Source organism: Prionailurus bengalensis, chromosome A3 (assembly GCF_016509475.1).
Source record: "Prionailurus bengalensis isolate Pbe53 chromosome A3, Fcat_Pben_1.1_paternal_pri, whole genome shotgun sequence".
NCBI lineage: Eukaryota > Metazoa > Chordata > Mammalia > Carnivora > Felidae > Prionailurus > Prionailurus bengalensis.
This window is the reverse complement of record NC_057354.1, coordinates 104,124,305-104,267,496: the sequence shown is the minus strand read 5'-3', so window position 1 is coordinate 104,267,496 and position 143,192 is coordinate 104,124,305. Positions and strand designations below refer to the sequence as shown.

Below are 143,192 nucleotides of genomic sequence, written 5' to 3'. Positions count from 1 at the left end.
TGTGAGCTCGAACTCATGAGCTGTGAGATCATGACCTGAGCCAAAGTCGGTCACTTAACCGACTGAGCCACCCAGGCACCCCAAGAAATGGCAAATTATTCTTGAAAGTGTTGTGTAAGGTCCAGAATCATTCGTGTATTCATCATCACGCTGCTACTCCGTGGGGGGAAAGCCTTAAAAGAAGAAGGCTCTCTCTGTGCTTGTTGGCCGTGTAGGGTTTTCCCTCACACCAGGCTCACCGCTGGCCCTAGGAAGGCGGGGTCAGGTCTGGTCACCCCCACAACTCTGGGACCTGGCTCCCAGTACTCGTGTGTCATGGCCTCTGTGAAGAGGCAAGCCAGCACCCCAGGAATGCCTGCCTCCTACCCAACCTCATCGCCCAGCCACCACCCTCCCTCCCCACCCAGGCAGTGACCACATTCTGTAATAGCCACAGCCTCGTTAGCACCCGGATTTGGATTGGCTTCCACCTTCTCCCCAGGGCCGGAAAGGAGGTGCCAGCCTGGGACTTAGAGGGACAGAGGAAGGGCAAAAAGCTCCCAAAGGTCATTAAGGCACAGGACTTAGCTCCCTCATTTACAGATCCAGAAATTTTAATTTGTCCGCACGCCCCCACTGTATAAGGCTCAGGGGCACTGACTCACCGTAATCAAACTCAAAGGTGACAGGTATATAGGCCAGAATGCCAGTTTATCCGTCACAAATGAAAACCCAACTGCTGACTCATCTGTACACGCTCTGCCCTGTGGGGAAATCTCCATGGGGAATTCAGTTCACGTCAGAATGTTGCAGAAGGCTGGACTGTCTGAATGGCTCTTGGAGGAGCATGTGAGCGTCCACGCTGGCCGGCCTGCCACAGAGGCTGGACCCTGGAGGCCGTGGGCTGTCTGCTGCCTGGACTGTCTTGTTTAGCTCAGCACCAGCTTCGCTCCCCAAGAAATGCATGCAAACCACCCCTCTTCTGTTGGTGGGCTATTTTTTCAGATTTGTTGATCCGGCTGAAACTTGATAGGAGATAAAGCAGCACCCGACCGACACGCGGGTCAGCACTACTGAAGGCACCTGCAGCCCAGGTCTTGTCATCCCTTCTGTGTAGATGTTTAGAGCTCCACTCCCAGGGGTGCCGGGCCTGTGGCTTCGGCACCTGGTCTCCTCCCTCTGCTCCTCTGCGTACTGACCACAGATATTACCCATTCCAGGACATGAGCAGATGAAACTTTTTTTTTTTTGAGAGAGAGAGAGAGAGAGAGCAGGGAAGGGGCAGAGAGAGAATAAGAGAGGTAGAATCCCAAGCAGTGTCCTCGAGGTCAGAGTGGGGCTCAAACCGTGAGATTATGACCTGAGCCGATCAAGAGCTAGACGTTTAACGGACTGAGCCACCCAGGTGCCCCCAGGTGAAATACTTCTAAACATAAACATTAAGAGATGGGATTAAATACGAAAGGGGGGCATCAAAGTGTCCCTGAACTCATGCCTTTGCCTTGGAAACACTGACCATTACGCCTTGAACCACTCGTCTCCCCTGTCGAGAGCCTAATAAAGTTTAGTGTGAGGGTTGAGAACTTGGGCTCCAGAGTCAGGTTAACTGAATGCAGAGGCTTTATTTACCTCTACATGCTGTGTGACTGTGAGTGGTTTAATCAACCTCTCTGAGCTTTAGCCTCATCTTCATTTACGAAATGGAGATAATGTGCTATTTACCTCATGAGGCTGTTGAGAAGATACTTGAAAGCGCTTACCTTAGATATGATCCATCATTAGGGTTCAATAAAAAATTGTTACTACTGTTAATTACTACTCTACAAAAAAACCTTAGTTCCTATTACCAAAGTGGAACATTTAGATGCTTGTTTCTTAAGAGTAAAAATAAGAGAAAGAGAAAGCAAGTTAGCTTCCAGTGTATGAAGTCTTAACACCGGCAGGAAACGTCGAGGATTTAATGTCGCCACAGCGCAAAAGAACTCCACATTGATTCTCAACCGTTTATTGGTTAATAACCACAGTAGCAAAAGTGATGGTTTTTACGAAATTGGCCCCCTGCAATGTCAGAGGAGGACCATTTGGCTGTATAAAGGAACAGAAGCAAACTAATGAGAATTTGTTCAATGGCAGCATCTGGAAATCCCAGGAACGTTTTGAGATAGAGAAAGCCATCCGTAAGGAGGAGGCCGGTACAGATACAGAATAGGTTCTAACAGTAGGAATGCACTCGGCGCGCACCGTGCAGGAACAATTTAGTCAGCATATCATTGCATTCAAATAGCATGCCGCGCCTCCGGCAGAGGTCCCGCGGGGATGGGGGACGAAGTAGAGGGAGCCCATCTGTCTTCGGTGACCGGACCCAGATGTTGCCTTTGGAGACTTTCGAAGAAAGAGCACAGAGGAGGGAAGGAAAGGATCAGTCCACGAAAGCACAGACCTTAACGTCACCCCAGATGAAAATGAACTCAGAATCTAGCCATTTTTATTAGGAACAAATGGAAAAAAAAAAGCCTTCTGGCATCAGTATCCGTTGTCACCTGAAGACTCAGGAAAACCATGTTTGAAACAAGAACGTTAAGCAGTCTCTAGTGGTTTCTGAAGTGGGATGTAACCATTACAATGATAAATTGTTATTTTTCTATGATACACATTTTTACCTTGCCCTGGAAAGAGCAGTTCTGAAACATGGTGCTGTCTGAACCCCTAAGGGTGTACCAATTCCTAAACAGAAAAGAGAAACTAAGCACTTTTATTACATAAATGACATCCAACGTTCTCCAGCTCCATGCAGAGGTGTCTTTTGGTCTTTCCCTTCTCGAAGCTTGTAAGGTGTTCTCATTATGCCACAGAAGTCCCTTTTCTGGTTCTTAATAAAGTAACTAATAATTTAGAAGGTTCACATTAAGAGCACATTGTAATTGTGATTGGAAGGTATAAATAGTGTGGCTGTCTGGCTATCAGAAGATTAATTTCAGACTCCTCTCAGGGATGATTTGTTTCCAAACAAGACTTATTTCTTAACAAAAATGTGATCATATGTGTTCTTAAAGCATGTATTTCTGTATTTTATCCGCGAGTGCTTGTTCCAGTATTCTTCATGGGATCAGCATTTATTTGCCCCTGTTGTTAATAAGGCTATTTAAACAAACTACATTCACCTTGATTTCTTATTAGGCTTGCCATCCATCTTCTAAGGAACTATGGGAATATACTTACCACCTCATTGAATGTGTATTTCATTATTCGAGCTCAGAAAAATAAAATGCCATAACTAGGGAACCCGGGTGGCTCAGTCAGTTGAGTGTCTGACCCTTGATTTCAGCTCAGGTCCTTATCTCAGGGTTGTGGGATCGAGTCCTGCGTTGAGCTTCATGCTGAGCCTGCTTAAGAGTCTCTCTCTCTTCTTTGAATACAGGTTTCTTCAGTGTTTTGCTGTTGTTGCTGGAGATAGAGGTTTGGCAGGTGGGGAAGGCGGGTAGATACCACAGGCATTGTGTTGGCTGGGACAATCTGCATGCCTTCCTTTCTCATGGGGACCCTCTGCTGGATGGGACTATCTTTAGAGCAGTCCAGCCTGCCCTGACAGGTGGTCTGGGGTTGCAGGGAGGAGCTCTGGGGACTCCTGCCCCTGATACTGACCTTTCTCTTTGTCTAGCACCCATTAAATATGTGGGTGGTAGAAGCAGACAAGGGGTCTAGGGAGCCAAGAATGGGCAGGTGCAATTTACAGCAGCCATCTTGGAGGCCCTAACGCTGGGGAAGAGAAGGGCTTTTCCGGCTCTGTTCCCTCTATCCCGGTCACGTGACTGAACCTCAGACACATTTGTTCCTGAGAGCAAAAGGTGCAGCTGGGAGTTGAGGGTCCCCATTTCAGAGCGCGTGATGCCTGGGAGAGCCCACGCGACTGTCCTAGTCCTCTGCGGGAGTCGCCGGGTCCCTGAAGCCTGAAGTCTGGGACAGCGGAGGGGGGCCATCTGGAATGCCAGGAGGTGGCAAGAAACAGGGAGAAAAGGAAGTGAGAACTCACTTACCCTGTGCTTGCACAAGATTCCCTCAAGAGGCAGATGAAAGCAGGGGCTCCTGCTGAGGGAGGCACCCTGGGAAATGGAGACGGTTTTAAGGAGGAGCATGGGGGCATTTGGGTCTAACGTAAATGGTGGCTATCACAAAAAGAAAAGAAGAGGAAATTTGACTGAACTTGAAGCATTATAGCATGTAAACCCTTGGTGGAGCGTGCAACATTGCCTCATGAGCAAATGGACACAGGAAGAGAAAGTTCTATAATGCAGACCGCCCAACATCATACCCCATCCCTAACCCTTCCCCTCCTGGGAAAGTGGGTGGGGCAGAGCGTGGCTCCCAGACGTCCGCGAAAAGACTCGTCTCCGGCATCATGAAAGTTATTGCTCCTGTCATCATCACAAAGCCGGGGTTTCTCCCCTGGAGCCTCGCCTTTTCCCCGTGGCCGCATAGGTAAACTTGTAGTTTGGGTCAGCCCAACCCAAAGACTCCCAAGTACTGTTCACTCAAGAAATGCTTGGGGCGCCTGGGTGGCTCAGTCGGCTGAGCGACCGACTTCGGCTCAGGCCATGTTCTCACGGTTTGTGGGTTCGAGCCCCGCGTCAGGCTCTGTGCTGACAGCTCGGAGCCTGGAGCCTGCTTCGGATTCTGAGTCTCCGTCTCTCTCTGCCTCTCTCTCGCTCTCTCTCTCAAAAATAAATAAACATTAAAAAAAAAAAAAAAGAAAGAAATGCTGCCAGTCACACTGGCCTCGCTAGAGGTCTGAGCCCCTGAGGACCCTGATCACCCCAAACCTGGGAGCGTGTTCTCAGGAAAGCTGTCTTGGGAGACCTCTGCTAACTCACTCGTCTTTGAAGGAGGTGACAATGTATGAGATCATCTTATGACAAACGACCTGAGGACTCTGTTGCGCTGGGAAGAAGAGGACAGATGGAAACAGCAGAGTCTAACTCCTGAGTGATACCTGTTCTGTGGAGGAGACTGTTAAGAACAGAGTTCAGCTACTTGACCCAGATGCTAATAAAGCGTCACTATCCCTGGAGCCCCGGTAACGATCACAGCGGCCTCCACCTGTTGAGGGTTTCCCCGATGCCAGAGTCATGTCATTTCTTTGGTCTCTACGACAAGCTCACAAAGCCCACTGAGGAAACTGAGGCTCAGTGGAGGGCCAGTTGCCTGGGATCCCATGCAAATGAGCTTTGGAGTTGGGGGCTTCAACCCCGGACTGGCTAACCCCAACGCTTTGCTCAGAAAAGCTTTCTAGGCATCAGATTTTGAGGGAGACTCTCCCGCCACCAACCCTCCCCCCCCGCCCCCCAAGGGCTTTCCTTCCTACAGAGAAACCCCAGAGGATGGGAGTCACAGCCTCCTTGAACTTCTGGAGATTTTCCTTTGTATATTCTAAAGTTGGCCTGTACTGCTTTTCACTACTCTCACTGGGTTTGTCTCTGAATAGCGCGTCTTCTATTTTCTATCTCACAGGCTTTCTGTGAGAATTAAACGAAAATCACGCAAGGAAGCAGGAGGGCCCTGTGATCATGGCGGCAGCTAACACGGAGGGAGGGCTCAGCGTATCAGGCCCCGTGCAAAATGTTATGAATGAAGCGTTCATTAATGCCCTGCCAAGACAGCGAGGAAGGGCCCACTGTCTACCCAATTTCCATCTGAGGAAGCTAAGCACAGAGAGGTTAAGTAAATTACCCGGTGTCACACAGCAGGAGGATTCAAATCCCAGCCGACTGCTACCATCTGCCCCCTGGGGGGCCCATATGCTCTGGGTGGGGCTGAATTTGGTCGCTCAGCATTGCTAAAGAGGCACCAAAAATAAGCCCTCCCCACCTTTGAAACGTGGGTTTTTATTTTCCTCTCTCTTTCCCCATTGTAAGCTCGAAAGAGGTACCTTACATTTGTGCTGCAAAGATCTGATCCGCAGTCCATGCCGACTTCATAACTTCTGGCGTCTAAGTCCTTTCGAAATAAGATTAATCAGTAACCAAGCTGGCAGGTGAAAGCAACACAAAAGTAAAAAAGAAACAGTTTTTACTGCTGAACTCTGTACTGTGAGTTTTCCACTAGGAATATGATTGAGAATGATACCTTCTAAACTGAATAAAAGTAGGAGCATAGGAACTCTTATAGCAATTCTAGGTGTGATTTTATATTTAAAAAATATCCCGTATCCCACATTCTGCAGAGAAACATATTTGCAATAAACACAAATTAAGTTTAGATTTTAAAGGACAACATGTCCTAATCTCACAAAACATTTAGCAAATAACCTTTGAGTTCACATGAGCCACCCACACAAAAACCAAAATGAACTCAGAAAAAAACATAGAAAAAGCAACTGTCTGTTGACAACCAGATTTTCTTTCAGCTCTGAGTTTTTTGGGTTTTTTTTTTTTGTCTATAAATAATCTGTATGTTTCAAATGTGACCAAATTTTTTTAAGGTGCCTCCTGGCATGTTCTCACTTCAGTGTGTTTTGAAAACAAGAAAAAACTGTGCAAACCGTAGGAACTACTGGGTTTTTGGAAGGGGGAGCTTTAATACACACGCTTTTCAGATACCAAAAGTGTCACAACGAAACATTAAGATGATGTATCCTTCCTACAGTGCATCTGTTTTTCTTTTATGAAATCTGGAGTTTGATAAATCACCAGAGATAAAAACATCATTTTTAACCTCTCGTAGATCCCAAATGTCAGGAGGAAAAATAGTGCTGTGTGTCCTCTTCATGAATTTGCCTCTCTCTTTGCTTGAGAGTTACGGGATTTTATTTGCAGAGAAAACATAATGCTCTATTAACTTGAAAATGATGACGTTTACTCAGAAATGTGAGAACCAAAGAGGAAAAAAAGGAGCGTTCAATCCTCTGAGATATAATCAAGTAACAAGTTTTAATATATACTTAAAGTGGCCTAGAATGTTGGATGCAGAAGTGATCACTAGATAACTACCAGCGAGGTTTTCATTAGTATATTTACCTTCCTTTACTGACACGTAGGACCCCTGACTTGCTATATCGAAGTGGATGTTGAAAACTCAACAGGGAGAGTTTGTTTAACATCAGGGTAAGTAGGGATGGAGGAAGCTATTTCTTGTAATTTTTTTCTACTGAAAAATGACTCAGAAATTCTCTCTTAATTGGAAGCCCGGAAAATAAAGGAATTCCCACAGATTTTTATAACTATAGGTGAGAAGTATTCTGTGCCCGAGAATGTAACAAAATCTCCTCTGGTACAGGTGGCACCTAATCTCTTATTGCTGTGATCCGCAGGGTCCAAGTGCATGAACCAGAAAGTAAGCTCGTCACGAAAGCACAACAGGGCCGAAAAAAATGGCTTTTCACAATGGTAGAAACAGCTCTTTCTTCATATGTGATGCAGTGAACACTAGGGTTCCTTGTCTTGTGCCCATTTCATAGTTCATCATTCCTGAGAAGTTTAAGACAACTTAAATTGTATGCAAACCCATTCTAGGCTATGGACAAGTGGTTGAGTTTTTCTGACAAGTGCTATAAAAAGCTTTTGTCAACGGTCGATTCTGATCTATGCACCAGAGGTGCCTCAAGTCCCAGCTGTGCAGGACCAGTGATGGCTGTGAACACTTGACTTCAGTTTGCTTTGGTCTTTCCTGCAAGGAACATGAGGACAGCGCTGGTCCTAAGGAACGGCATTGAGCTATTTCCTTGGATCATGGGACAAAATGGCGGGATGTTCCGTAGAAGCTAAAGCTTTCAAGCATTTAAAATCTGGCCCTGCCCCACCTGAGTCCAGCATCTACACAGTTATCCTTCAGAAACAATGCGGATGTAGATCACTCTTCCTTCAGTCCCTTATGCACCCATCCTCAGCCAACAAGCATGTGGTGAAGGCCTACTGTGTGCCAGGAACTGTGTTGAGTTCTGAGGATGAAAGATCCAGTAAGGAATGGCCCCCGCTCTCAAGGAGCATTAGGCAGAGCTGGGATGACAGTTTCTATAGAACAGAGGCTCTGGGAGAACCGGGGAGAGACTTAAGTCAGCCCCGGTGTCGTGGGGTCCACATGGCTCCCCACTGAAGCACCAGGCAAGGCAGTCAGCATTTAAGACCTTGCTTTTTGTAAGGTTTACCTACATTGCAGAAGTGGAAAGGGCATTATAAGCAGGAGGAAGAGTAGAATGGGAGGCGTGAAATTCATGGATGATTTGGGAAGACACTTGTGGTTTGGTGTGTCAGGGCACACGTAGGGGACAAGAGTCAGAATCCCCCAGGACCTTTGCAGGCCTATTCCGGGAACTTTCACTGTCACCCTGCACAGTCAGCGAAGGTCTGGGAAAGATCTGGAACAGGGGAAGGCATGAGCAGATGGGGCCGTAGGAGGTGAAGTGTGACCAGGGGAGGCCAGGCCAGACTGCCCAACACGCAGCTGTGAGGGTACCCACTGAGAAGCCATGGTGGCCGGACTTGGAGAGGGGGGCATTCTGGAGACGTTCTGGGGAAGGAATCTGTGGGACCTTGAGAGCGATGGGAAGTGAAGGGTGAGGTGGGAGGAAGCACCGAGGGTGATATGAGAAGGGCCGGGCTGGTGCTGGCTCCAAGGTGGAGCAGACACGACCAAAGCCAGCCTGGACGTGTGCAGCTTTGGGGGAACCAGAGGCCTGTGGGTGAGACGCCATGACAGGGAACGGCAGAGAGACCCGAGAGGCATAGAGATACCCAAGTCCCGAGCATAGCATTACGTTAAACGAGAGGTGAACCCCTCAAAATGGAACATCGGGGCTGATGCTGCCCCCTAGGCAATTGCTCACGGCCATCACGGCCATTATCTTCCTGATTTAAATGATATATATATCTGGAGTCCACAGCTCTTGGTTTTCCAAAATTGGTCAACTCCTGTTCCCTTCATGGATCAGTGTATGGGGGATGTGACCTCCGGCTGAGGGTCAACTGTTGGAGTTGTCTTTACAACAAGGGATCTGCTGGGGGGCAGGGCAGTCCCATGGGGACGGCGGTCTACTGGGGAGTAGATATGGCAGTGGCCACCACTGATGGCTACCTCAGGAAGCACTTGTTGGCCATGATGAGCTGGGGGGCCACACTGAGTAAGCGAGAGAGTACCCCATCCATCTGACGGTGGGCAGCCTCCCCACACATGGGAAGACTGCATGTTCCAGAGAGAGGAGTCCAGAAGAGCTGTGCCCTCGTCTCTTGTTGAGTGAATGGCCACGTTTGCCCCAGGCTGAAAGGACTCTATCCGGGGAATCAGTGACAAGTGTGCTTGCTCCCTCTTGTGACCGTGTACCTGACCTAAGCCAGAGACACAGCTGGCTCTCCTTTGAAACCAGCTCCACAGGAAAGAGCCCTGAGAAGGAAGATCAGATCGGCATGGTGTCACGGGCATGGAGAGAGCAGAACCACTTTCCTCCCAAGGTCCAGACACTGCAGACAGGGTTTGACCCCCCACACACAGAGCCCCTGCTCCCCACGGGAACTCTCCACCTCTAGAACTTGGCAGCCAGTTATCCACATCCCACTCCCATGGCTCAGACTAGGGTCAAGGATTCCAAGATGGCAGTGAGAAGCCGCTGCTGTTCCCACCCAGGGCCCGGCCAAACTGATGTGTTGCCTGCTACAGAAGTGCAGTCTGCCCCTCCACACTTCCCCTCTGTGAGCACTGTTCCTGTAGATTTCAGAGGAGTGGTGGCGGCGGGGGTGGCGCGGAATTCCTTGGCAGTTTATTTGCTTCCAAAGTTTTCGGGACCTCCTGTTTGCAAGACTTTGGGCTAGGATGACATATGACCCTTGTCAGTATAGTAGAGGAATAAGATGTGAGTGCACGTGCCCTGGTACATGGGGAGCGTGACGAGCCCATGAGAGGTCCAGGGAGTTTGCAGACATCACGGGACTCTGAGATGCCTTCCAGAAGTTCCCTCGGTACTGGGTCTTAAAGTATGAATAGGATCCCGGAGTTGGAAGTGTGGCAGTGCATTCCGGGAGGAGGCTGCAGTGTGGACAGAGGTGAAGGTGACAAAATGAAGTCCTCGTTCAGGGAATGGCAAGGCGCCTGTTCTACCAGAAGGGACGTGTTCAGGGGAGAGTCCAGGAAACAGGTTGAATATTGGAAGAGTGGGCTGAACGCTGCATTAAAGAGCTGGGCTTTTTCTAGGGAGACAGTAGGAGGATCAACTCCCTGTTGATCCTAAAAACAAAAGTAGAGTTCTTTCTGCAAAGATGAAGCCCTTTTGTTTCTCTGTCTCTCTCTTTAAACATTTCCCTGTGGTGTTGTGATGAATAGGTGGGCGGGGGACTTCAGAGGCCCAGGAGTGACAGTTCTACAAGAGCTGAGTACAGGCTTTCAGACCCAGGTGAGATGAGAGGGCTGGGGGACAGCCACCAGCATGCTACCTTGTGCCATAGAGTAAGTGGAGGACCCCTAAGCTGGCCGGGAACCTCAGGTGTGGGTCCCAAGCGTGCGTGGCCCTCAAGGCTCCCGAGGAGAGGCAGGCCAGAGCTGGGGATATGGGACCCGCTGCCCCCGATGCCAGGGAGGACACTGAGCCGTCAGGCCAGAGCTGGGGATATGGGACCCGCTGCCCCCAGTACCAGAGCACAGTGTCCAGCCAGCCCCCAGGGTACTCAGCTGTCACACTCTCCCAGGTGGAACCTTCTGTTTGGGGGCACGTGTCAGCCTCTATATTTCTTCTGCCTCTAGGAGGAGGCTGGTTTCCTTATCTTCATTGTAGGTATGTGAGGTGAAAGCCTCCTTCTCCTGCCAGACTGGAGACACAGCTGGGACAGCTGTCCTCTCTCCAGAGATAGATGGACGGGCCTGGTTTTGAAGAGGTTTGGGTGAGCCTGTATTTTAGCATCATTCTCTAGCACAACAAGCGTTCCCTTCTGCGTGTGGGGCCCAAGGGAAGCGTATAAAACAGGCTGGCGAAGTGTTGAAGAAAATCTACCCTGTCCTGCTGCCTGAACAAATGTAGCTTCACTCATCTGGAAAAGCCAGGCTCCAATTTAGAATTCTCAGACTCCGGGAAGTTTTGTGAACTCAGCAGCATGGGGAGAAGCATCCGCCCTGCAGATCCCTAGCTGTCCACATCCCCGGAACCACCCCACACCGTGTGAATCCTCCAGTCTAGACACACAGGGTTTGTCTACACCCCTGCCAACACCTGCCCCTTGGGCACCCCATGAGTCTGGGGGTACGCACACCAGATGGAGTACATTCCCAGGGAAGAGACTCAAGCTATAAACCCAGGACCCTGGGAAGTGGGGTGCGGACCCCTAAGCAGGTAACCCCCCCCCCATTGCCATACAGGGAAGGCTACAGCCACAGGAATGGCAGAGCAAGGCTCTCTAAAGCTTGGCACCTGGGGAAGGACCCCAGTTCTCCAGGGCCCTGTCACGGGGATTGAGAGAGAAGCTGAAAGAACGTTCTGAGAGCAATACAGCCCCTATGTCATCTGTCGAGGTCACTTGTGCCTGCTAACGTAGTGATAGTTCCCCAATCTTACGGCCATATTTCAGAAGGAGACAAGTTCAATGCTATTGTGCATTTGGTTTGTCTTGCTTTCCCCCCTTATTTGCATCCGCATGTCATAGTGAAAGACATTCTAGGTACAACCATTTCCTTGTCTCAGGGATCTCCCATGTTGCAGAGCCCTGTCTACCTTTCAAAAATGGCTGCAGGGGCAAGGCTGTCGGACCTCACCTCCCAGCCCATGACAGCACACAGTCAGAAGGGGAGACTTAATGTAGTCCAAGCTGGCCTGTAAGTTTGTTCTCCCCAACTACCATTTTCTGAGTTCAGCCGGGTCATTTTTTTTTTCCTAGGCTCCCCCACCGCAACGCCGCACCTCAAAGCTACTTTTTACCTCAAAATCTGTTGTTCTCCCTCTATTGTCAGGCCCGTCTTTTCTGTCGCACCGAGTGGAAGGGTTGAACCGAGGGACCCTGACTGTATTCAGACAGGTGGAAGCGTTTGCATCCCCTGCTGAGATGAACTGCACTGGGACACTTCAGAGCCATTAAAACAAGAAATCAAGAAAGGAATCAAGGAAATCAAGGAATCAAGAAAGTCTCACCCAGCGTCTCTGAAGGTAACTGGCGCCTCTGCCACGAGCCCTGTGTTCCGTCGCACCGCCTTCTTCTCATTAGGCAGGCAGCCCCTTGAATCAGCAGCAGGGGTAGAGGAACGGAGATACCACAAATGCTTTCATTTTTAGGGTGGTTTTTTTTTCTCTCTCTCTCATTTAAAGGCTGGGGAGGGAAGCGAGAGGGGAATGAAATGTCAACCTTGTGGCGATGTTTCTCAGTGGGTTAGGCAGCCCAGGCAGGCCCGGTGGCCGTGCAGACCTGGTGGAGAGCGGCTGGCAGTGTGCCCACCCTCCCTCTTTTTCTGGGGTTGGGCAGAAGTCGGAGTTGGGGGAGGTGAGCCGTGAGCACATGTCACGCTGACATCGAAGGCGAGGAGAAAACAACCTGGGACTCGGTCCGCTCTGCCGCTGTTGGTGCCCAGTTTTCAAGGTTGGCTCTTGTCGCTTGTATAGACAGGGTGAGAGGGGCAGGCCTCATGAACCCGAGCCAGCCAGTTAAGGGGAAACTGCATCTATGGCGTCCTGTGTTCCCACAGGGCACTTCGGTCCACAAAACGGGGCATGTTTTTGTGGGTGACGTTGGACATGTTAGACAACGACAGGCATAGAACAGAGCTCAGGAAAAGACCCGAGGCTGCCTATGGAGTGCACGGTCTCACTCCTCGGACGAGGCAGTGTGTGCACCCATAAGCCAAAAAAACTATTTAAAGAGAAGAATCCAGTGTGTAATGTGTCCACCAAAGTATCAAGTGGAGAAGAAATAAGCGTGGTGAGGAAAGCGGAAGCTTCTCAAAGGTGCAGGGTCGGGGGCCCAGGCCATGCCGGGCACTGTGCCTTGGCCTACAGCCCTTCTTCCTAACACCACATCCACTGGGCAGGCACCAGTCTCCGCAGGTGACTGTGAGGAAACTAAGGCTCAGGGAGAGCATGTGGCTTGACCAGGGACACGCAGCTGAGAGTGGTGGTGAAGACCACCAGTGACGTCTGTCTGACTCGGCCTTGACCGGTTGGGCCCAGGAAAGGGGTGGGGTTTGAGCAGACGGGAAGAAGACGGAATGTCTGAGGACCCAGCCGAGGATTAATGATAGTGAGGAGCTGGCAGAGGGGGTTCTGCACCAGGGAAGAGGGGCTGAGATGCAGAGGGGAGACAGTGTATGCAGAGCAATGGCCGTGCTAGTTTTCCTGTGGTGGCGGCAGTGGGCACGGCGACCGGAGAGGGGGACCAGGCATCAAGGCTGGGGAACAAGTCAGAAGTGTTGTACAGGAGTCAAAGTGGCACCTGTGTCGTGGGAAAGGGGTGCCTCAGGGAGACACTGTGCAAGAAGGGTCAGCAGGCTCAGCGACAGGAAGGAAGAATCAGAGATCTGGCTGGGGCATGACGGTGACAAAGAAATGGGAAACTTCCGGGAAGGGTTAGCTAGGCATGGAAGTCAACTGGTTTGGATTGTATGTTCAGGGTTCAAAGGAACAGCTACACCTGGCTGGGTGCCACATCTTGTGAACACCGAAAAGTGTCGCAGTGGAGTCCAGCCATAGGCAGCTGGAGGTATGGCTCTGGGGGTCATCACAGAGGAGGGGAGGTGAGGGTGAGAATCTAGGAGCCCCCCAAGGAAGCAAGTAACAAACATTCAGGTTCCCATGGCCTGTGCTCAGAAGATTCCAAGTCACAGCATAAACTTTTACCAAATGAAAGTGCTACCTCCAAAAAGATTATCTGAAGAAAACCTAGCCAGGACCACCTGGGTGGCTCAGTCAGTTAAGTGTCCGACTTTGGCTCATGTCATGATCTCATGGCTTGTGAGTTTGAGCCCCACATCAGGCTCTGTGCTGATGGCTCAGAGCCTGGAGCCTGTTGTGGATTCTGTGTGTGTGTGTGTGTGTGTGTGTGTGTGTGTGTGTGTCTGCCCCTCCCCTGCTCATGCTCTGTCTCTCTCTGTCTCTCAAAAATAAATAAATATTACAAAAAATTTAAAGAAAACCTAGCCCCTGAATTTGTAGATTATTCTTTACTCATCCTCGGACAATAGAGGTCAATGTCACCGCGAAAGTCCAAAACAGAGCTTGGTGTCTTTTAGGGGCTGGTGTGTTCTACATGGCTGAGAGCAAACCACAATCATATGAACGCATAGGTCGGGCTCTTATCTCATGCTGAGTTTCTGTTGAGCCCCTTTCGTGGGGAAAGTATCGTATTAATTCTTAACTCTCTTAAAAATTTTTTTAATTGTTTAAAATAATTTAAGATTCAATGTAATTAATTTGAGCTTTAGCCGGTGGGGGGGGGGGGGCAGGCCTTAGCCAGCTTTAGCCATGACTGGATGGGCATATACATATAAAGTGGACAACACCGATCGATCCTTCTGTTGGTTCTGAGCGCATTTTGTCTGGATAAGGGCAAAATTTTAGACTTGGGAAAAATGAAGAGGACAAGATACAAGTGATAACGGTTAAAACCATAGAGTAATTTCGTCATAGATGAAAACTCTCTAAAGATTTATATTTTTTTAGGTAACGTTGAACACAACAAAAAATTACCCAGACAGTGCTTTCCTGATGAAAATTCATTCTTGATGATCCAATTCTCTTCAAAATATCTGCATTTGTAAACATGACATCCGGACATCCTTGGGGTCAGACTAGTGGAACCAGACTCTTCCTCAGTCATGAAGCTGGGTGTATCTCTGCCCACTCCAGTGGGCTCTGTGCAGGTTGGGCGGGACCCCAGAGGTGGTCAGTGGCTTTGAATGGGCAGGGCTGCAAACTTCCAGTAGAAGAACTTTGCTCTGCTCAAAGGCAAATGGTAGGACTGTGCCCAGCAGACAGTGGTGAACGGTTATGGCAGGAAGAGAGCGGACACAGCTTTGAGTCTAGAAATAATAGGCTCGTCTAGATGGTTGACTAAAGTTGAAATCTTAATGCCTGTCAAAAGAAGTGGATTTAAATCTGAGGGCGGTAGGGACTCATGGGAGCATTTTTAAAAGTGAAATAATATAGTCAAAACAGTATGCAGGGAAGGTAGCGTGTGGTTTGGTGTTTAGTACAACCAAAAGAAAAAAGGGGTGCCCACACACATGGGCTTTTGGTGAGAGCTAGGCCACCGTGACGGAGAAAGGGAATGTAATTGGTGTAAATTGTCTACATTAATATTCCTAGAGCATGGCCAATCTAAATGGACCCTTAAAGTATTTTCTTGCAAGCTTTCCTGAGTTTTCTCTCTGCCATTCTGCTGGAGAAGGATGATTGGGGAAACATGACTTGAAATACGTAGGGGAGTTTATGGGATTTGCTTGAGTCAACACTAGGGCCATTATCACATTCACACCACGAGAGGCCTTAAATCCATGGGAATCATGACAGAACACCAAGATGGAACATTTAGCACTGCCCAGTTTACAAAGGCAGTTGGCCCGCTAAATAATGGAGATCACACGAAACTGGGGTGTTAGTATGGTCTTCGCGGGGGGCCAGCTGGTCATTGGTGGCTACACCCAGGACCTCCTAGAGCTTTAGGATAGAGCTTTGTTGATGGTAATGGCCGTGTGCTCGGCTGTAATCATCCCGGCCTGACAGTGGTGGAGAAGTCCCCGTGTGCTGGCCCTGACCTACCCCGGGGCCAGGGAGACCTCTATCTATCCCATCACCAAGGAAAGACCCATAGCATCCCCCCTGCATCTGTTATAACTCCAGTGCACTTCTCCATGCCAGGAGTCCTCAGGGGCTGAAGGGGGGTCCTTCACTTTTTCTGTTTCTTCCCTTCCAGTTACTCTAGAGCAGTTCTGGCTGGCAGTGAGGAGCTGTCCTGAGCAAGAGGACCAGGCTTTGTTAATGAAGGTAGGTTATCAGACAAAGTACTGATTTCCTTAAAGGCTCGCAGCACTTTTATTGCCCTGAGGAGAGTTTCATTTTTACAAGCAGGAGTAAATTTATCATCCCTGAATTCAGTGCTCCGCGGGGATAAACTTGTCATCGGCGGGTAGGAGGGTTGCTGGTTAATGAGCACAACCGCCGTCCGTGGAGGACAGCAAAGTGACAGGGAGTGGGTGTCAGCTACCAGCGGGGAATCTCTTTTAATTCTCCAGAGGGCTCAGTTGGTCCTATTTAAGCTTATCTGACAGAATCTTGATTCTCTGAGCAGATTTATGAGGCTTGGCCAAATTCCATGACTCTCACTGCACTTTTTAATGAAGACAAAGGACTCCATACGTTCTGTGTCTGCCACGTCCTCCCTTGCGTCACCACAGGGAGCGCCACACAAATGAGACTGTCCATATTAACCGCTGGAGTGGGCATCTCATGTCGCAGATGCCTTTGCCCTTGAGTGGAAGACAAGCTTCGCCATTTCTTGGTAACTGTTGTGCTCTTTCCCTCTGAGCGACAAAGGAGCACAGGTGTGGTATAGCCTACATGTAGGTCGTACATCCAGGTGAGCCAAAAGCGTGGAAAAACTTGGCCAGCAGCCTGCATGAATTTAATTAAAACTCTGTCTCCGAAGGCAGAGAGGAGTAGACACCAGCCAGTCACGGAGGCACGCCAACACCTTTCCACCAATGACTAAGACTCGTGTTTTCACCCAGAAACTATACTTAGAGTCACCTTGAAACATATGCATTTCCGTGACGTCATTTCAATCCCGTACCGTCAGGAAACCACGTGGCCCAGGAATTGCGTCTCTCACCTGAGCACCATGCCAGGTGTCCTCCGACTTTAGAGATGGGCGGAAAAATAGAGGGCGTCACTCTAAGGGATTTCCAGCTCATTTGCCTGAGATGTGATATTTTTGGTCTGCCCTTTTTTTTTTTTTCCCTAAGCTTTCAGTGTGGTTCATTTTATAATAAAGAGGTGCCGGGGCGCCTGGGTGGCTTGGTCGGTTAAGCGTCCGACTTCGGCTCAGGTCATGATCTCACGGTCCGTGGGTTCGAGCCCCGTGTCGGGCTCTGTGCTGACAGCTCAGAGCCTGGAGCCCGTTTCAGATTCTGTGTCTCCCTCTCTCTCTGCCCCTCCCCTGTTCATGCTCTGTCTCTCTCTGTCTCAAAAATAAATAAACGTTAAAAAAAAATTGTTTTTTAAATAAAAAAAATTAAAAATTAAAAAAAAAGAGGTGCCGATACCAAATAACGGATCCGTCTGGGAGACCTGCTCCCCCAGAGTCCTGGGTACAATGTACCAACTTTGGCATACAGGCAGGCATATAAGCTTTTCTCGGTGTTTTGAGGTTATCCAGGGTCAGCCCTCAGTCTTCTGTCCTGACATCTATTCCCCCAAGGACCTTTCCTCCCAGATACACACTGTGTTTCTGTGGCCTTGATGCAGCCCTTGGGCCCCAGACACTCACCTCTTTACCCCCAGTCACTATTCAAGGTACATGGGCACGGAGCCTCGTGGCCCTTCCTTCCTGCTCTGTCCAGTGTTTTCTCCAGCCATCTGCTCCTTCCTGCTTCCCTCTTGTTGTTCCCCTATCCATCTATCCCCCTTTTTCCCTTCCCTGCTGTGCTTTGGTGTGCTGAACGCACTGCTGTGTGCTGCTTGGTACCGCCAGGGACCTGCGATGCCCCAGTGACCCTGAACTTCTTCAAGTCAATAGCGTAAGGGTGGAAAGCGGTACCACCAAAATCCTGCTTCTCCTTTCAGTTTCTCGCCTTCCTTCTGACTCTCCTACTGCCCCCGGCCGGCTTCTCTGGAACATTCGCTCAGATACTAGCAGTTGCAGGTGGTAGAGGAGGGTTCAGAGAGCCTGAGGTGTCCTGGAAGGTGCACGATCTCCAGTGACCTTCGGTATTTCATGCCTTCCCTGTTGGTTTCTGCAAACCGTACGGTGGCAGCCGAGGACGACGTCTGTGGGTGTTTTCTGAATATCTGCAGGTATTTGAACAGGCAACATCAAAGAAGTTTCACTGAACAAAATGCGTGCTCGGTTCATATATACTGAAACTACTGTATGATTTTTTTTCAGGAGATTGAGGTTTCTAATGTCACATATCAGAGAGCACCATGTGGGTGTGACAGTGGCGTGCAGGATTTTTGTAGATGTTATGTGGGAGAACTGGCTCGGGGTGACAGTAGATCGTTCCAGCTACAACCAGCCTGCAGTCCAGGATATGTTGACGGGGGTGAGCCATTCACTTTGAAGATGGTCGGCCATAAACTTCAACAGTTCATTCGGCGTCATTGGGTGAAAGGTTGCTGGAGGCAAAACCTGTAAATCTGAACCAAATATGCTGTTGTTGTTTTTTTTTTTTAACGATACTTTGCACGCAGTGCCTTGTCATCCCTACATTGTCAACATTGGATACTGTGTATCCCTACGTTGTCAGAGATCATTAAGATCTAAGGCCAACGATCTCATTCAGAGCTGTGAGGGTGCCCAGCCAAGGTCAGATACCGCTTGAGCCAAGGTCGGATATCCCTGGGAAAACAGAGCCAGGGGTTGAGACTTGGGAGGTGGCCGAGACCAGAGGCTTCATCTGACCACCAGGAAGAGTCGGCGAGGGAGGAGAAGTGACGCTCCATCTCCGCACCGCTAGTTAGCAGGCAGCAGAACGGGGACCGAAAGCCACGTCTCTGGAGCCTCGAGCTGGGCCTCTTGCCGGGACTTCCATCCAGATGAGCAGATTCACAGAAAAGTCTACCACCTCGCCCCCTCCACCACACCCGAGCCGCATGGGAGGTCAGACTGCAATGAAACCACAGAATGTACTGTTGTGGCTGGCTGGTGGAACCGCTCTTGCGGCTTGTTGTTAATCACACCCCATCTGCAGAGAGCACCATAAGACGGAAGGGAGCTGGCTTCTCCATGATTCAGTTTCCCCATCTACCAAGCAGAGGTCAGGGCTCTTACTGACTTGCGATTTTCCCACCACTGCAGCCCTGTTAAGGGGGTAGGAAGGAGATGTCAAGAGATAAGACAACTGTTATCAGGGTTTGCCTCTCTGTTCGGTTTCACTACAATCTGAACCAAAGAAAAGATGTCAGTTCTATAAATTACTTATCTGACCCCATTCGTGTCCATACCAGCCTGTTTCTTCACTGGGTCTTCGTTCTACTGACCAGTTCATCTCTTCGGCCCCTTGCAGGCACTGCCCTGGAGAGCTGGGTTACCCCTCGACTCCACCCACCACTCTGTTGTGGCTCCAGACCTGCCCTCCAGTCCCACACCCACTCGTGCCCAGCCGATGTGGCCCTCACCTGTCTCTGTCCTTCCTCCTCAGCCCCGGAACCACAGCAAGGCCTGTGACTCCCCCTGCTCGGGAGCTGCCACGTCACCTGCCATGTAGCTATTAATCCCCGGCAGCAGCCCTCAGAGACATCCCGTTCCCTCTCACCCAGAACACAGCACCTGGGCTTGACCCTCCAGGGACAAGTCTGGTTCCCACTTTGCTGGGAACCCGGTGTGATCACAGACAGGTCACCTCTCTCTTTTAGCCCAGTGTCCCCTTGTGGTGAAAGCGGAAGTGAATTAGATTGCCCGGGAGACCCTTCCAGCATCCACCCTCTCAATCTATGCCCCGACATTGCCCGCCAGCCCGTGACTCTAAACATGCTTGAGAATGAGCCAACCTCTACTGCCTGCCCTTCCTTCAGGCTCAGCAAAACGAACTTTCTCAGAATCCCACGTCCTACTCGTCGCTCTTCTGGATTCATGTCCAGCCGTAACTCACTCTCTCTTTCTCTCTCTCTTTTCCTCTCCTTTGGCCTAGGGTGATCATAGAACCTATCAGCCATGTCTGGACTTTTCTGAAAGCGAAAGGAGGCACCACTGAAAATTAAACTTGGGTGGCTGGCATAAAATGGGACGGCCCCAGGCACATCAGGGCGTTTGATTAGCCTATTTCTGCATCAAGTCCGAAGTCCCTTCTTTAAATCAAATGGATCAAGCTTGCCTATGAGGCATCCCTCTCAGAGTTGGTCCAGATGCTCCTTGTCCCCACTCCCTCCCCCCCACAATTGTCACTTCTTAAAGATCGCGCCCTCCTTTCGGTGATGGAAGTTGGCAGGAAGACAGACCTCTCGCTGCCAATCTGCATTTGGACCTTCATTTTCTAAATCACACATAAACGATCACACTTCCTCATTCCGTCCTCCAGGGAGTTTCTCACACACCTGGCAGCAGTCATTTCCAATTTGGGTAGGAGACAGCAGCCCCAGCAAGGATCCTCACTGGGACGGAAACTTCCTGAGGCAATCACCTGCCGTGCCTCCCCCGCTTCCCTTGGAAAAGCAGGAAGGATGTGCAGCGGAAGGTGGCCCTTCCTGGTAAACGCTGCTTTCCCGGATCAGGAGACAAGAGCTAGTGGAAGAAGCTTTGCCTGGTCTGTTACAACTGGAGCAAGACAGTAGAACAAGGCTTCCTCACTCCAGTGATGCTGAGTGGGTACCTGGCACATTCCTCCCACCGCAGCCCCCGGCAGAGGCCTGGGTGGACCTCTCTGACGAAGGGCTCTAGCTAGAGGTACCACGTGAAGTTCAAGGTAGCCCTTTCTGTGGGGGAGATCCGATATCATACCACGTGTACTGCAGAAAACAGTAACGAGGACCGAGCTGCCTGCATGAAGATAAATAGCACATCTTGAATCGCATCTCCCCAAACTGCAGACCTTTTGCAGGACTGTGGTGCCAGCAGCAACGATGCCCCAGCTCATCCTCCGTGGAGTGCTGGCAGGAGGGGCTGACTGTCTGTGGCAAGGCGGGTGACGCCTCGGTCTGAGGACACAAGCAGAGCAGTTTTAATAGCTGCTGGCCGTCCGGCTGGCACGTGCAGGGGCCCACCAGAGTCGGTGGGCACGGTTGCCAGGTGCCGAGGCCGAAGTCGAGAAAAGCCACAGAGCCGATTCCCCGGGAAGTCGCCCCTGCCCACAGGTGTGCTGGCTGGAGTGCTGCCGGAAGCCTCCTTAGCATTGCTTACCAGCTGCCGAGTATTTTCTTTTTTTAATTTTTTTTTTTTAACATTTATTTATTTTTGAGACAGAGAGAGACAGAGCATGAACGGGGGAGGGGCAGAGAGAGAGGGAGACACAGAATCGGAAGCAGGCTCCAGGCTCCGAGCCGTCAGCCCAGAGCCCGACGCGGGGCTCGAACCCACGGAACGCGAGATCCTGACCTGAGCTGAAGTCGGACGCTCAACCTACTGAGCCACCCACGCACCCCCCCCCCAGCCGCCAAGTATTAATATTGCCCCCCAAATGCACAGGGGCAACCGGACAGCTGTGGAAAGAGGGGGGTGCCCAGGCTCCCTGCCACGTGCCACCCCCCCCCCCCCACTGTGATCTGGCCCGATCGAGCCCTTTCTCTGTCTAATGATGTGCTAGCAACTTGGACACCCTTGAGTCCTCCTTGAGACCAAAAGCTGTCAAGTGAGTGGCGTGACCCAACCTGTCAGTCCTCCCAGGGTACTCAAATCCAGCTGCTTCCCAGAAACAGGCATTTTCTCCTAGCCTGGTGGGGTCCTGGCCTGGCCCGAACGAGTGTTTAGCTTAGCCTGGGAATGGGGATGCGTTGAGGAGAAAGGGGATTTTCCACATGACCGCTCCACTGACTCACCTCCCCGCAGAAGGTTTAGAAACACCCAGCAGGCCGGTTGTCTAGTGTTCCTTAAATTGTCATTGTCACAAAGAGTCTTTCTGCTTCACTTCTCTCACAGTCCCCTCTTTACCCTGCTCACTCCCCTCCACGTCGCTGGGCTCAAGGGGCAGACACGGAGCCATTCGGCTTCTGGAATGGCCGAGGCGTCCTTGCAGGGTCTGTCTGTCAGCTCTTGCCCTGTAGGCAAGGCCGCAGCCGCTTCAGCTCCGATGGGGTGCTCGCCACGGCAACCCCAGTATCTAAGCAGAGCGTTCGCAGGGGACTGTCCCTGCCTCGCAGGCGGCTGGCAAGCAGCAGTTTGAGCCTGTCAAGTGGGCGAGGTGGGGTTTTTCCCTTTTTCCTGCATTCTAACTGCTCTTTCTTGCTTTTCTCAACACGTGTAGGTGGTAGCTAGTTTAAGCACCTGACCTAGCAGCCAAGTACCTCCCACCGAGCGCGGGGAGGACAGTGGTGCCCTCCTTTCTGCGGGAGGGCTTTTTAATGCCTATGGACCCACCCTGTCATAGCCCCTTGCCTTTGAGAGCGCCCTAGGCCCCTGGGCAACCAGCAGAGCAAACATCCTGTGTGTGTGCTACGCGTGCCCACGGCCACCGCTCCGTCATGTGGGGCTGGTCCTGGGAGCAGGCCTCCCACACAGAAGGAACAGCATTCTCACTTGGGGCCTGACTGCGTCTCCAAACCCCATCCGGGGTGAACAGCGTCAATCCCTGTCGGAAATCCTTTGGCACAGATTGTTGAAGGGTGGCGGGGGTCTGCAGTGTTGAACTTCGGTCCGTGTAGCCCCTGTTGCTTTCCTGCCGCCTTCTCCTCTGCTCGCAAGCCGGGGCCTCGTGGAGAGAAGTAAGCATGTGGCTGACAGTATTTCTAAGAGAAGTTGCTCCACAAGTACCAAAAAAAGCAGGTAGTGTTTTTCTAGTACCTGGCTCACTTGAAGAATAGGTTTCTGGTTGGTTTGTTTGTTTGTTTGTTTGTTTTTATGTTTAATAAAGGACCAGAACTACTAGGGATGTAGCAATCAAGTTTCAGACCTAGTGTTCTGGCAATCGGTGGTTTTCTCTCGTGCCTGTACCCGTGTGGGCCGTCGATGCCCCGGCATGCCTTCCCCCTCTTCAATCCCGGTACCCTCGTCACAAGCTCCAAGTCAGTGCCAAGGTTCTGAGGGGGCTCATCTCAAACCTGCCCCCCACAATCTCAGTGATGATTATCCCACCCAATGAAACACTAATTGTGGGAAGGGATCTTTGGTGCATAGGACTAACTTTCTAACCCAAAGGAACACATACCTAATGGTAGGATTTCAGGCTTCGCCGTAAGTCAACAGAAGGGTTATTTTGGTGACTGTCTGCGGATACCTATCACAGTCCCTCTTCGTAAACGTTTGTGAATGCCTATTTTGTGCCAGGCACCGTGCTAGGCTCTGGGGGTGCTAATACCAATAAGACCTGGCCCTCATCCTTAGGTAGCTCCCTGACTACTAAGGTGTGGAAGGTACTTCAGAACATGCAAGCGTGTTGGGGTGGGCTAAGCGCTGAGAGGGAAGAAACTCAGGGTGCTGATGGAACACTCAGCTGGGGTGCCCAGCTCAACATGGGTTTCAAGAGGACTTCGGAGGAGGTGGCATTTGAGCTAAGTCTCTATGTCTCTGTAAGAGATTAAATTTAGCCAACTGTGTGGGTTCTGCTGTGCTTACTGGTGGGGTCAGTGTGAGTTGTGCTCTGAGCTTTCCATTTATAGAGTGTTTCAGGTGCACTGATGCATGCCTTGAGAGCTGGCTGCCAGAGCAGCGGGACCAGACAGCTGTCTCTCAAGGGGAGGGGTATCCAGAAGCTTCCATTCTCGTTGCACTGTGCGTGTTTCCTCATTGTGCCATTCAACATTCTTTCCTTCGGCGTGGAAGACTTCCCTGACTTCCAAAGGTTAATGTCAAAGTGAGGCGTCTCTCAGAGGGAATGCAGCAGAAGCCATGCTCAGCCGACAGTTGCTCTAGAATAGTTCTGAGAGCATGGTCTCCAAGACCAGGGGCCAAGCACAGAGCAGGAGATGAGCGTTGGGAAATTAAGAGGAAAAAGGCAGAGGGATTTCCCTAACCTACAATAGGGGAACGTGCTCTGTGCTCTAAGGGTCTGACAAAGTTGAGAGAGCTCAGCACTCACACTCATACAAAGCTGTCCCGTTGGGGGAAATGGACCTGTGTCTTTCCAGGCTCACGCTATCAAGTGCAAGCGTTACATGGCCTGATCACCTAAGAGGATCATCCGATCACACGGTGGGCGGCAGCCCTTTGTGAGGACATCACCCCTGCTCCGCCCCTTGATACTTGTTTGTCGAGCATCTAAATAAACATCCAAGTGGAGAACCAGCTGGAAAGCAGACATCTCAGTGTTCAGAAAAGCAGTGACTTTCCCCGAATGGAGGACACAATCTGCTGGGAATTTCTGGCCCTGCGAGTCTGGCAGAGGACGCGTGCAGGAGTGTCCCTCCCTGAACGCTCTGCCCTCCATTTCTCCGGTGCGCAGCTCTGGGGCACAGATTTCATTTCAGGCCATTCTAGACGACAGGGCGGAGAGCAGAAGAGGAAATCACTTGAGACAAATAAGAAAAATGGAAGGATTTGGTAAAAGCCATCTGTGGGTAAATGAGAGCAAAATCTGGCCCTAGGGGACGAAAGTGAGAGGAGCGAACGGGGCCCAGCCCAAACTTGTTATTTTATCGTTTAAATAAAAAGGTCAAGATGCTAATGCACCCAGGAGACTTTTCTTGAGTGACATACCCAGACTATGAAGAAACTCTGTCAGGGGGTTCCGGTGATATGAATGTAGGCTACCCTACGTTAACAGAATTACCAAGAGGCTGGGGGGATGACAGATTTCCCAGCACACAATGAAGGGGACATTAGCACTAAGGTTATGTGGGTGTCACGCTGGCCCAGGCTGATGAAGGTAACAGAGTTCAGCACTCCCGCTTAGGCAGCCACCCTGCCTGCAGCCAGTCACGTTTGCTGACTGAAAACTGGACGTGTCATGAGGCTTGCAGATTTCTGTTCCCCACACCTTCTCAACTCTCCCTCTCGCCCTTTCTAATTTTAGCCACTCTGTTTCTGGTTAATTTTACAGTGTTCTCAAGTCTACTCAAACACACTCACACCCACCATGGATATCAGCTTTGAGATGGGGAAGAAAGAAAGAGATTGGTTAGATCTATTCCCAAAGAAGAAAGGGAAGAAGGAAAAGGGAAATCCGTTTGGGAATAAATGCCAGGACAATGGCCAGCATGAAGGCAGCAGTCAAGCAGTTGCTGCTGCTTCTCAAGTTCTTCTGACGGAATGTGTTCACCTTTAAGAGGATCTTTCCACCTTCGTTTCTTCCAGGACTATTTAAAGGACAGGATGGGATGAAGCAACTTGCTGCGTTCTTTTTTTTTTTTTAATATAATTTATTGTCGAATTGGCTCAAATACAACACCCAGTGTTCATCCCAACAAGTGCCTTCGTCAATGCCCGTCATCCATTTTCCTCTCTCCCCCACCCGCCCCCATTCACCCTCAGTTTGTTCTCTGTATTTAAGAGTCTCCTGTGCCTCCCTCCCTCTCTGTAACTTTTTTTTCCCCTTCGCTTCCCCCATGGTCTTCTGTTAAGTGTCTCAAGATCCACATTTAAGTGAAAACGTACGATATCTGTCTTTCTCTGACTGACATTTCATTTAGCATAACACCCTCCAGTTCCATCCACGTTGCTGCAAATGGCATGATTTTATTCTTTCTCGTTGCCAAGTAGTATTCCACTGTGTATATAAACCACATCTTCTTTATCCATTCCTCAGTTGATGGACACTTAGGCTCTTTCCATGATTTGGCTATTGTTGAAAGCACTGCTATAAACATAGGGGTACATATGCCCCTATGCATCAGCACTCCTGTATCCCTTGGGTAAATTCCTAGCAGTGCTATTGCTGGGTCATAGGGTAGTTCTATTTTTAATTTTTTTTTTTTAATTTTTTTTTTAATTTTTTTTTCAACGTTTTATTTTATTTTTGGGACAGAGAGAGACAGAGCATGAACGGGGGAGGGGCACAGAGAGAGGGAGACACAGAATCAGAAACAGGCTCCAGGCTCTGAGCCATCAGCCCAGAGCCCGACGCGGGGCTCGAACTCACGGACCGCGAGATCGTGACCTGGCTGAAGTCGGACGCCCAACCGACTGCGCCACCCAGGCGCCCCTCTATTTTTAATTTTTTGAGGAACCTCCACACTGTTTTCCAGAGCGGCTGCACCAGTTTGCATTCCCACCAACAGTGCAAGAGGATTCTTGTTTCTCCACATCCTCGCCAGCATCTGTAGTTTCCTGATTTGTTCATTTTAGCCGCTCTGACCGGTGTGAGGTGGTGTCTCAGTGTGGCTTTGATTTGTATTTCCCTTATGATGAGTGACGTTGAGCATCGTTTCATGTGTCTGTTAGCCATCTGGATGTCTTCTCTGGAAAAGTGTCTATTCATGTCTTCTGCCCATTTCTTTACTGGATTATTTGTTTCTCGACTGTGGAGTTTGGTGAATTCTCTACAGGTTTTGGATACTAGCCCTTTATCTGATATATCATTTGCAAATATCTTTTCCCATTCTGTCGGTTGCCTTTTAGTTTTATCGATGGTTTCCTTTGCAGTGCAGAAGTTTTTTTATCTTGATGAGGTCCCAATAGTTCATTTTTGCTTTTAATTCCCTTGCCTTTGGAGATGTTGTCGAATAAAAAATTGCTGCGGCTGAGGTCAAAGAGGTTGTTGTCTGCTTTCTCCTCTAGAGTTTTGGTGGTTTCCTGTCTCACATTTAGGTCTTTCATCCATTATGAATTTATTTTTGTGTATGGTGTCAGAAAGTGGTCTAGTTTCATTCTTCTGCATGCTGCTGTCCAGTTCTCCCAGCACCATTTGCTAAAGAGACTGTCTGTTTTCCATTGGATACTCTTTCCTGCTTTGTCAAATATTGGTTGGCCATACATTTGTGGGTCCAATTCTGGATTCTCTATTCTATTCCATTGGTCTGTGTGTCTGTTTTTTTTTTTTAATTTTTTTTTTCAACGTTTATTTATTTTTGGGACAGAGAGAGAGACAGAGCATGAACGGGGGAGGGGCAGAGAGAGAGGGAGACACAGAATCGGAAACAGGCTCCAGGCTCTGAGCCATCAGCCCAGAGCCTGACGCGGGGCTCGAACTCCCGGACCGCGAGATCGTGACCTGGCTGAAGTCGGACGCTTAACCGACTGTGCCACCCAGGCGCCCCTGTGTGTCTGTTTTTATACCAATACCATACTGTCATGATGATTACAGCTTTGTAGTAGAGGCTAAAGCCTGGGATTGTGATGCCTCCCACTTTGGTTTTCTTCTTCGGTATTATTTTGAGAAATAACTTCAGTATTACTTCAGTATTACCTTGGCTATTCGTGGTGTTTTGTGGTTCCATACAAATTTTAGGATTGTTTGTTCTAGCTTCGAGAAGAATGCTGGTGCAATTTTGATTGGGATTGTATTGAATGTATAGATTGCTTTGGGTAGTATTGACATTTTAACAATATTTATTCTTCCAGTCCATGAGCATGGAATGTTTTTTCCATTTCTGGAATTCTATCAGACATTTTTTTTTAATGTTTATTTATTTTTGAGACAGAGACAGAGCATGAACGGGGGAGGTCACAGAGAGGGAGACACAGAATCTGAAACAGGCTCCAGGCTCTGAGCTGTCAGCACAGAGCCCGATGCGGGGATCGAACCCACGGACCGTGAGATCATGACCTGAGCCGAAGTCGGACGCTTAACCGACCAAGCCACCCAGGCGCCCCATCTATCAGACATTTAAATCAGAGATAATATCTATCCTTCTCAAGCTGCTGCAAAAAGTAGAAATGGAAGGAAAACTTCCAGACCCATTCTATGAAGCCAGCATTACTTTGATTCCCAAACCAGACAGAGACCCCACAAAAAAAAACAAAGAACTTCAGGCCAATATCCCTGATGAACATGGATGCAAGAATTCTCAACCAGATGCTAGCAACTTGCTGTGTTCTTAAAACGCTTGCCTGATAGGAAGGGTAACTAGGAACAGCCTGTCGACAATAGCTTGATGAATATGTTATTTGTGAAAGTGGCTTCGCAGGACACATAACACTGAATGTCAGGATTAGGACCAATTACACAAATGAGGCGAACCTATCATTAAAAGTGAAAGACTCTCAGATGGGGTGAAACACAAAGTCCAGCTGTGTGACATGTGCAGACACGCAGACTCCTGCTTCCAGGAAGGCAAAGCAGACATACTCATCCCTATTCTTTCCGATAAGCTCAACTAAAAAAACACTGGACATTAGATATAAAGCAAGCGTAAGAAAACTAAAAGCAGACCAGCTGGGGGCCTCAGGAATGGTATGGTGGGATTCCCCTGGATTTTCTCTATGCCTTATATATATTATATTTGGAGCTGAAGAAGCTGGAAATCCAGAAAAGGCTAACAAGAACAGACCCCGCCTCCAAAAAAAAAAAAAAAAAAAGCTTACTCTAGCCAAAAGCTAGAAAGGACCAGAAAAGGGCCAGCCTGGCAAAACAAAAGACTTGTAGACAATATGGCTTTAATCCAGTCAAACACTACATAAAAATCAATGGCACCACCTTCATCCATGCTGGGAAAGGCCTTATGGGAAGCATAGATTTAGATTTAGATGCTCACTAGGCCATAAAGAGGAAATGCAACCTCGCTACTGGGATTATGTCAGAGGACGCCTAGTAGGGAACTAGCGTTTTCATCTCCACTTGCCAGTAAGGAGCGCCCCCTCCCCCCCACCACCCTGCAGTATCTTTGGGGAATACCTAGGGAGCCTGAACTTCCTCATTCAGCAGTAACAACTCACCCCTCCCCGCTCCTGCTATGGTGGTGTTTAAGAGAAGGCCAAATGGAAATTTAGGACTTTCACCACCACCCAGTGGCAATGAAGCTACCACCTGTCCCTGACTCCCCACCAGTAGCATCAGTGAAGTTCATGTGGAGAGTAGAAATGAGAGACTCCTATCCTCCCAGCCAAGGTGATTATCCATGGAGGCCTAGTGGGGAGCCAGCACTCCTACCTCTGCCTCCTACCTCCTACCCAGCAGTAACGAGGAGCACTTCCCTCACTTGGCTATTAACAGTGGCTACAGTGCACGCTGCCCCCCCCCCCGCCACACACACACACACACACACACACACACTCGCTTCCTCTGAGGAGACAGTATCACAGATACTAAGTTAGCTAAGATAAGGTTTAAATAAGATCCAGAGTCTCATAATATAATACCCCAAATGGTCAAGTTTCCATTAAAAAAAATCACTCATGATACCAAGAACCAGGAGAATCTCAAACTTAACGAAAAAAAAAAAGCCAATCACTAGACTCTTCACTGATACGATAGTGATGTTTAAATGATCTGAAAAAGATTTTAAAACAGACATCATAAAAGTATTTCAATGAGTAATTATAAATGTACTTGAAACAAATAAAGCAATAGAAAGCCTCATCAGATAGTCGCAGCAACGAAATAGAACATATCAACAACCAAATGGAAATATTAGAACTGGGAAATACAATTACTGAAATAAAAATCTCAAGAGATGGTCTCAACAGTAGAATGGAGGGGACAGAGGAAAGATTAGGTGACCCGTAAGATAGAACAATAGAAATTAACTGAATCTAGGGGTGCCTGGCTGGCTCAGTCAGTGGAGCATGTGACTTGTTTTCGGAGTTGTGGGTTTGAGTCCCACACTGGGTGTAGTGATTACTTGAAAATAAATCTTGAGAAAAAAAGAGAAATTAACTGAATCTAAACAACAGAGCAAAAATAGACAGAAGGGGAAGGAGGAGGAGGAGGCGGGGAGGAGGAAGTGGAGGAGGAGGAAGAGAGCATCAGGGACCTTTGGGACTGTAACAAAAGATTTAACATTTGTGTCATTGAAGTCCCGGAAGGAAAGGAGAAAGAGGGAAGGGCTGGAAAAGTACTCAAAGGAATAATAGCTGAAGATTTCCTAAATTTGGCAAAAGACATAGACCTACAGATTCAAGAAGCTGAATGACAAACAGCATAACCTGAAGAAATCCAAACCAAGATATATCATAATTCAAATTCTGAAAATTAAAGACAAAATTCTGAAAATTAAAATGCAAAAAGAACGTGAAAGCCATGAGAAGGAAATAATACCTTTACTATATGGGAAAATTAATTCAAATTACAGCAGATTTCTCATCAGAAACCATGGTGCCAGAAGGAAGGAACATATTTTCAAGTGTTTTGGAGGGAAAAAGCCCCCATCGCCCAAATTCCGATATCCAGTGAAAACATTCTTCAGAAATTAAGGGGAAATTAATCTAAATTCTTAGATGAAGAAAAACCAACAGGATTTACCACCATAAGACCTACACTAAAGGAATGGCTAGGGGCGCCTGGATGGCTCAGTTGGTTAAGCGACTGCCTTGGCTCAGGTCATGATCTCACAGTTGGAGGGTTCGAGCCCCACAACAGGCTTTCTGCTGTCCAAGCAGAGAGCCCACTTCGATCCACTCTCCCCTTCTCTCTCTACCCCTCCCCTGCTTGTGCTCTCTCTCGCTCTCTCTCAAAATAAATAAAAACTTAAAAAAAAAAAAGAAGGAATGGCTAAAAGAAGTTCTATAGGGGACACCTGGATGGCTCAGTTGGAAGAGCATGTGACTTTTTTTAAAAAGATTATTTGGGGGGCGCCTGGGTGGCGCAGTCAGTTAAGCGTCCGACTTCAGCCAGGTCACGATCTCGCGGTCCTCCGTAAGTTCGAGCCCCGCGTCGGGCTCTGGGTTGATGGCTCAGAGCCTGGAGCCTGTTTCCAATTCTGTGTCTCCCTCTCTCTCTGCCCCTCCCCCGTTCATGCTCTGTCTCTCTCTGTCACAAAAGTAAATAAAAAAAACGTTGAAAAAAAAATTAAAAAAAAAAAAAGATTATTTGGTTATTTTGAGAGAGAGAGAGAGAGAGAGAGAGAGAGAGAGAGAGAGAAGGAGTGGGGGAGGGGCAGAGAGAGAAAGGTGGAGAGAGAGAGAATCCCAAGCAGGTTCCACACTGTGAGCATGGAGCCCGACATGGGGCTTGAACCCTGAACTGAGAGCTGAAATCAGGAGTCAGACTCTTAACTGCCTGAGTCAACCAGGTGCCCCGAGCATGTGACTCTTGATCTCAGGGGTCATAAGTTCAAGCCCCTGTTGGGTGTAGAGATTACTTAAATAAATAAAACTTATAAAAAATAAGAGGTTCTATAAACAGAAAAGAAGCAATGAAAGAAGGAACCATGGAACATCAGGAAGTAAGAAACAATACAATAAGCAAAAATAGTAAATTGAAACTATTTTCCTCCTTTTAATTTTCTAAATTATGTTTAACAATTGAGGCAAAAATAATACTGTCTCATGTGATTTTAAATACATACAGAAAAATATCTAAAATAATTATATTGTAAACAGAGAAGGGTAAAAAGAAATAAACGCTAACTCAAACTGTCATGCCAGTAGACTGTGAGACTGTGATAAGCTCTCTCTGCCTCTCTCTCTCTCATATATATATTTTCCATCCATTTAATTTCTGTCTATGTGTATGATTCCGTGGATAGCACAGAGTTGGTTCATGTTTTTAATCCACTCTGATGATCTCTGTCTTTTATTGATATGATAGGGCTTAAGACGCTATCTTTTTTTTGGTTTCTGTTTGTTTTCTCCATTTTTCACTTCTGTTTTCTCTTCCTTGACTTACTATATGTTACTTGAGCATTTTTTTAGAATATCATTTTGATTTATCTATGCCATTTTGGGGTGTGTCTCTAGCCTTTTTTAGTTGTTTTAGTAACACCTAGAAAAAAATATATTGTGCTAACACTAATCAAAGAAAGCAAAAGTGGCTATATTAATATCAGATAAATAGACATCATAGCACAGAGAGTTACCAGAGACAGAGAGGGACGCTACATAATAATAAAAGAGCCAGTCCACCAAGAAGATATAAGAATGTCAGATGTTTATGCAGCAAACATCACAGTTGCAAAATATGTGAAGCAAAAACCGATAGAACTGAAAGTAAAAACAAGTACACAGTTATAGTTGGATATTTCAAACCCTCTCACAACAGTTGATAGACCAGTTACACAGAAAATCAGAACATGGAGAAAAACGCAACACCATTGACAAACAGGATCTAACAGACATTTATAGGACACTCCACCCAACAACACAGGTTACCTTATTTTCAAGTGCCAATGGAAAATGTCCCAGGATAAACCATAACTTAGAACAAAAGCAAACTTCAAAAATGTCTAAAGTTTCGAAGGAAACTAAAAGAATACATTGATCTGGGTGACGATGAAAATACAACATATCGAATTTGTGGAACACACATAAAACATTGCTGAGAGAATTTATAGCTTACATTAAATGGAGGGGAAATCTCAAATCAGTAACCTAAGCTAACCTAAGCTATCACCTCAAGGGCGTAAAAAATGAAGAGCAAGATAAAACCAAAGAAAGCAGACGGAATGAAATAATAAAGACAGGAGCATGAATCAATTAAATTGAAAACAAGAAAAAATAAAGGAAAACAGTGAAGCAACGTTTCATTGCTTTTTTGCTTTAAAAAGAGCAATAAAATTATGAGCCCCTAACACAACTAACAAAGAGAAGACAGAAATTGCTAATATCAGGAATAAAACAGATGATATGAGTAGATACCCTGCATACATCAAAATGATAAGGGGATACTAAGAAAACTCGATGCATATAATTTTAAAACTTAGATGAAATGAGGCAATTCTTCAAAAACACAAATTACCATACTCAATATGAAGTAGATAATTTGAATAATGTTATAACTATTAAGGAAATTGAATTTGTAATTTTAAACTTAAAAGATTTGAATTTAGAATTCAAATTTTATAATTTAAATTTTAAATTTTAACTTAGAAAAAGAAAACTCCAGTCTCCAGAATTCACTGAAGAATTTTATTTAACACTCAAAGAAGAATTAACAACAATTCTGCACAATTACTTCCAGAAAGTGCAACAGGAGTAAAAACTATTCATTTTATGGAGCTAGTATTTCCCTAATACCATACCAAACATAGACAAACAAAAATTGAAAAATACAGACCAATATTCCTTATAAATAAATATAAACATAAAAGTCCCAAACAAAATATTAAGAAAAAGAATGATACATTGTGACAAGTGTGGTTTACTCCAAGGATGCAAGACTGGTTCAATTTTTACAAATCAACCAATTTAGTTATCAGTATTATAGGCTCAGTGAAAAAAAATTACAGGATCATATAAATTGATACAGAAAAAGCATTTGACAAAATTCAATACCCATTCACGAAAACAACTGTCAGACAAATAGGAAGAGAGTTCAACTTCCTCAACTTGGTGAAGTTCGTCTGTAGAAATTCAATAGCTAACATCACACCTAGTGGTGAAATAATGAATGCTTTCCCCCTCATATCAGGAATAAGGCAAGGATGTTTGGTTTCACCATTTTAATTTAATATAATACTGGAAATTCTAGCCAGTTCAAGAAGGCAAGAAATGGAAATTAAAAGCATATGCTTTCAGATCAGAAAGGAAGAAATAAAAGTCCATATTTATAAATGATAGCATTGTCTATTTTTCATTTTTATTTTTTGAGAGAGAAAGAGAGAGAGAGAGAGACACTAGTGGGGAGGGACGGGGGACAGGGAGAGAGAGAATCTTAAGGAGGTTCCACATCCAGCATGGAGCCCAATGCAGGGCTCTGATGACCTGAGCCTAAATCAAGAGTTGGACACTGAACCGACTGAGCCACCCAGGTGCCCTGATATCATTGTCTATTTAAAAAATTCCAAGAAATATGTGAAAACAAGCAAACAAAAAAAAAAGTCCTAGAACTAAATGAGTTCAACAAGGTCACAGAATAGAAGACCACCATACAAAAATTAATTGAACTTTCATATGCTAGCAATGAGCACATTAACAGAAAAATTTTTTAAATCAATACCAGGTATGGTTTATGCAACTGATACAATTAGGTATACATCTAACAAAACTTGTATAGGACTTATATGGTTAAAACTACAAAATGCTAATCCTTAACAAAATACTAGCAAGCCAAACTCAACAGCCTATTAAAAGAAGTATACACCATGACCTAATGGGACTTACTCTTGGAATGCAAGGATGGTTCAATAATGAAAAATTAATTGCTGTAATTTCCGTATTAACAGAATGCTCATTAACACATGGTCATCTTAATTGATGCAGAAATAGCATTGAAAAAATTCACCACCCGTTCATGATAAAAACACTCAGCAAATTAGGAATAGAAGGAAACTACATCAATATAATAAAGTGAATATATGAAAAACCCACAATCATCATCTTTCACTCAGTGTTGAAAGACTGAAGTCTTTTCCTTCATCCCAGGAATAAAGCAAGGATGTCCACTTTCATCTCCTCTATTCAACATAGTATTGGAAGTTCTAGCCATAGTAGTCAGACTAGAAAAAGAAATAAAAAGCATCCAAATTTGAAAAGAGGAAGTAAAATTATCTCTATTCACATATGATATAATATTATTTATAGGAAACCCTAAGATTACAGACATACACACACACACACACACACACACACACACACACACACACTCACAGAACTAAAAACTAACTTAGCCAAGTTGCAAGACATGAAAATCAACGTGCAGAAATCAGTTGCATTTCTGTACACTAACAATGGGAACAAATCCAAAAAAAGAAAAAAAGACAACAATTCCATTTACAATAGTATAAAAAAAAAACCTTAGGAATAAACTCAACCAAGAAGATAAAAGACTTGTACACTGAAAACCATCAAATGGTGCTGAAATAAATCAAAGAAGACATAAATTAATGGAAAGAAATACAGTGTTGATGGATTGAAAGACTTAATATTTTTAAGATGACAATATTACCTGAGGATATCTATAGATTTAATGTAATTTCTACCAAAATCCCAATGATTTTTTTCATAAATAGAAAAATTCATCCTAAAATTCACATGGGATCTCTAAGGGGCCCCAAATAGACAAAATAATCTTGAAAAAGAAGAAAAGATTTGGATATCTCACACTTCCTGGTTTGAAAGCTCTAGTAATCAAAACAATGTGGTACTGGCATAAAGACAGACATACAGATCAATGAAATAGAATAGAAAATGCAGAAATAAACCTTCACATATTTAGTCAAATGATTTTTGACAAGGGTGCCAAGATCATTCAATGGGGAAAGCATAGTCTTTTCAACAAATGGTGCTGGGAAAATTGGATATCTGCATGCAAAAGAATGAGGTTGGACCTCTACCTAACTTGACATATAAAAATTACCTCAAAATAGACCAAAGACATAACTGCAAGAGCTAAAACTATAAAACTTCGAGAAAAAAAACTTAGGGGAAAAGCGATGAGATTCTACTTGTAGTGGTTTCTTGATATGACTTCAAAGGCACAGGTGACAACAAAATAATAGACACATTGTAATTTATCAAAATTTAAAGCTTTTGTGCATCAACTGACACTATCAACAGAGTAAAAAAGGCACCCCACAGGTTGAGATAAAAATATTTACAAATTACGTATCCGGTAGGCGATTAACATCCAGAATATAGAAAGAACTCTTAAAACTAAACAAGAAAAATAACCTTTTTCAAAAACGTTCAAATGGCTTAAACAAACATTTCTCCAAAGATCTACAAATGGCCAATAAGTACATGATATGATGCTCAACATCACTAATGATTAAAGAAATACAAATCAAAGTCACAATGAGATACCATTTCACGTTCATTAAGATGGCAGCTGTAAAAAAACAATGAAATAACACATGTTAGCAAGGATGTGGAGAAACAAGAACACTGGTACACTGTTGGTGGGAACGTAAAATGGTCCAACCACTATGATAAACAGTGTGGCAATTACTCAAAAATGTAACAAACAGAATTACTGTGTGGTCCAGCAATTTCACTTCTGGACATACACCCAAAAGGACTGAAAGCGGTAATTCAATGAACTTGAACAGTTACTTGTACATGCATGTTCATGGGAGCACTGTTTGAAATAGCCGAAAGGTTGTAGCAACCCAAGTGTCCATCGATGTATGAATGGATAAACAATATATGGTATACACATACAGTGGAATATTATTCGGCTTTAAAAAGAGAAGGAAATTCTGGCGTATGCTGCAACGTGGATGAACCTTGAAGACATTAGGCTAAATGAAATAAGCCAGTCACAAAAGGGCATGTACCGCATGAGGCCACTTCTATGAGGTACTAGAGTAGTTCAAATTCCTAGAGACAGTAGAGAAGGTAGGGACCGTGGGGAAGCAAGAATGAGGAATTATTTACTGGGTACAGAGTTCCAGTTCTGCAAGATGAAAAACGTTCTGAAGATGGATGGTGATGATGGTTGCAAAGCCAAGGACAGATAGGGAATTGGGAGTGGCGGGATGTTGGGATTAATTATGGGTTAAAACAAGTCAGAAAGAAGACCTGGCTGAATGCTTTTCTACAAGTTGCTTAACCTGTCTGCATAAAGTAGGAGTATAGTATCATTCTGAGCCAGTCTAAACAGTGGATTGTGGAAAGAGCCCCAAGGGAATGGCCTCATCTCTGCCTGAAAAGCTTTGCTTTCTGAATTTTCCCACTCCCACTGAACATGGTAAGACCAGTGCGCTGCGACACCACAAGGCAGAGAGTGAGTTTGGCAGAATATGGCAATCGCAGGATAGCTTGAATTCTGCAGCTGGCTATAAGACCCCCAAATAGAAGGAAAAGCACTTACCTCCCTCTCAGTCTATCCTCAGGGTTCAGAACCAGAGCTCTGGTTTTCCCCGTGTCCAAGCACCGGTATTCAGCATACTGGTGAAAAGATGTCTCAAGTTTACCTTCTCCAGGGCTTTCCCTCTGTCTCCTTCTTGGCTTGTTGAGTTTTATTTCCTACAGATGAAATTTCCTGTGCTTCTTCATTTCCCAGTGCTGAGGAGGCCAGGATATAGCTACATCTAGAGTTTTCTAAAGAGGCATAAAGTAGGAGGTGCCTTGGGTCTGGCTGTCTGTGGCTCATCTCTCCCTTCTAGCACACCTGCTGTATTTGATCTGCCATGACACCAGCCCATGTCCCACCATCACTTTGCTGTGAGACTCATCCCCCATGAAGAGAAACATGTTCCCCCCGCCACAGAACGTGGTGGTGAAGAGCAGGCCGTTCTGGGCTCCTCTGTGTCCAAAGACTCAGAAAGAAAAGATCACCTTCGTCCTCAACGATCTTCTCCCAGAGAGCTCTGAGCTACCAGAATGATCCATGTGCCACGGTGCCTGCCACCTTTCTTGAGAAGAGAAGCATTTAACACACAAGGAATATTGAGCAGATTGGATTTAAGAAAAAAAATTTTTTTTAATTAACATCTCCAGGCAGTTTGGAAGGAAAAGATAATCTGATCTTGAACAACTTCCTTGAGTGATCAAAGAAAAAGACACTGAAGTTGCCTCTCCCTGCTTTTCCAATGAAATATAAATAAAACTTCCTCTCTTATAGAAGCTGATAGCTTACACATGGAACTGATGGCTTGGAGGAGACTGGGCAGGTGCATTATAAGGACTAAAGATGAGCATCGTTCCAGACTGGTCCAATTTTTAATCACTTTCCTATTGCAGGGAATGCCCTTAGAAATTGCAAAGCCAATGCTTTTTTGCTAATGCGGCAGAAATTCCTTAAACTAAGAGATGGTGCCACTGCCCATCAATTTTACAAGGCAATAATGCAGATCCCAAGTGGCTAAAGTCTGAGGCAGAAGGCAGAGCACTTCATCACAAGTGAGAGAACTGGGTTGTTGCTGGGGAAAACTGTTCTGATACCATGCTGGTATTACCATGAATTAATAAGCTTTGTTTATCTTCTCTGACACTAGAGGTCCAACTTAGTCCTTTTGCTTCATCGTCTTGCTTATTATGCAGCTCAGGCCATGGATATAGGCTGCCTACTTGTCATAAATTGCAGGCAACCTCCCTTCTTTCTGCTCTTGGTCCCAGTGGGTTTACGCTCCTGGGAACCAAGGCTCTCTTAACTTTTCAGTTAAGAAATGCATTTCAGTTCACAAATGCATACTGAGCCCTGATGCTACGCTAGGTGCTGTGGAAATTCCAAGATGCATGAACCACAGCTCCTGCCTTCCTGATCACCTTGTGGTTAGGGAGAAGTCACATGGGCAAATAATCACACCAGCAGGATGTGTAACAGAGGGGAAAACACACCTCTCCTGGAACCCAAGAAGGGAAGAGGTGACTTTCGAAGGAGGAAATCAAGGCCGGGTCCTTGGACAAGGTCTCAGTACAGGGAACCCTTATAAAATATAGCCATTTCAGCTTGGAGTTTGCCATAGTGAACAAAAAAGAGCCTGGATATAGGAAGGTGGCATATTTCAGTACAGCAAAATGAACTTGTTTAAAGATGTATAGTTCTATGAATTTTAACACATGTATAGAATTTAACACATGCATCCTGCCACAATCAGGATGCAGAACAATTTAACCATCCTAACATCCCTTACAGAATGGCTTTATAATCATTCTTTCTTTCTTCTGATAATCCTTAGCAACCAGTGAGCTGTTGTCCATCACTGTACTTTTGTCTTTTGAGAATGTTATATAAATGGAATCATACAATATGTAATCTTTTGATATTGACTTCCTTCACTCAGCATGTCTTCTTTGAGATTCAGCCAAGTTGTTGCAGACATCAACAGTTATTTTTCATTGTGAATAGTTTTCTTTTTTTTTTTATTTTTTTAACGTTTATTTTTGAGACAGAGAGAGAGCATGAACGGGGTAGGGTCAGAGAGAGAGGGAGACACAGAATCTGAAACAGGCTCCAGGCTCAGAGCTCGACGCAGGGCTCAAACTCACGGACCACGAGATCATGACCTGAGCTGAAGTTGGACACTTAACGAACTGAGCCACCCAGGCGCCCCTCATTGTGAATAGTTTTCAACCGTAAGGATGTACCATAGCCTATCCCTATACCCAGTGAAGGACATTTGGGATGTTTCCAGTTTTGATGATTGAGTAGGGATGCTATAAATGCTCATGTACAAGTTACTATATTATGTAAACATAAGTTTCTTTTCTCTGGGGCAGTTTCTCAGTTTGGGCACTATTGACATTTTGGGCCAGATACTTCTTTGTTGGAGGGGACTGCCCTGTGCATTGTAGGATGTTTAGCCATATCTCTGGCCTCTGCTTACTATATGCCAGTAGAAATCCCCAAGTTATGCCAACCAGGATGTCTGCACACATTGCCAAATGTCTTTTGGGGGACAAAACTCATCCACAGTTGAGAACCACGGCTCTGGGGTAAATACCTAGAAGTCAATTTATTGGGTCATGTGGTAACTAACTGTCTGTTTAACTTTATAAGAAACTTTGCATCCCTAACGTATGAGAGAGTTGGTTGCTCAGTATCTTCAACATGTGATATTGTCAGTATTTTTTATTTTTGCCATTCAATAGGGACATAGGGGTAACTCATGATGGTTTTAATTTCCATCTCTCTAATAGCTAATGATATTGAAATTTTTTTCACATGCTTTTTTTGCCATCTGTATATCCTCTTTAGTAACGTCTGTTCAAATCCTTTGCCCATTTTTAAACTGGATAATTTGTTTTCCTACTGCTGAGTTTTGAGAGTTTTTTATAAATTATGGATACAAATTCTTTCTTGGATGTGTGATTTGCAAATATTTTCTCCCAGCCTGTAGCATGCATTTTCATTGTCTTAACAGTGCCCTTTGTAAAGGAAAAGTTTTTGGTTTTGGTGAAGTCCAATTTGTCAAATACTCTTTTATGGATTGTGCTGTTGTTGTCATATCTAAGAACTAAAAATGTTTAATTCCAGGCCATGAAGGTTTCCCCTGTATTTTTTTTCTAGAAGGTTGAGATTTTTATATTTTACATTTAGATCTATGATTCACTTTAATTTGTGAATACGTGTGAGGCTTAGGCCAGGTTTATTTATCTTTTAACCATTGATATCCAATTGTTTCAGCACTATGTGTTGAAAGACTATTTTTCCTCCATTAAATTCCTTTTGCATCTGTGTCAAAAATCACTGAGGCACATTTGCATGGGTCTGTTTCTGAGTTCTCTGTTTTGTTCCATTGATCTATGTGTCTGTCCCTTGATGATACCGTGCCACCTTGAATACTGTGACTTCAGAATAAATCTTAAAGTCGAATAGGGTGATTCCTCCAACTTTATTCTTCTTTTTCAAATTGTTTTAGTCATTCTAGTTTCTTTGCCCTTTCATGTAAATTTTAGAATTAGTTTGTCTATATCTACAAAAAAACCTGTGATTTTATTAGAGTTACATTAAACCTAGGGATTAATTTGGGGAGTTTTGACAAATGTACTATTTGACTCTTCTTTTTCTATAACATATTTTTTTAAGTTTTTCATTTATTTTTTTGAGAGAGAGAGAGAAAGAGCATGAGCAGGGAGGGGCAGAGAGAGAGAGGGAGAGAAAGAATCCCAAGCAGGTTCCTCACTGTCAATGCCAAGCCTGTTATGGCACTTGAACTCAGGAACCATGAGCTCATGACCTGAGCTGAAACCAAGAATTAGGCTTAACCTACTGAACCACCCACATGTCCCCTATTTGACTCCTCTAATCTATTTTATTAGTTCTTCCTTGGTTTCTTCCATCAGCATTTTTAGTTTTCAACATAAAGATAATGTACATGTTTGTGTAGATTTATGCCTGAATATTTCATTTTAGGGAGAGCTATTGTAAAGTGTATATTGTTTTAAATTTCAGTTTCCAGTTCATGTACATGATCATTTACATTAATCCCTAGATTTAATATAACTCTAATACGTAGAAGTACAATTGGTATTTTTTGTATTAACCTTGTATCCTGTGATCTTGCAAGTTCGCTATTAATTGTAGAGATTTTGGATTTTGTTTTTTTTGTATATTTCTTATAGGTTTTCTATGTTTGCAAGTGAACAGGGACAGTTTTATTTTTTCCTTTCCAAATTGTATTTTTTCTTTTCTGATTTGTATGCCTTTTTGTTTGCTTGTTTTTTTGTTTTTGTTTTGCCTTATTGCACGGACTAGAACTTCTAGTATGTCAGTGAATAAGAGTGATGAAAACAGATATCTGTGCCTTGTTATGGATATTAGGCAAAAAGAGTTTAGTTTTCTGCCATTAAGTAGGATATTAGCTATAAGGGTTTTTTTGTTGTTGTTATTTTGTTGTTTGGTGTGTGTGTGTGTGTGTGTGTGTGTGTGTGTGTGTGTGGTGTAGCTGTCCCTAATCAAATTAAGAGGGTTCACTTCTATTCCTACTTTCCTAAAAGAATTACAAAGATTCATTTTTTCTTCTATGTCTTCATTTATTTCTTCTATGTCTTCATTTATTATATGAAAGATAGTATATTATAGTTTCTTTTGTAAATTTGCTTTTTTCATGTGTCCTGCAAATCACTCCATATTGGTTCATACAGATCTTCTTTATTCTTTGTTTTCCAGTTGCGTGGAGCTCCATTGTTGTATATACATGTATGTATATATATGTATGTATGTATGTATATTAATTGTTTCCAATATTTTGCAATTAGAAATAATGCTACAATTACAAGTAACCTTATAGATATATATATTCTTTTTATTGAAGGTATATCTTTAGTGTATATTTCTAGGAATTTCTGGGTTTAATGGTGAGTTTCATATGTAGTTTTGTTATGTTTTACCAAATATTCCTACAAATGAGTTCTACCAATTTGCATTTGCATTAGCAATATATGAGAGCTTGTGTTTTCCCATTTCATCACTGAGAGAACTTAATATTTATATACCTATATATATAATTTTTGCAAATCAGATAAGTGATAGTATCTCAGCATTGTTTTGTTATTTCTCTAATTATGAGTTACTTGAATATTTTTTATATATTTAAGGACAGCATTTTATTTTTTGTGAATTTTCCATTCATGTCTTTTTCTCATTTTTCTATCATATATTTAGTCATTAGTCCCTTTACTTTTTAAAAACATATTTTTAAGTTTATTATTTTGAGGACGAGAGAGAGAGAGAGAGCATGTGCACAAGCAGTGGAGGGGCAGAGAAAGAGGGAGAAAGAGAATCCCAAGCAGGCTCCTCACTGTCAGTGTGGTTGGAGCCTGACACAAGGCTTGATCCTATGAACCATGAGATCAAGACCTGAATCAAATCAGCAGTCAGACGCTTAACCGAATGAGCCACCCAGGTGTCCCTGTCCCTTTGCTTTTAATTTAATTCTTTATTGAGGTATAATAGACATACAACACTACATTAGTTTCAGGTGTACAACATAATGATTCAATATTTGTATAAATTGCAAAATGATCACATTAAGTGATCAAATACATTGTGATAGAATTTTTTCCTTTGATGAGAAATTTTAAGATCTATTCCCTTAACATCTTTCAAATATACTCTACAGTATTATTAACTGTCATTGTTGACCTATACATTATATCCCCATGACTTATTTCTTTTATACCTGGAAGTTTGTACCTTTTGACCGTGTTCCATTTTGCCCACTCCCTATCCCCCACGTCTAGCAACCACCAATCTGTTCTCTGTGTCTATGAGCTTGGTTTGTTTTTTGTTTTTGTTTTTGTCTTTTTAGATTCCGTATATATCATATATGATATATATATGAGATTATATAGTATTTGCCTTTATCTGTATGACTTACTACATTTATCATAATGCCCTCAAGGTCTATCCATTTGCTGTTGCATATGACAAGATTTCCTTCTTTTTTATAAGGCTGAATAATATTGCATTGTTTATCTAGTTGACCCTTGAACAACACGGGTTTGAACTCTGTGGATCCACTTATACCCAGATTTTTGTTTTACAGTACAGTACCAATATATTTTCTCTTGCTTGTGATTTTCTTAATAGCATTTCCTTTTCTCTAGCTTATTTTATTGTAATACAGTATACAATACATATAACATACAAAATATGTGTTAATTGACTGTTGATGTTATTAGTAAGACTCTCATTAACAGTAGACTATTAGTAGTTAAGTTTTGGGGGAGTCAACAGTTATATGTGAATTTTTGGCTCCACAGGAATTCCACCCCCCACCTCCCTGCATTGTCAACTGTCAACAAAGGGTCAACTATATATACCACATTTTCTTTATGCATTCATCAGTTGGTGGACATTTAGGTAGTTTTCATTTCTTAGCTGTTGTGAATAACACTGCAGTTAACATGGGGGTGCACCTATCTTTTCCAGTTAGTGTTTTCAGGGTTTTTTAATAAATACCCAGAATTGATGAATCGTATGGTAATTCTATTTTTAATTTTTTGAGGAATATCCATACCGTTTTCCACAGTGGATGCACCAACTTACCTTCCCAACAATAGCAATGCACAAAGGTTTTCTTTTCTCCATGTTCTCACCAGCATTTGTTATCTCTTGTCTCTTTGATAATAGCCATTAGGTATAAGGTAAAATCTCATTCTAGTTTTGATTTGTATTTCCCTAATGATTAGTGATGTTGAACATCTTTTCATGTGCCTGTTGGCCATTTGTACATCTTCTTTCGAGAAATGTCTGTTCATGTCTTCTGCCCATTTTTTAATAGATTGTTTGGTTTGGGGTTTTTTGGTTTGTTTTTGTTTGTTCATTTTGCTATTGAACTGTATGAGCTCTTTATAATTCTGGATCTAAACCCCTTACCAGATATATGATTTACAAATGTTTTCTCCCATTGATAGGTAGCCTTTTAATTTTGTTGATGGTTTCCTTTGCTGTGCAGAAGCTCTTTAGTTTGATGTAGTCCCATTTGTTTATTTTTGCTTTTGTTTCCTCCGCTTTTGGTGTCAAATTCAAAAAAATCATTGATGTAACGATTCATTTTTGAGTATTGAACCAGCCTTGCATTCCCAGGATAAAGCCCACTTGGTCATGGTACATTATTCTTTTTATGTATTGCTGGGTTCAATTTATTAATATTCCATAGGGGATTTTTAGATCTATGTTCATGAGAAATGTTTGTCTAGAGTTTTTCTTTCCTGTTATGTCTTTGCTTAGTTTTGATATCACAGTAATGCTGGCCTCATAAAATGAGTTGGGAAGTTTCTCTCCTCTTCTATTTTCTGGGAAATACTGTGTAGAATTGCTCTTATTTATTATCTAGATGTTGTGTATAATTTACCATTCTCAGTGGAGAATCTTAATATTTTTTGTGTTAGCAGGTGGTGCACCTGGTTTTTCACTGCGGTTCACTGTGGTTCCAATGTCAGCTTAGTCTCCTAAACTCCTTTAAACTCCTCTGCAGTACTCTTCTGGTCTGTCCCACATATGCACCAGTCAGTGACCAGTATGGCACCTGCATTCTCATCTATGTACTAGTTCAGTTCTCAAAGCATTAGGTAAGATAATTAGCATTAGATTCATCTATGCACCCTGGATGCTGAGCCCAGCTTATAAGAAACTTTATGAGGTTACTTTTCCAAGCCTTTTTTCTCCATGACCTCCTTGGTACTTTCTGGTTCCCTGGAGCTACGTTTTTTTCATCCTCCAGCAAGAAATCTGGGGTTTAGATGTCCCCATCTGCTGCATATGCCTGCAGGGACAAGCAGCTTGAGGACTAGGGGAAACAATGAAAGTTGGGGCACCTGGGTGGCTCACTTGGTAGGTGGTTCCAACTTTGGCTCAGGTCATGATCTTGTGGCTCATGGGTTCAAGCTCTGCATTGGGCTCACCGCTGTCAGACTGTCAGCACAGAGCCCGCTTGAGATCCTCTGTCCCTCTCTCTCTCTGCCCCTCCACTCTCCACCCCTCTCAAAAATAAATAAACATTTTTAAAAAGTGAAAGTCACCACCAGTTTAGTGGTACTTTGAATTCTGGTCCTTTGCCCCAATCTTCCTGCTACTGTTTATTAAATTAGACGTCCTATGGTAGAGAGAAAAATATCTTTGAATCCTGAAAAACTTAGTTCCAACCCTGGCTCTATAATTCAACTTTCTTGAGGCTCTGTTTCTTCATGTGTAAATGGAGCCTGTGTTAGGGGTCCCCAAGACCACCCTCAGGTTTGATGATTTGCTAAAAGGACTCACAGGACCTTTTTATTTATGTAAAATCTTTATACACATTGCAAAAGGATATAGATTAAAATCAGCAAAGGGAAAAGTAGGGAGTGTGGTCCAGAAAAAGCCAGTAAGACTCCGGGTGTTTTCTTTTTGTGGAGTCCTACAGACAGCACTTAATTCTCCCAACAATGTAACAATGTGACAGTGTGACAGTATGTGCAAAGTGTTGCCAACAAGGATACCGAAGCTTTGGTGTCCAGGGTTTTTATTGGGGTCAGCAGCAGAATATTATTCTGACAATGTAATAGATACAGAAAAAAAAGCTGTGATTTGGGACACATTTTAAGAAACCAGACATAAGAGTATGGGTGTGCCCCCTTGATGGGCATAGGTCTAAGCTACATACAAGCAATGAGGAGAGAGGTAATGGGAGGGAAATGCTTGTCCAAGGATAAATACAAAAGGATAACATTTAATAAATGTCAGGGTGACTGAGTCCCAGCAGAACATGAGGCTTAACAAATAATCTAATGAAAATTTCAAAGGCCATTTTTAGCTACACTTAGAATTTGAAGAAACAGGCTTCTAGTTTGGAGAAGAGAGCTGTGGTGCTAAGAGATGATGAAAAGAAAGCTAAGCCCTTCATCTCCTATAATATTCCCATCTTCTGTCTGAATTGGGAAGTACTTGTAGTTTTGAGAGATCTGAAACCAAGAACAAAAGAGATGTCAGAAAATTATAAATGAACAAATGTGCACTTTTTTTTAATGGGGAAAAAGTAGATTTTGGAAACTATAGAACTTAAGATTGATATAAATCTAAGTTAAAATTCTAGAAAAGACTATTCAGGATAGCTTATGAGCAATTAGAAAACAGACTGTCACCAGGAGCCTATCTGTGTTCACTGTGGCTAAGCCTTGCTAAATGAATCTTACTTCCTTTCTTAACCAGGTTACTAGAAGAGAAAAGTCTGGAGAAATTGGTATGTCTTGACTTTGGCCAATGCTTTGCCAGACTCTCAGGATATCCTGTGGGCAAGCCAGAGAAATATGAGTTAAATGACCTCTCATTAAACAGATTTTCAGATACTTGAATCAGAAGACTTAGACCTATTAGGTGGGCTCTATTGTATAAAGACACAGATGGGACTTGACAGATTTGTCAATATGACACGAACATGTCAGGTGATTGAGTCAAGATCCATAGAGATTTGGGGGACTTGAGACAGGTCATCTCAACAAGATGATACTTTCAAAGAATAAGGAATCAAAGAATTTTGTTTTTTAAAAAGAACAAATTTTAAATCATCTCTTTAGGGACGTTTGTATGCATGTGCGTGTTGGTTGAAAACAGTTCCTGGGGGAAATGGCTTAGTTCGAGTTTGTCAAGTGAACAAACATTTGATGTTAAACCAAATACATATGATATTCTTTTATTTATTCAAAAAATATCATGTGGCTGTCGTAAAAGCAAATTCTGCCTTAACTTGCGTATAAGAGTATAGAACCCTAATCCGGGATGGCGATGGTGTTGCTAACACTACAGTCATGAAAGAACATTTGGGTAGTCTGCTCAGTTTTTTGTGAGACGCCTTGAGGGAGAGAATTAGCACCTAGAAGAGGCCCCCAGGTCCAAGGTGGCAGGAGGGCTGGAAGCCATGTGGTGAGAGGGAATTAACGATCTGTGAAGGTTGATCATCTTGAAGAAAGAAAGACTAAGGCGAGATGTGGAACTGATCTTTAAATTTGTTAAGAGTTATTATCTGGATGCTTTCACAGACTCCTGTTTTGTTCCTCAGGCAGAAGTTACAGGGTTAATAGCTATGAGTCATAGGAAATTGTGTTTCAGCCAGTCTCTTACAGCGCGTTAGCTCCTTCACCAGACCTTAGGCTGGCAGAGATGGGCAGGACCAGATCACGTTCCTACGGAGCCAGCAATCCATAAATTCATGTTCCACGGGGAGAAGTGGATGGGTATACAATGGCTCTTCCAACAGAGAGACTCCTTCGAGAGCCGGATGCCTCTAAAGCACTGAGCTCCTGTCTCTGGAACACAAAAGGAAAGACATTCAGGTTCTGTGTGAGGGTCCGAGGCTGGCCTGATGGTATCTGAACCTCAATGTGGTGTTCTGATAGCCACTGAGGACCAAGACACGTGTTTGCCAGGATAGGCAAAGAGGGTTGTTTGAGGAGAGTCTGAACTGTGTTCAAGGAGAAAAGCAAAAGTTCCAAGGCAGAAAAGTGTCCCTGAGCATCAGATACACAGGAGCCACAGAAGAAGGACAACTCAGGAGTCAACGGGGGGGAGGAGCAGTCCTAGTCGGGAAGCACAGCGTGAGACTGGTTGAAGCCAGCGGTCTGGAACGAAGCTTGGCCACGATGTCAGCAGTCAGGGGCTTGTTGGGAGCTCTGTGGGACCAAGTGGGCTGGGGCCGGAGTCGGACAGGACCAGACTAGAGGCTGGACCACCGTCTCTCGGGGGTGTTAGAGATGGGATTTGTGCCAGATACCCTCTATCTTGCTCTCCAGCTCCACACTCCACCCTTCTCCACCTGGCTCTAAGCCCAGGAAGCTGACCTACATAACTTGGATCAGTGGAATCCTTGACCTCTGCAGCCAGTTAGCTTCTGCAAACAAGAACCCTCAGTTAGAGATTGGAGAGGGGAGGAGAAGGAGGTTGGGATATTCCTGCCCTCTGCGCGCCTCCCTGCGGGGTCACCTTGAGATTTCTGTGTTCCTAGGCCAACGGTCACAACTCCTCTTAGATGCTTCTGTCTATAGAGCTGTCTCTTCCAGGATCCAGGAGCCACTTCCTGCCCTCCTCCCTTGAAACCTAGAGCTGGTGACAGTCCCAGAGATACCAGCTCTGGGGTACTGCACTATCCTTTGTGGCTCTCCTACAACTTGCCCACACCCTTATGAAAACCATTTATTGAACTCTTCTTGAATCATCCTAATAGGAAAATGTCATCTGTTTCTTGTCATACCTTGGCTGACACAGGATTCTGGATTCAGTGAGAAGATCAAATAGGTTATTTCAAAAAAACCTTGTATTTCTGTGGCTCTGGATTTCTTACCACTGACCGTAGATGTTTGTAGACCCAGGAGTAATGAGAATTAAGTTTCTATACCTAGGAATCCACAAAAGTATTTCTATAGTGGATGTGAAATTCACCTAGACATTTGTGGTTCAGTCTAGCCACAGAAGGTATACAGTTTATCATTTTTGTAAGAATTCGTGCTATCAGGATGTATGACAGGATTTTCAGTTGCTTCTACTATGTCTGAAGGGTCAGCTAACATCTTTACTGCTATTCTATAAAAGAGCCAAAGGTAGCTTACGCTAGCCAAGCAGAACATTGGCAAAGTCATAAAAGAGCCATAATTAATCTTAAATATCTTTCACAGACAAGTCACTAAGCCATACGGTGACCCTTTCTAGGAAGATTGAATAGTGGAGGCTCTCCATAATGATGCTATTTCAAGGATGTCCCAGAACCTCAGGAAAAGAAGGAAGTCTACATGACTTCAAACTGTATAATATCTGAGCCTGATGATCAATAGAAAACATTGTCTTCTGGTATGTGAAGGTCATTTCCATTTGACTATGAATAAGAGTTTTGTTGTTGTTGTTTGGATGGACTTTGATATAATCTTACTTCTAAAGAGTCATTATCTTAAAAAAAATTTTTTTAATCTTTATTCTTGAGACAAAGGGACAGCGTGTGAGCAGGGGAGGAGCAGAGAGAGAGGGAGACACAGAATCCAAAGCAGGCTCCAGACTCTGAGCTGTCAGCACAGAGCCCGATGTGGGGCTCGAACCCACAGACCGTGAGATCATGACCTGAGCTGAAGTCGGACGCTCAGCCAACTGAGCCATCCAGGTGCCCCAAGAGTCATCCTTATCTTTTAGAGGTACACAGTGAAAAGCTTATGGATGAGATGGTGTGACCGAACTTTGCCTCACAGTAATACAGAAAGGGGTGGGGGGGGGGAATGGATAAAAGAAGATGGTCCATGAGTTAGTTGATAGCTGTTGAAGCTGGGTGATGGAGACGTGGAAGTGCTTTATACTATTCCCTCCGCTTTTGTGTAATTTTTAAATAATTGAATATTAACTGCCAAATGAATAGTTAATTAAAAAGTTGTTTCTTGGGGCGCCTGGGTGGCTCAGTCGGTTAAGCATCCGACTTCGGCTCAGGTCATGATCTCGTGGTCTGTGAGTTCGAGCCCCGCGTCGGGCTCTGTGCTGACAGCTCAGAGCCTGGAGCCTGTTTCAGATTCTGTGTCTCCCTCTCTCTCTCTCTGACCCTCCCCCATTCATGCTCTGTCTCTCTCTGTCTCAAAAATAAACGTTAAAAAAAAAAGTTGCTTCTGGACACAGGAACATGCATTTATTATTGCTCGACGCCACTGATGTCATGAAGTTCTGTGTGTAGGTTTCAGAAGTGTAATAGGAAAAACGTATTGAAGCAAATGTAAATGAGGAATGCCATTTTTATGAGAGTTTAATGAAACTAGGCTCAATGAAAACTGTTAAGATAACATTCAGAATGTACACTTAGAATATTTTTTTCATGAATTGAAAAGGAAAGCAAACAAAAAGACTGCATGCATGTTTTAAAATATGTTACATGTGATGGGGCGCCTGGGTGGCGCAGTCGGTTAAGCATCCGACTTCAGCCGGGTCACGATCTCGGGGTCCGTGAGTTCGAGCCCCACGTCGGGCTCTGGGCTGATGGCTCAGAGCCTGGAGCCTGTTTCCGATTCTGTGTCTCCCTCTCTCTCTGCCCCTCCCCCGTTCATGCTCTGTCTCTCTCTGTCCCAAAAATAAATAAACGTTGAAAAAAAAAAAAAAAAAAAAAAAAAAAAAATATATATATATATATATATATATATTACATGTGGACTTTGCTTCTAAATAACCTGGGACGAGAGCCGACTGGGTGAGGTTACAGATGAAACAAGTTTGGCCATGAATTCATATTTGTTGAATTGGGGGCGTGGCCACATGGCAGCTTACCATGCGATTCTTTCTGCTTTTATATACGCTTTACATTTTATACAGAATGGGGTTTTTTTTTAGTAAAACATATACTGCACCTCAAAAATGTGACCAATTTACATTGAGGAAGTATTAACTCTTATGATTTAATGAAATGTAACCTTATGCTATTTCTCTTTCTCCTCCTTAGAGTCTCCATTTTCTAACATATCACCATTTGTTCATTTCTCTCCTCTTCCCCCATGCCTTAGTTTTGTCTGTTATATGGAACCAAGCTGGTGTTTCAGGAGCGAGCCTGGTATCTAGAACATAAATATTTGACTCCCATGGCCAGCACGAGGATTAGGAGTCAGGTAAGGGTCCCTGATGTGCAGAAGAAACCCTTTGCACTTCAGCCGTCAGCTCTTTGCTTTCTTAGAAAACAGTCCTGTCAATCTTTTATCAGTTCCCACTCAGGGATTTTTATGCCCCTGGGACTTCACATACATGTTTTCATTGCCTACCATGATCATATTACACTTCAGAGTTTAAGTGACAAGGAAATGATTCACTGTGCATGAACTTTCTGACATGAGAAGCAGAAGAGGGAATCAAAAGCATTTTCCTTGTCTTGGCAAAAAATAAAAATGTATTAAGTGATTTTCATTTTTCTGCTTCTTAGCAAAACCCATTAAGTCATTCTTCATATTCAGAAAGAAGACCTGTGGTATTTTTATGTCAGTGATGGTAATGGAAATTCAATGTCATGGCTAAGAGTACCTGAAAATGAAGACAGAGCCGGTGAACCACCACCAAGATGCTGCTCTAAAGGAAAAGAATATAAAACAACATAATCGTGTATAAAACACATTTTCTGACAGCTTCTCTTCCGGGTCCCCCATTAGATGCTATAACATAAGCAGGTGTATATGCTCAGACTTTGCCTTCAAAGGAGCTCATCATATTTGAGGACACAAAGCTGACTTTAAAACACAAATAACGGGGCATCTGTGTGGCTCACTTGGTTGAGGATCCATCTCTTGATTTTGGCTCAGGTCATGATCCCGGGATCATGAGATCAAGCCCCGCACTGGGCTCAGTGCTGAGGATCGAGACCTCTTGGGATTCTTTCTCTCTCTCTCTCCCTCTACCCCTCTCCCCAGCTCATGTTCTCTCTCTAAAATAAAATTAAAAATTAAAAAAAAAAATTTTTTTTAGCCACAAATAATGACACAAGGGAGCAGAGGCTTCCCAATGAATAAGTTCAGAGTTCAGAGGACAGAGATCACTTAAGGACTTAGGAGCAAATGTCATTCTTGTTGCTAGACCTTCAAGAGTGGAAAATTCCAGCAAACTGGTGGTTCGACTGAGGAGGGGGCCGTGCAGTTTTGAGCCTTCAGACAGGATTGGTTGAAGTGCGTAAAATCACAGAAACAAGAGTACGTAGGGCAGACATGTTGAGAAACGGTGAGCAGACCAGTTTGGCTGATGTCTCAAGTGAAAGCCTGGAGAGGAGCCAGACTGCAGGGGACACGGAAGAAACTTGAAGAATCTTTTTCCCTTTCAGGAGAACAAGAATTCTGAAGAAAAGCATATGTAAAGATGTTTCAGTTATCTGTTGCTGTGTAACAAATGACCCTAAAACTTAGCGGCCTAGAACAACCGGTAATTACGTGTCGCGATTCCACATATGAACGGGGCTCAGCTGCATGGTTCTCCTGCTGCCTGAGGTCTATGAAGGCAGCCTCTGCACTCACAGCAGTCACCTCCGCTGGGGTGGCAGGGACCTCTGGGGACTGCTGGGCAACTGTCTCCTTCTGTGTGACCTAGTGTGGCCTTCCCCACAGCGTAGTAGTGTCGGGAGGGCTGAATGTTTTACATGATGACTGGGTTCCAAAGAGGAAGTGGGAGATGCCGGTCATCTCAAGGCTAGGCCCACTGCTAACATAGTGTTTCTTCAGCCGCATTCTGTTGGCCCAAGGGACTCACAAGGCCAGCACAGATTTGGGGTAGAGAAGAGACTTCCCCTCTCATTGTGAGGAGCAGTGTGCACATCATGCACATCTAAGGAAGGAAAAATTGATGGCAGCTGTCTTTGGAGACAAGAAAATGCCCACTTTGGGGAGGAAAAGAATATTTTTAATTTAAGAAAAAAAAAAGCTACATGAAGGAAGATCTTAAATCCATGTGATGAGGTATTTCAGTGATATAAAATAGGTAAATAATACGTCAAAAGAATATTGAGTAAAAGAGACCAACTTTCACGTACAACATCGAAGCGCTTTCATATGCTACTGGTCCAACATGCTTTCTACACTTTTCATTTCCTGGAATCTCTGAGCAGCCTGGGAGATGAGCAGAGAACAGACGGGCATTTGGGGACAAGCTTTATCTATAGATCTGGGTTGCTCAGACCTATAGGACATCTCCAGGCCTTCTTTTGCAGATCTCAGGGCTACCAGCCATGAGCACTCACCCCTTCTCTGGGCTTTCCCAGTGTTCCCAGAGGGGAGAGGGTAATGTCGCTGGCACCAATGCTTCCCATCCCACTTCTGCCACACCCCTTTGAAGGGATTTCAAGGTTTCAGAAATATTATCACTAGTTTCTTTTCATTAAACTGTCTGGGACTCTTGGCCAATTGGAGATGCTTAACAGGAGTGGGCTGGTGAAAGGGTGAACAGGGGGAAAGAGCTGATTAATATTACTGAAACTGACCTAGGTGCTTTACATGATAACTCTTCAAGTTTATTGATTCTTTCTTTCTTTAGGTGCATCTAATGTTCTGACTAATTCGTCCCCTAAAGTTTCAATCCTGTTTGTTAGGATTTTTATTTTAAAAAACCTTTGTTGTTTTTTGCTCTATATCACCTATGTCCCTTTTTAGTTTCTTATGCCCTAAAGTTATACTCAATTTTGTCTTGATTTCTTTATGCATTGAAGCATAGTTATTTCATAGTTTATCGCAAATGATTCTAATATCTTAAGGCTTTACCAGTCTAGTTCTTTTTGTCTATTATTTCTGCTATGTGTGCAGTTATCTTTCAATATGTGTTGGTCATTGTTATTGGAAAATGATTTGTGAGATTTATGTGAAGGCCAAATTGAAGGCACCTTCTTCCCCTTCACAAAGCATCTGAAAGTGCTCTCAGTTTAAGACCCACCATAAACCAAACTCAAGGCTTGAGTTTCCCATAAGACGTGGAGAATTCAAGTAAGAGCAGTAATTGCTTCACCCTCCCCCAGCGTTATAGCTGTTTGGCATCCAGCTTATTATAGCAAGGGTCTCCTATTAAATTTCTTGCCTAGCACTAGCCCCAGTTTTGACTGTCATCACCCCTACCCCACCCCAGCCACCATGAGGCTGTCAAAGTGAAAATTCAGAATTGCTGGAAATGGCAGATGCCTTCAGGGTAAATGCAATTTTCTTACTTGTTTATTTCTTTTGGTTCCCTCTTTCCCATAGTTTTTGCCATTATTATTTTGTCAGATCATTGTTGGATGATTCCTGTATTTTCTCTAAGAATTTTGGTTGTTTTCAGCAGAATGGTTGGGGGGGAAAATCTAGCTCTCTCGCACCAGACGCAAAGTTCCTACAGCGTTATACCACTTGACCCCACAACTGCTCTTTAAGTCATTTTCATTATCCTTACACAGGTGAGGAAATGGAAACCCAACATGGAAAAGTAACTTGCCCAAAGTAACACAGCTAGTAAAAAACCCATACCTCCCTGACCCTAAACATTTTCATTTATTTTCTTTGGATAAAAATCAGCAGTAGCTAATAACAACAAGGACATTCAGTGTCCAGTTCTCGCTTCTAGTGCCACTTTCCAATAAAAGGAAGCAGAGGACCTGAAGAAATGACTGATTCCAAGAATGGGGCAACACATACATAAGATAAGCCTGAAGCATCCTTCAGTGCTAGAAGGTAAGAAAGTGCCCCAAATGAAAACTAAAACAAAATACCCCATAATTGTGGGGTATGTCAAGGGGACACTAGAATGAGTCAACTTAGAGTTCCCAGTGGCCAAAGCTGGAACAGTTTGAGCATTGGATTATAACCCCAAGTATAAAATAATTAAATATAAGTCCATAATGATATAAATAAATGATGAAATGGATAAATAACTGGGGTTAAAAAAGACCAGTCTTTCTTACTAATGTATGTAGATTCAGTAAATGAAACCTAATTCACGACCCTTGAGTGTGGGTTGGACGCCATGGTTTTCTTTTCTTTTCTCTTTTCTTTTATCTTCCCTTCTCTTCTTCGCTTCCTTTCTTTTCTTTTCCTTTCTCATTTATTTATTTATTTTTAATAATTTATTGTCAAGTTAGCTAACCTACAGTGTACATAGTGTAGTCTTGGCTTTGGGAGTAGATTCCTCTAATTCATCACTTACATACAACACCCAGTGCTCATCCCAACAAGTACCCTCCTCAATGCCCATCGCATGGCCATTTTCCCCACCCTCCAGCCCCCTGCTCCCATCAGCCCCCAGTTTGTTGTCTGTATTTAAGAGTCTTTTACGGTTTGCCTCCTTCTCTGTTTGCAACTTATTTTTCCTTCCCTTCCCTATGGTCTCCTGTTAAGTTTCTCAAATTCCACATCATATGAGTGAAAACGTATGATATCTGTCTCTGACTCATTTCATTTAGCGTAATACCCTCCAGTTCCGTCCATGTTGTTGCAAATGTCAAGATTTCATTCTTTTTCATCGCCAGGTAGTATTCCAGTGTGTGTGTGTGTGTGTGTGTGATCTTTATCCATTCATCAGTTGATGGACATTTGGGCTCTTTCCATAATTTGGTTATTGTCGATAGCGTTGCTATAAACATTGGGCTACATGTGCACCTAGAAATCAGCACTCCTGTATCCTTTGGATAAATTCCTAGCAGTGCTATTACTGCATTGTAGGGCAATTCTATTTTTAATTTTTGAGGAACCTCCACACTGTTTTCCAGAGTGGCTGCACCAGTTTGCATTCCCACCAACAGGGCAAAAGGGCTTCCCTTTCTCCACATCCTCGCCAACATCTGTTGTTTCCTGAGTTGTTAATTTTAGACACTCTGACCAGTGTGAAAAATTTTTCTTTTATTTTAGAGAACAGAACATTGACAGGGAAAACAGTTACTTTACAGTGGAGAAATCTGGCAGATCCCACCTTAACCAAGTACAGTAGGTGATCACGAGTAATAAGTTGTGTTGATGACATATACTTACGATATTATGCGGTGAAAACAGCACTTCACTTATCTACAAAAATCCATACCACTTATCTACAAAAATGTCAGAGTGAATCAGATGGAAGTACAGTCTACACAATACCTAACCAGCTCTCAAACTGCTAGTGCATGAAAGACAAGGAAAAACTAAAAAAAAAAAAAAAAAAAAAAAAACAACACAGACCAGAAGAGACTTATGGAGTCATGATATCTAAATTCAGTGCAGTGTCCTGGACTGAATCCTAAAAGAGAAAAAGGACATTAGTAGAAAAACTGATGAAATATGAATAAATTGTAGTTTGCTGGTATTAACGTACCAATATGGACCTCTTAGTTTTTACAATGGACCATAGTTATGTACGTTGTTCACATTAGGAGAAACCGGGCGAAGCGCATATGAGAACGCTCCATATTATCTTTGGAACTTTTCCTTAAATCCCAAAGTATTCCAAAATAAAAGGTTTATTAAGAAAAAAATAAAGCATCAGGGAACAGCAGTCAGCCGGGGCTGATTATAAATAATAAAACTTCCGAACACCCAGGAGTGATGCTGCAGGTCTGGGCTCTGATAATTAGCAATGCGTGTATTTATGCTAAAAGAAAACAAAATGGAATTTCATTCTCATAAAGATCTTCCAGGTAAGTAAGGCTGATGTAATCCCCATTCAACAAATGAGTGAAACTCTGCAACAGCGAAGTTAAAAGACTGCCCAAGATCCTAGCTGAGCAGAGAAACCAGAACTCCTAATCCCAGACGGATCATCCTGCTTCTCTGCATGGAGCACTACAACAGCTGAGTTCAAAAGCTTCGCAGGGGCCTGCCTGATGTCCCCGAGTAGGTAAAATCCATCCACATATTCCAAAGGCAGCACAGGTGCCCTGTTGTCCAACTGGAGCCCGTAGGAGAGGGGGTTGGGTTGGGGTTTGTTTTCTTTTTAGACTCCAGCTGATCCCCCAACAGCCCTTCATAGCTGTGATAACTAACTCCTTTCTTTTGTCTGGAACTTGGCTGTTGACAGAGCTCGTCCACATTCCTTATCCTGTGTCATCCCCACAAGCGCCCTGTAGTGTGAATCGCTGTTGATCCACTTTATGGATTGGGAGACTGAGGCTGGTTTACTGCTGACTCAGGCAGTGGTAAAGGTGAGGCTTTGGGACTCTAGTACACTGCTGTTCTCAGTGTTCCCAGGCCCAAATTGTAGGATGAGCTGGCTCCACCTTTACGTCCTCAAAGTAGGTAGGGCCCTGGCTCAAAGGAGGTCCTGTGGCAGTACCCCCAGGACTCCATCATAACAATGCTCCTAAGCTGGGGTGCCTGGATGGTTCAGTTGGCTGAGTGTCTGACTCTTGATTTCAGCTCAGGTCATGGTCTTGCATTCCATGGGTTCAAACCCTGCCTTGAGCTCTGTGCTGACAGTGTGGAGCCTGCTTGGGATTCTCTCTCTCCCTCTCTCTCTGCCCCTCCCCTGCTTGTTCTCACTGTCTCTCTTGAAATGAATAAATAAAAAAGAAAAATGCTCCTAAGTAACAGATTTCTGTGCCCTTTCCATTAGGTACTTTAGCAGGGGTATGTATAAAACAAATGTGTCCTTTGTTTTTGGAAAATTTAGCATCCAGGCATTATCCTGTTTCATTCTTCATTAACCTAGACATTTGGATTTATTTTTCTTCGGATAATTATCAGCATTAGGGAGTAGCAATCAGCCGAGGCTCATGTTAAGAAGGCAAGACTTTCAAAATAATCTACCAGTTACTAATTGTGTATCTCCACAAAAACCAACTTCGTTTGCTTAAAAAAGAGAGAGAGACAAAACAAAACAAATACTTCAACTTCTTAACATAGTGTATTTTACTGCAAATGAATATTTGGCCTTGAGTCCCTACTTTTACACCAGCCTTTAAAGTAAATTTCACTTTTACCTAGAGGAGCCTCATTTTTCTCATTGGAGTGTTTGCGCCCTGAATTCCTGGCACAGCTGTCCTGCTCTGTCAGTGCCCACCAGCCCTGGAACACGACTCTCGGTGACATGCAAAGAAAAAGCAAGTACGTGGGACGTGTGGTCAGCTCATGCCAAGAAATCAACACAGGAGGAAGCTTTAAAGTTTATGTGTGTTGAGAGAACCACAGCCCAGCTGTGGGTTGCAGATCAAAAACGACCCTATTCAGTGTGGTGAAAATAATACTTAGCAAAATGTTGAATCAGGTTCTATTTCCTGCCCTAAACCCAAATAATGGAACCACGTGAGAAAGCATGTTATAAAGGATCTGCAGGGAGGTCAGAGAGGACTGCATAACCCTGCCCGGACGTAAGGAGGGCCACCCTTGGCACCTTCCAATGGCTATGGGAGATTGCCTGTAAGAGTAACACTATTAAAAACCAAAATTTCATTCAGGAAGAGAGAAAATAAATACGAATCATGACCATGTCCAAGCAATCTTGACACCCCTCCCCAATATTTGATCATATTACACCCAAACATTGCCTTGATGTCCTGTTTGAGCCATGATCCGTCAATTTCTTCCTAAATGCACAGTTTCTGTTGGGGCGACAGATGGCTGGCACCTTGTCCCATCTAAGTCATTCCCCCATGCCTTCAAGACTGTTTTCATTTTGGTGTGCCCACTGATGTGCTAGGGTGTTCTAGGGTGAAGCTTAGATTTAGCCCTGGAACAGTGACCAGCAGGACAAGCCTAAGTCCTCTTCTGCACCCTTGGCAGCAAGGGCACACAGGAACAGACCCAGCCTCTGGTAGCCTTGGTCTGCTCCACTGAGAGGGACGATCTCTTCTCTCCCTGTGTAAGAGAGAGCTGCTCAGGGACCCAGTTGTAGCAAGGAGGCCAAGGGGAGCCTGTTGATGGCAAGTGATCTCTTAGACTGTATCTGCTCGAGTCTACAACAACTACTAAGGCTTGGAGTTTAGTTTCGGTTTAGTCAGTCAAGTGGTTGAATCATCACAGGGGGGAATCATTCAAGCCCATTGACTGATAGGTCATTCAAGTACTTCTGAGCAGAGGTACCACCTTAATGTCAGTGACACCCATTGATTTATTCTTAGGAAATGTGGCTTGGAGTAAGAATGTGCAGAAATGTGTCAGACCCCATACCCCAAACGCCAAGACACTACTGGGATCCTTCAAATTTAGAAGATGGATCACACTTATTTGCTATTTTGAACTAAGTGAAGAATATAAATTCAGCCATTGCCTTGTGGCCAAAAGGTTTGGGGTAGAAGAAACAAACCAGGAAGAAAACTTAAGACGGAGTTCCAAGCTGGGAAGATGGTGTTGGGATGTTAGCCCTTCTCAAATCTCAGCTTCAAGAACATGTACCTTATACTTGTACCTGTGATGCTTAGAAACGGTACACCTGCCCTTCACTTCCTACAAATGCAGTATGGCTGCTTTCCATGCTGCTTCTGTTAAAGGCTTCTTTTCAATGGACACTCAGATTTCCTATTCTTCTATTTTCCTTTCCCCAAACCACCTGCTTCATGGCATCTGAACAGATGCTCAGGTACCAGAAACAAATACAACACGAACTGGGATTTTAGGGCATAGGACATTAAAACATGCTTGAACAGGGAAAGGGAGGTAGGGTGTCTCAGTTCCTTGGCCTCGTCTGCTACCCACAGACTCTTGATTTTTTTTGTAAGGAATTTGAGAAGGAATCTGTGGTTCCCTCACCCTGGTCCCACTTACCCAGCAAGGCCCATCTGACTTGGCTACAAGCAAGTGATGAGGTTGTGACGCTTGGCTCTGTTCTACAGGCTGAGTGGAGAAGCTGGTATGGAATGTAACCACAGGCACCCATCCCATCAGGGTGGGAAGGGACATCTCCTATTTGGTGGCTTTGGCGAAGAAGCTGGGTGTTGTGAAATAATAGCACAAAGGAGTGGTCATACAGAGAATGCAACAGAGTCAAATTTTAAAGTCTCCATTGATTTGAAAGCATCCCCAGAACTGGTTTTAACCTTCTTTCACTTCTGTAGAACCCCTTGGTTCACCTGCAGGAGACAGCAGGGACCAACTAGAATATGAATGCATCCTGGTCCACCTTCTCTTTCCAGAGCTGGAGACCTCACACAGAGAGCCAGGGAAAATATCAGTACCAACAGATACTAAGAAAGTGGGTTCTCTCTTTTCCCTTCCCCCTGCCCTTTACCCCTGGGCCCAGCCTGCTCCTCAGCAGCATAAAATGCACTGTTGAACCTATTAATGGACACCACTCAACTGAGGTTAAGAAAATACAAGTGGGATTTGATTTCTTCAGTTTGACCAAGGACTGTGAGGTCACCACTCCTGCAATCCTGGTTTCCACGTGGCAGCCACCTGGTCAACCCTCATGCTTTGCCCCATACTACAGTTTTGTGTATCTGGGGAGTGAACCAGCATCATTCTGTTTCTCTTATTCAAGGTCAACTTGTTAGAACCACAGGAGAGAGCAGTTTGTTCTGCTGATCTCCAGCCCCTGGGTTCTTCTGGCAGCTGCATTATCCTGGGCTCCTTGGGGTGATACTTGAAGTGCTGGGTAACTAGGGCATCCTTCTCCATCCTTTCTCCCTGAAAGTCTCAGGGTTCACCCCCTTACTCCAGGATGCACAGCGAGAATTTCCCACTGGCAAAATGTGTTCCTAAGAGTAGCTGTGTTATAATAAAAAGACCTTTTAGGAGATGGAATTCAGCTCTGTGTAAGCAGGCAAGGCAAACCGTGTTAAAGTCAAGGACAAGGTGGGTTTTATTATGATTCCATAATAATAAAATTTAAGTGAATTACTGAACTCAAAACAGGAATGGTCCCTACTATATCCATTTTGTTAGAAATTAATATTCTAGCTAGAAATGAATATTTTTTACAAAATAAAACGTGTTTGTAACTGCTTTTCTTTTTCTGATGCTGTTACCTTTTTCCTTTGATTTTAGAGACTAGATATTGCTGTGGCCTTCTCTACTCCTTCTGTCTTCTGGGGGACTCAAAGCACTTGGTACTTAGTAACTATACAAAATAGGGGTGGTCCCATTTTAAAGCACAATGGACAGGACTCACTTGTGAGAACCCACAGGTCTGTCCTTCCCTGGACACTGGTCATCCCCATCACAGAACTACCAGGCCTTAATTCTGTAACCAAATTGGCTATCGCTGAGACAATGTAAGAAGAATATCCAGATCAAGTGTGTGACTTTTTGTAGGGTCTTTTGGGATACAGGTAATCTATTTCTTAATCTGGGTGATGGTTACATGAGTATGTTCCTTTTGTGATAATTTAGCAAGCTGGTGTATACTTGTTATTTCTATCTCTGCATGCACGTTATGCTCCAACTAAAAAGAATGAAAAGAAGAATCTTCTGTTTTACTTATATAAAACCTTTTGTTGAAACCTAATCTGAAATTTATGCTGACCATGATATGGGGAGGGTAATTAAACTTTTTATTTTGAGAGATCATAGATCCACATGCACTTGTAGGAACCAATACAGAGACATTTCATATTATTTTACCTAGTTTCCCCCAATGGCATCAGCTGCAGAACCATAGTACAATATCACACCCCAATTTTGACATGGTATGGTAAATATACAGAGCTTTCTCATCACCACGGAGGTTCCTCCTGTGTCTGTTTTATAGGCACACCCTGTTTCCTTCCCTTGCCTCCCCTATAATTCTTAGCAAACACAAATCTGTCCTCCATCTCTATCATTTTGTCATTCCAAGGTGTGCAAATGGGATCACATAATATGCAACCTTTCGGGGCTGACTTTTTCCACCCAGCATAATTTTCTAGAAATCCATCCAAGTTGTTGCATCTATCAGTAGTCTGTTTCTTTTTATTACAAAGGAGTAGTCCATGGAGTGGATGTAGCACAGTTTGTTAAACCGTTCACTCATTGAAAGACATCTGGTTTTCTTCCAGTTTTGACTATTAGGAATAAAGCTATTATAAACATTTGTGCATAGGTTTTGGTATGAATATAGGTTTTAATTTCTCTAGAGTAAATGCCCAAGAATGTGTTTGCTGGGTCAAATGGTGGGTACATGATGATTTTTTTTTTTTAAAGAAATTGCTGAACTGTTTTTCAGAGTGGCTGTAACATTTAACATTCCCACCAGCAATGTAGGAGTGATTCCATTTCTTCATGTCCTCACTAGCCTTTCACGGTGTCACTATTTTCTATTTTAGCCACTCTGATAGATATATAGTAATATTTAATTGTGGTTTTAAGTTGCGTTTCCCTAATGGATAATGATGTTGAACATTTTTTCATGTGTTTATATGCCATTTGTATATCCTCCTTGTTGAAATGTCTGCTCTGACATCTTTTGCCCATGTTCTAATTGGATTTGGTAGGTTTTTTTTTAACTGTTGAGTTTTTAGAGTTCTTTATGTATTCTAGATACTAGCCCTTTGTCAGATAGTTTGTAAATATTTTCTTCTGGCTTGTCCTTCTATCTTGACATAGTCTTTTTTCCAGAGTAAAAGTTCTTAATTTTGATGAAATCTAGTTTATCAGTTTTCATTTTATGGATCCTACTTTTGGCGTATGTCTCATAATTTTTCACATATCCCTAGGTCCTGAAGACTTTATCCTACAGTTTTTTTCTAAACTTTTTTACTTCTACATTTTACATTTCGGTCCACAATTCATTTTGAGTTAATTTTTGTATAAGTTGGGAAATTTGGGTTGAGATTCATTTTGTTGGTCTAAGAATGTCCAATTGCTCCAGAAAAAAATTTGTTGAAAGGCTATCTTTCCTCCACTGAATTGCTTTAACATCTTTATCTAAGCAGTTGGACATATTTGTATAGTCCTGTTTCTTCAGTCTCAGTTTTGATCCATGGATCTATGTGTCTATGCCTCTGCCAATATCATATGGTCAGTCCTGATTACTGTAGTTACATCAATCTTGAAATCTGCTGAATTTTTTCCTCTCACTTTATTCTTTTTCAAAATTGTTTTAGCATTTTCATTCTTTCCCTTTCCATGTAAATATTAGAATAATCTTATCTATATTATTTGAAAAATCTTTGAAAAATCTTGCTGAGATTTGGATAGGAATTATGTTAAACCTGTATAACAGTTTTTGGAAAAGTGACATCAATGCTATACTGGATCTGGGGTGCCTAAGTGGCTTAGTCGGTTAAGCGCCCAACTCTTGATCTCTACTCAGGTCATGATCTCACAGTTTACGAGTTTGAGCCCCTCGTTGGGCTATGAGCTGACAGCACAAAGTGTGCTTGAAATTCTCTCTCTCCCTCTCTCTCTCTGCCCCTCCCCCTGCTCTCGCTCTCTCTCTCAAAAATAAATAAACATATGAAAATTATGATGCTAAGTGTTCTGATCCATGACTATGGTATGTCTCTCCATTTATATAGATTTCGTTTCATTTCTTTTTTCAGCACATTGTTGTTTTTGACATACAAGTCTTATACATGCTTTGTTAGATTTACACCTAATTATTTATTTCTTTTGGTTTTTTGAGAGGTTGTAAATTGTATTGCATATTTTATTTTAAGTGTCTACACACCCATCACTAGTATGTGGAGATACAGTTGATTTTTATTTATTTTTCTTATAATCTATAATCTTTCTGAATTTACTAATTCTAGGAGTTCTTACAAATTCCTTAGAATTTTCTACATAGACAAAAATGTCATCTGAAAATAGGACAGTATTTCACTAGATATAGGATTCTGGGTTGAGGGTTCTTTTCTTTCAGCACCTGAAGGCATTTTTGGCTTCATGGTTAATAATTAAAATCCATTGTCATTCAAATTGTTTTTTCCCTTATAAGTAAAGTGTGTTATTTCTCTCTACCTTCAAGATTTTTTGGAGGGGGTGGGCCTTTAGTTTTCAAAAGTTTAACTATGATGTTCCATGTGTGGATTTCTTTGGGTTTATCCTGGGTCAGGCTTGCTCAGCGTTTTGAATTTGTTGGTTTCTGTCTTTTGGCAAAAATGGGGAGTTTTTTTTGGTCATTTCATTAGGTGCTTTTTAGTCCTACCTCCCTTTCTTCTACTTCTGTAACTCTGATAACACTTAAGTTAGATATATTTTTTTTATAATCACACAGGTCCCTGAGCCTCTGTTCATTTTTTTTCAGTCTATTTTCTTTCCATTGTTCGGAGTCATAATTTCTATTGTTCTGTTTTCCAGTTTACTGATTCTTTCCCCTATCTCCTAAATTTTGCTGTTGAGGATATCCACTGAGTTTTTTTTTTTAATTTTTTTTTTTTCAACATTTATTTATTTTTGGGACAGAGAGAGACAGAGCATGAACGGGGGAGGGGCAGAGAGAGAGGGAGACACAGAATCGGAAACAGGCTCCAGACTCTGAGCCATCAGCCCAGAGCCCGACGCGGGGCTCGAACTCACGGACCGCGAGATCGTGACCTGGCTGAAGTCGGACGCTTAACCGACTGTGCCACCCAGGCGCCCCATATCCACTGAGTTTTTATACAGGTCATTATACTTTTCAGTCCTCACATTTCTATTTGTTTTTTTGTATTTCCTATTTCTTTGCTGAGATTTTTTGTTTGTTTGTTTCAAGTGTGGTCATATCTGATTGTTGAAGCATTTTTATGAAGGTTGCTTTAAAATCTTTGCTGGATAATTCTAGCATTTCTGTCATCTCAGTATTGGCAACTATTGGTTGTCTTTTTCTTCAGTTTGACTTCTGATTGAAACCTGGACATTTGGGGTATTAAATTATGAAACAATGGGATTTTGTTTAAGCCTTCTGTTTTTGATCCATTGCTCCAGTGGGAGAAAAGGAGCATACTACCTTATTACTGCCCTATAGGGACAGAAGTCAATTCTCCATTCAACCTCTGCTGATATCTAAGGGGGGCTCCTTTTTACTGCTGGGTGAGGGTAGAACTTACAGTTGCCAACTGGACCTCCACTGATACCTTCCTGGTGGTGAAGGGTAGGAGAGCTTCATTGCTTCTCCCCACATTGTCTCCATTAACACTGGCAGTGTCTCTGCTATCACCAGGCAATGGTTAAATCCTTCCTTTCACTAGGCCTCCTTTACAGCACTCCATCTGGAAGAGGAAGGAGTGCATCTCCACTGCCAGGTGTAGGTGGAAGTCTAGCCTCCCCATGTGGTCTCCACTGTCATGATGGCAGACACCTCATTACAGCCTGGCAAGGGTGGAAGACTAAGCTCCCCACTCAGCCTTGAGAAGACATGTTGATAGAGCCATAGTCTTCTATGGTGTTTGGCTGGAGTAGGGTGGTTATTGTCTAAAAATTTTCTGTCTTGCTTGACAGCCCCTTTTGACTGGAGAGGACATGCTTTTGTTGGGGTTTATATCTGCATCTATGAATGTTCTTGGGTTGACATCTTCTTTAACTCTGAGCGTGGGATATATGAGGTAAAAAGGAAACCCAGAGAATTCACCACTGTGTCATTCCTCAGCTCCCCATATCCCTAAACAGACTGTTGTCTTCTCCTCACATTTGAGTCTTCTTATGTTTGTAATATATATATGACAAAACCTGAACAAAACCCTGCTATATATATATATATATATATAGTCTCTATATATAAACTATATATGGACTATATATATATATATATATATATATATATATGTCAAAGTGGGCTTTGACTATGATTTTTGAGAAGAAAAAAATGGTATCCGATAGAATGTTTTCTGGAGAGCTTCATGATTTCATTTGAACTCAGACTGATGGCCTCCCTGGATCTTCAATTTTTTTTTAGTCCTTTTTCACTTGAACCATCCCCAGCCCCTCTGTTCTCGTGCTGAAGAGTCTGCCTGCAACTGTTTCATCCAGTGACAATATCTTACTTTATCTGGAGGATTCTTTCCAGTCCTTGCTGGCCTGAGAACCATACAATCCTGATTCCTATAAGCCCAAGCAAGAAATTTTCCTAGGAAAGGAGTTAACCTATCTATGGTAAAATGAGAAAAATAAAATATGTTGAGTTTTTTGTAATGAAAAATAGTTTTTCATTAAAAATGTCATTATGTTCTTCCTACTTTTTAGGTGCCGAATGTTACCATTTAAATAAAATAGTGATAGTGGTCCATTTTTTTGATATCCTTACTATATATATATATGTAGGCAATTACATGTTGGTTTGCCCCATATTGATTTTTTCCTTTCCTTTTCTCTTCATTGAAAAGAAATGAGGTCTACTTTACATATACTGAAGTATACAAATATTAGTGGTACAGTTCATTGAGTTTTGACAAATAAAATGGTAGATTGTATAATGTACACCCATCACCCAAGAGATTTCCCTCAGCCTGTTTCCATCAATCCCTCCCTTTTGCCCCCAAGGTTCTGACTTTGTCATTACATTTCAGTTTGGCTGCTCTAGAGCCTTATAGGAATGGAAGCAAATAGACTCTCCTTTTGCTCAGCTTGATGTTTATGAGATGTTCAGTAGTTCATTTTTTCCTTTTTTTTCCTGAGTGATATTTCACTGTAGAGATATCTCCCAACCCCTTCTCTTTCCCAAATGATCTCTCTAGGCCCCTGCTATATCAATCTTGAGCAATTGGCCTTGTTACCTCCAACTGACGTCAGCTGCATCATTCCATGGGTATTAAGGTACCATGTCTTATTTATACTCACTATGGAAAGAAAACATAACTGAAGACTTTAAGACTTACTTTTAATTTTTTTCTTGCATTAGAAAACAATTAAAAAATTGTTTATTCTTCTGTTGATTGACATTTATGGTATCATGGATCAGTATTATTATGAATAAAATTGTCAGGATCATTTTTATACAAGGTTTTTTTTGACACGTTTTTCATGTCTTTTGGTAAATACTTAGAATGGTTGGTATGGTAGACATTTATTGAACTGTTTAAGAACCATAAACAGTTCTTTTAAAAGTCATTATATCATTTTACATCCCCACTAGTAACATATAAAGGTTCCATTTTTCCACATTCTCATCAACATTTGGTGTTGTCAGTCTTTTAAATTTTAGCTATTTTAGTGGATGCGTAGTAATATCTCATTGTGTATTAATTTTCATTTCCCTAGTATTTAATGGTGTTGGGCACCCTTTCAAGGTGCTTATTGTTTCTTCTTATGTCTTAGTCTTTTGTCCATTTTTAAACTGTGTGTTATTGTTGTTTTAAATATTGAGTTATAAGACGTATACATTCTACGTACAAGTATTTGGAATTTTCCCAGTCTGCGGCCTATTCATTTTCTTAACAGTATCTTTTAAGAAGCTGAAGGTTTTAAGTTCAATGAAAAAAAAAAATTGTCAACTTAAAATTTTTTGTCAGTGTGTTTGGGCCTTGTCTAAGGAATCTTTGCCTAACTCAAGTTTGCAAAGATATTCTCTCATGCTTTCTTCTAGAAGCTATGTGATTTTTGCTTTTACATTTTGGTCTATGTCTTATCTCAAATAAATTTCTGAGTATAGTATGAGGTAGGGGTTGAAGTTCATTATTTTTTATACAGTTATCCAAGTGTTCAAGCAACATTTGTTAAAAAGATTATCCTTTATTGGGGCGCCTGGGTGGCTCAGTCGGTTAAGTGTCCGACTTCGGCTCAGGTCACGATCCCACGGTCCGTGAGTTCGAGCCCCGCATCGGGCTCTGGGCTGATGGCTCAGAGCCTGGAGCCTGCTTCCGATTCTGTGTCTACCTCTCTCTCTGCCCCTCCCCCGTTCATGCTCTGTCTCTGTCTCAAAAATAAATAAAAACGTTAAAAAAAACATTTAAAAAAAAAAAAGATTATCCTTTATTAGCACCTGGGTGGTTCAGTCAGTTAAGTGTCCAACTCTTGATTTTGGCTCAGGTCATGATCTTAGAGTTCATGGATTCGAGCCCCGTGTCAGGCTCTGCACTGACAGTGTGGAGCCTGCTCAGGATTCTCTCTCTCCCCCTCTCTCTCTGCCCTTCCCCCACTCGTGCGTGCATGCTCTTGCTCTCTCTCTCTCTCTCTTTCTCAAAATAAATAAACTTAAAAAAAAAAAAGATTGCCCTTTATCCATGGATATATTTTGGCTTCTTATTAAGAAAAAATTGATCATGTAAGTGTGGGTTTGTCTCTGGGCTCTCTATTCTATTCCACTGATGTACTTATCTCCTATTTTGCTAATTCTGTCTTTATTATTATATTAAATTTTATACCAGAAAATGTAAGGCCTTCAGATTTTTTACTCCTTTTCAAAATTGTTTTTGTTATTCTGAAAACTGCCTATTTCCATACATATTTTAGAATTAGCTTGTGAATTTCATGGAATAAAGAAGGGGACAGCTAGGATTTTGATTGTGATTCCATTAAACCTATATATCAGTTTGGGGGGAATTGATGTTTTAACAGTCCATGAACATGGTATGTCTCTTCATTTATTTAATTCTTCCCAACAATGTTTTAGAATTTTCAGTAATAGAGTTCTTGAACAGATTTCATTAAATTTATTACAAAGTGTTTTTTTTATTTTTCAAAGATATTGCAAATTATGTATTTAAAATTTTAATTTTCTATATGTATGTTTCATATTTAGTACACACACAATTAATTCTTGTACATTGCCTTGTATACATAAGCTCACTAACTCACCTAATAGTTCAAGCATTTTATTTGTAGATTCCCTGAGATTTTCTAAGTACTCAATCATGACATCTAAAAATAAAAAGACTTGGGGCGCCTGGGTGGCTCAGTCGGTTGGGCGTCCGACTTCGGCTCAGGTCATGATCTTGCGGTCCGTGATTTCGAACCCCGTGTCGGGCTCTGTGCTGACAGCTCAGAGCCTGGAGCCTGTTTCAGATTCTGTGTCTCCCTCTCTCTCTCTGACCTTCCCCCATTCATGCTCTGTCTCTCTCTCTCTCTCTCAAAAATGAATAAACGTTAAAAAAAATTTTTTTAATACATAAATAAATAAATAAAATAAAATAAAATAAAGACTTACTTCTTTCTTTTCAACCTATATGTTTTATAAAGATCCCACCAAGAGTCAAGTTGAGCAAGGGCTGCTTTAATTAGACCAAGGTCATTGTCCCTAGTCCAATTCCCACACACCCCCCACTCCCATACTGCCTTTTTTGTCCTGTCAGCAGTTGAGCTGGGAGGATGTTAGACTATAGTCTGGGATATCTTCGATTCTCCATTGGGTTCAACTTCTGGTTGTAACTATGGGATCAAAGTTCTCTTGAATCTTTCTACATTCTAACTAGAAGTACAAGTCCTCCCAAATTTCTTTCAAAGCATCAGGACACAGTGTTTTCAAATTACTGATTCAGGTCCTGATTATTTTTGAAGTTTTCATGAACTATTAGTTAAAGAAAAAAACGAGGAAGGATTTTTCTCAAATATACCAATCATGCATATGTTCATGTTAAGAAAATAAACTAAATTTTTTGATAGAAAACATTACTTTTGAAATTGTTTGGGTCCATGAAATTCAAAGCTCCAGGACCCACTGCCACAGAATTTCTCCCTAATATCTTGGGTTTTACTGTATGTTCTGGCAGTTTGTGGGGCTTCTGTTTCTTGAAAAACTTTTTGGACTGAAAATTATTCCTTCTTGGGTATGCTTACATTTCTTTGGGTCTGTATTTACAAGGTTGAACTATCAGTTGATTAAACTACTGCATTCTTTTGTCTGAAAAGGTGTAAAGCTAATAGGTGTGAAGCTTTATTATAACCACCTAATTTAATATTCTTTCTAGTTTCACGTAAATGTCTTTGTAGAAAATGCTACCAAGAGCGGCATTGTGGTTACTTTAATTCCATTGCCAATACTTTTATATGGTTTCCTGTATTCTAAAGGGAAAGCTATATGCACTTTTCTTCTTTTAAAACTTTTCCTCTTATGAATCAGTAGCAGTATGAATAAATGTCAGAAGTTCTTATTAAGTGGTTAAAGTTGATGTCTCTGTCTCAGCATTCTTGTTTTAGGTAATGATGATTAAGCAGACTTCATAATGGAAAATGCCAGAGTGTTAAAGAAATTTTTTTTCTTACTAAGTAAAGAACACATGATAATAGTAATATTTGTAAATACTCGCTTTGTGCCAAACTTGCTTAATCCTTATATTTTAAAGATAAGAAAGGTAATCATGGCTTCGAGGTCACAACATCAGGGTTCAAAAGTCCCACTCCTTTACTGAAATGGGCATTGTCAGTAATATTTAGAAAATACCAGGATTGTGTACTCTCCAGTTGAAAAACATTGTGATAGGAAGAACATTTTGAAGGTTAATTTGTCTCTCCTCAAAATGAACTCTTGGGTTAGGTGAAATGAGGTATTTTGTTTTTGTTTGTTAAGTAAGGCAATTTCTCCATTCTAACATTTCAGATTATACTAAATATTTTTATTAGCTGAAGAACTAATCAAATAAAGTATAATTTATACTGATTCAGAGAAAATACTAAGCTGGAGCCCTGATTATTTAATACAACCACAGAATTTCATTTCTTGCTAACGGAACTTGGCTGTAGAGAAAACCATGGGAACGTACATGTTTTGGGGACCAGGAGGCCCAATATGCCTAGCTCTGGCAGGCTTGAGATGCGAGCGGCCAGTAAAAACAAGAGCTGAGCTCCCCTTTCCAGTGGTTGTTGGGTGAATTGAGAGAGTTAGAATCATAGCACGTAGTGTGCTATTATGCCCCCATGTGAGTGTTTCAGGTATGTTTTTCTTTACATTTACCACCAGCCAGGCATTTGGGCTAAGATGGCAAATTAGCTGTTACAGACCTACCACTCTGACCCTTTTCCTACAGAGGCTGGCAATTCTTTAGGAAAGGTGAATGGATGGGAGAGAAGTAAGATCACAGCCTGCCTGTGTGAATTCGGTGAGTTTGGACGTCTCCACAACAAGTTGTAATAGCTGCAGATTGAATTTTACTTGATTGTGACAGTTGTCACTGACCATTCTGTGACGATCAGCATGTTTCTCTTCTGAAGGGATTTGAATTGTGTTTGGTGACTTATGGTACAGATCAGAGGAGCAGAGAGGGCCTGTAGACCTGTGCGGCAGAGTTCATCCAACTTCCTGAAGAAGAATCTGCAGAGCAAGTGGCCCTCCCTTTACAGGAAGAAAATCTGTTTCCTTGAATACCCTTGTGTCTAAGCCCCACTGGCCCGGGCATAGTTTCTGGAGACTTGGAGGCTTATCCTTCTCAGGAAGAGCATCCAGATCATCAGGCTGGCCCTTTTGTATCATGGCAGCTGGCTCTGAAGCCAAGGCCCTCAGCACCTCCCTCTAGTGGCAAGATCCTAGAGGCCCCCTGGGCTGTCCATTACTGCCCTAGCCCTCTTGGGGAATCTGAGCCAGCGTGGCTGGCCAGACCCACATTCCCCACACTCACCACATATGGAATATCGATTTTGACTTAGAACATCAGGGGCCACACGTTTGGACAGGGGCAGAGGCATTTCCTCATGGCAACCCTCTACCCTCCAGAGATGGAAACAGGGGGGGACAGGGGGTAAAGATGGAGGCAGAATGGGTAGACGGGGCTGTAGAAGCAGAAGGAAAGCTCTGGATTAAAACCCTGGTTGTGCCAGTTATGAGGTATGTTACTTGGAGCAAAGTTAAATGACATGTTCATGTTCCTTCAGCTAATACAGCAACTATTTCCCGATGGCCGTACTCAGGCAGTCAACCTGTAACCAAGAACAGAAAGCTTGAAAGAGGCTTAATTAAGTTATGGTAGGCCAAGTAAGGGAGAATGGGAAATGTGGTGATTCAGTGAAAGGTAATGGAGAACGTCAAGTGGAAAGCAAGATAAATTTGCTTGGCCCAAGCAGAAGGGGCAGATTGTGCTTGGGTTGCAGGTGAGGAAACTAGTTGTGGGAACCCCATAAATCAAATTCTATTAAAGGACTCAAGTTCACAATCAAGAATTTTACTTTAAAACTAAACTGAGTAGCAAGTGGAAGTGATTCTGGGCTTTTCAGAAGAAAAATGGTCAGATCAAAACAACACTCGAGAAAGGTAATCTTGTGAGGCAAGAATCTGAAGAACTTGGTGAGGGTTTGAATCAGGAGGCTACAAAACAAGAGTGGAAAGGGTTCTCACACCAGATTTTTAGTATAACAACAGAGCAGAGGATTATGGATGACTTTTCCACGGAGGATAAAGACAGACAACAAAAATAAGCCAACCTTTCTCTTGTTGAGAGATTGTAGCACTGTGCCTGAGGGATGGATGCTGATACTCATTTTATTTCACACTCTTAACAACCTTCTAGAGAAGGTGGTAGTTACTAAAATGCAGCAATACATTTTGCTGTTGTTTCATTCACACGCATGTGGACACACACACACACACACACACAATCATTATAAAAGCTTTCAGACATATAAAAGGGACCCAATTCATACAATAAGTAGCATCGTTGTACCTATTCCCTAGCTTGTCACTTCCAGGCTCCCATCACAGCACAAGTGGAACCCACCCACTCGGCTGATGAATGGCATTATGTGTTGATATATGACCTCTCTCAAGAAGGATACTTTTTAAAGCTGTTTTAAACAAGAAGCACCTTACGCATCCTAGAATAAAAAGAGACATCCATTTGGATAGAAGTGGCAAATTATGGGTCCCTATACATGGGCTGGATTTCCACATACTGTCACACTCAGACCCCAAGCTTCCATGTCAATAGACAAATTCACATTGAAACTTATTGGTCTGAGTTTCTCGGAAGCCTTTAAAGGCCCTACTGATAGTATTGGGGGGGATAAAGCGTCAACAACTCTTTTGCTGCCTCTTGCAGTATGGGCTTCACGTAATTACCTCACTCTATCCTCCCAACCAATTCTGAGGTCAGACCTCTAACCTACACTTCAAAATTTTTGTCATGTTTATTTATTTATTTTGAGAGAGAGAAAGAGCACAAGCAGGGGAGGGGCAGAGACAGAGAGAGGGAGAGAAAGAAACCCAAGCAGGCTCTGCACTGTCAGTGCAGAGCCCAATACGGGGCTCCAACCCACAAACTGTGAGATGATGACCTGAGCTGAAATCAAGAGTTGGATGCTTAGCCAACTTAGCCACCCAGGAGCCCTTAATCTACCCTTTATAGTAGACAGACTCCCGGCCATGGAGATGAACCCCTGTTGGCCACCTTGTTTAAGAAATCTCTGGGAGTAGGGAAACACTGCAGTCCCATGAACTAAAGTCATAGAGATGTGCTAGTCTATCCCATCATACTAGCTGACTCTGGTTAGGTCTGACCAGGCCCCATCTGTTTCTCTCTTCTAATGGTGCAGGAGAACCTAAACGTTTAGGAGACTTGGAATCTCTAGTTGCAACGATTTTCTGCCTTGCCCCCCCCCCCCCCCATCCCTGACACTTTGATGTTACGGAGTATTTTTGTTGGAAGCTCAAGTCCCTTGTAGAGACGGTAAAGGCATGGCAGATGGGTTATATAAGCCAAGTCGTGGTGATTTGCCTTCTATACTGGGTTAGGAAAATGGGGTGGTGCGTGGTGGGACTTCCACTCTGCTATTCAGATTCTCTCCCAGATACCCCACCAGCTGGATCGTCATTTGGCTTTATAAACTTCTCTTTTACGACCTGAAATTCTCTTTCAGTTAAGAAAGATATTGTCCTCAGATAATTAAGAGGGTAGACGTATAACTGAAGATTACCCTCTCCTTCCCACCCCCGTGATGGCAATTTGAATTTTACTTATTTTTATTTTTTTTTAATTTTTTTAATGTTTGTTTATTTTTGACAGAGAGAGAGAGAGAGAGAGAGAGAGAGAGAGAATCAGAGCATGAGTGGGGGGAGGGGCAGAGAGAGAGGGAGACACAGAATTCCAAGCAGGCTCCAGGCTCCGAGCTGTCAGCACAGAGCCTGGCGCGGGCCCTCGAACCTGTGGACTGCAAGATCATGACCCGAGCCGAAGTTGGACGCTCAACCGACTGAGCCATCCAGGCGCCCCACAATTTGAATTTTAAAAGGAAGATACCTGGGGTGCCTGGGTGGCTCAATCTGTTGTGTCCGACTTTGGCTCAGGTCATGATCTCATGTTCACGGGTTCAAGCCCTGTATCAGGCTCTGTGCTGAGCTTAGAGCCTGGATCCTGCTTCAGGTTCTCTCTCTCTCCCTCTCTCTCGCGAAAATAAACATTAAAAAAATCTTAAAAGGAAGATGCCTGTTTTCGTTACCCATTGCCATAGAACATATCACCCTGAAACCTAATGGCATAACAAAGCAATTGTTTATTTCTTGCAATTCCATGGGTAGGCACCCTGGGTCGTTCTCTGACTAGCCTTAGGTAGGATCACTCCTGTGGTTGTCGTCATCTGAGTTCAAATGGACTAGAAGGTCCTGGATGGCCTCACTCACATATCTGAGAGTGGGCCTCGGCTGCTGACCGAGGGAACTTGGTTCTTCTCCACATGGCCTTGGGCATCCTCCAGCAGGCTAGGCCTGCACAGCAAAGTGGTCTCAGGGTCCCAGGAAGCGAGAATGGGCATGCATTGCAAGGCTTCTTGAGACCTAACCTCTGGAAGTCACACAGTGTCACCTTCTCCACATTCTATTGGTTGAGGTAAGTCACAAGGCAGCCCAGATTCAAGGGATGGAGAAAAAGGTGCTACCCCAGTGCCCACAAGAAAGGGGCTAACTGAGGGCCATTTCAAGCTGAGGTAAGGGATTTGACACAGAGAACAGCAGGAGGTCCCTGGTGTTGGTAACAGAGGTGAGGGGCATGGGAAGAGGCAGGAAAACCTTCTGCACAGAGTCTTTGGAATAGCTGGGGTGTCACTGGGCACCTCATATCTTGAGTATCTATTGTATAATTAACACCAACACAAGGAAAACTGGATTTTGTTTAGAAGGCTGTAAAGCTTAGATACTGCCCATTCTAGACCATCCTAGTCTCCCACCTGGACTAAGAAAAATGCTGGGACAAAGAGGAAGAAAAGAGACAAACTACTGCAACTAGGTAGGGGTGGGAAGGCAAACTCGTTATAAATTTCCCCCTGAAAATCCACATATCAACTTGTCTACCCACTGTCCCTCGAGTGTTGAGCACTTCCACTTTCTTCAAGGTAAATATTCTCAGATCCCCGTCCCTGGATAGTTCCAGTGGATCTCATGTTATTCTTTTTAGAGCAATACTGCCCATGCTATGCGTTCTTTAAATTTTTTTCTATAAGAATTTGTAACTTGTTCATGCTCTTTTATTTTTAAAGGACAGCTATGCATTGGTGTATTCTCAAAAGCTGGTGAATTTTCTTTGTAAAGGGACGGGTGGGCTTGGGGTGCTTTGACCAGAATAGTTGGGTCATATACTGGCATAATGGGGAGCGGGGGAGGCTACCATATGCGCCATTTTTGTGCTTATATTATGGACGTATATGTTTGGTAATAAAACTAAACTTTAATAGTACAGATGTACCTTGTTTTATTGTGTTTCGTGGGTATTGCATTTTATTTTTTTTTTTTTTTTACAAATTGAAAGTTTGTGCCAACACGATGTTAAGCAAATCTGTTGGCGCCATTTTCCCACCAGCATTTTCTCACCTTGTGTCCTTGTATCACATTTTGGTAATTCTTGCAATATTTCAAACTTTTTCATTATTATTTTATTTGTTGTGGTGATCTGTGATGAGTGACTACAACTAGCTGAAAGCTCAGATGATGGTGAGCATGTTTAGCAACAAAATCTATTTTAATCAACATACATATGTTGTTTTTGAGACATAATGCTATTGCACACTTAACAGACTAAGCTATAGCGTGAAACATAATTTTTATAGGCGCTGGGAAGCCAAAATATTCCTTTGACTTGCTTTGTTGCAATATCGGCTTTGTATTAGTGGCCTGGAACTGAACCTGCTATATTTCTTTTTTTTTTTAATATTAAATTTATTGTCCAATTGGTTTCCATACAACACCCAGTGCTCATCCCAACAGGTGCCCTCCTCAATACCCATCACCCACCCCCCCATAAACCCTCAGTTTGTTCTCAGTTTTTAGGAGTCTCTTATGTTTTGGCTCCCTCCCTCTCGAACCAATTTTTTTTTCCTTCCCCTCCCCCATGGTCTTCTGTTAAGTTTCTCAGGATCCACATAGGAGTGAAAACATATTGAACCTCCTATATTTCTAAGGTATGCCTGCCCTTTGCTTAGTCCTAGGGGGCTCCCTTGTAATAAAAAAAAAATACCGTATATATAATAATAAATGCTATATTCGCTACTTAAGTTTATTTTCTATTAAGGAGATCCTATTTGTAAAAAGTCTTTGAAGTTCTTCAACATCTCCTTGATCTAGAAGGCCTGTGTCTGCAGTATCCATCACTAAATCTCCAGTACCCAGCACAATCCGTACCACAGGATAGGATTCCAGTATGTATTTAGTAAGGGAAAGGACGATAATAATAATGATCATCCCCACAGGCAGAGGTAAGGGAGTATCTGGAATCGGAGTCAAACTTGTTATATAAGAAGTGATGCCCGATCCTTGGATCTGGACCAATGGGCCTGTTGCGGTCTGCAACAAATGGAGAAAGGGAGAAGGAGGAATATTTTAGACGGCCTCAGAAATTTAGGTTGAACAAAGAATCTCAGCAGTTGACACATGGTCTTCCCCTTCTATGACAGCATTCATCTGTAGAGTTTCATTTGAAGGGGTTGCTCCCTGAACACTTGTGAGAAAACCCTCCTCTTCTCCAGCTGTTAGATCCTTTTGTATCACTTTATTCTTATTTTTCAAGTTGTGAAGGGGTGCCTGGGTGGCTCAGTTAAGCGTCCGACTTCGGCTCAGGTCATGATCTCATGGTCCGTGGGTTCGAGCCCCGCGCGGGGCTCCGTGCTGACAGCTCGGAGCCTGGAGCCTGCTTCGGATTCTGTGTCTCCCTCTCTCTGCCCCTCCCCCACTTGGGCTCGCTCTGTCTTTCTCAAAAATAAACACTTAAAAAATGTTTTAAGAGAATAAAGTTGTGGAAATTGAATAGACTGTGGAATTGTGGAATAGTTGTGGAATTGAATAAATCTGCCTCCTGCAATTTCTCTCTCTCGGTGCTCATTCTGTGTCTGGTACTGGCCAGACCAAACCCATACTCGCTTCCATATAACACTCATTCATATAATTGAATCTCCCCCATTGTCGAATATGTGGCAAAAATTGGTTGAGTTTCATAATGCAGACCTAAAGGAAAACTGATCTTGAATAATGACGTTACAATACATAGAAGGTTTAAGGACTCCTACACCATCTCACGGTTTTGAGCTGTGTGGTTTAAAGACCTTGAGAGTTGACAGATTAGTCAGGGATTTGTCAAGAGTATTAATTACCAACTTTGAAATCTTGGTCAGTGAAAGTTCATCATAGTGCATCTTGCAAATATGATCAAAGTCTTTTCACTACTGATTTTATGATGCTTAACCACAGTGTGTAAAGAATGAAGGTTTTCATTAGAAATTACTGGTGTAATAGAGCACATTTTAAAGGCAGATGTATTGTTAGACTATTAAAATTCATGATCGTCCCCTATCCTACCCCAACCCCTGTTTTGGGGACGCCCCCCCTCATTGTCTCTGAACACCTGAAATGGCATTTTGGACTGCTGTAAGGGAACTGTGCTCTTTACAGTATTAATGTAGCTCAGTAATGACCACTGCTGTGAGGGCGGCTACAGTGGGGCTGGTGTAAGTGTTGTTTTTACAACCATAAAAACTTGGGGGCTAACTGTAATTTGGTGAGTGAAAGAAATTTATGGCTGGCTGAAAACTTAAAAAATGGAGGGGTAAATTGTGCAGCTGGTTATGGGAAAGAAAAGCAGACCCTCCGCCTTGTCCTTGTTGAGTTTTAGAAAAACAACCTATTATTTTTGGTAGCTTTTTTTTTTTTTTTTTTTTTTTGCCCTGGGAATAAAAAGAAAAAAAATGCATTGGCACCTAATCCATGGAAAATGAAATTAAAATACACCCAATGCAGCTCCTCCAAAATCACTAGCTTACATTTCCCCCTCCCTTCTGCCGAGATGTCATATTTGTGTTTTCCAACGGTTATCAGAATACACATGGACATCTGCCAGGTTCCTCGGTGTTGGCCTTAACTGCAGGTTGATTTGCTGCAGTAACCAGGTGTAAGATGCACAGAGATGCCAGTGCTTGGTCTTGGTACCCCCAGTCCCACTGTGCCTGCATTTCGGGAACTATGGCCTGCTGCCAGCCAGGGGTGGGGAGGTGCTAGTCTGGAGAGAACCGGGGCTAGTCTCCAATGGGTTCACCTGTCTGATGCTCTTCCTGTTCAATTGCGTCAGCACGCCAGAGGGGGGCACCCCAGGCACTCCAGAGGTGGAGGGGAGGAAAAGGATGGGGACTGGAGGAGAGGGGAGGGCAGGGCAGGGCAGGCAAGGGGAATGCTGATAAAATTCCCAGACCTTGGTCCTGAGATTCCCATCTAATTTGGAGCCCGCCCCCAACCCTGTATGGAAGAAGTGGACTTCTGCAGGACCAGCTGTCACAGACTTGGGAATTTCTAAGATAAGTCTTGTGACGGTTATTCATGACCAACGGCCTCTACCCTCCTGGGTCCCGGGAAATCCCAAGGGAAACTAGTTGCCCCAGTGGCTACCTGTGCAGGTGCTTGGGAGTGGGCGCAAAGCCAATGGCACCCCGCGCTGTAAGTGAGCCAACATCTGATCTGTCACTTTGTGTCATGTTTTGCAGTTACTGGATTTGTGCGACTCGGTGAAGGATGATGCCCTGAGGGTGATCTCCGCCTTTAACATTCCACACACCTCCCTCCATGCACCAATCGCCGGGATCACCCATGCGCAGGCGGCCTGGGCCTTCTACCCTGCACCGCCACAACCCCAGGCCCGAGAAGGGGCGCGCTCTCGGCGGCCCAAGCTGGGAGCCAAGTTATAGCGGGCGTGACGGGAAGGGTGGTGGCTCGCTCGCAGTTGCCACGACACTAGCTTCTCTGACGCCTGGAGCTGGGGCCGAGGCCGGCCTGGCACGCGCTGGGCCCTCGGGGATTTTCGGTCGCAGAGCGAGGTTCCCACCGAGGCTGGCGCGGTTCGCGATGGGCTGTTGGGAAAGGAAGCCAGGCGGCAGCCCCGGAACACGGATCCTTATCACGTAACCCGGCCGCGCCCAGCCGCAACCTCTCCCAGCTTAGGCGCCTGATCCCCCTAGACAGTGGGTTCCCCTGCGAACACGCCCCACACCCAGGTGTCGCCAAAGGTCTCCTGCTGTCAGCGGTGATTCAGAGTTACAGTGATTTTTGGAAAACGCATTGGTGCTGCGTGGGGGGAAAAATCAAAGCATAAAAATCAAACACTCGTGGGCAAAGTTCAGCTCAGCAAGTGATGCTTTTCCAGTGAATCAGATCCCCCTTGGAGTCTTCGAGGCAACGCACGGATGTGGAAAGGGGAGCGTGTATGCCTGGAGTTTTGCTCTCCGCAGAGCGCGAACTCCGGCTCGTCCTCTCTGGCAGGCGGCTTCCGGACCGTAAGACAACGAGCGGAAAATATTTTTACCATATGAAATTGTAATCTGTTCTTTAGAGGAGCATAGATACAAAGTTTAATAAAGACATTAAGCGATGGGAAGGCGCTCCGGCTACTTCCGAGGATGGGGAGGCGGGCTAGGGCCGTACATTTCAGTTAAGTCGATTTCGGAGCTCGGAGACACCACACCGGCAACGCCTGTGGTCTGGGCAAGGGCTGTAGATTTCCTATCTCATTTTTCAGATCATTGCCCCACTTCATTCTTGCTCCTTTCTCTCAGTCCAAGCCATCCTCCTTACTCCCTCTCCACCTCTCCTGGCGGAGGCAGGAGTGGGCATAGCTCTGCTTGTGTCTGCGAGGGCGACATCCAGGACCGGACCGGAGCAGAGAGCCCACCTGCTCTTCCCACACGGTCCCTTTCCAGAGGACCTCCGGCCCCTGTGGGAGAGGGCGGGAAGAGCGCGGGGTGTTCTGCCAAAGCTCCCCAGCACAGTCTGGGCTGCATGAACAGCAGACTCCGAGACGACCTCCTCTTCGTGTCCCAAATAAGTGCGTTTAACCATTTGCTTTCCCTGATGCCTTTGATTTTTTGGTGTGTGTGTGTGTTTTATTTTTTTGTTGTTGTTGTTTTAAAGTGTTCACAGGGTCGCTAAAGCAGACGACGCGGGGGCGGCGGAGCTGCACAGAAGCAGATGATAACCACTACGGCTTCTGCGTGGTTCTTTTCCTGTCCCCGTCTGCGTCGCCCAACCCCACGGAGAGCTCGGAGCACTAGGTCGGGTTTGGGGCTCCCAGCGGGCACAGGAGTTCTGTTATTTTCCCCGGAGTGCTACTACACCGGGCGGCTAAGGCTCAGAGATCACCCGTGGCCGCCACCTGAGGTCGAAGGCAGCAGCTCCAAGCCACGGTCAGGGTAGACATCTGGCCTCTGCGTCCACTTCGCCGCGTGCACGCCCTCGTCCTCTCCCTCTTGCGACGAAATCCCGAGGCAGAACGGGCCATGGGTCCTTGAGTCCATCCGGGAACCCCTGGCCTCCCACACTTCGCTCAGGATTCGCGGGAGGATGTGCTGAGAAGACTTTAACCAGGGGCTGTGCTGTCTCGCTGACGTTCCATGTCTGCTTATGCAGCGTAAAACGGACCGAGGTGGCCAGCAGCGGGACAAACGCCTCGCTGACTTGCTCCTCTGCAACTGAGGACCATTCCTTCTTCGTTCTGGGGGGGGGGGGGGGAGGTTAGGTGATCCTTAAATTGAGTTTCTTTAGTCCGTCTAACCGGGTCTCCCCCGTGGCAGGATGTTCCATCTCCCGACCGACCTTGCCCCTACTCCCCGGCTACGGCTGTCTCCTGGCTGTCTCCTAGCGGTGAGGGGTAACGGTGAGAACTCATAACCCACATTAGGAAAACAGATATGGGGGTGCGGACCCAGAGGTGTACCGTCCCCCCCAGCAGGAGTGGGAGTGGGGCCGCGGGCACCAAGGAGGAAGGGGATAGGAGCGCGCAGGGAAAAGGGGCGCGTGGGGGGGAGCACTTCGCTCTCTACACCGCTCACCATGCGCGCCGCCTTCCTTGGCCTCACCGCGCCTCCCTGGCGTCTCTCTGAGAGCCCCACCAGTCTCTAGGATCCTAACTCCCCGAGCAGAGTTACCATCCTCTCTCCCACCTGAAGGCCGAGATTCTTCTGGGCCTTTTTTTTTTTTTTTTTTTTCTTAAAAGGATTTTTTTTTTCGAGTTCTTTTTTCATTTCCCTATTTTACCTGCTCTGTGCTCAGCCCCTTCTCGCTTCGGGGCTACGGAACAGACGCCCTCCGGGGATCAGCTCCTGGCCTCTTTCTCCACTCGCCCCGCCAAGGGCTCTGCCTCTTATCGGAGGTTCCGGGAGACAGGCTAGGTGTCCCTGCCAGATGGCAAGAGGAGGGAGCCTAAGACAATCACGTGAGGCGAGAGCGAGGAAGGTGAGCAGCCCTGCAGATCGGGGTCTCTCCCAGCACCCCAGACTCTGAGTGAGGAGAGCTTTGAGACCCTCTGCTCAACCTTGGACCTGCGTGTTCTCGGGTCAACCCAGTCCCCGCGTCTGCCCCAAAGAGGCTGAGAGAGAAATTCCTGCAGCCCATCAAGGGCTCGGGGGCGCCTCCTGAGGCCTTCGGCTGGCGGCAGCGGCCCAGCCCGCTTCTGCGTGCCCGGAGCGCCCCCTCTGTTCCAAGCGCACGTCTTGGCCTCTGCTGGATGGGGGAAAGGCAAGGGTACACTTTGGAGGGAGGGGGATGGGTGCGCACAAGCCACCAGCAGCCCCAGTCGCTCCAGTAAACACGCCCCGCCGGGGCAGGGCGGGCAGCGCGCAGGGGAACCCGGCGGGGCCACCCCCGCCTTTACCTGTCGGAGCCTGAAAGCGCCAGAGGCTGCTGCGCAGCGGGGGCGGGGCTTGCCAGCCCGCGCGCCGGGGCGGGACCCAGCGGGGGCGGAGCTCACAGTGATTGGGTGCGGGCGCGGGGCCACCAGCCAGAGCCGAGCTGCAGGGCTGTGCAGGTTTCACTTCGCTCCGCGCAGCCTCCAGGTTCTGATCTTGTAAGAGCGCTCCGTCTCGCGTCGCCGCCGCCACCACTGCCACCGGATTCTTGAAGTCGCCCTGCGCGCCCCAGCCCAACTGCGGCCAGCATCGCCGCGGGCTGCTCGCTTCGCCCCGCTCCCGCCGCCACCCCCTCGGCGCCCTTTCCCTGGCCCTCGTCCCCCCAATGTCTGACTCTGACTCTCGGACTGAGAAACGCAAGGTAAATACCTCCGAATCCCCGGGAGCGGGCCGGGTGCCGACGGAACACAAACACCGGAGTCAGATCGGCTCCACCTCCTGCTCCCTTCCCGAGCACGTGCAGGCAGAGATGCACGTACCCGTCCCACTTGTCGCTGGGCGGGAGGCGGCGATCAGGCGGGTCGGGTTCCCTTCCCCTGCAGGTCCAGTTTGGTGAGGGGTCATCCGTGGAAAGGCTACGGGCACTTGGCCGAAGTACGGCTCGGGCCGGGATTCCGCGCGAGGGAGTGGTGAAGCTTCTCAGGGCCGGCTGGGAAGGCAGCGCGTGCTCTCCGCTCTGTCCCGGGAGCTGGGGCCCCGCTCCACGACACTGGGCTGCGGCAGCCGGCCAGAGCCTCGCGGCCGGCTCCCGGAGACCCCCGAGTAGCGGCTGCGCGGTACGTGCTGGTCTGGAGCCTTGACTTTTCTCGGGTGCTTGGGCCCGTTGCGGAGGATTTGCGGAACTGAGGTGGTTATTTAACTGACGGGACTCGGCTTTTCCTTGTACCCATTCAGGCCGAGGTTTCAGGGCAGCTACTGCGTTCGTTCTCTCGGACGTGTCTGGGAGCCCTGCCCGGTCTGCGAGTGCGCTGCAGACGATACCAGCCGCACCATCCATAGACAGCGGGAGACCGAGGGCTTCCTCCGACTGCCGCGGCCACGCAGTGGACGAGCCTCGAGCAGCAGAACCTGCTGCATCCGGGGGCCGGACTGTCGTAGAGACCCGGGCACCGCGACTCACTTGCAATGCTGGCTGGCGGTGCGGTGCCCTCGAAGGCCTGTTACTCGGTGCTGGTGCTGGTGCTGGTGCTGGTAGTGGAAGACCCGCGGGACGCTGGGAATGGGGGTGTGGATACGTTCGCTGTCTGCAGTGGCCACGGGTGCGCGCAGATATGCGTGCCAGTGGCCGTGGTGATCGCTTAGATTTGGAGCGTGTCTGCGGCGCACCGGGAGAAAAAGGGAGGAAGTTGGAGGAGGGTCGGTGCTGCAGCTAGGGAGGGGGCGGCCTTTGGGGTCTTCAGCCCAGCCGGCCTGGGCGGGGTCGGCGGCCCGCAGCAAGGACTAGGGGCTGAGAACGGCCCTGCGGGTGTGGAGAGAGCGAGGCTCCTGCTTTGTCTCCAGGTGACCGGCTGCTTGGGGTGGCGGGAGCTGCGGAGGCTCGAGCGGCGTCCGGACGGTCACAGAGGCGGGGGGCGGGCTGGGGAAGCCTGGGCAGCTCCGGGCCCCGAGACTCCTGCCGCCGCCGCCGCCGCCGCCGCCGCCGCCGCCGCCGCAGCCTGGGCCGCCTTCGGAGGCGAGTTTGTCAACAATCGCCTTGCCTTTGGCGGCCTGACCCGTAGGCGCCGCCCCCGCCGGCGGCGGCTATTGGCTGCGGCGCAGAGCGACCGCGCGCGAGCCAATTGGGAGCTCGGGCACCCGGCGCCAGCGGCGCGGGGAGGTCGGCGGTGCCGGCGGCGGCGGGCGCAGTGCGCGAGGGGAGGAGCGGGAGGAGGCGGAGGATGTTCCCGGCGGCGGCGGCGGCGGCGGCCGGGGCAGCGCGGGCCAGAAGCGCGGCGCGCGGAGCCCTCGGCTGCCCGGCGGAGCGCGGCGGCGGGTGGACGGCCAGTGGTCGGGTCTGCGCTGCCCCGGGGGCTCTGAACGCGAGTTCTAGGCTTTGTCTCCCGCGCTACCTTCGTGCTGACGGTCAGGGGGCTCCGGGTCGGCGAAGGGCGCGGGCAGGACGCCGCGCGGCCCGGGCTCGGACGCGACGCTCGGAAGGGAAGGGGCGGACGTGAGTTTCGGCCCGATTGCCTTCGCAGAGGAGGGTCAATGGGGTGAAGGAGGCGCGCGCTCCGGTGTCGCCTAGCGTGTAGAGTTACTTGGGGACTTTGCAGGGGGCGCCCGGGGACGGCTTTGGGGGACTCCCCCCCCCCCCATTTGGAGGTGTGCACCTCGTAGTGTGGGTGCATTCGGGAGAAGTTCTGTCGAGTTCGGGGCGGCGCGCTACCCCCTGCGGGAGGAGGGGCGCGCGGGCTGGGAGCGGGAGGGACCGCGGGCGGGGAGCGCCCGACCCGGGCCGAGCCGCGCTCGCTCGGAGTTACAAACTCTATTGTGACGCACTTACTACGACTGACGGCCCTTGCCAAACCTTCCCCAGACTTGCTGCCCTCAGCACTTTCGGCAGAACAATGGGGCCGGAGCGGGGAACGCGGCCAGCAGCCTGCAAATCGCTGCATCTGCGCCCGCTCCTGTGCTCCAGCGCGGTATCTGATCCCGGGAAATCAGAGCCCGCTGGGAGTTTCCGACTTCTTCAAGTCGGCCCTGAGCAAAGAGCACGTGTGAATAGACTTAACACGAGCTGCTTCTCCTAAAACTTGTGTGCGTGTCCGTGTGCGTTAGAGCACCGGTCACACGTTGACGATGTAATTGTATTTTGCTTGGTGGCAGGAAGTTTAGTCCCACCCCCTCCCCTCCCCCCACCTCGCAAAGAGAGAGATAACTTTTGTTATTTTAGGTGTTATTTTTATTCTTACCTGGAAGATTGTCAGAAAAATATACCAACTGACGACTTAACGTTAAAGCATTCGCTCTTCTAGAAATGTTGAAGGAGTCCGTGAAAGTTAGCTACATTTAGTTACTTGTTACGGTTACTGTTTTGCTTAAGATAATCTTAGTTTTTATTTTCCTTGCAGAAAAAAAGACCAAATGGCAAAGCAACCTTCAGATGTAAGTTCTGAGTGTGACAGAGAAGGTGGACAATTGCAGCCTGCTGAGAGGCCTCCTCAGCTCAGGCCTGGGGCCCCTACCTCTCTACAGACAGAGCAGCAAGGTAATCCTGAAGGCGAAGGGGACCGCTGCCCCCAAGGCAGCCCTCAGGGCCCGCTGGCCCCACCAGCCAGCCCCGGGCCTTTTGCTACCAGATCCCCGCTTTTCATCTTTGTCAGAAGATCCTCCCTGCTGTCTCGATCCTCCAGTGGGTATTTCTCTTTTGACACAGACAGGAGCCCGGCACCCATGAGTTGTGACAAATCAACACAAACCCCAAGTCCTCCTTGCCAGGCCTTCAACCATTATCTCAGTGCAATGGGTAAGCAATACCCGGGTAAGAGGTAGTTAACGTGTGGTTGTTTGACGCTGTGTAAAGGCTGTGTGTAACATTTACATTAAACCCCCTTTTAGAAACCTTTTTACTGATTTATTCCATGTTTTTGATAGGAGGGGAGGATGTGTCAGATAAGGCATCAAGCCAACATTGATTTTAAATCAGGTTTTGTAGCAGCAGTAAAATACACCCAGGATCTGCCTGTTGAGCAGTAAAGCCGGAATCCCTGTTCCTGCCTTCACTGAAGTGTAGGTGTTGTTGTAACCACTAAGACTCACTTATTAACGACCCTGTGCTTGAAGGGGACTCAGTCAGCTACAGCAAATAGCTTAAAAACATGGCTAAATGTATGGAGGGAAACGAGACAAGTTAACCATTTTCAACAAGGACGCTTTAAAAAACCGACCTTGTTTGTAAAGGCAGTACCAACATAGAACCATGGAAATGGTTTGTTTTCTACTCACATTTCTCTTTGGGCTAATTTTGTTTGCTCAGAGGTTTTAGGTATAGCACTAATAAGATTAGATTGTGGGTTTTTATTTCAGGGATTAAACAGTGTTTTGGGGTCTGAACCAGGAGTGGCAAACATAAATGCCCAGGAAAACCTGACCATATAATCACAGAGGGAACTGACCTTGTGGGAACTAACTATGGGAAATCAGGGAGCATTTGCACTTTTTACATTAGAACTGCCCCCAACTGTGTGTGTGTGGGTGTGTGGTCTGAGAGTAGTAGTTGTTTTCCTATTGTATAGTGCAAGATAACCCAGGAATGTAGATTTTGATGCCAAATATCCTGATGTTTAGACATTGGCAATTAATTTAGAACTTTGAAAGCACTGTGCAAGCCAGATAAAACATCTGCAGGCTAGATTTGACCCTTGAGCCCCCAGCATGTGACTTTGAGCATGTTTGCTTCTGGCAACCTTGGTAAGGGAGTAAGTCTGTGTTGATTCAGGTCACTCTTCCCCACTGATGGAAAAGGTGCATGTCTTGAAAAGGATTCACCAAAATCTTGCTTCCCATTTGGACAGATTAGCCTTTCCTGGATTAATGAAATATAAGCAAGTTGGCAGCATTATTCCTGAAGGATCCGGTATATACAGACTGTTAGAATGTAGATCACATTTTTGCCAGAAGCTAACTAAACAGTCATCAGGCTAGACATCTGATTGCTGGAACACAATGGCAAATTTGCATTTACAGATAGAATGGGGCTGTGCCTCCTAATCTTCAGATGGGGGAAACCATGCAGGTCTGTCCCCATGTTACAGAATTAGAGCCTCAGAAGGTTGGTCACTTGTCAGATTGGGCACACGTGGGAAATGGCAAGCAGAGACGGCAAAAACATTGGTAACTATGCATATTGGCTAGGTGTCTCCCACTACAAACTGAGATCTACTTCATTAGGATCCCTCCTTAAGAAAAGGAGCTAGAAGTTTTATTGCTGCTATTTATTTCTCTCACTACTGTCCTGAACTCATTTAAAGCTTAGAAGTTCTCGGTGCTTGGGAATGTTTCTCTGCCCATGAAAGTGCTCCTGAGTTTATGAACCTGTAGCATTCTTGCTCACTGAATGAGTGAATAGGGCTTAATGGTGTGTAGTTTTAAAAACCTATGTATTTTAAGGATCCTTTGGAAGCCTTATAGTTTTTCCCTGCAGACTATGAATCCGCCTCTACAGGTGGTGGCTTGATGCATAGATAGAGTTTATCTTACCTTGTGAACCAGAAATAGTGGGTGAGATAATGTATTTTTTTTTTTTAGTATGTATGGTAACATACTGTTTAGCGAGATTATAAGGTAAGTCCTGTTACTCCAGATGACAGATGTAAAGCTTTAGAGATCACAGTCTAAGTTATTAAAGACAGTTATGTTTATACCTGTGAAGTCAAGTCATGGATCCTGAGGTGTAATTTCATAGCACTAACTACATTCTGGTAGATCGGCGTGATAACCGAGAGTTTAATGCAAGGAGTAAATGATAAGTTATAAGGAGTTTGTCTGAAGTTAGCGCATCAAGGTAAGTTTTCAGTATTTAGTTCTGGGGAGATCTGTTTGCTGGGGTGGGGGATGAGTGGGGGACTCGAGAGGACTTAGATAGATATGAGTTTTATTAACTGCAGAATAAAATTGACAGCCTTTGTAGTCTATAACTTTTTTTCATGGTTATTCTTCTAATAGTCCAGTGCCTAAAGACCCCTGAAATCTGCTGAGTTGATGAAATTGGGTTCTGTTCTCTTTGTAGTCATGTTTAGTGTTCCTTACTCAACCATGTCCATTAAGATCTTCAATGAAGCTTTTGATAACTTATTGCAAAACGCAATTTTTTTCTTTTTCACAAAGAAGTCTTTATGATTGGTTTTCCCCAGGGCAACACAAATGTGAGGTTATAGAGAGGTTCTCCTCTGCCAGGGGCTCCTGCTCCTTCACCCACAAAATAGTTTCTGCTCCTCGAGTGGGGAAAGGAAGCAGCGGGTCTGGTGGTTCTGCTCCTGCATCTTTGTTCTGATGAGAAAGTCTATTCTTGTCTGGGATGTGCAGCAAGTAGATGTTTTGTTTATTCTAGAAATGCTTTCCTATTTTTCTCGATATCCCCGATTTTTCTGGAGGTCTTTAAAAAATACTCTATTTTTCCATGAGGAGAGAGAGAGGATTCTTTTTTCTTCTTTCCTTTTTTTTCCGCTTTTACCAGTCAAATTGTAGTCTCCTTACATCCTGGGTCAATTAACTTAACAAATGAGCTCTTAGTGGATAACCGATTATTCTGCTCACAATCGTTGCCAGAGGTATGGGTTTCTGAGTGCCTTTGCTAGTGAGCGTGCGTGTGCCATGTGCGTTTTTAATACAAATTGTGTACTGTTTTCTGCACAAGTTTGTACTTTGAAGGTGTAGTTACTGCTGGTGGAGGTTAAGAGTTAAGAAAGGTCAGGATGTGCCAGTGAATATTGTGAACAGGGTGAAAGCTCCGTAATTAACAACTTCCGGGTGTCAAATGACTTAACGCTTATATTCTCTGGAACGTCAGAATTCATAGGTAGGGGTCAATCGTGTTCTTGGTATTCCTCCACATGATGTGCCTAGTCCTCTTGCACCTGGCAGTTATCTGGCAGATTGTGAGCCCTCCGAGGAGAGGCATGATGTCCTGCAGATCGTAATGAGGGCCTGACAAAGAGGACATGCCCAGGAGACGTTCAGAGTTTGGAGTTTTGTCCATCAGCCTTTCCATAGAGCTACCTGAAGACAAATAAGATTTCAAAAAAGTCTAGCAGCTGGAAAAAGACCCTGTGTGTCTCCCCTACCCCGCCAAATATTTTGAGTTATTTGGCTCTAACTATAAGGTTTATTATGTGGGGGTGACAGGTGAGGTCTGGCTCAGTGGGGAAGCCACAGCGGAGTACTGAGCACTTAAGATGCAACTAGTCCAGATTGAGATGTGCTTGTTCCTGTCAGTTCACACTGGAGTTTGAAAACTTCGTGGTGCGTAAGAAAGAGTATAAAATATCTCAGCCATTTTCATATGAATGACATGTTGAGATATTTTTAATATACTGGGTTAAATTAAAAACGTGGGTTTGTAAATTTTTTTAGATATTTATTTTCGAGAGAGAGAGGGTGTGAGCAGGGCAGGGGCGGACAGAGGGAGACACAGAATCCAAAGCAGGCTCCAGGCTCTGAGCTGTCAGCACAGAGCCTGATGTGGGGCTCGAACCCACAAACCGCAAGATCAAAACTGAGCCGAGGTCAGACGCTTCATCGACTAAGCCACCCAGGCACCCCACCTTCACCTTTCCTAAGTGTGCAGTTAGTAGCGTTCAGCGTATTGACATAGTTGTGCAACCCACTCCCAGGACTTTCTCATCTTGTAGAACTGAAACACTGTACCCATTAACCGTCGGTTCCCCACTTCCTCTCCTCCCAGCTCCTGGCAACCTTCGTTTTATCGGTGTCTATGATTTGGACTGTTCTAGATGTTTCATATAAGTGGGATTATACAGTATTAATCTTTTCATGACTGGTTTATTTCACTTAGCATAACGTCCTCAAGGTTATTCATCACTAGACCTTCCTTCCTTTTTAGGGCTGAATAATAGTCCATTGTATTTATGCAACATACTTGATTAATTCATTCATCCGTCATCGGACACTTGGGTTGCTTCCGTCTCTTGGCTGTTATGAATAATGCTGCTTTGAATATGGGTATGCAGATATCTCATAGATTATACTTTGGATTCTTTCTGATATGTGCAACTATCTCTTCAAAACCATGTTTTTGATTCTTTTGCATATATACCCAGAAGTGGGATTGTTGGGTCATATGGGAGTTCTATTTTTAATTTTTTGAGGAACCTCCACCGTGTTTTCCACAGTGGTCACACCATTTGATATTCCCACCAATGGCCTACAAGGGTTCCAGTTTCTCCGCTTCCTTGCCAACATTTGAATATTTGTTTTCCTTTTTTTTTTTTTTTTTTTTTTTTTTCCTCCCAGTAGGAACCGTCCATTTGCGGTGATATCTCATTGTAGGTTTTGGTTTTTGTTTCCCTGATGATAAGTGACGTTGAGCATCTTTTCATAATGCTTGTTGGCTTTTAAATAAAATATATTTTTATATGAATTTTATCTGTTTGTCTTTACTTTTTGAAAGTGTTTCTTCGAGAACAATGTCACATTAGCTCTGTGGCTAGCATTCTGTCTTACCTGGGTGGGCTGCTTTGCAGATGGAGGAGGTAAAGTATAAGAATTTTTTTTTTTTTTCTTCACTAGTTCCAAATGAAGTTTAGTGACTAATGGCTGTGTAGACAGTTCTAAATTTTATATCTTTTTTAAAAAAACCACTTTTTAAGATCATTACAGATTTACATGCAATTGGAAGAAATCATACAGAGATCCTGGGGCGCCCAGCTGGTTCAGTTGGAAGAGCATGAAACATGGATCTTGGGGTCGTGGGTTCGAGCCCCATGTTGGGTGTGGAGATTGCTTAAAAATAAAACCTTTAAAAAAAGAAAAAAGAAGTAAAGAAATAACAACAGAGATCCTCTATGCCCTTTGCCTAGTTTCTGCCAGTGGCAACATCGTGCATGCTAGTACAATATCACAGCCTGGAAGGGACGTGGATAGACTCCGGCTACCTTACTCACGTTTCCCCAGTTCCACGTGTACTCCATGTTGTGTGTGCGTGTGAGTGTGCGTTCACTACTCTGCGATTTTATCCGATGTGGAGGTTTGTGTGATGGCCGCTACCGTCAGGATACAGACAGAAGAGTTCTAGCCCAAGCGTTCCTCATACTACCTTTTGAAAGCCACAGCCACTTCCCTTCTCCCCAACCCCTAACAACCACTACTCTAGTCTCCATGGCTCTACTTCTGTCACAGGCGACCTTTTGAGATTAGCTTTTTGGCCCAGCGTAATTCCACTGAGATCTACCCAGGATGTTGTATAAATCAATAATCGCTTGGTTTTGATTGCTGAGCAGCATTCCACAGTGTGATGTAGCACGGTGCATTGACCTGTTGAAGGACATCGGAGTTGTTTGCAAGTCACGGTAGGGACTTGGGGAGGGTCACAGCCCGCACTGCGTGTCGTGCGTTATCCCCGGTATGTCTTCGGCAGCTGCCAGTTGAAGACCAAGGGCACACACAGGCTTCCTTCAGGTGACTGGCCATGACGCTGTACCATGGCAACAAACTGCCACTGTGGACAGTTCCCTATGGGTTTTTGCGTGTACGTGAGTTTCCGTTCCCAGAAGTGCAGTTGGTGGAACACATAGCGGTTTAGTTTTTTAAGACACCGCGCAGCTGTTTGCCAAAACGGCACTGCCGTTTCGTGTCCCCGTCAGCAATGTATGAGGGGTTCGGTTCTTCTAGATCTTACCTAGCATTTGGTGTCATCACTCTTTGTTTTAGCCATCCTGACACATGCCTCATTATTGTTGTAACTTGCATCTCCCTCCTGGCTAATGATGTTGAATATATTTTCATGTGTCCCTTTGCATATGTACGCCTTCTTCCGTGAAGTGGCTGTTTCTGTCTTTTGCTCATTTTCTAATTGGATTGTTGGGGTGTTTTACTCCTTCACTCTTCTTGAGAGCTCAGACCCATCCTAGATTCCAGTCAGGTTTGTGATTTGCAGATCGTTTCTCCCAGTCCCAGGTCCCAAGAGTTTTGCTTAGTTGTTTTTGTTTTTTGTTTTTGTTTTGCCAAAACTTTTATGGTTTGACATTTTACATTTGGATCTATGATTCATGTTCATTGAGTTTAAGGTCTGAGATGTAGATCGATGTTTATTCGTTTTGATTATAGGTACCTGGTTGCTCCTGCACCATTTATGAAAATTGTTAACCCTTTTTCCACCTACCGTTAACCCTTGAACTCCTCAAGGGGAGGGGCGTCAGCCCTCTGCACAGTCAAAAATCCATGCATAACTTTTGACTCCCCCTAGACTTGACTACTGTTAGGCTACTGATAGCCTGCTTTTCACTGGAAGCCTTAGCAATAACACAAAACCGTCGATGAACGCATATTTTGTACGTTACACGTATCGAATACTCAGTTCTTACAGTAAGCTAGAGGAAAGAAAACGTTACTGAGAAAATCATAAGGAAGAGGAAATCCATTGACAGTACTATACCACATTTATTGAAAAAAATTCACCTATTAGTAGACCTGGTTGTTTAAGGGTCAACTATAATTGGCTGTGCACCTTTCTTAAAAATTAGTGTGTTTTTGTGACTCTATTTCTGGGTTCTCTTTTGTGTTCTATCGAACTGTGTGTCTGTCCCTCCGCCAATACCACACTTTCATTACTCTAGTCACATACGAGGCCACAGTAATGGATAGAGTGATTCCTCAGATTTTATTCTTTTTTTTTTTTTTTTTTTTCCTACAATTGTTTTAGGTAGGTCCTGTGCCGTTTCATCTATATTTTTGAATAAGCTTATCACTGCCTACAAAAACCCTGCTGGGGTTTCAATAGGAATTGTGTTAAACTTAACAGATCAGTTTCGGGGAGAATTTGCGCCTTCACTATGTTGAGTCTTCCGATCCATAAACGGATGTCTCTTCAAGTTTTTAGGTCTATGGGTTTTGTAATTTTCAGCATACAGATGTCATACATGTTTTCTTAGATTTCATTTCCTTGGGAGCAATTATTAATGGTGTTATGTTTTTAAACTTACTTTCTAAACATTCATTTTTAATAAATAGAAATGCCGTTCATATTTGTGTGTTCTTGGATCTTGGAGCTTTGCTGAACTCCGTAATTTCTTGCCAATTTCTTGGGCGTCCGATGTAGACAGTCTTGTTATCTGCAAATAGGAAGTTTTATTTCTTCCTTTTTGATCTGTGTGCATTTTCTTTCTTTTTCTTGCTCTATTACAGTGGCTAGAACTTCTAGTGCTGTGTTGAATGAGAGCAGACAGACATACTTGCCTTATCCCCAGTGTTAGAGGGAAAGCTTTCAGTCTTTAACCAATGAGTGTGTTATTAACTGCAGCTGTTTTGTAGATGTTCTTTAAAAAGATGAAGAAGTTTCTCTTTATTTCTGAATTGCTGACAGTTTTTAGCATGAATGGAATAGGTATTAGATTTTATAAAATTTTTATTCTGCATCAATTGATGTGAATTTGTGAGTTCACTTATTTTAATCTGTTGATGTGGTGAGTTACATTGATTTTCAGTGTTAATCTACCTTACTTGCCTGGGATAAGTCCTTCTTGGTCAGGGTATAGTTCTTTTCATACATTGCTGCACCGGATTGAGTTTGCTAGTACTTTGCACCTAAGTTCCTGAGAACTGTTTACCTGTTGTTTTCTCTTCAGACTGTTCTGGTTTTGATCAGGGCCTTTACAGTGTGTTGGGAATGTTCCCTTCTTCTCACTTTTCCAGAAGAGATTGTGTAAGATTCGTATTAATTCTTCAAATGTTTCGGTAGAGTTCTCTAATGACAGCATGTAGACCTGAAGATTTCTTTCTTGCTGAGGAGGGGAGAGGGTGTCTTTAAATTACAAATTCAGGTTTTTAGTGTTTGTAGGACTCTTCAGGTTGTCTCTTTCATCTTGGTTGAATTGCAGTAGTTTGTGATTTTTTTCAAGGGATTGGTCCATTGCTTCTAAGTTGTTGAATGTTGGGTATTTAAAGTGTTTATGTTGTTCTCTTATTATCTTTAGTGGGTGCACGATCTGTTGTGATAGCCCATTTCATTCTTGATATTGGTGGTTTAGGTTTTCCTATTTTTTTAACCTTATCAGTCTTTCTGGAGGTTTATTGGTTTTATTTTTTAAAATCAGCTTTTTTGTTTCATTCATTTTACTCTCTTTTCCTGTTTTCAATTTTATTGCTCATTTTTTATTTCCTTTAGTTTGCTTTGTGTTTGTCTTTTCTAGTTTCTTGAGGTAGGAACTTGGAGTAATGTTTGGAGACTTTTCCTCTCTTCCACCGTAAACATTTAGTGCCATAAATTTCCCTTCACCACTGCTTTACCTGTGTCCGACAGTTCTTGGTATATTGTGTTTTCATTTTCGTTACAGTTCTTTTTTTGTTTGTTGGTCTTTTCATTTTCAATGACTTTCATGTGTTTTTATTTCCTTTGAGATTTCCTCTCTGACCCTAGATTATTTAGAAGTGTGTGGTTTCGTTTCTGAGTGCATAGCAATTACCTTGTCCTTCTGTTCCTGTTTTCTTGTTTGATTCCATTATGGTCAAAGAATACATTATGTATGTTTTCAGTTCTTTTACATGTGTTGAGGTCTGTTTTGGTAAATGATCCATGAGTGCTTGAAAAATATCTGCATTCTGCTGTTGGTTGGAGCGTTCATTATATATTTACCGGTTGATCAGATCTTAGCGGCTGAATTGTGTTGTCCAATTCTACATCCTCGCTGATTTTCTGTCTGGTAGTTCTGTCAGTTGCTGAGACAAATGGTGTTGGTGTCCCCAACTGTAAGTGTATTTCTCCTTTTAAATCCATCAGATTTTGCTTCATATATTTTTGAGGCACAGCTGTATGGTGTTCACACATACTGAATCGTTAACTTATTCCTATTGGATTGATGCTTTTATCATAAAGGCTACTTTATGTGATGTCAATATAGCGACTCCTGCTTTTTGTAAAAAATAATAAGGCTGTTTACCTGGCATATTTTTTTCCCACATCTTCAGATAATACTGTAATCCACTCCCATCAAATCTGTCTTCTAAATGGTGAATTTAGATCATTGACATTTATGGTCATTGTTAATATGTTAAGGCTTAAGTGTGCCATTTTATTGTCTTTCTGTTTCCTCTGTTCCTATATGTGTTTGTTTTTTTGTGGGGTTTTTTTGTTTTTTGTTTTTTTTTAAACCTTGCTGTGGGAGCCACCTTGGGTGGCTCAGTTGGTTAAGCATCTGACTATTTGGGCTCAGGTCATGATCTTATGATGTGTGAGTTTGAGCCCCACTTCAGGCTCTGTGCTGACAGTGTGGGGCCTTTTTGGGATTCTCCCTCTGTAACTCTCTCTCTGCACCTCCCTCCCAAAAATAAATAAACTTTGAAAATAAAAAATTAAGTAAGTCAAAATAAGTAAATCTTACTGTGGGTTATTTGAGCATTTTTTAGGATTCCATCTTGATTTATTTCTAGTGTTCTTTGTTTCTAAGTTGTTTTTTTTTTTTCTTAAGTAATCACTGTACCCATCATGGTACTCAAACTCACAACCTTGAGATCAAGAGTCATATGCTCCACAGACTGAGCCAGCTAGGCGCCCTTGTTTTAAATACATTGTTTAGAATAATGTCCTTTGTGATTGGGCAGTTTTTATACAGATGTAATTTGTTATGATCTATTGGCATCAATGGTATCAATGTTTTTTATTTCATCTGCAGTGTAGACACCTTACATCCATTGAGATCCCTTTACGTGTCCCACTTTTCAAATATTATTCTCTTTTTTTTTTTAATTTTTTGATGTTTATTTTTGAGAGAGACAGAGACAGGGCAAGTGGGGGTGGGGCAGAGAGAGAGGAGAAACAGAATCTGAAGCAGGCTCCAGGCTCTGAGCTGTCAGCACAGAGCCTGAGGTGGGGCTCGAACCCATGAACCATGAGATCATAACCTGAGTTGAAGTCAGATGCTTAATTGACTGAGCCAGACAGGCACCCCTCAAATGTAATTGTCTTATTAAACATTTCCTCTATGGGGAGCCTGGGTGGCTCAGTCAGTTAAGCGTCTGACTTCAGCTCAGGTCATGATCTCACCGCTCGTGAGTTCAAGTCCCATGTCGGGCTCTGTGCTGACAGCTCAGAGCTTGGAGCCTGCTTCGGATTCTGGGTCTCCCTCCCTCTCTCTGCCCCTCCCCTGCTCACGCTCTGTCTCTCTCTGTCTCTCAAAAAATGAATAAACATTAAAAAAAATGAAACATTTCCTCTATATACATTGAGCACCATGTCTGATGGCATCACATTTTTTGCTTCAGCCATCCAATATACCTTAAGCTCTTGGAAAATAGGCTAGGTTATTATATTCACCCCTATCTTTTCCCCATTTCAGTATTCTTCCTTTCTGAAGTTCTAGCCTCCTGTTACTCCCTTTCTGTTCAGAGGACTTTGTTTAGTCATTTCTTAACAGTAGGCCTGCTAGCAACAATCCTTCAGTCCTGCGTTTGAGAGAGTCTGCGTTTTCCCTTCATTCCAGAAGGCTATTTTCAGTGGCTATAGAATTCACAGTCCATGGTGGTGGTTGGTTGGTTTGTTTTGGGTTTTTCCTGAACTTAAAAGACATGCCCCTTCCTTCTGGCTCTCATTGTTTCAGATGAGAAGTCTGCCATCATTCAGATATTCTCCTAGAAGTAACAAGTCCTTTCCATCTGGCAGCTTCCGAGGGTTTTTCGTTTCTTCGTTTCCAGAAGTTTAATTATGTGTCTTAGATTTCTCTCGGTTTATCCTTTTTGATGTTCACTCAGTTGGTTACATTTGTGGTTGTAGGTTTTGTGCCAAGTTGGGGAAGTTTTCAGCCATTATGTCTTTGAATATTTTCTCCGTGCCTCCTCTCTTTTGGAACTCTGATGACAAAAGTGTATTTTCGTGGTGGTCTCACAGATCCCTGAGACTCTTAGTTTTCATTCTGTGTTCTCTTTTTGGACTGAGTAAATTCTGTGGACCTAGCTTGGTGTCCGCTGATTCTGTGGCCTGTTGTTCCCCACTCTAATACTTGGCCCAGCCAGTGAAGTTTGGGGTTTCTTTTTCCCCCCCCTCTTTGTTGCATTTTTCAATTCTAAAATTTTTGCTTGCTTCCCACCAGGTGAGGTGCAAGCTCAGATCCTTCTTTGGCCTTGCTGATACTTCCCGGCAAAAGTGGTACACCAAATCGTGTGGCTCCGTTGAGTTCATTTGGGGGGATATGCTTGCTTCCCCGCAGCCCCTGCTGACCCCTGGGAGGGGGAAGTGGTGGAGGGCTGACTCCCAGCTCGGCTCCTGCAGGGTGGAGACTAAAGCTCAGCTCCTCTCGCCTCCTCGTTGCCGCCAGAGTGCAGGTGAGGGGTAGAATACCAGCCCTGCCTCCCGCCACCCTGTTTCGTGCATGATGCTGGGTATGAGTTCCCGATCATTCTCCTTCATGTCAGGGCAGAGTGGAGGCCCAGTGACCCACTGGGTCTCACAGACTCCCAAGACTAGGGTGAGGAAAACCTATGGGCCACCAGCCCTGTTTCCTACCACCTCGTTCAGTCTCGTACCTGCTCAGCTCCCCGCTGGGCCTTCCCCTAACCAGTGGTGGGGGAAGTGATGTGCTGACTTGCCCTGACTTGTTCTGTCTCATTGCTCACTGACGCTTGGTGCGGGTGAAGGCCCAGCTTGTTACTGGGCCTGCAGATAGAGGGTAACGTGCCCGTGCACGCACGTGTGTGTGCGTGCGTGTGTGTGTGCGTGCGCACGCGCGCGTGCAGTGGCAACTGACCTGCCACGTGCCACCTCCTCGCTGCTTAGTGGGGGGCCAGCTTGCTGCTGGGCCCCACCAGCGCTACCCTGGAAGGGGAGTGAACATGATCTGCTTCCACTGGCCAGGGATGAGAGAGCTACCCACGTGATTTCCCCAGCACCCCTCTGGCAGGGCAGCGGGATCGGCCCCGCCTGCTTGTGCCAGGCAGAGGTTGGCAGCTCAGCTCCCCTTTCGCCTGCTGACACAAGCTGGGGGTGGGATCAGAGCACGAACACCTCCCACCGAGCAGGGGATAGGTGGATGATCCACCCCTGGCTTGGCCACGCCGACACTGCGGCACGTGGTGGTCAGCTGGGGTAGGGCAGGTGTTGCCAAGGGGTTTTCTGTTGCAAGGCCACCCTTTCCCCAGTGCTTTAGCTGGGGAGAACTCGCTTCCCTGGGAGCTCTTTGCGTCTGTGACCATTGGAGACCCTCTGCGGCACCCTGTCCAGGATATATGGAAAACGGTGAGGAAGCTGGGGACCTCTCTGCCATGTCGTTCCCCGAGTCCCAGGGTCCCCAAGCAGCCTACCTTCTTCTTTCCCCTTTCAGTATTTAAAAAAAAAGTTTCGGGGTGCCCAGGTGACTCAGTCGGTTAAGCGTCCGACTCTGAATTTCAGCTTAGGTCTTGATCTGATGTTTGTGAGTTCAAGCACCATGTCGGATTCTCTCTCCCCCTCTTTCTCTGCCCCTCACATCCATGCTCACTTTCTTCTCAAAAAAAAATAATAAATTAATGCTTATTTATTTATTTCGAGAGAAAAAACAGGAGAGGGGCAGAGAGAGAGGGAGAGAATCTGAAGCAGGCTCCACACTGTCAGCACAGAGCCTGACTTGGGCTTGATCTCATGAACCATGAGATCATGACCTGAGCCAAAAGCAAGAGTCAGACGCTCAACTGGCTGAGCCACCCAGGTGCCCCTAGCATTTTCTTGTCTGTTGTGTTCTCCCTAGGGTTTTTAGTAGCACGAGGTTGGACTTGAGGGAATGGGTGGAGCGACCCTATCTTGGTGGCACTAGAAATCTCTCTTTTTTTTTTTTAATGTGTGTTTATTTTTGAGAGAGAGAAGGGAGAGAGACAGAGCACAAGTGGAGGAGGGGCAGAGAGAGAGGGAGACACAGAACGCAAAGCAGCTCCAGGCTCTGAGCTGTTGGCCCAGCGCCTGACGTGGGGCTCAAACCCACGAACCATGAGATCATGACCGGAGCTGAAGTCAGCCACTTAACCAACTGAGCCGCTCAGGCTCCCCTGTATCTTCTTTTAAGTAAATATTTATGATGGGTATTGATTGGTTCTGATTGCAAAGTACAACTCGGAATTTTGGCCGTCACCTCTTACACCCTCTGTTTTTACCCTATGGGATGATAGAGTTGAGAGGGGATTGGGCAATAGTCCCAGCCATTGTTTTCAGATAATAACTACGGTGTCCCTATAGCTGTAACTGCCTTGCGTGTGATCCTGGTGGTGAGCCTGTAAGGTGTACCTACACCTTGCTTCTCTCAAATGTACTGCCTGAAAACCAAATGGGTGACTCAAGTCAGATTCCGCATGCCAGAGGGGAACTCCTTATTGGAGAAGGTCTAGCCCTGTAGTCCTGCATGATTGGACTATAAGGCAGGAAAAAAGAGATAGTCTATTGATTTGTGTTGTGGTATTAGATTCGAAGAAATGCATGTAATTGCCAATTGAATGCTAGACAGTCGAATATCTTGCTTCCTGACATATTTTTAAACCAATGAATTAGAACACTTGCCCAGTGCCCAGGTCTCCTCGTGCCCCTGGTCTGTGGTCACCCTGCCTGTGTTGGGGCAGGGGACTCTCCACGGACCACCACCTCTCCCTGCCTCACGCATCATGTCCCACGCCGGAATCCAGTTGTCTCCGTTCCTTTCCGTGGAGAACGAAGCCGCCGTCTTCCGACATACTCCCTATGTGACAAAACGTCTAGCTGCTTTCTCATCCGCTCAGTGTCCTCAAGTTGTTCTGCTTGGTCAGTGGCCAGGACCCGTGGTAGGGCATGTGACCCGAGACCGCTTTCCTTCTCTCTGGAGGTCCTATTGACACAGACCAGACACCTGTCCTGTAAGACCTTGTGGACTCGGTCCCGTGCTGTGCTCCGGGCTCTAAGCACCCTGCCGCCCACCCACCCTCAGACCCTGCTCTGCAGGCACAGAGCAGAGAGCCTGACATTCCTTTCTTTTGCAGGAAATACTCGGCGAAATGCAGGTACCGAGGGCACGGGGGGGTTGTTCATCCTGACATTATTTATCCCAGCCAAAAAAAAAACTATTGACTGTCTTAATGGTTTGGGGAAAATCTCTAAACTACTACACATCCTTCTGACAGACTGTGGTGCTGTCATCCTAACGACATTAAGAAGAAGAATGACGTGGCAGATGTTTCTGGCATAAAGTTAAGTTAAAAATGGTTACAAAGTTGTTGAGGACATCGTAGTGTTTTAGTCTGTCTTTGCTGCTGTAACAAAAATAGCACCAACTAGGTGGCTTAACCAGGAAACATTGATCTCACACTTCTAGAAGCTGGAAGTCTGAGATGAGGGTGCTAGCATGCTCAAGCTCTAGGGGAGGGCCCTCTTCCTAAACTTATAGACAGCCACCTTCCCTTGTGTGTCCCTTCCCTCACATGATGGAGAGAGAGCAGGTCAGCTCCCTGACCTCGGATAAAGGCACTGGTCCCATTCATAAAGGCTCCACACTCATGACGTAATCACCCCCTAAAGGCCCCGTCGCCTAATACCATCACGCTGGAGATTAGGTTTAGCATAGGAGTTTTGTGGGAGGCACAGACAGTGGAGTTTAAGAAGTTTGTAAGTGTAACAGATTCGAAGGAAAATATATCAAAATGTTAAAAGCAAGTATTTTGTATTCAAGTGTCCGGTGGTCTTATCTGTGTGCCTTTTTGTACAGCGTGCACAATCACGACTGGCATTTATAATAGAATAAATCCGGGGCGCCTGGGGGACTCAGTCAGTTGAGCGTCCGACTTCAGCTCAAGTCGTGATCTCACAGTTTGTGGGGTCGGGCCCTGCGTCAGACTCTGTGCTGACAGCCTGTTTCAGATTCCGTGTCTCCTCTCTCTCTGCCCCGCCCCACTCACGCACTGTCTCACTCTGTCTCTCAAAAATCAATTAATGTAAAAAAAAAAAAAATTATAGAATAAATCAACAATATGTATGCTATATTTTGTCTTAATTTTAATCTTCATTTTTGGCATCTCCGGCAGCTTGTCACCGTGACACGTTCATCTTCCCGTACGACTCAGTATTAAGTACCGTGCCCCTTATGTTGGTAAAGGTTTCATCTGGGTAACATCAGGCTTGTGGCCCACCACCGCAAGTAATCCGCATGGACATTAGCCCCCAATAGACTCTTCTGGGGTCGGCTTTTTATTTAGCGAAGTATTTTTATTGTGAACGTCTCCGTCCAGAGGGGTCACAGCTTGCTTCAGCACCGGTGGACTACTGCTGTGTCACCTGCAGGGCCGTGCGTCAGGCTGGGGCAGGGTCTAGACGGAACCCCAGCTGTTCCCAGACATGCCGAGGACCTTGGCAGACCTGTTTTTCTGTCTGATGAGCTTGTTTTCTCATCGATTAAATGAAGACAGAAGTGCTCACCACTGGGGGTTGTGGGGAGCTTCCACATAAGCTACCAGAAAGCATCCGATGGGACCTCAGTCACTAATTTTTCTTGCTCCTCAACGACCCGTTGCAGCCATGGCAGGTCAGCAAGTGTGATGGTCATGAGTATTCTCTCCTACTTTCTGTAGAAAGAAGCTGTTTGAGGAGTTTAGGAAACTCACAGGGAAGTGAATTCATCTGGAAATGCTACTGTAATTCTAAGTCCCTCAGGTCCCACAGCAAACATACAAGCAAAAAAGATCCTTTCTAGAAACTTGCCTGGTGGGGGTGGGGAAGGGAGATCTGAATCACCCCTAACCTGCCCGTGACCCACACATCGCCCTGAAAAGAACCTTGGCGTGGTTGGCAAATCTTTGGACCGTCGAGAGACATCTGGAAACCACACTGTCTGAGCTGGGCCTGCATCAGGTACACCTGTGGGAGATGGCCCATTGCACTTGGCAGAAACTTGACTTCAGTTCAGTGTATTTGGAGAAAGAAGGTCTTGAGACAAGGCATAGGCTGAACTACTTTTTCCTGCAGTCAAAAGTGAAGCAAACGTTTCCAAAATGAGGTATTTTGCTTGTTGGTTTCACATGAGAAATATTTGTTGCCTGTATAGAATTAAGAAGTTTTAAAACAGCTTTTTCTTTCTCCCTTTGAGGGAATTTATGCTCCTTTGGCTGTTAAATTTTGGGTTTTATTTCTGAGTGAATGAATCACGAAAGCTTCTTGAGAACTTGTCTTCACGAGCTATGAGGTGACCAATGCCAACGGTTAGAGCACACACCATTTCCCTGATGGGCGAGCTTAAGCTCCATTGGTTAAGAGCCTGTGCCTTCGGGGTTTGAAGTATTTGCTTAGAATGGGTATGGTATCCCAATGTCCTCCGGGAAACCCCAATTCACTTGGTATTTTCTCTGTTCTCTACCCTAAAGCAGATCCCCATGGTTTGTGAATAGAGTTGTATCTCAGCCAGTGATGGAGAGAACCAGCCCCTGCAGACAGTCGTCTTCTGTTCTTCCTGGGCCACATGTACCCATGGGCCTGCGTGAGACCAGGGTCCGCGCTTGAGTTACATCCTAAGCCTGTCTCCCCTTCTCTCTAATGTCTGCACCCAAAGAGGACACAGGCCAGTTGATGGCATGGGTTGTGTCTCCAACCCTGAGACCAGGATTATCTGTCCTGTTCAGAAACAGAGCTCCCAGGATTTGAAAATGGGTTTGAGGGCACATCTAGTGTTGGATGTGGGAACTCGGGCATTTGGCACTCATAACTTACTCTCTGCCCCGTGCATGATGCTTGCTTTAATTTAGGCTTTGTTGACCTTCTTTAGGAGTGAAGATGGCTTTAGAGCTAGAAATTTTTTTAATGTTTGTTTATTTTTGAGAAAGCATGAGCGAGCAGGGGAGGGGCAGAGGGAGGAGAGGAGAGAGAATCCCAGGCAGGCTCCGCACGGTCGGCGCAGAGCCCAGTGTGGGACTTGATCCCGCAAACTTCGAGATCATGAACGGAGCTGAGATCAAGAGTCGGGACACTTAACCGACTGAACCTCCCAGGTGCTCCTCAAGCTAAAATCTTTTTTTTTTTTTAATTTTTTTTTTTTCAACGTTTATTTATTTTTGGGACAGAGAGAGACAGAGCATGAACGGGGGAGGGGCAGAGAGAGAGGGAGACACACAATCGGAAACAGGCTCCAGGCTCTGAGCCATCAGCCCAGAGCCTGATGCGGGGCTCGAACTCACGGACCGCGAGATCGTGACCTGGCTGAAGTCGGACGCTTAACCGACTGCGCCACCCAGGCGCCCCTTTTTTTTCTTTTTTTTTTTTTTAATTTTTTTTTTTTCAACGTTTATTTATTTTTGGGACAGAGAGAGACAGAGCATGAACGGGGGAGGGGCAGAGAGAGAGGGAGACACAGAATCGGAAACAGGCTCCAGGCTCTGAGCCATCAGCCCAGAGCCTGATGCGGTAAAATCTTTTAAAAAATGGAATCAGTCATTTCACTCTGAGAAGCGTGTATGTGTTCAAATTGAAACAGGTTCAACATGATGATTCTCCACTATATGAGTTGCTCTGCGAACTTTCTTTTTCCCCTTAAACATGTCCCGTTCCTGGACCAGAGCATTCTTCCTATTCCATTTACTGAAGTGTTTTTTTGTTTGTTTGTTGTTTATTTATTTATTTTTGAGAGAGAGAGAGAGAGAGAGAGAGAGAGCACAAGCTGGGGAGGGGCAGAGAGTGAGGGAGACACAATCTGAAGCAGGCTCCAGGCTCCGAGCTGTCAGCACAGAGCCCGACCTGGGGCTCAAATCACGAACTGTGAGATGAGATCATGACCTGAGCTGAAGTCGGATGCTTTACTGACTGAGCCACCCAGGCGCCCCTACTGAAGTGTTTTAATATAACCAATTTGTGGATTTAATGAGTAATTTGAGACTTTTTTTAAAAAGCTGGTTTCAGCAGAAAGGACCTACTTTTTTCTTACCGATGGATGTGTGTCTTTGAAAGTGTATGAGATGAGTTGAGTTTGTCAACCTTAGTTTATTGAGAGTTCACTTTTCTATGGAATAAGTGTGTTAGAGGACAGACTAACAGATTTCTTGGGTTCTTTTTGGTTTGTTTTTGCATCTCTTGAGAAATTTCTCAACACAAAGTAGTGTAGAAATGAATTCTAGATATATGTTATGTTAGTTATGTATTTGAATTTAGACTTCAGTTTTACTTATACCTGAGCATAAATTCTACTAAACTAGTTAAAACAAGTTATCAACATAGGAAAACAGTTTGGTGCATAATGGCAGGAGCCCAAATATTTGTAGTTTAATGAGAATTCAAGTAATATTTAAAGCAATATATGAACGCCCACGACTCCCTCTTTTTTTTTCACTTGGGTTTTCCCATTGTGCTTATTTAAAGCTTAGAACTGTGTTTTCTGTGAGGAAAGCCCGGCATATTATATATACCAGCTTTGTTTTCTGTCTAGTTCTTTTTATTGATAGTATGTCATGAAGTGTGGGAGTGGAAAGTTCCAGAAGGTGACCCAGTCCAGTCTTGATCCCTCCACTGACCCATTACAGCCCCTGGGCCTCGTCCCACAACCTGGCTGGGCACCAGTGTCCTCTCTTGACGTAGAAGGGTGTCATAGCCATTCAGTAGTGGTCGGCGGGCTGGGGGCGGGGCTTGTGCTGAATTAGAACCACCCCAGTTGAATCTGTATTGCACAGGGGCTTCTAAGCACAGGGGTGGCCAAACCGTTTTGCCCCGTTGATGAGCGCGTCAAGCATCAGAGCTGGGCCAGCAGCCGTGTCCACCCCCGAGGGGTAACGGGTACTGGGGAGGAAGAGGAAGAATGTGTGTACCAGAACAGACATAAGAGCTTCAAAAACCACCAGACCTGATGGTCTTTCGGCACAGAATTGCACACAACTTAGGCTTGGGCTTGCACCACTGGTGACACTAGCTTCCGTGCTTTTCCTGTGCGGGAGGACACGGCACACTTACTTCCGTAACATTTGTATGGTTTACAGGCGAGGCCTGGGGTTCTCCCTCAGCACAACTGCTCAGTGGTGCACAAGTTATATGGTGTCTTGAGCGTTAGTGCGGGCTGGTCAGTGGAGGAAGGAACTTGAGGCTCAAACCGTCGTCCTCATCCACCATGCACGGTACCACTCTGGGGTTCCGCTGGCTTGGGCCTTCCAGTATTCTTCTTTTATATGCAGCGGTAAATTCTCATAGCATTTCTCTTTCTTACCGTGTTTCCTACACAAGGCTGTGGGGCCTGTGTTCGCCTGTGTCCCTCAGAGGTGAGATACCCTGCCTTCAGCATCAGTGTGTGTGTGCTCAGTCGAGACGCACAAGCTTTGTGCATTTTCTAGGGAGGAGCCAGACAGCCTGACTGTGACAGATCTGGGTTTTAAGGACGGATTTTTAACCATTAAATGTCCAAGCTCAACGATTACATCTTTGTGATTACCCAAAAGAGGGCCTGGGATTCAGGTGTAAAGTTTGTCTCTCTTCTATGATGCAAGGTGAAAAGAGGCGGCTCCCTTTCGTGAATTTGTGTTAAGTGAGACGTTTTCAGGGTGCCTCAGACTTCTGCTGTGTCACCACTGCCCGTACATCTCTGCTAACAGGTTAGTGTTTCACTTTGTGTATAGCTGTGATAAATCCTAACTGCGTGAATGAGATTGATAGACTTTTGTGTGTTTTGTTTTTGTTCTCTTTTTTTAAATTTTTTTTTTTTTTAACGTTTATTTTTGGGACAGAGAGAGACAGAGCATGAACGGGGGAGGGGCAGAGAGAGAGGGAGACACAGAATCGGAAGCAGGCTCCAGGCTCTGAGCCATCAGCCCAGAGCCCGACGCGGGGCTCGAACTCACGAACCGTGAGATCGTGACCTGGGCTGAAGTCAGACGCTTAACCGACTGAGCCACCCAGGCGCCCCTGTACGTTCCTTTTAAAAGGTCTCTGAAAAACACTTTTTCTCCATCGTTGTGATGGAGTAAATGGTGGGATAAACTGGATAGAAAATTGCATACACTATCAGTAGAAGGGACATAGGGTTTATGTCTCTGTCTTAAAGCAAGCTCAGAACTGCTCTCCGTTTGACTCTACTTAGTTTGGGGGTTATTTTTATTTGTTTTTCAAAATAGGATGGCACAGTCCAATCCTCTGTAATCCTCTGAAAGAAATTTAAGCTATAGAAATAGAGCTGCAGCTGTGCAGAGACTTGGTGTGGCTAGGGTCAGTGGAGGGAAAGCAGAGAGCAGTGTCCTGTGTCTGCCCCTGGTCATCATCCCTAGTACAGTCCTCCACCACCCGCTGCTCAGGGCAGCACGTTTCAGGAGCGCACCAAGGGGACCAGGGTGGTCATGGTGGGTCTTCCCGAGTCACGTGGAAGGGGGCGCCTGGGGGGCTCAGTAGGTTAAGCCTCTGACTCAGTTTCAGCTCAGGTCATGATCTCACGGTTTGTGAGTTCGAGCCCCGTGTTGGGCTCCATGCTGACAGTACGGAGCCTGCTTGGGCTTCCCTCTCTCTGCCCCTCCCCTGCATGTGCTCTTTTTCTCAAAAGAAATAAATAAACTTAAAAAAAAAAAAAGGCACATGGAAGGAACTGGTTTAGGACCAGGTTTGGGGCATGTGGTGACTTCAAAAGAGGGGTGACGATTGAGAGTGATTATAGATTATCTTTATAGGCCCAGGAGACGCGTTAGATTGAGAATAGGGGTGGAAAGGTTCAGCTCCCTCTAAGGAAAATCTTTGTAGCGCCCAATGCCCTTCAGTGAGGACCGCACTGCCTCGGGACAAAGCATGTCACCTCTGCCAGACAGTGGGCACACAGGGCAGGTGACCTGGAATCGTGTCGCAGACGGCCCCTGTACCCAGCGTCCCACCTGCCTGAGATGCTGGGCTTCTGCTGTGGCTGAGAGCTAGCAGGTATGACCCCGGACATAGACCTGAGAACTCCGTCTGCGTTTGCTCCCAGCACATCACTGGCTTCTAGTAAAGATGTAAATATGGTGGGCGGGGCAGGGGGGTGTAGCTCAGGTGAGCTGGGGAACTGGGTCTCCTGATGTTGCATAGTAAATGAGTGAAAAGGCACAACACACATCGGTCTTAATGCCTTAGATTCAAACTTCATTGGCTGAAGCCTAATGGTAGACAGGGAAAGATTATGAATGCCGGTTTCCAGACTTCCGTCCAACGACGCAGCCTTGGTTTACTGGCAGTTTCCGAATGGTCAGACTGGAAATGGATCAAAGCAGCTTGTTTTGACTTTCTTACTCAAGGCCACGTAAAAGCGTGGGCACCACCCACGGAAAGGAGTGGGTATAAAACACTGGCTTCCTCTCATGAGCTTCATTACTTGCGGTGGTATATCAGCAGCTGTTCGCAAAGCTCTGTCTTGAATTCATGTGACCGCCCAGGCTCGACACTGATGTGTACCAGGGGAGAACAGATGGAGGAACTTTCTGAGCACTGATGCTAACTATGATCACTGTGTTCCATTTCTAATTGCTCTCATTATTCTCCAGTGGCTCAGTGGAATTGATGCAAGTTTACCGACAAAGCGATGCAAGAGAGAAACAGGCCCATGTGCGTGTGCACGTGGTGAAATTGGTCTCTAGCTCAGTTTCCGAGAATCATCAGTTTCTGAAGGCGATTCTGATAGCATTTTCTGCAGCAAAACTTAACTAGAATGGTAGTTGTCTTTTCCCCTGTGGCCACCTGGGAATCCTGGGGCAGGTGGGACAGCCTGATCACTGGTGGGTTTCCTGAGGAACTCTTAGCAGGCTGGCAGCCTGTTTTCCTTTTTTCCTCTTGTAAAGCTGTGGATAACTGTGCCTTGATATTTCTGAAGATACGCGTTTAAATAAGGAGACTGTTGGGTTGAATTAACATCCCAGGATTTTTATTTCCCCAAAATGAATGTTGAGCTTCAGGGTGGCCACCTGCAAAGGCAGTGCTTCCTGTGGACATCACTGGATGTTTGGCACTGGTTTCAGTGCCTACAGAGGAATGGTCCTTTAGGGGGTCCTTTATGGCTTTGGTTAAATTAGACTCTCCTTGGGGAAATACATAAAGATGGATGACCCTGAGGTGTCTAGAGGAAGGGCCCCACGGTCCCTGGTAAGTGCCAGGCAAAAACGTGCGCTTGCGACCTGTTGTGTGTTTAAAATGATCATTTCCTCGAAGTCATCCGTTCCATATCCATCCCTTTAGAGACTGAGAAATCCTTTCTCAGCAGTGAGTTGAATACGCACTCAGTGCTTAATTCACGCTGACTACTTTAAAGGCTCATCTTGATTCTGCCTAAGTATTTGTGGATTACTGGACATCTGAAGACAGGATAGTGTGAAGTGTTGCCATGAATGTTAATTCTGGTTCCACACTTGGAAAGCCCGTAGCGACACGCCGGGAACTAAGATAGCCACCGCCTCTCAGAAGTGGGACCCGGACCAGTCCTGCCCCCGGGGCAGGAGGCCGCGGTCACGTGCGCGCACGTGTATGCTGTGTTTTACGGCACACGCGGTAGAGACGCACACGGTACGCGCGGTGGACGGCACGCGTGTGTGCCCCACTCAGCGGGGCTTCTCAGTTCCACCCTCACAGAGGAAGTCAGCTGGGTGTAGAAAGAGCAGCAATGGCCTTGTGATGGGGTCACTGTTCCTTTGAGCACCTGCCATTGATAAGCGGGGTGGAGGCACTTGGGTGTTCAGGAAGATTCAGGAGGTGTGGTTGGGCTGGTGCTGTGCGCATTATGAATTGACAATCGTTTTCTTTTCTTTTTCCTTTTTTTTTTTTTCATTTTCCCACCCTAGTTGGTGGTGCTACAGAAAGCCCTTTCCGAAAGCCCCAGCCTGATTTCACTATCAGCCACTTAACCACGACATCAATTTTTTCAATTGCTGAACTTGAAATTACCATATGGGTTGGAAGATGTTCCGTAACTGAACGGGAACGGTCTGTTAATGAAGTAACACCCGTCTTTTCGCAACACAAAGTTCTTTGACATTAAAACATGTCCTCCTTCCCATCCCACCCCACCCCACCGTCCCCACACTGGTATAGAAAAATGAATTAATACTGCCTCAGCATTTTTTCTGTAGGAAGTGATGTTACCAGGAAATTCTGGATTGCAAAAAATAATTTCTAAGAGTTTCGATGAAAACTCAGCTAACCTCTCATACTTTTGACAGAATGGCTTGTGTGTGACACAACTGCATTATTTTTGATTAGTGGCTTTGGTCAGAAAATCTGGACCTAGCAGGTTCCCCCCCAGCTCAGTCTGGTGCTTGTAGGATTTGAGCTGGCTTTTCATGGGCTTTAGGTAACAGCTGTGGGGTGGCTTTACATTAAGATCCGGTGCATACTGTATTCTGCTTTTTTCCCCCCTAAATTAGTGCCAGGCTTATGGAGTGAAATTATTTCTTAAATGCTGAAACTACATTTTCTGTGGGCAAAAATACACCTCACCAGGGGCGCCTGTATGGCTCAGTCGGTTGAGCGTCCGACTTCGGCCCAGGTCATGATCTCACGGTTTGTGAGTCCGAGCCCCGCGTCGGGCTCCGTGCCGACAGCTCGGAGCCTGGAGCCTGCTTCGGATTCTGTGTCTCCCTCTCTCTCTGCCCCTACCCCCACTCATGCTCTGTCTGTCTGTCTCTCTCTCTCTCTCTGTCAAAAATAAACATTAAAAAAATTGTTTAAAAAAAAAAATAACACCTCACCAGAATTTCCCCTTTGGAGAATTTTTTATGTTCATGTACAATTGCCCTAGAAGTTAAAATTTTTATCTTCTTAACTAGTACTAAGAGTTTTTGTTTCAAATAAAGACCCATTTTATTGATCAGCTATCAACATTTATAGTTGCGAAGCACGACGCACATGGGAAAGTAAAATATTTATCCTCGATACTATAGACTAGAAATGTAAATGTAAGTTATCTTTTTCATAGGCGGACTATTTTACTATAATGGGAATAGTGAGGTCAGTACCTGGATAGGATTAGGAGAGTGGGGGTAGAGCAGCATGTTTTCTGAGTTACTCCCTGCCCCCAAGCCCCACCTGCTCCAGGGGCATCTTTGGAAGACCATACTGTGGATCTCTTCATTGTGGTGGTTCATTCTCAGGGTGCCGGTAGCACAGAATTAAGCAAATTAATTTGAGCTCTGACCAGCACTGCCGTGGGGCTAACAAACCAATTCTCTGGGGTCACCCAGACACCATTCTTTCGTTCTGGTGGGTTCTCGTGTAACAGACCAATTGTGACAGTCACTAAGATTAAACCAGTGATGAAATTAAGAAAAGCTTCTTCTACCCCCCCCCCCAAAGAAAGATATTTTTGTCACTTCAAAAATAATCTTTGAAATTTATATTGGAAAACTGCACTCTGTTAACTGAGATTAAGACTACCCTTTTAGGGGCACCTGGGTGGTTCGGTCGGTTAAGTGTCCGGCTCTTTGTTTCAGCTCAGGTCATGATCTCGCTGTTCCGTGAGTTCGAGCCCCGCATGGAGCTCCTTGTGGACAGTGCAGAACCTGCTTGGGAATTTCTCTCTCCTTCCCTCTTTGCCCCTCCCCTACATGAGCATGTGCGTGTTCTGGCTCTCTTTAAATAAATGAATTAATTAATAAAAATTTTTTGAAAAAGACTACCCTTTTAAAATACAGGAATACAATGCCTTTTAAAATATTCAAAATAGGATTTCTGTCTTAAATAATCTTAGTGTAGCAACGGTCTATTCTGTGTACATGTTAGATAGGTTTTATTGCAGGACGAGTGATGGTCATTAATTTTAGATTTATAGGTGCAAGGAACAAAAACAGACACTGCCAATTTTTTTAAAAAGCCAAATGGTGACACATGCTGTGTTAGAGTAGCCCAGGCAGATCAGTCTCCTTGGCAAAAGTTAAATTATATTGCTATTATTGAATTATACCCTATTGTTACTGTTCTAAGTCAACTTAAAAAAAAAATACACATAGGGGCACCTGAGTGGCTTAGTTGGTTAAGCATCCGACTTCAACTCAGGTCATGATCTCACAGTTTGGGGGTTTGTGCCCTACGTAGGGCTCTGTGCTGACAGCTCGGAGCCTGGAGCCTGCTTCGGATTCTGTGTCTCCCTCTCCCTCTGTTCCTCCCCGACTCATGCTCTCTCAAAAATAAATAAATGTTAAAAAAAAAAAAAATACACCTAACTACAGTTAGATAGCTCTCTTACTAATCTGTTGTTCTGGCCAGTTAGTGCATGCTTACCCTGGTCTAATCCATAATCTTTGGTTACTTCTGCCTCCAGGACCTCCCTGTGGTTTCTTACCCGTTGCTCAGTTTTCTCAGGGTCTAGTCTGTGGAGCGTCTGCACCAGAGTTGTGTAGGGAACCTGTAAGGGCTGTGGCCTCCGGGGCCTCCCATAGACACACCTACCCTCTGTATCTCATTGCCACACACCTCGAGGGTATGTTTGTGTCTATACGTTTCTCTGAGCTACTGAAATTTTCTTTTCCATAGAAGAAACATCTACTTACCTTCTTTGCTTCCTTCCCCAAAATATAGCAGAGCAATTATCTCTAAGGTGAACAAGTTAGACTTGGCCACCAAGGTTCCAGATTTCTTTCTTTGCTGCTGGCCAGGTGCTAGTTTGATGATAAGCCGACTTCTGACACAAATTGGCTCCTTTGATGGTCGCCAGCCCAAGCATCAGCCAGGCAGAACCTTCTAAACCACACAGGTAGTAAGGGCGTTAAATAGAATGCAGTAGGTTTCATCTTCGATTGGGGGAAATTAACCAGGGGAGTTACTTCTGTTTCATGTTGTAATAAGTATAAAGTTTATTTAAAAGTGTCTGTGTCCAGAGAAACTTAACATTTAAATGCTGAAATGGAGGGGTGCCTGGGTGGCTCAGTTGGTTAAGCGTCCAGCTCTTGATCACAGCTCAGGTCTTAACCTCATGGTTCGTGGGATTGAGCCCCACATCGGGCTCTGTGCTGGCAGCACGGAGCCTGCTTGGGATTCTGTCTCTCCCCTCTCTGCCCCTTCCCAGCTCACACACTTTCTCCCTCTCTCTCTCTCTCTCTCTCTCTCTCTCAAAATAAACATTAAAAGAAATAATAAATGTTGAAATTTAATCCACAAAAATGTAAATTCCACAGGAGCAAGGGTTGGCCTGTTTGGTTGCTGTTCCCAGAGCACCTCCGAGAATGGTGCCTAGCATACGGGCATTCGTATTTGTTGGGTATATTCGTGAACAGCTTGATTTATTAAACATTGGGTAACTTGCCAACAGTTTTGACCTACCATCTTTATAAGACATATAACCTATATTTCACACTTTTTTTTTTTTTGGATAATTGGTATTTTCTTCACTTCTGACTCTAGGTTTGAAAGCAGATTGCCCTTTTTTGAACTCTTAATTTTATTTTTAAGCAAACTCTACACCCAGCATGGGGCTCGAACTCCCAACCCCCAGATCAAGACTCACATGCTCCACTGACTGAGCCGTAGACAGGTGCCCCTGCAAGCAGATTACTCTCGGAAAGAGAGGCTTGTACAGTAAGAAACCAGTGGGGCTTTGAAGCCCAGAGGAGGGGTGGGGTGGTAGCTGTTAAGTGGCCATGAGGCGTCTTGCTTGCTGGTCTGGTCGCCTGTGTATGGGGGCAGGTGTCTCCCCCTGTAGGACCGGGTAAGAGGATTGCATGACACAGCTCACATGAAACATTGCAGGCTCTGGTGTGTAGTCGGCACTCGAAGAAAAGAGATTTCCTTTCCCTCGGGGGTGAGTTGACCTTTTTAACAGCTTCTGAAGTTAGGGGAAAAAATACTTGATTGCTGACAGTATGAAAAGAATAGTAACGATCGGGTACCTCTGATAGAGTAAAATCCTTAAAGTGTTATAAACCCCCAAAAAGGGAGTAGACTGTTACATTACCACCTGGCATTACATCCACCCTGAAATTTTGGGTTTTGCCAGTTTTAAGCCATTTAAATGAAACTTAATTTTAATAGGGTTTTACAGAGTAATGATAAAAATATTTGTGTGGCAAAGATACAGCCAAAGTAGTTTTTAATGTGGTTGCAGGTGTATTCAGGGGACATGCCTGACTTCTCCTAAAAGTTTCTCTGTGGTCAGCCTTCGTGTTTGCCCCTAGGGCTTTCTTAAGGAGTCTTCCCTTGGTTTATTCACAGAGCACAGATAATTCTGTGCTCTTCTTCAGACACACACACACACACACACACACACACGCACACACACACACACACACACGCGCGCTAGTGCCCGGCTTCTCAGGCACTCACTCTTTGTGAGGTCATTGTTGCATTTGGGTGGGGGTTGGGGGGGACAGAGAAGATGGGACAAAAGTTTTGAGAAGACCTGGTAAAAACTCAGTTTTTTACATTTTTTCAGAGTGCACTTTTCAGTGCTTTTACAGACCTATGAATCCCCATCACTTTTACTTAAAACGGTAAAATTCAGAAACCCAGAATGTAAAATATTTTTATAAAAACACAACACAGAAAGCCATATGTATGGCATGGCAACATCTGAGTATTGCAGGCTTTTGACTATTTTGCCATGGGTAGGACATAACATTCGTGTTAGGTTGTGAGTAGTGTGCCTATTTTCTCAGTAAGTTAAGTCACAAACCCAAGAGCCTCGTCTCTTTTCCCCAGTTGCATCACTGAGCCGGTCTTTTCTGAGTATGGAGAATGCCATCTTCCTGGTGCATGGTGGGATCTTTTGATGACTCCCATTTTCGCTCCCCTTCATGGCTTCAAATGGTTTCATTAACAGTTGAGTGGACTGGGTGTGAATGTTAGTGACAACTTGATGAAGAGGCCAAGTCCCTCTTTTTTCTTCTTTCAAAAATGCCTTTGCTCCTTCACCCAAAACGTTTCCTCTCCCCATGTGGTGTTTGCAGACTTGAATCCACCTTTACTGGCTGCATTAATATTGAGACAAAACACGTATTTATGCTTTAATTTGACCACATGCTAGTATTTACATAGGCTGTCTCATCACCTCCTTGTCACCTCCTTCTGTAGAAACGGGCTCATTCAGGTAGGTAGCCTGCTGTTTCTCAGGTTTTCCCATATTTTGCTTTAAAGAGGACAACCATTTCATTTCGTATCTCTACGTGATGTTTGAAATTTCCCTAGGAATTCTACCTTGTGTAAGATCAAAGTATTTACTGACAGCCTAAATTTTTATGTTCTGTGTTTCAAGTATGATTTTTTTTTTCGTGATATTTATCGTACCATTTTTGTGTTAGTGTATCTTCTTGAGATGGGAGGAAGTAATTAATTGGCCAGGATATTTTTTTAATTTTGCAGTTCTGAGTCTCCAGTTTTAAAAAAGTAAGTTGTTCTTTGTCCGTTATTCTTCATAACCAAGTTTATGTGACAGACCTTACCGCCATAATCTAGTGCCTAGTCCTGGAAGTTAGGGAGATTCCCAAAACAAAACAAAACGGAGTGTGTGAGATGGGCTTGCTTCTAGAAAGTTGCCTTTGGAACTTGCTAACTGATTAATGGAAAACCATGTGATTTTTGTTCTGTTTGTTCTGATGCAGCTTCCATGAGGCAGCCTCAGGCTGTACCCGCAGATATGCGCCCGGAGATATGGATTGCACAAGAGTTGCGGCGTATCGGAGACGAATTTAATGCATATTACCCAAGGAGGGTAATGATGTTTTATTTACCCCTTCTCCCTACACCCTCCCCCTCCCCACAAGTTTTTTTTAAGACGACCAGTCATAATTCTGTACTTATTCTGGAAACGTGAGGTATTACTTACGTCTTACCTACCAGGGTTTCTCCTTTCCCATTTCCCATTTTAAAACGTTTTATGGATGAATTTTTTAAGTGATGGTAATGAAATACAGTACAAGGTGGCAAAGGGATTTCATGAGCACAGACTTTAACACATCCGTGCTAACAAAGGAATTATCAATAGGCTTTGAAATATTCCCACATAAATAGCAATATGGTTTCCAGTCTGTATAGAGTGTTTCTTCATTCCCTCTGGGTCGTTTGGGTCAAAGTTAAAAAAAGTAGGAGAACTTGCATCTTTACTCAGCCAAAAGGAACGATGCCAGCGAGAGTCCTATAATGTCACCCCCGTAATGTGACAGTCAGAGCAGGACAACCATTGCCCTTTCAGTCCGCATTGCTATCCTCGAGTGTCCATTTACAGAAATGTATTAGGAGGCCATCAGTCAGTGGTCTGTGATCTGGGGTCTAACCATTTTATACCTTGAATTGACTGCCACTGAAATGCTGAGGTGTGCTGTGGATTAAAAAACAAAACAAAACAAAACAAAACAGAACTTCCTACATCTTCTTCTGTAGACACAGTGTACGTTTTGTTTGTTTTGCCCAGTGGCAACAGATATTACCATTTGGACACCTTTAGCCCATGGACGACATTTTAAAATGCGTAAGTAAGCTTTCACTCCGGGAGTTAGGGCTGTTAGGAGTGTAGGCGAGTACTTCTGCACAGGGTACACGAGCAGATGTGTCCTATAATGAAATTTTGGCTTGTTGACATTTTTTTCAAACAACCAAGTATGAAGATATTTCTGTGGATTTATCTAAAAAGAAGACACATCTTATTTTGTAGAAAATGTTACAATTGATATTACCATCCTTTCTTATGGTGTCTTGTCTTCTGGCTCCTTTTTTTTCTTTCTTTCTGAATATTATGGCTTCTGAACGTTATACTTCATACAAGTGTCTCTTTGAGATTTTTTTTTTTTCCTATCTTTTTTTCTGGAAGGAGAGGTCGTGCTTAGAATACCCCAGTACTTCTGTCCCTCTTTCATCGTGGGCCTCTTTGGTAGCTAGCTGTTGCTAAGTAAGTGGACGTTACCTGTTAATTGCTTTTAGTCATTCTTGTTTTCCCGTCCATACGATGCTTTTCAAACTTTTTTTAGACACATGGAGACATCCTCCTATTTTCAGAGGGTCTTTCATTAATTTCTTCAGTAGAGAGTCATTGGTATGGAAGCCAGGGATGCTCTGAAAACTTACCCTGGATCCCCTTCATACGTTCCTGTGGGTGTGTGTGGTTGTGTTTGATGGGAAACGTGCTTTAGTATGATTCTCTTATTAAATGAGAAATGTCACACTGATGAATGAGTTCAGGAGTTTCTTACGTGGCTGTCTTTAGCTGGCAAGAGTACCGAGCATCCTACATCTGATGGTTACAGCGGATAAATTCCTTCACAGCCTAGCTCTGAAGTGGTCATTGTTTTTGCAAGGTTGATTGGTTTGTAATTTGCCACTAAAATTATTCTCCTCCTCCCAGCACCCCCAGCTCCTTTGCCTTGGTTTCCCTGAAGGCATTTTGGTGTTCCTGTGTGTGACTGGACTCGGCCCTCCCGGTGGACCAGGAGGGATTGGGCAGAATCAGGACCCCAGTGCATTCATGATGAGGACCTCACGTTGGGGTGGGGAGGCTGACCGCGATTGAAGAGGGCAGGCTGATTCTGGGGGACATGTCCATAGTTCAGCGGGGAAAGATGGTATAGGGGCCTCTTGGGTTAGCCTAAGCAGCGAAGTGACCACTGTGCTGGGCCTGCCTTCTTCCCCCATCTTAAAGGGGTTTATAGATGTCCTTAGGCCAGATCTGACTTGTTGGGGCTGCCCAAGAGACGTGAGGCCATTGGGCTCTGTTGCCTTCAGAGTCCAGAAGCTCAGGACACCAACATGAGCCCACACAGCTCCATTCTCAGGGACTGGATCAGAGCCTTTGGCCATAGAGCCAGGTGTCTTATAAGGATATTGTGTGCGAGTTTCTCTTTAAACTGACACGGAGTATCAGTGACTCTATAAGGCGTCCCCCGGATGGACCTGGTTGATGCACCATGCACACTGTGGTGGCCTGTGTGGTCAGCGCTAAGACACGGGCCAAGTGTGGCATGAGGGTTGGCGCACAGCCAAGCCCACGGCCATCCTCACATAGGCCTTCGAGGTGGATAGTCCCAAGTCACGTGCATTTGGGTCACAGGCCGTTGTGTTGTTGCCATCACCTTGCCTGTCCCTTGGAGGTGAGGGAACGGTGTCTAGCAGGTTATATCCTTCCTCTCCTCCTTTTCTCCCAGGTTCTGTCACAGTCCAGTGTTTCAGAGGATATTTAAGGTGGCCATCTCTGTTTGTTCAAATGAGATGTAACCTGTTTGTTCTCAGTGCTTTTGGCGAAATAAATGCCCGTTAGTTTCATTGCACTATCACATGGTTTTCTGGTTGTGAACCTTATTTTGCATCTCTTTAAAAAAGTCAACCACTGGGAAAATGCAGTCACTGATCATTTAAGGGACTCTAGCTTTCTAAGTAGGCTGGGATATCGGGGGAGGCATAGGGACAGACTGTAGGTTATAACCTGATTTTTCTAAAACAGAGGCAAATACATTCTCCAGCTTTAAATGAAGAACCAGTTCAAAACACCAGACCCTGGATGGTGACACGGTGACCCCCCCCCCTGCCAAAGCTCCAGATGCCTGTCTTGGTAGTTGTTAGGTTAAAAATAATCCCTAGCCTGCAGCCACATTGATGGACGGTCTGTTGTTGAATAGTGGGGGTGGGAATCTAGGGAGGAAATGGGAGGCTGTAGCGGGAAGTAATGCATTCACGTCACCCGCTGGCTCACGGGGTGGGGGGGGGGGGGGCCGGGAGGAGTTACTTCTTCGGTGAGTGGTGCACGCCGTTGCCTTGCTTTACGACAGTTGCTTTTTAATGGATGTTAGCATTTTAAATACGTAGTGTCTTTATGTGCTTAATACTGTTACAGTGCCTTTTCTAAAGTGTTGGTCTTTTACTGCCATGAGCCTTGCGAAGCCTGACAGGATATTTTCCCGTTTTTTCAGTTAGAGCAATAGAGGAAGGTGTCCTGTAGTTGTCATGTGTTCAGTCCACTTAAGGGCAGTGGGGAAGCCTGTGCCACGGAGCTGTGCAGTCTGAACCCTTGGAGGAGGTGAGAGAGGCACAGGTGAGCGCAAAGTCCCGGTGCATGTTCCCTTTCTCTCTTGTGACTCCATGTCACTGCCCCCGCACAACCCTGCCAGGGCAGAGTGGCCTGTGTGCCCCCCCTCTGCCTGGTCAGTTTGACTGCTCCAAGTCTGGTGTATTTTTGTGACTTTTTTGTTTTGAAATAACTGCAGACTTCACGTGAAAGTTGCAAGAATGGTACGAAGAACCCCCTTCCGTCCGCCGCCTAAGTTCCCCACTGTTCCCATGTTGCCACATTGGCTTTAACGTTCTCCCTCTTTCCACCCGTGTGCGCGCGGTTTTCTGCCCGGTTTGAGAGTAAGTGGCAGGTGTGATGCCGTCTTACTCTTCAGTGCATCGTGTGTATTTCCTACTAATGAAAGTCGCCTCTCACATAACCACAGTGTAGTTCTCAAAATCAGGAAATTAACAATGTTGCAGTACCGTTATGTAATCTGTGGACTTCATCCAAATGTTACCAGTTGTGCCAAAATGTCCTTTATAGTAAGATTTAAAAAAAAAGGGTTTTTTTCCGGTCCAAGATCCGGTTTAGAATCCTGTGTTAAGTTGAGTTGTCTTCATCGCTTTGATGCCATTGACTTGGAACCAATTCTCTCTCAGTCTTCATGACGCTGCCACTTTGGAAGACACTTTACATAGAGGCTCTAGTTTGTCTGATCTCCCCTCACGATGAGACTTGAGTTTTGTGTTTCGGGCAGGAATACTACAGGAGTGACACTGTGGCCTCCTCCATCCAGAGTTTGCACTGGGAGGCACAGGGAGTCCCTTTGTCCTGTTGCTGGCAAGGCTGACTCTGGTCAGAGGTGGCGTCTTCTACTCTCCAGTCCGTGTGTCTCCATCTGCCCTGGAAGGAAAGTGTGTGTAGAGGAGGAAGAAGTTCCCTTCCCGAGTGTGTGTTCATTTTGTTTGTGGACCTAAATTCACGGGTCACTTTTAGTTCAACAGGTTACTCTCCGTGCTTATTTGGATCCTTCAACTTATGATAGATCTGGCCAGCGGCAGCCCGCTGGTGCATTTTCACCTGTCGTCAAGCATACAAGGGCCTCAGCAGTGCAGGCGCACATGACGCGTGTTACAGGACAAAGCCCAGGGGCCCGTGGAGGTCGTGCAGCCCCTGGAAGGCTGCATGATGACCTGCACCCACACGGTGCCCTGACTGTCCCAGCTCCCCGTGCCCGGGCTCTTGGTGAACGCTGGGGAGTGTGGGTGGCAGTGGGCCTGTGGGGAGGAAGATGTCTCGGAGAAGCTAGACCTCTGTCTCGAGTTTCACGGAGAGAGCGAGCGGCTTGCATGTAGCCGTGGTGCAGCGTGGAGCGCCGTGTGCTCATCTCCGGTTCTCGAGACAGCGTCCCCTCGGATGGGACTCTTAGCCGTGGGCTAAGGGCGCAGTCCAAGTCTGTGGAGCGTGTGCTGGGCCTTCAGAACATAAGCACATGTGCTCTTGGGGTAATTAGACCAGTCTTTTAACCAGCATCTGCCTCCCCCACCCCCGTACCAAAGCTGGGATCATTTACCTCTTGTGGCCTCCTCGGTGCTTTGCACTCCGGTTGTCAGGCCTGCGTTGCTCTGTGCTAAGGTGGACTGCTCTCGGTTGGCAACGACTTGGGGACGTCCTGGTGAGTGGACAGCAATGAGCAACAGCATGGGAAGCTACGCCAGACCCTCTAGCTGGGCCAAGAAGTGAATGAAAACCCTTTCATTGTTCGGTCTGGAGAAACAGTGTATCCTTTGTTTACACTGCCTACTTCCTACTTCTGTCCCAGGCATGTACAGGCACGAGTTGGCTGAACTGCATGTAGACTGAAGAGTAGCACCGAACCAGACAAAATAGAGAGGGAAAGGTGGCTTGCAGACGGGTTTAGATGGAAGCAAAAGTTTAATTGAAGTGCCAGCCATTAGCGTTTTCATAGACTATATCCGAATTTGAAATCTTTCTGTGCTGTCCTTCCTGTGATGTGAATTCCCTGTGCTGTGTGATTCTTCGTTTTATAAATGTTATTCTGTAGATAACGTACAGGGGAGAGAACGAATTTGTGGCTTGTTCGGTTAATAGCATAAGCTGAACATCCACCCAGAGAAAACATGTTCTCTGACAACCTTCTTTTGAGGCCTTCGTTAATTGAATGTAGGCGTTTAATAAAATAAGCCATTTTCTATTACTGTCTGAGCAAACCATAGTGGGAAATTTGCATATCAAATATTAAATTTAAAACTACACCTATCTCATGAGATGGTGAGTTGCCCATGAGTTTACAGAAAGACCGTTTTCATGGCAAAAACCATTGGGAGTAGCTTCGGTAAATTGGTGCCCACCATTTATCTGTGATACAGTTCTCAGGAGGTTTTGTGTTTTTCTCGCAGTTGGAGGAAGTCGTTCGGTGTTGTGGTTTTAAGAGCCTTCCAACAACCCCCATCACAGAGATGCTGGAGCCTGTGTGATCCAAGAGTCACCCTTCCTATGGCTTCAGCCCTTACTGTTGTTTCCCTGAGACCTCTGAGACCTCAGCTGATCCCCGCAGTGACTGCGGATCACAGGTTTTCTGAACAAGGGTTTTCCGCGACTTGGGGATAAAGCGTGAGCTTACAGGAAAGCAGGACTCGTGGATAAGTGTGAGAATTTTGGGGTGAGGTCTGGAATCCCGACTCCATCCGTTAATGTCTGGGAGCCCCAGTTTCTGTCCATCTCTTAGGGATGTGGTGAAGGTCGTGCGGAAATGTTCAGGCGATGGGGCTAGAAATCGCTCTCGTCCCTGGCCCGTCGTGCTGGCGTCTCGTTGAACTAGAGCTGAAACAGTTCCCGGGTGGTCTTCAAAGTTTAGAGATGCTACCAGAGTTTCTACCCGTCTATGTTTCATTCAACCCGCTGCCTTGTGGAACAAGTTGTGTTCGGCCCTACTGATGCGTGCTGGGTCTGTCTGGGTGCACAAAAACAGGAGGTGAGACTGGGGCGCTGGGGTGTGTTTAAATGGCTGGGTGGGCATCGCCGGGTGCCGTGGCGCCCGTTCACCCTGCCCGCGAGTGCTGCATCTGCCATGGCCGGTGGGTACACCTGGACGGCTGCCTCGCGGGAGTGGGGGGGCGCTGGGCCATTCACACAGAACCATTCAGAGGTGCAGGTGCCTGGAGGGGGACTTCAGAGAGGTCTAACGGGGGTTTTTTAATCCTCTTGAGGAAATGAAGAGGCGCAGGAGGCAGGGCTTGGCCGGCCTGCAGACGTCTCACCGCCCCCCGCTAGACTTCTCCCAGCCGAACCAGAGCAGAGAGGTTCAGGTGGTGGGTACAGTGCGTCTCATCGTCCTTTTGAGGCCGGGGAATTTCGGAACTGTGTGTTCTTGCTCCGAGGCTGACATTTATTTCGTCTGGTAGAGCCTCACACGGGAGACGTGAGAACCATCTCTGGCTTCTCTGTGGTGGGCCACGGTGTGGTGCCACACCTCCCGGGGACGATCGGGGGCGCTTCACGTTAGCCGGGGTGGGGTCTGGGGTCCGAGGGCCGGCGAGTTAGAGACGTGCCCGGGAGAGGGGTGGCTTGTGCCCTGCCAGAAGCCAACCCACTGCACAGCAGGTCTGACTGGAAGGCAACCGGAGAAGTGGTTGTTCCACGGACCTCTTCTTTGAGATGATGCATCAAAAATGAAGGAGTTTGATTCATGCAAATGGGACTCGCCTGCGGCTCCACCGTCGCAGGTCAGCCACGGCCCCGGTCGCTTGGCGAGCACTGCGGGAGAGCTGGCTCCTGGTCGCTGAGTGGGAACACCACATCCGGGGGAGGGCCTCCCGGCACCCTTGCCACAGCTGTGTTGACATCATAGCACGCGAGGCGCGCGCTATGCAAATGCACACGTTGCCTTGGTGATGGAGAGAAAATGAATCTGGCTTCTGGGCAGCACCGCAGCATCAGCCTGACCCCTGACAGCAGTGGGATGGCAAACCGAGCGCTCAGATCTGGGCCAGGGTGCAGAGAGCCCACATCCTCCTGGAGACGTCCACGTTTGGGGGCCCTTTTCCTCTCTCCTCTCTGTCTCCCTCTCTCAGTCATTTAAAATTCTCTCTAGGTTGATGGTGGTCTTCCATCGGGATCACTGACGCCGCTCTCTGTCCCCCTCCCACCCTGCCATCTTTGATTGTGGCGACACTCAGCACTGTCCCGGAAGGTGCCGCCGTAGTGCCTTGGGGAGCAGACACCATCCAGACAGACAGTCACCTGACGTATCCTCACTTGCTTGATCTGGAGCACAGGTTCCCTGTTTCTCAGAGTCTCATGGCCAGAATTCGGTCTCTTCTAGCATGTTACCACTGAAAGGTGTATCTATTTTAAAAAAGAGAAGGGACGTCTAGGTGGCCCAGTCAGTTGAGCATCCAGCTCTGATTCCGGCTCAGGTCGTAATCTCGCGATTCACAAGATCGAGTTCCGCGTCAGCCTCTGCGCTGAGCATGGAGCCTGCCTGGGATTCTCTCCCTCTCTCTCTGCCCCTCTGCAGCTTGTGTGCTCCCTCTCAAAGTGGATAAATCTTTTTAAAAAAGAGACAGAAAACAGTTTAGGGCCTCTTAGGTATTCAGTGTTGAGATTGTATGAGAAAGGGGTTTTTGAACAAGTTTAAAAATTGCTGTGTGTCTCAGTTTTATAGGTATTCCTTGCTTTTTGGGTTGTCTCTTAGAATTTGCTATTGATCTGCCTTTGATAAAATGGTAAAGATAGTGCCATGTTTCCCTTGTTACTTTGACTGCCAGGAAACTCTCGGCTAAACGATGGCTCTTCTGCAGTAGATCTCAGCCCTCCCTGGTTCCCAGGATAAGTCTCTCTTCCTCGATGTCATTTCTGACCTCTCTTAACTTTTGTTTTTATCTCATTTGTGTGTTTTTTTGGTTAAGCTCCTTTGAGTAATGCTGAGTGAATACGTGTGTGTTGTACTTACTGAGTCATTTGGTGCAGCCACATGGGGTTTGGACCAGCCTTTGGTGCGCGGATCGGTGAGCTAGCGTGTTCTACGCAGTGCTGAAGTCTGAGTTGACTTGTTGGGAGCACTTGATGGTTCTTGATTTTGATTCCACAAGCTTGGTCGATGTCATCGTATCCGTGACGTGGAGAAGCGAGCTGTACTGGCTCGCAGCATTGTTGTGAAGACTGTAGAGGTGTGTGGCACGCCATTTTGTTTAATGGTGGCGTCAGGTGATTCGTCTGGACCCCAAGCTAGGGCGCACAGAGTCTGAAGACCTGGTATGTCTTGGGCTGCTTTTCAGAGGCAGGGCTCGCCCCTGCCTGCGGGAGTGTGGAGCCAAGTCCAGAGCTGTGCTCTGCAGGCATGCGGTCAGTGGTCCCCCTGGCCAGTTCTCCGGGCAGCCTGGGGTGGGATCAGGGTCTCTTGGATCTGCATACCTGCCTCCCTGGATTGGGCAAGAGAGGATGTTTTACTGTGATTATTTTGGCCTTAAAGTGTAATTAAATCCCAGTACTTGGTTGATTGTGTCAAGTGTAAGTTGAAGATGGTCCTTGTGCGGAAGCGACCGTGGCGGCTGGTGCTCTGTCCGCTCGTGCTCTCTCCTCTTGGCTGCTGTAGACAGAGGGAGCCCCAGCCCCCGCCCCGCCCCAGCCATGTGTTTCAGGCTGGAGTGGCCCAGAGTGCCCCAGCTCCCCGCCCTGTACGCCGTCGGCCCTGGTAAGTCCACCTCGTCCCCACTTAAGGACTTTTCCCTGGCACAGCCCCACCCCCCAGCTGCCACCCAGGTGAGTCTGTGTCCTCTGGTGTGGACGTAAGAGAACCGTTCGGGGATGCTGAATGCTCGTGACGCTGTCTCCAAGGACACTTTCCATATCTTCAAAGCAGAGAACTCGAGTCTACACCAGGGAACCTGGGCTCACCTCTGTGCCTTCCTGCCCTGGCTCTCCCAGGCCCCCACTTGCCTCTGGCAAGCGCTGCTTTCTCTGTCCTTTTATTAACCTCTGTATTGCCGTTGTCCTGCTATCCTGCTATTTATTTGTATGGCGATTCCCCACCAGAGTGTGAGCTTCTTGAAAAGAGATGCTGTTGCATTTTTTTCTTTCAACAGGAAGGACCCTCAGCATCTTGATTCCGTTTTGGCACAGGGCTCCCATTTTGCCAGAACGTGTAGGTGTTTTTCCGCCTGCAAAGTGGGACCCTGCATCATGATTCCACAGGCAGGGCAGTGGTCGCTGTGGGTAGCACCCACGGGTAGCCCTTGGGATGGGCTGTGCGATGCTGTTCTGCACTCGTGGCCGATGACATAGGTATTGCCCATCCGGCCTATGGATGCAGATAACTGCTTTCAGAGTTGGGCCCCAGCACACCCCCTGCCCCCATGCAAGGAGGCATGGGGGCTGCGGGAGCCCCTCGCCCAGAGAGGAGCATGAACTGTCAGAATTGGTTCCTGGAGGGAGACACAAAGCTGAATGTTGAAGGAGTCCATCTTCTGGGCACATGGGATAGCCATAAAAGTCAATTGCCCCAAATAATATAGTTCCTGATCTAGACCATGGAGCTAAAAAGACCCAACAGGATGGGGCCTACACTTTGAGCACTTGTGATTGTGTGTGTGTGTGTGTGTGTGTGTGTGTGTGTGTGTGTGTGTGCGAAAGAGATCGCTGTAATACATAAATTCTTTGTACTTAGTAGCATGTTTCATTTTTTTAATGATGCCCTTTATCCAAATGCATCATATTGATGTACCTTACTAAAGGACTTGAATGAGTTTGGTTAAAACAGCGTTCCACAACCCTGACCTGAAAAGTGGTGTTTTTCTAAAGGGGGAAGGACCAAGAACGTCCGCTTAGCACGTAGCCCGAGAGTGTGTGTTCATTCGCTAAGGCTGCTGTAACAAAGTACCACAGACTGCGGGGGAGGGAGTGCTTGAACAACAGAAGTGTGTTTATCCACAGCCCCGGAGGCCAGAGGTCTGAGATCTCGTGCTGGCTGTGCCGCTGTCGTGTGCTTGGCGCTGATAGCTGGAGCCTGGCCGGGTGTCCTCACCCGCTGTGGCCCTCGCGCCGCCTGCCCCACACTGGCATCTTCGGGCACCTACGGTGTGCTCCCGCAAGCCAGCTGATTCGTACGGCTGCAGGTGCTGGAAGGCGGGGAGTCTGTGGGAAGCGGGAGCTGCCCGTCATCCAGCTGCTCTGGAGGGATGGGCCGTGCCCACGGAGCTGTGCCAGCCGCGCCAGCTGTCAAAGGTTTTCTGGGCTGGCGTGGCCCTTCTTTGGACTCGGTCGTAACGGCTTCCTCCGTTGAATGCTGTCCAAAAGCAGTTTCTCGCCGGCTTGAAAGCGCGTGCCGTGTTGTCTCCCGTGCTGCCTGAGGGGGCAGGCGTCCCGCTGCCCTTCCTGAGTGGTGGTAGCATCTTGTCGTCTGTCAGGGATTGAGGGTTCCTTTCTCCAGAATTTCCTGCGTTGCCCCCGCCTCCGCCCCGCCTTCCCTGGCACACGCCCCACGCCCCCTACATTTAAGATGAAAGCAGGACTCTTAAACACTTGGAAAGACTTCTCGCGAAGTGAGTCCTGTCTGCTGTCATGGCCACTCTCGTCCACCTGATGTCCTCAAAGGGTGGGTGGAAGATTTCTCCTCGCCGACGCTGCCACTTCTTGAATGTAAAATTAGCTAAGTGTAAGCAGTTGGGATCTGTCACTAATGGGCCTTGCTGGTGTCACTTAGACCCCATTCTCTGGCCTCCCTGAGGCTGGTAATGACACCTGGCTGACATGAGATTTCCCACCTTGAAGGGATTGCTTAGCCCTGCATTTACGCCTTCTTAGTTTCAGTACGTCGTGGTTTTATTTTGAATAAGCCTCTTTCAACCTATTAATATTAGTCTAAACTAAAATTAACCTTCCCCTAAATTATTCTCACACACACAGAAAAAGCAAAGTAATTTTGAAAGTTAAATCAAAACAAAGCAATCTCGTGTGTAAAACAGATAAAAATCACAGACTGTGGTTACAGAGCGCCTGTACAGGAATCGCTTACAGAAAGCTGATTTCCTCCAGTCTGGGTATGGAAGGAGAACGGGAAATGCCCTGGCCGTATCACAGTCCCATTCTGTCGGACAGGCTTGGGGAGCTCGTGTCAACAGGGCAGGGGCTCCGCTCGCAGCTGGCGTCTGTGGGCCCTGTTCGTGTGTGAGACAGGACACTCGTTCCCAGCCCGACTTGGGGCCGGCGGTTCCGCGGTGGTGCGTTGGAAGCTTCACCTGCGCACGTGAGCACGGGGTTCGTGGAGAGCCCCGGACGGCAAAGAGCCGGTCCTGGGCACGGATGACTCGCTAAGGAAACGACCAGGATGGATTGCAGGCCTGGATTGCGAAACGGGTTGTAGCGCCTGGTGTGAGAGGCAGGTGTGTTCCATTGCTGGCTTCGGCTGCTCTGAATTGACACCTTGCGCTTCACCAGCAGAAGGGATTAGAACGCCAAGGTGGGCACTCTTCGGAAGACCTGAGGACCTCTGAGACCGCTGAGATCTTTAATCCAGCGGTTCCCTTTTGAGCAGTTTGTCAGCTTATAAACATAGGGTAGTCACCGGCAAGGAGGCTCTTGAAAATTTTTCAATTGCTTTTTCTTTGCTCCCCATGTGGAGCGGGAGGATGAGGGTTGACGCTGCCCGTGTGTGCTCAAGTAAACTGCAGCTACCAGAAATTCACCCTTGGGGTGTCGACGGATTTGAAGGTTAATAACCTGGGTAGTTAGAAACTTCCTTCACATCTCTCTTCTGTCCCCTCCACCCCTGCCTCTTTCAAAGGGACACCCAACTCCAGTTAAGTGGGGGGGGGGGGGGGGGGGGCGGGTATGGGAATGGCATGGCTTTTCTCCAGCACCTGCACAGAGGTTGATGCATTTCCAGATCAAGGCAGTTCTGGCCAACGATGACCTAGAAAGCATAGTGTTTTCGAGAAGCAAACAGAGTTTCAAGGATTCTCTTTGAGGCCCCAAGCATTCTTTGGGTTCCTGTAAAGCAGCAGATCATTCAGTCTACTGCTGTCTACGCAGTGAGGTCTCCCTCTGCAAGGGAGGTGGTAGGAGGGCCTCCCCTTTCGCAGTCTCGGGGAAGAACCCGTGTTCAGAAGATGGGGTGCCTCCCGAGCTGGGTAACAGTGGGATTGGTGGTTCGCTTAAGTATAGGCATTCCGCCACCCAAAAAATAACATCAGGGCTGAGAAACTAAGAAGCTTTCCTATTGTCGTTTCAGGTCTTTTTGAATAATTACCAAGCAGCCGAAGCCCAGCCCCAAATGATTATCTTACGACTGTTACGTTACATCGTCCGCCTGGTATGGCGATTGCAGTGACGACGGGTTCCTCGCGGAGCCACATGTGTGCAGACATTTCACGTGTTCACGCCAGCAGGCCCCAGCACCACAATTTCTGGGGGCCACTGCCGTGCAGCCAGCGGCCCTGTCCCCGACGGGGCGTGCGGGCAGGCTGGCCAACGCGTTCCCGAGGACGCCACGCTGCATGTGGACCGGACCTTTCTGTTCACCACACAGCAGAATTTCTAATGGAAGTTTGTTGTGAATGTAAATGAGGGAGGATTCTTTTAAAAAAAAAAAAATTTTTTTATGTACAAATCATGGTTCTTTGGAGCAGGATTTTATGCAAGAATGGTGTTTACACGCGGTGTGGGTTTTTTTTCCACCTTCTTTAATAAGAGCAGGTTTTTCAAAAAGGAAATGGAAACTTTTTAACCAACTCGTGAATGATTTTTGTACTAAAATTTTAAGAACCTGTTGCCTACTCTCAGAGGATTATGTAAACTCTGCAGTGGAAACTGAGCCAGCTAATTTATAAAGCTGCCTTAGTTTCTTTTTAGAGATTACTGTACAGAATTTTTAAACGGGAGAGGTATGATATGGCCCCCTCCCTTCCCTGCCATTGCCTCTTTGACATACTTTGTTGTTTTGGTTTATTGTTGTTGTTTTTTTTTTACCATTATTATTAATACCAAAAAGTTCTTATGAAATGGAACTGATTAAAGGGGCAGAGGGTCTGTTACCAGCCTGTATTGATATGCCACTCCCATCTTGTAAATATTTACTTACCTCCTCAAATTCAATTGCACCTGTGGCAAAAAGTTTAAGACTCTTCTCCGTGTGTTTTTCCTTATCTCCCCTGGCGATGCTCTTCGGGTCTGCCTGGACGGCGATGCGCAGATTTGGTCCAGCGCGTGCTCGTGATAAAAGGTAATGGGGTCAGGACATGAGTTAGGATCTGTCTGTATCATGCACGCTGGGACGGGCTTGATGTTGGTCTTCTTTGGTTTCGATGGGCTCATCATTTAGAAGTGTCCTGAGGAAGGACTGGCAGTAACAGCACAGACAGGCACCGTCGGCTTTTCTGGTTGCAGACTTTCCCATAGTCACAGGTGCACTGTCTGCGTGCGGCCACAGGTGGTGAGCACGCCCCCTCACAGCTGAGTTCCTTGGACTGCAGGTGTCCGAGCCCCGGCCCTCGTGGGAATTGGCACAGGCCTTGGGGCTTGAGGCGGCTGTTTCCTGGGCATCCTGGCTTTTCGTCCCAACTCCCAAGTTCATCTGGCCTTTGATGCCTGACGCTTGGTTCCCACCCCCCCTGAATCCGTTTTGAAATGAAGGCTTAATCCCGCCTTCGGCAGTGCCATCAAAATCCTCCGTCGGAGCACAGATCTGAAGCGGCCTCTCAGCCTCCTGACAGCTGTCGGTTTGACTTGTTCCATTTCCCTCGGGACGGCTGGGTTTTGTGGGAGCGCCCTGCATGCGTCCACCTCTGTTGGGGCTGCTCTTTCTTTCTCCCCCTTTCTGGGACGGAGAGCCCGTGAGTTGGGCCATCATCGCAAAGGCAGTTAACTGGGGAGACCCAGGAAAAAGATCAGGAAGCAGAAAAGAAGGGAGGTGGAGATCATATCGTGAACCCTATAACTCTGACAGTCTTTGAAACATCAGACCATTAAACAGCTTTTTGAGAGAAATACATCAAACCGAGTCAGCACCAACAGCTCTTATTTTGCTGTTGGCCCCTAAGAGGACCAGTGTTTTCACATTATTAAATTAAGTGGGGAAATTCATTCATTTGTATCTTCATAATTCTATATAAATATAAATATATATATATGTGTCTATAGCATATACATTTTTTTCTTTTAGGTAGAGAGATTTGCTTCCAAATATCCTTCCTTTTTTAGAATTTTCGTTTCCCCCAAACTCTCCTTGGGGTCTTGAATAGTTTTTAAAGCTGTGTTGAGTGTCAGCTTGCGTTTTCGATGTGTCTCGAACCCCTGTGTAGGGTCGTAAAGTCCACGCGGCTGTAAGGCAGCGGTGGGCCTGCTGGACACACACACACCAAAGACATTCGGTTCTGGACGCCTCGCCCCGACCCAGGACCTCCACACTCAGTGCCAGTCTCTCCGACTGGGGCACTTTACTCTGTTTCTGCAATACTGCGGCTCCCTGGGAGCGGGGCCCGAGGGCTGTGTGCTGGCCACATGTACAGGTTTACCTCTGGCTCGGTGGCCTCCTGGCCTCCAGGCCGGCCGCAGAAGCAGCTCGTGAGGAGATAGGAGATTCTATGAATTGTAGTATTAAGGAGCAGGCTATCGCACCAGGACTCAAGAGAGATGACTGGACGTTTCTGTACTGTATGCGTCTGTTTATCAAGATGCCTCTGGAAGGTATGCCTACTGTGGTAGACCTTGTATTTTCTCTGTCTTTTACTTTTTGTAGAAAACACAACGTGGCTAGATCCCTTTTTGGAAACTGAATGCGGGTTTTGTGCCTTGACCACCTCTTCTCACGTGAGGTTTGTAGAAAGTGTCCTGTGACTTAGCACAGAAATGCAATAAACACATACAAAATACTTTCATGAGTAATGCTTCCAGTTAACTGTGCTCCTGCCTAGAAGGGAGTTTACGAAGAACTCTTTTGGGTGGTTGTGGAGAAACCAGGTAAAAATTCCGTCTGATGGAAGTGTATGCAGTAGAGAACAACTTTCTCCTGTTTCCCCCTTCTTGATTATGTATATATTTTGACTATTTATTAGATTAGGAGGTCACATTTTACTTACCAACTGAGCCAAATGTCTGTGTGCAATTGTGTTTCCTTTACCTTTCTTGTAAAATTTTGTACAGCATAAATAAGTAAAAATCACTGTTTTTACTAAACTTTTTCAGAATTGAGGGTTGTAAATATTGTAGATTCTTTTTCTGTGTAATGTGTCCTACTGTTTCATAATGCTGTAACTTGTAGAAATATTGTATATTTATTTCCTGCTTATTTAATGTCTTAAGTTTTGAAAAGTGTTGACCTCCCTGCCCCCCCCCCCCCCCGCCCCCCTGCTGTACCATTAATCGCTTTTTGACTCTGACGTGGTGACCGCTCAGCTCCCTGAGCCACACGGTCTTCCCAGGCTGGCCCTCCAGCTTTGGTTCCTGTAGTTTCTGGTCACATGGGTTTCAGTTCTTGGGGTTTGCTCTACTTTTGATGAAGTCTGTGCGTCGCCATCAATGAGGGACCATTTGGCAGGTTACCAAATTCTACAAGAAATATCCAGTGACTTTTTATTCCAAAAGAGCGAGCTTCTCATGTAAGCAAATTCTATTAACACCGGGCCGTATCTTTTTTTTTTTTTTTTTTTTTTTTTTTTTTAATGTATCATTGGCAGTTGGGACAGATCTTTCTATTGAACACTTGCCCCTGACAATTCAGCATTCAGAGAAATAGAAGCATGCCCGCTCTGGAGGTACTGCCATGGAGTGAGTGGTTCAGGGGCAGGAGGAAGGGACAGGGGAGACAGGTGGCTCCTACCTCCTGCCGGGAGTGACTTCAGGACCACCTCATGCCACTAATCCCTTTTTGGCAACTGGTGAGTAGTTGAATTACCCCCCACCCGCTGTGTCCTGTGCTTTGAGGTGTGGACTAAATGGTCTTCAGGAGCTACTTGTACAGACCCTACCCCCGTCCCCAGCCCTGAGCCGTTTGGTCCCTACATTTGATCAGCCTGCTTCTTCAGGTTGTCGTCTTCTGCTTCTCTGTTGCCTTTGAGAGAGGTTGAGGGCCCCACTAGACTGGATGTTACGATGTGAAAGCTCCTTGGAAGCTTTACAGACTTCCTAGTGGGTCCGTGTCAGTAGATGGTTCTGTCATCCCTGCTGATTTAGCCTGGTGCCTGTGTGTGCCCACTCTGCACACACGCGTGTGCAGGGGTGTGTCCACACGTGACGCTAAGCCAGCTGAGGTGACTCCTGTTCTCCAAATGGCATTGCATCTGAGAAGCGTTCCTCAAGCTCCCAGCTAGGTAACTTGACTACTCTCACGGAAACCTGACTTTAGAAACTCTCCTAAGTCATATGTCCAGATTCTGTGACCACTAGTTACTGTATCAGAACTCATCAGGTACACATTTATAAATAGCACTGATCTGTCTGTATACTGACCCATCACTAACTTGTTTCCTAGGACCCAGCGTATGTAGCATTTGTATTGCAATTTCCCTGGCTTACTTGTGTTTTGCACTGATGAATTTCGACAGGGTAATTGCCACTTTACTTGTGCAATACTGCTGTAAATAACTGCAGATTTTTTTTTTTTTTAAGAAACTTAATCTTTTATGTTCTTAATGAAGTTTATACAAATAAAACTTTCAACTAGTTTTGGTGAGCTGTGTGATTTGTTTCACAGAACGGTGGAGAGACAGCTGGAGTTCTGCATCAGTATCTGCAACACCCACACCTCTGCCCTTTGTCAGTCACAGAATGTATTACCTACGTGTAGGTTTTGTGAATTCTCGCTCGAAGACAATTCTGTGTAGCGTACTTAAAAGCAAACCACTCTGAAGAGTTTTGAAGTGGCTGGCGGGACCTTCTGCATGGTTTTCTGCCCACATAGGCAGATATGACTCAGCACCTGGGGTGGGGGTGGGGGGGGGTGGTACTAGGAGCCAGCTCTGTATTGATTAGTGATCAGGGCAGATTCCCTGCCATCTCATCCCCTCTCGTAGTTGGAAGAAAAAACAAAAGGTGGGAAGTCTGTTGAGTGCTGGGGGCACTGTGCTCCACAGTGAGTGTGCACTTGGTGTAAGGGATGACAGAGACCGTAAAGCTTGGTTTGGGGGCATAGGCTATAAAATCCTAACTAAGTAATTGTAGAATCTGCCACTGTTGCTTGGAAGCAAATGCTGGGAGAGTTAAAGACTGGCCGGGCTTTGTTGTCAACAGGGTCATCTGTTCATGTGCTTCATTTTAATTAAGCAAGCAATGCATGACTATGGTCTTGTTGCTACACATCTGTGTGTGTATACATTTATTGCAGATCATAGTTCAGATCAAAGTTGTTCTGGCCCCCATCCCCCATCCTACTTCCTCACCAACAGACACGCGTTCAAGTTTTTCCCCATCCTTTTCTTTGTGGGTCCGTGTGCGTGCGCGCGCACTCAGACTACCGTGATTTTGCCTTTTCTATCAATGCAGCAATTTGTACGTGATTCTGCCTTAGCCGTAGGTCGTAGAGCTTCCAGAGTGACTCCACTCCATTCTAACCTCTGCATCGAGTGCACGCAGGTTCGCCGCTTGCCGCCTGGCGGCCTGCTTCTGGCATTTCTGCCTCTTCAGTGCTGCCCCGGGCTGCCTGGCCAGCAAGCGGGAGGGTTGCGCGGTGGTGGGACAGGGAGGTGGGGGTCTCCGCTCCCGCGGGCTCACGGATGCTGCCAGTCTGGCTCCACTCACACGACCGCCGGCGGCACGTGAGAACATCTGCTTCTCCAATTCTCCGCCAAGTGTCAATACCATGTTGATATCAGCCTGGACGGGGAAGAGTAGCGTGGTTGGTCAAATTCAGGTTTTTCTAGTTACAAATGGGATGATCTTGTCAGATATTGTTGGCATTTGCCTTTTGTCTAGAGGCCTTCGCTTACGGCCCTTTGGGTTTTTCATTTCTTCTGTTGATGACGAGCTCTATGTATCATGAGTAAAAATCTCTACGTGTCACAAATATCTTAACTTGAATCTTTTGCTTTCTCCCCCCCCCCGCCCCCCACTGACGTTCTATTATCAAGATCTTTAAATATGCAGAAGATTTGAAAGAATTTCACAGAGAACCCCAGTATACCCATCTGCTAGATTCTACCTTTCACAATTTACTATACTTTTTTTTTTAACGTTTATTTATTTTTTTTTTTTTGAGAGGGAGACAGCCGGGGAGAGGCAGAGAGAGAGAGAGAATCCCAAGCCACCTCTGCACTGTCAGCACAGAGCCCAATGTGGGGCTCGATCTCATGACCATGAGCCGAAATCAAGAGACAGGCGCTTAACTGACTAAGCCACCCAGGTGCCCCTACTATTTTTAACGTCACCTATCCCACCATGAATCTATCTTCCTTTCTGATGCATTTTGGAGTAAACCATAGACATCAGTATTCATCCCTAAATACTTCAGCACACATATCACTTAAAGTTGGTAATTTGGGGGGCACTGGGTGGCTCAGATGAGCGTCCAACTCTGGCTCAGGTTATGATCTCACAGTCCATGGGTTCGAGCCCTGCGTTGGGCTCTGGGCTGACAGCTCAGAGCCTGGAGCCTGCTTTGGATTCTGTGTCTCCCTCTCTCTCTGCCCCTCCCCGGCTCACGCTCTGTCTCCCTGTCTCTCAAAAATTAAAATAAAATATTAAATTTGTTTTTAATAATAAAGTTGGCTCTTTTTTTTAATGTTCTCTTTTGAGATAAAATTTACAATAAACCTTTCTTTTTTAATTCATTTCTCAGAAAAACACACATCTTAAGTGTGTATTTGCTACGTTTTGACCAAAGATAAGGCTGTCACCCAAACCCCTCTCAAGATGAAGAACATTGCCATCGCTGTAGAAAGTCTGAAGCCCCTTCCCAGGCAATCCCTCCCATCCCACTCCCAGGAGTGGCCTCTGTTCTGATTTTTTTTCCACCACGAATCCGTTTTTGTGGATAGTTTGAATGGAATTATGCAGTATGTGTTTCTGTGTGTGTCTGGTTTCTTTTTTGCTCAGCTTAACGTTTTTGAGACCCAAGTTAAAATCAGTAGCTTCCTTCGTATTAAGCCAAGTATGATTCTACTGAGTGAAGGAATAGACCACACTTGGGCCATTACCTTGTTCATGAACACCTGAGTTCTTACCAGGTTGGGGCTAGGGGGAATAAAGCTGCTGTGAATATCCTTCTGCATATCTTTTCGTGAACATATGTTTTATTCCATTGTGTGTCTCTTAACTGCCTGTGGTGTATTCGTCGCTGTCACCACTTTAGAAGTCAGACTTAACCTTAAATTTCTGTCTTTCGTATCTTTTTTTTTTTAATTTTTTTTTCAACATTTTTTATTTATTTTTGGGACAGAGAGAGACAGAGCATGAACAGGGGAGGGGCAGAGAGAGAGGGAGACACAGAATCGGAAACAGGCTCCAGGCTCCGGGCCATCAGCCCAGAGCCTGACGCGGGGCTCGAACTCACGGACCGCGAGATCGTGACCTGACTGAAGTCGGACGCTTAACCGACTGCGCCACCCAGGCGCCCCTGTCTTTCGTATCTTAAAAGACCTTCCCGATGCCAAAGTTGTAAATATGTTCCATTTTATTCATACAGTTCTACAGTTGTTTCCATCTTTAATCTGCCTGGACTTTTTTGAACGATCTGCAGTGTGAATCTCACTTTCTTTTTCCCCCATAGACAGCTAAGATTCCTTTTCTCCACCAGCCTGAAACGGCTTTTTGACATCCACCATATCCTCCTATAGTGCTTCTGTTTCTCAGTTCTTTTCTCTTCCTCTGCTCTCGTTTAGTCTCCATTATTCTGATTCCTATAGCTTTTCTTAATTGAAGTATAGTTGATATAATACTGTACTTGTTTAAAGACGCTTGGGTGGTTCTGTCATTAAGCAAATGACTTGGGCTCAGGTCGTGATCTCACAGTTCGGGAGTTCGAGTCCCACATCGGGTGAGCTCGAGCCCTGCTTTGGGTAAAACATGAACCCTGGGTTGGCCCCACTTCTCTATCTCTCTCTCTGCCCCTTGCAGGATTCTCTCTCTCTCTCTCTCTCTCTCTCTCAAAGAAAAAAATATATTGTACTCACTTAAGGCGTACAACGGAGTGATTTGAAATTATAAACATTACAATATGCTCACCACAGCCACCATCTGTCACCATACAAAGTCTCCACAACATGACTATGCTCCCCATGCTACCCTGTTCGTCCCTGAGACTTTATTTGACAACTGGAAGCTTGTACCTCTTAATGCCCTTCACCCATTTGGTGTATCCCTCCACCACACCCCCCTCCTTGATCACTATTGTTTTAGGTTTGAAATTTCTTATCCTTATTTTTCAAGATTATCGTGGCCATTCTACATTTTGTCTTCAATGCATTTTAGAATCCGTTTAAGTGCCTTGAGTAGTTCTGTGGAGATCTTGTTTGGGATGATGGTGACTGCCAGGGGAACACTGTCATTTTTCCAAGATGTGTTTCACGGTGGGTAGTATTTTGATCTGTCCATGAGGTTTTTTTTTTTGTTTTTTAACTTATTTATTGTTGAGAGAGAGAGAGAGACAGAGCATGAGCAGGGAAGGGGCAGAGAGAGGGGGAGGCACAGAATCCGAAGCAGGCTCCGGGCTCCGAGCTGTCAGCACAGAGCCCGACGCGGGGCTCGAACCCGCACACCGTGAGATCGTGACCTGAGCCGAAGTCAGACACTTAACCGACTGAGCCCCCCAGGCGCCTCATGAGGCTTATTTTTCATGCTTTTAGTACACTTGATTTCTCTTCCATATATCCTGCATGTTTCTTGCTAGCTTTTCTTTATGAGAGGGAGGGGGGATTATGCCATCCAACCCGCCTATCCCCGTTCCCCTTATTTCTACCACCATTTCCCTTTATCTCCCTGCCCCTGGTACAGCTGAGGGCAGACCCATTTCCTAGGCTTGGCCAATCCAACGCTCTCTGAATCTGCAGCAAGCAGGGCAAAGAGGGGTTGTTGCGAGAGCAGCAACATCCTTGGGTCTGCAGGGGCGTGGTGGCATTCCCTGTCCAGCCACCAGCACGCCAATATCTGGTCCCCGGCTTCCTGTGTGTTCTTTGAGCTCGGTGCCCACCCCTGCAGTAAGTTCTCTGTGTGCTGAGGTAACCCAAGTTGCTTTCAGTTGCTGGCAGCCAAAATCAGAAGGTGAGAGGTGACAAGTTGTTAAAATTCTCCACTAGGCAAGACCAGATGGGGTCTGTGAGAAGATGGAAAACAAGGCAAAAACTCCCCCAAGTTTTCTGGTTTCTCCCACGGGGTCTCCTTTCCTGATCACTGCTTCCCGGGTCACGCCCTGAGCCCAAGAAGACACACTAGAACGTTGAAGGTCTTCGTTTCTAGAACGTTCTGCCTTGTAATACCCACGTTACCAAAAGGAACTCAGCAAGGGAAAATCATCACAACTTCTCCCCCTTTGCCCTCCTTAAAGCAGATTTGGGGAGAATCAGCTCTACAAGAACCCCTTACCTGCGAACTAAACGAGATCAAACGTGGGCAACCACTCTCAAAATACGCCTGAAAGATAACACGTTCCGTTGTTGACCCTCCGGCCCAGAAGGACACCAGAGACTTCATGCGAGCTCATTACTCTTTTAGTGATTTAGGTAGTGGTTTTCCTAAAACATTCGTTCATTCAATCCAAGTATGTAGTCAGACCCTACCGTAGCCCAGGCACAAAGGAAAACAAAAAGGCGGAAGACCAGGACGTGCTAGGGAGCTGTGTTGCTCCAGATCTCATGGGCAGTAAGCAGAAAAATTCTTTTAAAAAAAACAAGAGAAAATTCTGGGGTGGGACCCTAGGGAGAGATCGGCAGCTCCACCGGTGTCTCCCCCACCCCCACCTGGCCCCAGAGCCCCCTGTGATGATACCTCTAATAGTAACAACTAACCACTGGGCACAGATGTGTGAGGCCCTGCTCAAAGTATCGCATCTCCGACAGCCCTTTGAAGAAACTGCCCTTATCACCCCAAGTGTCCACGTAGGGAAACTGAGTCACACAGCATTTAAGCTCCTTGCCCGGGATCACTGAGCTCATCAGTGGCAGAGCCAGGGATGAGATGCCAGGCAATGTGGCTCTGCCAGAGCACAGATGACCACCTCCTTCCTCCTTTTAGGTCCCTGCAGAGCAGGAGCAAGAGGCTACCTTGCCCCAGAACAGTTCCGGTCATCCTGGGGACTTGTGACACTGTGGTCTGGTCTAAACCACCCTGTAGGGGCGGGAGGAGGTGAGCGCTGTAGGCCCCAGGGCTTGCTCGCGTCTCTGGCCACCAGGCCATTTCAGCTGGACCAAGGGCACATCCTCTAGAGGCCCCAGTCCTGCCCTTCTCGAGTCAGACCTCCTGCAACTCTTGGTGACCTTGTCTGATGGCGTCCTGTGGACGTGCGGGTTGCCCCAAGAGTTCTGGGTATTGTCTGAGCCTACCGACTGCTGCCCGTGGCCCTGTAACGTGTGGCCTCAGTCTGGTCCCCTCCCTCTGCCCCAGCTGGGTACGAATGTTCCTTTGGCGTATCTTATCCTGGTGCACCTCCCTGTGTGCCAGGCCAGGGCAGAATTTGGGGTTCAGGCCATCCTGTTCCCCTGTCTACCTCATTCTCTGGTGAAGTCTGTAGAACCACAGTCAGGACTGGGCTCCCTGGGGGACGGGCAGTGGGGGGCCTCCCCGCAGGCCATCCCCAAGAGAGAGAGAGGGAGACTGAGAATCCCAAGCAGGTTCCAGGCTCTGAGCTGTCAGCACAGAGCCCGACATGGGACTTGAACTCATAAGCCACGAGACCATGACCTGAGCCGAAGTTGGACGCTTAACAGACTAAGCCACCCAGGTGCCCCACTGCATGTGTGTCATTCCTAGCAGAATGACGTGTGTCTAGACCTGAGGAGTGCTCTCCGTGATGGACCTGTCCAATTGCAAGCGAGAGTGGTTCCATCCTGCCTGTCCAAGGTCGAGGCTCACCCTTCCCCTGTCCGCTTGCTCGGTGGACCCCTGGCCAGGAGCTGTTTCTGCAGAGGCATGAGGAGGGCCTGGGGATCTGGCTGGGGTCCTCCAAGGGCGTTTGGGGCCTCTCAAGGCCCTTCTCGCAGGAAAGGGAGCCCCCTTTGCTATTTGAGTGGGTTCTAGGCAGCCTGTGGCTTGGTCAGAAACTCTTCGCCATGTTACTCAACCATGACCTTCAAGTCGATACGTGTCACTTATTTCTGCTGAGAGCCCCGTCACAGAAAGGCCTGGGTGTAGACAACCTGGCACATTTTCTTAAAAAGTAAATCGAGTCTATTATCTTGACGTCTGGCCAGTTGGAAGAGGGGAGCAGTGCGCCGAAGCTTCCTAGGTCATTGGCTGACATTCTGAGGAGAAAACATTTTTCTTCTTCTTCATTCAACTTCTATAAAATCTCTAACCCGTGTGAGTGTAGGTGAAAGGGTTTTATTGTCTTTAATACAAATAGTCTGATAAAGCTTGGTTTCACTCGTTCATTCACTCATTCAACCAGTGTTTATTGAACAGCTATTATGTGCCAGGCGCAATTTTTTCCAAGTGCTCAGGCCTCAGCAAGGACCAGACTGCTGAGTTGCCCGCCCTCGCGGGGCTTATATTCGGTGGGGGGTGAGGGACAGAAGATAAAGCGATGAACAAATGAACGGACGATGAAAGGTGAAGGCAACGAGCAAGGCCAAGTGCGGCGGAGCAGATCTGGTGGTGTGGCAGGAACAAGGAGGGTCTCTCCTCTGACTCAGGGCGGGCAAGGAGCAGCCCGCTCAGAGCTGGGAGCGGTTCCAGACCGAGAGACCAGAGACATGAAGGCCAGCATGGTAAGGAGGCCGGTGTGGCCGCTTCCAGGAACCAGTGCCATAGAGAGTCACTGGGGACAGTGCTGGGTGGGCCATGCCCCAGAGACCGGGCCCCTCTGATTCCACAGGGCACTTGCAGAACCAACATGAGCTGATACGAGTAATTTTAGAAAGATTCCTCTGAACTCCAGCCTGAGGGAGACTCTTCCTGAGAAGAGAAACAGGGCGGGGCAGGGGAGGAGATTTGGGGAAAGCTGGAGGGGGAAGAAGGGCCAATGGCGAGTTCTGTTGTGTTGATCTGCCAACTCAAGTCAGGCCTGATCCAGAAACAAAGTGTTATCAGTTCGTTTTAAAGGGAAAATGTTGGGCTTTGGGAAAGGAATCCCAGCCTCTTGGGCTGTAAACCACTAGCCCGTTGAAGAAAGGCTGCATCAATGTTTAGGCATTTACTTTAATGAAACACTTTAAAAACTTATAAAACTGAGGTTATAAACTCATAAATCTGAGGAAACGGAGCCTTCGATCGGGAGGGACGCAGGGCGAACGATGCCATCTTCATGACCCATAGGCAGCTTCCACTGAACCCGGGCCAGACGCTGCCCCGGAAGTAGGGGATGTGGACGCTCAGCCCGGGAGGACGTTAGGCCTTCGCCAAATAACCCACACCCGGGGTCCACCTCCCCAAAACCAGTGCGATTCTAGTGTCGTATATTTTTAAGTTTATTTTTATTTATTTTGAGAGAGAGGGCAAGTGGGGGAAAGGCAGAGAGAGAGAGAGAGAGAGAGAGGGAGAATCCCAAGCAGGCTCTGCACGGTCGGCGTGGAGCCCCATGCGGGGCTCGAACTCACGAACCATGAGATCATGACCCGAGCCAAAGTCAAGAGTTTAACTCAGACGCTTAACCGACTGAGCCACCCAGGCACCGATATAGTCTGTATTTTTTACTGCAGTGGGTGGCAGGGCCTGGGAACCGCCAGGTCAGTTTGCTCAGGACTCCCACAGATAACTTCAGAAACGGTGTGGCTGGTTGGCACAGCATCGCGGGATCAAGTGCCTCACCCCCAGGGAGAACGCTCTGAAGGACGACATCCAATCAGGTACCTTCAGCTTGTTTCACATTTCTGTTATGCTTGCAAAATGTTCAATCTTCATTTCTCTTTCCCTCCGTCAGTTTGCCCTGGCACTGGCATTCGTGCCTCCTGCCACACTGGGGGTGAGTGGAAGGACAGACAGAATGGGCTGGAGGGCCCAGGGTCAGGGCCACTGCAAGGTGTCGGTGAGGCTCTGTGCCTGGGGAGAGCCCGAGCGATCAGGTAGGACAGATCGAAAGGGCTCAGCAAGGACAAAGACAGGAGAACGGGTCGCTGGCCGGGCTGTATGCCTGCGTGTGCACGTGCACACGTGTGTGTGTGTGTGTGTGTGTGTGTGTGTGGTAAGGAGGGCACAGGACATGGAGTGGAACAGGTGATGGATGACAGTGAGTACTGTAGTGTGCTTGAACCTGGCCTTCACAGCTCAGATGGGCGTGGTGCATGAAGGAATCTCAGAATCCAGGGGAAAGTGTCATGGTCCCCTGAAAAGCAAGGAGGACGCACAACGGGCCTGAGAGCAGGCATTCAGGTGTGGGCGCCTAGAGGGGTCACACGGTCGCTTGTGCTGGGGAAGAGATCACAGCCTGTATGACCCCCAGCTGGAAAAGAAACTCTTCGGGGGGAGGTCACCTATGCATGCTCAGTGCTATGCAAGGATACTGGGTCAGCACCCCCCTGCCAAAACTGCCTCTGTGTGAGCCCCTACAGGCCCAGCCTGGACTCCTCCAAGTCCTTCTGAGGGCACAACTCCTGCCACCCACCCGGCCTGGTGAGGGTTCAGGCCAGCAAATCTCCCAGGTGACTCAGCCTGACTCAGGCTCCCAGTCACTGAGCTCTGGGGCTGGACTTCTGTTGGCTCGCAGGTAGAAGCTCTGGACCCCGCCAGGAGATTTTATTTGGAATTGTGTCTCCCTGCCTTCTGGATCATAAGAGTCAAGGCAGGATCTAACATGGTGCCCGGCACCTGGTGGGCACTTGATGCATGACCAAGGGGTTGCATGGGTGGCCATGAAATGTCTGATTAGGATTCTGTGGTAAATCATTTTTCTTGAAAGCCCAAGTCTCTTCTTGGCTGCTTGACCACGATTTGTGGTTTTTGCCTTTAAAAAAATAGTGGTGGGAACAGTGGCCTATACGAATGACAAACTTCTTTCCTAAGAGGCAGGTCTGAACTTTGGCAAAATGGTTTTTTTTTTTTTTTTTTTTTGAGTAGGTGGGTGGGTGGGGTCCTCTTTTACTTCATGGTGGCCCCTTCCTCCTTCCACCCCGTGCCTGCGCACGGGCCCCAGGGCCACTAAGCTTCCTCTACATCCCTTTCTTTAGGGGCACTTGGGTGGCTCAGTCTGTTAAGCATCCGACTTCAGCTCGGGTCATGATCTCACGGTTGGTGAGTTTGAGCCCCGTGTCAGGATCTGTGCTGACAGGTCAGAGCCTGGAAGCCTTCTTAGGATTCTGTGTCTCCCTCTCTCTCTGCTCCTCCCTGCTCATGCTCTGTCTCTCTCTCTCTCTCTCAAAAATAAATGTAAAAAAAACAAACAAACAAAACCCCTTTCCTTTAAAAGCTGCTGCCGAGAGCCATGGTGCTGGTAGGGTGCTGATAAATAAATTCCCCTAGAGCACACATGCCTGATAAAGCCCGGATGAAGTCAGCCTCTCACAGTGCCGCTGGCAGGTGCGGTCAGGTGCCGTCCCATCTGGGTGGCTAGTGTAAGAAGTCTTCATTAATCCTAAGAACATGACACTTTGGGGAAATCAACCCCGACAAATGCGGGCTGTTTCCCGGAATACCCCAGGGAACACTCACTCCCACATCATGGTCTTGCTGTCCCCTCTTTCTGAAGTGCTCTCCCCCAGAGAGCCACAGGGCTGGCTTCTTCAACAGCTCCCGGGTCACCTTCCCAAGTGTGGCCCTGCCCAACCGCCCCACTCAGTCTCACCTTTGGTTCTGTTCTCTGGGCAGTGAGGCTTTGGACACATTCCTGGAGCCCCCCAGTCTGGTGTTTGTTAGAACTTGGGGTCCAGTGATTGGTAAGGCCTGGGCTGTGTGCTCTGGGAGAGCAAGGACTGGGTGGGCCCCCTTCCTTGCATCCCAGCACTGGCACATAGTAGGTGCTCCAGGAACATGAGTGGAACGATGTAGTTCTTTTTTCAGAGAAAACGCATGGCTACCCTAGCCCCTTGGACAGGCCAAGGGAGTACTAAATCGGGTGGGCATGGGAGAGCCTCCGCCATCTCCCTCCAGACCCCTGATAGCTTCCCTCTGTGGGACCCAGTCACGTGTAGACTTTTACTGTGCCCAGATGTGGAGCACCAGGGCAGAAGTTTCTCAGAACTTCTTTCCAGAAGAAATCAGGCTTAAAATACTTGCCTACCAAATGACTGGGGCAGCCCTGGGGCACTGCGTCTCTTATCTGATGGCCATCTACAAAGAGGCCTCTGGAAGCTGTTCTCAGAGCATCAAAGAGACCGGGCTGTCAGCTGCCCTCACGGGTCACAGCTCTGTTGCCTCTACCGGGGTCCAGCCCATGGGACTGACCTGCCTAGCGGGGCCATGAAAGTTTAGACAGACAGACGGTCTGAGATGGAAAGGACACACTTGCCCCGCCTCTCCCGTGGCTAAAATCCAGCGTATGGCCAGTGTAGCCAATTAATTACACATGGACTAGGGGAGGAGGGAGGGGAAGGAGAGAGGGGAGAGAAGAGGGGAGGAGGGAGGAGGGAGGAGGGGGGGAAGGAGGGAGGGTGGGCCCACAGGTAAAGTCTAACACCTGGACAGCGGGAAAGAGCCCTGTTTGGATTAACTGAACACATTCTCGGACTGCAAATCGCCTTTTCTAAAAGCATAAGCACCTGACAAGGCAGATGTAAAATCTGAAGGACTTTGGCCTCAGGGAGTCAATGTATGTCACTTGTGTAAATAACACCACGCCATCTTAAAAATACTCCACAAGGCAGGAACAAACCACTTCCATTGTTATAAAACTGGACTAAGATTGCATTTTTTCCCCCTGAAATTACTTTTCAGAGTTCATAAATATACCTTACGAGGAGGAAGGAAATAGCATTCACGAGATAGAGTACAACATTTTTTTTGGATTATTTATGCTTTTGTGTGTGTGTCTAATTCTGAACCCTTTGAAGAACTGAGAGACTATAAAGCGAGTTGAATGGTTTCTTTCCAAGAAACATCAAATAAAACTCCGGTTTCAGAGAGACAGCATTCTTTACCAGAGTTCCCAAATGCCAAGAACCTTCTTTTTCATGTTTTCCGTAACTGAAAGTTATTTTCCATAAGCCTGTATGATTTGCAGTTGAAAATCTCCAAGATGGAAGCAAGCCCTGCCCCGTGTGAGTTTAGTTCAAGGAAGACTCCCATTGCCCATGACTCAGAGAGGCGGGGGAATGTGACCCAAAGGGGAGGTTTGTGACTGCAGCGCACAGACTCAAGTTCTCGGGGGGGGGGGGGGGTCAGCATTTGAAACTGACAGGACACTGACCTATGTTGATCAGTCAGACAGCCCGGAGCCACCTACCCTTCGTCCTGAGGGCTGCCTCGTCCCCCACCCTCTCTGTGAGTTCTGATTAAAGGGCGCCTGGGTGGCTCAGTCAGTTAATTGTCCGACCCTTGGTTTCTGCTCAGGTCATGATCTTGTGGTTCGTGAGCTGGAGCCCCGTGTCAGACTCTGCTAACAGCACAGAGCCTGCTGAGAATTCTCTCTCCCTCTCTCTCCGCCCCTCGCTCCCCCTCTCAAAATAACTAAACAACTTATTAAAAAAAAAAAAAAAAGCTACCAGATGGCAGGAAACTCCAAAGTGGACTCGCGTCTCTCCCCACTGCAGTGCCCGCCTCTTCAGACGTGCGGGGGCCCAGGCCCGGCCTGTGGTCAGCACATGAAGTTAAGCCCCCTCGGTCACACTGTCCTCACAGTGGACCACCGGCAGTCCGAAGACGCACCGCCTTCTCCTCCCCCGACATTATTATGTATGAGGTTGGAAGCCGGTCTGGACCTTTCTTTGTCCCTACTGTGTTTCATGTATGTGGTATCTGTCTGTGCGATCCGCCTCTCTGTGGTCATGGGTAGCGGTATCTTATTGAGTTCCAAATACACTAAGCGGGGGCGCCTGGGTGGCTCAGCCGGTTAAGCGGCCGACTTCGGCTCAGGTCATGATCTCGAGGTCTGTGGGTTCGAGCCCCAAGTCGGGCTCGGTGCTGACCGCTCAGAGCCTGGAGCCTGCTTTGGATTCTGTGTCTCCCTCTCTCTCTGACCCTCCCCTGTTCATGCTGTGTCTCTCCCTGTCTCAAAAATAAATAAAACGTTAAAAAATTTTTTTAAATAAATAAATAATACACTAAGCAAAGTCTATGCATTAGAAGATAACCTGGCCGTTCAGAGCAACATATGTGCCAAAAGAGGGTGTGTGGGTGTGTGTGTGTGTGTGTGTGCGCATATGTGTGCACACACATATACCAGTGTGGTGGAGAATGGGAGGGACAGCCCAGTATTTATTGGTCACCTTTGTTACCCCTTAAATTTTCATGCAATTTCTTCTTTAATGCCGGTGCCAGGCTCCGAAGGTAAGGATTGTCGGGGCCCAGATACATGTGGGATATTTCCTTTGCTCGGGCCGCCATAACAGATTACCAGAAACCGGGTGGCTGCACTCCCTCTGATGGCTCCCGGGGAGAAGACATCCTTGCCTCTTCCAGCTTCTGGTGCTCCAGGCACCCCTTGGCTTGTGGCGGCATCCTTGCCTCTGTCTTCATGTGGCCTTCTTCTGTGTATGTATGTCTTCTGTCTCTTACCAGGGCACCTGCCTTTGTGCCATTGGGTTTCGGGCCTCCCTGAGTAATCCAGGATTATCTTAATGCAAGAGCCTTGACTTAATTACATCTG

General features: G+C 45.9%; 2 protein-coding genes across 10 annotated transcripts; one reads left to right on the top strand and one right to left on the bottom strand.

The window, feature by feature from the left end:
* Positions 1-77,645: 77,645 nt before the first annotated feature.
* LOC122497193 lies at positions 77,646-82,530 on the bottom strand. Of its 3 annotated transcripts, XM_043604008.1 has the most exons (3): positions 81,234-82,529; positions 80,215-80,354; positions 77,646-79,815 (listed from the first exon to the last, which is right to left on the bottom strand). In XM_043604008.1, exons 1-2 carry the CDS (start codon positions 81,859-81,861, stop codon positions 80,248-80,250), a joined length of 735 nt encoding a protein of 244 aa, XP_043459943.1. In that variant the 5' UTR covers positions 81,862-82,529; the 3' UTR covers positions 77,646-79,815; positions 80,215-80,247. The 3 variants fall into 3 exon arrangements, with proteins under 3 accessions (XP_043459943.1, XP_043459942.1, XP_043459944.1); XM_043604007.1 differs by having other exon boundaries at positions 80,215-82,530; XM_043604009.1 differs by having other exon boundaries at positions 77,646-80,354.
* BCL2L11 (BCL2 like 11) lies at positions 81,123-130,038 on the top strand. 7 transcript variants are annotated; one of them, XR_006301053.1, is made up of 5 exons: positions 83,052-83,485; positions 83,915-84,309; positions 112,983-113,092; positions 116,277-116,398; positions 125,610-125,773. XR_006301053.1 is itself a non-coding variant. In XM_043604012.1 (5 exons), the coding sequence occupies exons 2-5, from the start codon at positions 83,928-83,930 to the stop codon at positions 125,706-125,708; spliced, it is 423 nt and encodes a 140-aa protein (XP_043459947.1). In that variant the 5' UTR covers positions 83,323-83,485; positions 83,915-83,927; the 3' UTR covers positions 125,709-130,038. The 7 variants fall into 7 exon arrangements, 6 of the variants coding, with proteins under 6 accessions (XP_043459951.1, XP_043459949.1, XP_043459950.1 ...); XM_043604012.1 differs by lacking the exon at positions 116,277-116,398 and having other exon boundaries at positions 83,323-83,485; positions 83,915-84,051; positions 84,220-84,309; positions 125,610-130,038; XM_043604016.1 differs by lacking the exons at positions 83,052-83,485; positions 116,277-116,398 and adding an exon at positions 81,123-81,225 and having other exon boundaries at positions 125,610-130,038.
* The last annotated feature ends 13,154 nt before the right edge of the window (positions 130,039-143,192 follow it).

What these genes read in the sequence shown, in the direction of transcription:
- LOC122497193 (XM_043604007.1), bottom strand. Translation starts at nt 81,861, where the DNA reads ATGGATGGTGCGGCTGGTATCGTCTGCAGCGCACTCGCAGACCGGGCA.
- BCL2L11 (XM_043604016.1), top strand. Translation starts at nt 83,928, where the DNA reads ATGGCAAAGCAACCTTCAGATGTAAGTTCTGAGTGTGACAGAGAAGGT. An exon ending in CCATTATCTCAGTGCAATGG is followed by an intron (nt 84,310 to 112,982) that starts GTAAGCAATACC and finishes GTTCTGATGCAG; the next exon opens with CTTCCATGAGGCAGCCTCAG. An exon ending in ATGCATATTACCCAAGGAGG is followed by an intron (nt 113,093 to 125,609) that starts GTAATGATGTTT and finishes TTGTCGTTTCAG; the next exon opens with GTCTTTTTGAATAATTACCA.